The sequence below is a fragment of the Plectropomus leopardus genome, chromosome 14, assembly GCF_008729295.1.
Source record: "Plectropomus leopardus isolate mb chromosome 14, YSFRI_Pleo_2.0, whole genome shotgun sequence".
In the NCBI taxonomy this organism is placed as follows: Eukaryota; Metazoa; Chordata; class Actinopteri; order Perciformes; family Serranidae; genus Plectropomus; species Plectropomus leopardus.
Genome location: NC_056476.1, coordinates 20,031,104 through 20,152,999, shown reverse-complemented (window position 1 = coordinate 20,152,999; position 121,896 = coordinate 20,031,104). Strand labels below are relative to the sequence as shown.

The following is a 121,896-nucleotide window of genomic DNA, read 5'->3' as shown; positions in this document are numbered from 1 at the left end:
TAATTGTAGCCAAACTGTCTGCTGCAGAAGCCCTGGTTCTCTTCAACTTCTCCTTGTTTTAATAAATACATTTGAGAGCAGATTCTCAAGGTCAGCCCAGGAAGGCTGGATTGGAATTTCATTTTCATTGCCAAGTCAAGACAAAACTTCAACTAAAAGGCTGAAAATGTGCTTCTTTAGCATAGTGAGATAAATGTATTCATCCGATAAGGGAGCAGGGTTTCAGTATTACCCTGAATGTGGCCCAACCTGAAAGGAACTCATCTCTCAGCCGAGTCCTTGAAGTGTGCTGCCACCTGCTGATGTATCCGCAACACTTGAAGTAACCTTTTGGCTAATTGGCTGATTTTCATTCAGACACCGAGTCCTGCATTATTCAACACTTATGTTACTGGACCCCTTAATTGTTCAAAATACATAATGACTGTAGTAAAGATGCACTGAAGAGATCTGAACATTTAACTGTTTACAAAAGAGTTCAAGTTTATTTCAGTTACTTTTGGGATGCAATACATATATACATGAAAACATTTGGATCACATAAAAAAAAAAAAAAATCACAGGTATAAAATGCAGTCTTAGTAATATCATGTAAGGCAACTACATATATTCAAGCATAAACTTCTGATTCCTCCAAGAGTTCCTTCACGTTGAGCAGCTGCAGCACAGTACTTCGTCATATTGCCCACTGTAGCTGTGGAACAAAGAGAAAATATCACATTACAATTATTTAGCAAACAGTTAAAAACACATCTTTTATTGATTTGACGCATATTGTGAGCAGTTTGTGTTTCAGAGTCTTATCTGAGGCGTGACCTGGTTATTGAATCACCAACTCTGAATAATGCTGCATTCACATGAAATCAGGGAGATGGTAGATGGCAAACCAAACATCATCAAGGCCCGCACAGAAAACTGGCAGTACAACAAAAGACGGCATTGCCATTCAAAGTCAAAGAATTTTAACTTTTTTCCATCCCAGGCACAGTTTGGGTTGGCTGCAGATTTCCTTGATGCAGCAAAGATTATACAAAGCTCAAGAAACAGGAAAAAAAATACAAGCACACCATGTTTTAAGGACTGGATTGATCTCCTGAATGCTGAAGACTCATATGAGTTACTGCTTGCCAAAGGAGGATTGAGAGTCAAGATTCATTGAAATGTTTGGTTGTTTCAGAAGATTTATTGATAGAAAGCCACAGAAGTATGTCAGGTGGAGTGTTGTGTGCTGTTGGGAGTGGAGGTGGGGTCTTTTAATTGTCATGCTGTGCTGTTGTTTTTTTGTTTCTGTTTGTTTTGTGGATTTTGTTGCCTGCAGACTACTGCATGAAAGCTTGTTTTGTACTATGTTGCGGGCTGTTTGAGAAAAATGGAAAAAAAAAATGAAATGATGAAAATGAACTTTGACATTCTCTGCAATCAAATTTATAACCGGGTGTCGCATAACTCTTGTGCACAAGGGGAAAACTGGGCAATTACTAGTCATTACTAGAAAAAATACTTAATATAATAAAGACAAACTAATCCAGTCTATTTGATCCCATTCTTTGTAAACAACATGTCATCACCATTGCAACATATCGTGATGCATGCTGCGTTTTACCCTCCTGCCACACTGTCTGACTTTGTTTGTTTAATGTGTTGTCCATGTGCCATCTATCGGCTGTGTGATTGCATGTGAACGCAGCATAATGGCTGACCTCTTCTAACACCTTAGCAACCGCCACAAAACATGATGCGCAAAGCCAACAAGGTCTATAAACACAAACATGTTGCACTCCAGAACTCTCAGATCAGACACTGGTCTCCTAACTGTGCCCATAATAACTAGTAAATCTGGTGAGGGCGCCCTACTTTATGTCATTTTGTGTGTAAAGCACATTGAGGTTACATTGTATGAAATGTGCTATATAAATAAAGTTGACTTGACCACTGCAAAGCTTGCGTTTAATGGAATGGTGAACCTTTAGTGAACGAGGCTTATATTTCAAGCAATGATGATGGAAAGCTATCCTGCACATTTTCACATGAATAACTTAAGAGAAACTATTCTCTAACAGATTGCCTGTCGGATAAAAATAAATCTTGTACCAAAGCCTGCTCCAAGAAGTTTGAGTTCTTTAAAGCATCAAATACTCACCCCCTGTTGACTTGAAAGGTGGCTGCAAAAGTGCGTAGTTGCTTCTTCATACTCGAAAGATGAATAAGCAGCTTTCCTTCCTTTTTTCCATTGCTTTCTGGTGTACTAACATCCAGCAAATTCACTTTTAGAGCTCTGTTTGCAACTTAGTGGCATTCCAGCCAAAACTGATTAAAAACCACACAAAGTTTAGGGTTGAGCCGGGTCATGGTTTTGGCTTGTCTACGGGTTTATTCACGCACCGAAGCCGATTTTCTTTTTGTCAAATGCAATAAATCTACAGGAGTTTTTTGGGCCAGTGGCATTGATGCACACAACCCTACAGTACTGCAGTCTGTACTCAGTCTGCACCCACAGTACGAGCACAGGAAGAATGCCTTTAACAGAACAGATGAGAAACAGCTTGCACCCCACACCTTGTATAAACATGTCTTTAATCCTGAAGCTAGTGATTTTCCAAGTGACACCTAATTAACCTCAACGTGCACAGTCTCTCAGTTTAAAGGGGTCTAATGATACTTTGAAGCTGGCACGACTAGAAAAAAAAAAGAAGAAGAAGAAAAAACACTGCAGCTGGATCGCAGCAAGGGATGCAATGAACTGTCTTTACAGCCCTATTTTCCTGCCCACACTTGCTGAATACAGGTATTGCATTTTAATGAGTCACAACATTAATGCATGTGTGGAAGAGGCATGGCTTTGCAGACACGCCTAATTATTCAAATTTAAACTATAGAAATTTTAAGTTGTATCTATTTTAAGTGACAAAAAAAAATGCCACTGTCACAATTAGCCGTTTATGAGGAGAACCAATTATAACAAAGTAGATCCTGCTGGTTCTCTTTAAACGTGGACTTACTCTATGATGGTGCAGACAGAGCAGCAGAGGCTGGAGCAGCTGGAGCACTGTCGGGTACAGGAGGAACAGGCGAGACGGTCACATTGAGAGCATGGTGTTCTGGACCCCTGGCTCTTCTGACACACACAGCAGCCTGCAGGAGCTGCTGGTGCACCTACACATAAAGCACACATACATCCCGAAAAAGAAAAGTGACCAAACGGAGCATCCAAATCTGTTACAACTCTGACATCTGCTGGTGAAAAGCATGAAATGAACTACACAGTAGATTTTGGAATCCGAAGTGGCTCCTTGTACTCTGGCCCATTTTTTAAGTGTTTCCTTGTGGAATTTTATACTAAAAATACTATAAGGTACCCACTTGGATTTTTCTAACTCAGCCTGGCAAAGCCTTGTTACAGCTTAAGTTGATTTTTTTTAACAGGGTAAAAGATCTGTGGATCTGTGTTTTGTACACCTTCACTTAAAATGAACTGCTTTAGGAAGGGATCGCCCCGGGACCAGTACAGACAGGAGGAATGATTACGGTGATGTTTAACTCTTCCAATGTACGTTAGGTGTAATGAATGCCACTTGAGTGTCAACATGGTGACATCACACTCCCGCTTTTGGGAGTGACCTTTACTTTGGCTAAAGGGAAACAATTGAGCCATTTTCTTTCTTTTTTCTTTTTTAATAGATTATTTTTATTAGCTTTTATGGTCTTTATAGCCATGACAGCTATAGCGGAGAGGGAGCAAGAGAGAGCGAATGACCTGCAGCAAAGGGCCGAGGACGAAATCGAACCCGTTGCTGCTGCGGCAAAGACATAGCCTTTATACATGGGGCACCTGCTCTACCAGGCCAGATACTGGGCGCCCCGATTAAGCTATTTTCACTAGATTCGTGTTGTAAACCTCTTTTTGGATGCTGAAACCTTGACATGTATTGCAACATCTGCCCACAAACTACAGCTGCGATATGGAGATTTTTGTCTGGTGTTCACCTATTTACTTGACCGGCTCCCCGCAGACCAACTGTATCTCTACCCTGGGTATGTGAGTATTGTACTAAAATATATTTGAAAATGTGAACCTGTATATTATGTTAAATCTGCCACATGAATCAAATCAAAGAATCACAGCAAAATAACAAATTGAAGGTTTGGCGGAGACATATGAAACCATTTGCCAGTTATCTAGGAGAAGATTAAAAAAACCCACTTTATCAAGGTCATTCATAGATGTTTGTTTCTCATTTGAGCAGTTCATTTCATATGCAAAAGCTTTAGATGTTCATTCAATAATGGTTCCTTGTAATCCAATGTGGGACGGGCTAAATGATTTGTTGCGACACAAAAATAATGAATTAATATGCTAAGTATATTTGTGATGATCTTGGTCGAACTTGTACTCTAAACTGGGGTTTAACAATATCTGTCCTTGTTGAGCTACAGGATTTCCACTCTGTCAGCTGTTAGACAGTAAATACAATCTTTACTCTACACGGTTGACTATTTTAATGTGAATATTCATGTGGACCTCTGAATGCACCCTCAGGTTTGAACTTTGTAAGGTCTTGATTGAAAATAAGCAGGTTAAACAAGTGAGTAAACAAGTACTCCAAAAAATCTACTTCCACAGGTTGTGTCAGAGTACTTTAGAGGACTAAGCTATTGCTCTTACATCAGCAGATGTCACTGTTCTCACATGTTTGGACTTTGTTTACTATTTTAGTGTCAACCCTACTGGGGCTTTCTGTTTCAGTGACTACCATTTAGCCTGTCACAGACTGTAGGAGTTGCCCAAATCTAGTCTGGGGGTTAGGATAAGCTAATGTACTGTGATACCTTACAGAGGACAATAATAAGAAATAAATGGGTGAAAAGACTGGCTACTGTCTTCAGTCAATTGTTGAAGAAGGTGCATGCATGGCAACTGGTGCTTAGGAAACATAGTAGAGATCGGGGATGTAAGGATACATCGATTTGCGTCCAAGTGCACCTCCTTCCTAAACATTTAACAGCTGTCTAGCAGCAGGCACATAATGAGAAGCATAAAAAAATACAAAGTATAACTAATTATATTGTGGCTTTGTGATATTTGCAAATATATTGTCAGAGATATCAATATAATATAGTGTCATATTGAAACTTGTGATTTATCCCCACAATTAAGATGCTGTATTACATATTAGAATATATTTTTCATGCTGAGCCTTTCGGTGTCGCCATTTCTGTGCGCTCAAAATCTACCTAAACTGTAGTCATCCTTTCAGTAGTTCAGACTCACCTGGTGCAGGATTAGCTCTTGTCAGTCTCCCATCATGTCCAATCAGTGTCTGTCCTCTCAGCAGTGTCTGGTTGCTTACAGGTGTATCAGGTTGTCCAGTTTGCTGCGGGTCGGTGCATCTCTCCTCTCCAGTCCATATTTTGCCCATCACAGCTTTCGCACCGTTGAAGAGCAAGTTCTTTGTCTTTTCTATGAGGTAAAATAGAGCCAAAAGTGAAATCACATGTGACTAAGTCAGCTGACCGCCCCGGGGCGCCCGAGAAACTAGTGTTTACGAGACATCGAAACCAATCAGACAGCATTTTATCAACATCATTGTAGCTCAGAGGACAACTGTCACTACTGGCAAATAGACCATGAATACATATCTCATTTAACAATCGCTAAACTCTTGTTTTGCACGTGACAACAATAAACCCTTTAAGTTTTGACGTAAGCAGGATCCACTAAAGAGCTCACATTAGCTGTACACGACTAATTATTAAAAGAACATCGACAAAGGCACCAAAAGTGACCAATGCGACTGTTTTTAGGTTGTATACGTGAGTCTTAACCGACCGCTACGCAGACAAAACAACCAGCAAATGGGCGCATCGACGAAGCTAGCATTAGCTAACACCGTAACGCAATGATATAACGGGTCCTTACCGTAGATTTCTTGCCTGTATTTGTTCCCAAACACGCCGTAATTGTTCAGTTCCCGTTGTCCGACGTGTATTTTGTACTGAGAGGAGAAGGTTTCCGGGAAAGGACAAGCTCGTTTCGGCATTTTCTCAACGAAAAAAGTCCCGCCGTGTTATTACGGACCTCCACACTTCTTGCTTGTTGCGGGAAAATTGTAGCGAGACAGCAATGAGCCAATCACATTCATCCTTTATTGCCACGTGAGAGCTCAGAGCCAATCCCACAGCGGCGCTGCTGTCACGTGATTTTTGTTTCCACATTTACCTCGTCCTCACCGTGCTGCCTTCAAGGGCTGCACGATTTTTTTCATTTTGTGTTTACATTTCAACCTGTGAGAACGTGAAACACTTGAGTAAAAGTACACACATTAACATCACAACAACAAATCCGTGGAGGGAGTATTCAGAAACTTTACTTAAGTAAAAGTAGCTACTATTATCACACTGTAAAAAATACTCTGTTACAAAAAACATGCATTGAAAATTATACTTAAGTAAAACTAAGTATAATCAGGAACGTGTACTTAAAGTATCAAAGTACCAAAAGTACCAAATCCAGAAAAAACACCCCCAAAAAACATATTATTCAATATAAATTAAATGTTTATCAAATATACTTACCAATTATTTTTTTGTTAAAAACAGCAAATTGATTAATAAAAAATCACTAGTTTCAGGTGTACTTGTACTTGTGCGCAGTTTAAATTTCAACAAAGCCTCATGCATTTCTTATTGAAAAATCTTAATTTGTAAAGGCACTAGTAACTAAATCTTTCAGATAAATATAGTAAAGTAAAAAGTATTTTCCTCTGGAATGTAGTGGAATAGAAGTATAATGTGGCATGAAAAGAACAGACTCAAGTAAATTACAAGTAACTGAAATTCATACTCATGTACAGTACTTAAGTAAATGTACATAGTTACACTGCACTACTGCAACCAATGACAGGATGAAGAACTTCTCCAGATGTGTGAAATTCCAAATGCTCGCCTCTCTTTCCATCATATTGATGATGACTTAAGCAAGCAGATTAAGTTTTTTTTTCTCTTGATTCATTGACTTAAAGTTATCATTAATCCAAATACACACAACTCTAAACAGTTTATGGACAATTGCATCAGTCATTTATATTTTCATTAATCTGTTAACTTTTATTTGAAAACATTTGTGCTGGTATAATGACACATATACCTTATAATTAAATCTAATAGCCTATAAAAATGACAAGAATATTTAACTGCAAAAAACCCCAAAACATACCCATCACTGTTCAAAGGTGACATACATGTTTTATTTATTAAGTAATGGGGAGAAAATATGTTTAGATGATGAAAAGATGCCACGTCGTCTGTGATTCCATCAAGAGGAGATAAAGGTGTCCGTCTAGAACATCTGGATCATGCACTCTCTGGACTTTCCAACACCAACCCACTTGACTAAAAAGAGACAAACACAAATAGAAAGATAAGAAAAGTGTACAAAACTGCAGCAGTCACAACTATCCAGCCTAGGAAGGATTGTTTTGTTTTTTTTTTTGTTTTTTGAATTAATAGTGCCACCTAATGGATATCATGAAGTTTGTGCATTACTATTTATTTTGATTTGGAGGCCTTCAGGAAACATGTCGACTGTGTACTCTGCAAAGTAAAGATATGTAAGTTTCGTTTGTGTCAGACATACTGGGAACTCCAATGTGGTTCTCAATGAAGCGGATGTAGTTTTGTGCCTTGGCTGGGAGGTCGTTCCACTTCCTGGCTGCAGATGTGTCCGTCTTCCAACCAGGGAAGGTCTCATACTCAACCTCCACTTTGTGTAAAACGTCCATGTTAGCTGTTAATGAAATAAATCAATTATTACTTATCAATGTTATCCATCATCTAACAAAGCAGACAACTTTACAAAGTCTTCTTCTACATAGCGTTTCTTCTGCTAAATCACCTGGGAAATGGGGAATTCTCTTTCCGTTGAGTTTGTATGCGACTCCCACTTTAATTTCATCCAGCACATCCAGAATGTCGAGTTTTGTCAAAGCAATGCTGTAGGGAAGGTAACATCGGAGAACTTTTTAACATGTGCTGTTTAGAGCATGATTTATGATGGTGGAGGGGTGAAGAGTACGTTTGTAGGGTAAATGTGTGTCAATAGTCAAACATAACCACAAAAGAGCTGATGATTTGTTTAAAATGTTGTAATCACTCACGCGGTGAAACCATTAATCATATGAGCGTATCTGACGATGACAAGATCCAACCAGCCGCAACGTCGCTTCCTTCCTGTGGTTACACCGACTTCATGACCCCTTGTCTGCAGCAGCTCTCCTACTGGCTATAGTCAACAGGAAAAAAAGTTACTTTATTATTTTAGATTATTAGACGCCTGACTTTAAAGGGACAATCACCCTAAAATCACAAGTTATATTTTACCTCTTCCCTGTAGTGCTATTTAATATTAATATTGTTTTGGTGTGAGTTGTTGATGAGATATTGGCTTTAAGTTGCCTGCCTTCTCTCTGATCAATTTAACTAGATGGCACTCGGCTCAAAGCCCCAAACATGCATTAAGAAATCTCAACAGCAATGGCTCCTTCCAAGAATAGCAACCCGGCTACTCAAGGTGATCTGCAGACCTGGTTGTGAGCAGTTATGTGCAGGTTCTTTCAATGGAACTACAACCGCCAACTGAATCACCGTGCAGAAGGAAGTGTACATCTACTGCTAGTTCACTTAGCTCCATTGAATTAGATAAAATTACAATTCAGCTGAGGAGCATGGCATTTAGCCTAAGTTTACATCTCAAGCTGTCACGAGCACAAGCCTCTTGTCCATAAGAAGATGCACTCTTCCTTTTTTTATATCGAACTACACGCATCAGTTGTATCACAGGTGCAGAAGGAACCATGCATCTACTCAGGAACAAGAGGCTTGTGACACACTTCCAAGGTCTGTGTATAATCTTAAGTAACCAGGTCAGGATTTCTGGAAAGAGACACTGCTGTTGAGTTTTTCAGTTGTGGCTACTCATTTTTTGGTGCTTTGAGCAACACAAGCTGAGTGCCATTAAGTTCCTTTATATTCAAGAGAAGGCAGACATCTTTGTGGCTGATATCTCCAACCCTTTGTACTCAGACCAAAACAATTTAAACTGATAAATAGCATTATGGGTTGAGAGAAAAATCTGCTTTTTTGATTTTAAATAACATCAGGCATTTTATAATTCTCCAAGAAACTAAAAACTGAAATCAGTACACTTACAACACAGCTGAATACAATAAAATATCACATGGACTGGGGGAAGGGGGGTAAAGTTTTAACATCTTGACCTATGTCCCTATGCCCAGCTCCCGTGACAAGTAACATAACCCCGTCTAACACAGTAAATATATCCCGAACCCAGACTCTGGCCCTAAATTTATCCCTGTGAACATGTGACCTGCATAAGAGGTAAAGAGTATTTGAGCCAGTCTCTCACAAAATTTGACAGCTGCACTCGGCCAGAGAACACCCACTACTCCCCCGCCCCCCTGCCCTGCCGCCTGTGTGTCAGCCACATGATCACAAACAAACTGTACATGTCAAGCTCAATATCAGCGAGTTACATAACATGTCATGTGTTTCCTCTTCATACAATATGAAGGCTAAGAAAGCATGTGACATCACAGAGTCTACATGTCCCAGTAATCTTACTCATTTTTTAAAGTAACTCTTACATTCAGTTGTTCTGTAGGAAAGGCTCCGATTCCCACTCTGGTGGTGTAGGCCTTAGATACACCAAAAACATCACCAATATTCAGCGGAGGGATGCCGAGACCAGTGCACGCCCCGCCCACAGTGCAGTTTGATGATGTCACAAAAGGATATGTGCCTAAAGAGAAGATTTTCATATGTATCCATAGCATTGACTCCATCCCAGATCCTCCAAAATCACAGAACAAAATAAATATTATCACTAATAACCTTACCAAAGTCAATGTCGAGCAGAGCAGCATTGGCCCCTTCAACCAAAATCTTCTTTGGAGATCCATGAAGAGCTTCATACATGTAATAGACCCCGTCTCTCACCATCGGCCGCAATCTCTCAGCGTATTCCTGCATGATACAAGGAACACAAAAGATGAGTTGTGTTGTAACAATGCATCACTTCTGTAATTTCATCAATGTGCACCTTGAGTTTTCTCAGTTGGTCGTCAACGTCAACTGTCAAGGATGGATACATGGACTGATACTGGTGGACAAGGTTCTTGAATCTGAAAGAAAAAAATGAATTATGCCACAATTGCACATAATGATATTTGTGTTTGGCATGTTCCCACAATCCTTACTTCAAAGAAAAGTCCTTAAAGTCACCCAGGAGGTCACATACACGTAGGCCGGTGCGAGATGCCTTGCTGGAGTACGCAGGTCCAATCCCCTTCTTGGTTGTTCCAATGCTTATATTTTGGCACACAAAGAGAAAGATGTAACATAATGTATAAGATTAAAGTAGATTTTTAGTAAATGTCCTTACTTTTTTCCCTCTTGTGCTTGTCTCTCAGTTTCCTGTAAGCCATCCACAACCTGGTGGAAATCAAACACTGCAGAGAGACAGAAAGCAACTCAACCTTCACAATCTCTTGCTTATTTGAATGGTCAGACTATAATCAGTAATATATACTGTACATACCAAGGTGGGCTCTGTCTGAGACAATTAGTCTCTTCTCCCAGCCTTTCAGACCTGATCAGGAAATACAAATATGTGAGTATATGTACATGAATGTACACTAGCGCATGATGTGTGATTTTCTTAAAATACCTTTTTTATCATTTTTATCGCCCTCTTCAAACAAGCCGGGTAGATGTATAACCACTCCATTGCCTACAAGAGCAGAGGAAGATCAATATGTTGACTCACTTATAGTCTTATTAAACATGTGGCCTCTATAGAGCTGAATATTGAAGCAAATACCAATGAGCGATATGCTTTTGGTGTTGATGATTCCACTGGGGAGAAGGTGGAAGTCGTACTCTTTGCCATCCACAACCACCGTGTGTCCTGCATTGTTGCCCCCCTGTAAACCAAAGCAGGGTACATATATGTATACTGTCAAGTTTGAATGACAATGCAGTTAGATCCAGTATGGCGTGAACACCCAGGACCACCACATAAGACTCAGCCACATGCACACGTCTCCTCTGATTTTTGTGAGACAGCGATAAGCCACCCTCTTCCCGATTTCCAGCACCTATTTTAACAGACTTGGCTGGTGCTGGTGGACCCTCCGCTCCATTCCCTGCTGGTTAAATCCTGGCCTTCTCACATATCAAGCCACCCTGAGAATGTGACCTCTCTCTAGCCGGTGGGTGGGGCTCTCAAGCCTCCAGAACACAGGGTGCTAGTCCTGTCAGTGGAGCAAGTAGGACAACAAGTATAACACAGCAACTGCTGGCAGGCTTCACTGTGTGTGCTCGGTGTTGGTGTGACCTCTGGTTGTGTGTCCTGTGTGAGTGGACAGACACTGACCTGTCTGGACTTGTTTTTATTAGGATTTTTAATGCATTTTAAATTCAGTCTCTTTGAATGAGTGAGTCAGAGCAACCTCACCCTATAACTTTACAAGAATTAACAGAGAAATCATGCTTATAAATTGCACATGCACATGCTAGAATGATAGACATTTGGCATCTGCAAAATGTTTTGAAATTTGAGTTTAATAGCCTCAATTCCCCCGATGCAGCATTTAAATCATTGACTGCACCCCGATGAAACCACAGCACATGCCAAATGCGGTTTATTGTAAAAGCCAATAAGGTTTCCCAGCTAATAAATATTCCGTTAAGTATCGAAGAGGTTAAGTGTTTCCACTCTGAGCACCTGTTGCGCTTTAACACGCTGCCAGTTATTGACAGATCCCATTTTGAATTCAGAAGAAAAATGGCATTCAGCAACAACACATAGACACACCCCTGTGACAGCTCATCTGAAATCACGATTCCAAAGCATTTACCTGACATCTGCACACAATGTCCGCGTCAGTCGCCAGCAAGTCGACGACTTTCCCTTTGCCCTCGTCTCCCCACTGCGCGCCGAGCACCACCGTCACTTTGTTCCCCGCGTCGTTGCGCGATCGCTTCTGTCCAGCCGCGGCGGGTTGATTCATGTTTTTGTGGTCTTTTGCCGTCCAGGTGAGCGACATGATGGTGCTGGCTTTAGCCTGCCCGTCTCAAGAAGACTAAGCCGTCTCCCAAGAGTGGCATTGCCATATCTGTAACTCCATAGCCGATGATGTCAGAGCCAGACGCACAGGAGTGCGTGACTTGTCTCCAAGGCTGTTAAAGCAGCGAGAAAATAGCCTTTACACAGCGATCACAGCGATGAATGAAGGTACATTCACCTATTAAAGCCTATTATAACATTTATTCACTGTAGCTTGCATCATTCTATTTGATTATTCTTGCCTCGCCATCGGTGTGAGTAAAAACAAACGGCTGAACAGTAAATTCACGTTTATTAAAATATATCTAACATTAAAAGTTACAATCCATTATATGCTGCCCCTTATATTTCCTGTTAGAGCTCTGGGTAATATATAAAGAAATTAAGACATGACATTTAAGCACTTTTGTTTTGATGAGTTAAATATCTTGCACCAACAACACTGCATCTTTCCTTCTAAAGGTGCTGTAAATATAGCAAAAACACATTCACTGCATATTACAACAATTATACAAAACATATAAAGCACATTCAACTTTTTTTTTTGGAATAGTTTCTGAATCCAAATCACTCATATACACAAAAACTAATTTACATAAAGTGACAAGTTGGCATTCACACGGTGTGAAGATCCCAGCCTTAGATGTGTTTACTCTTCTTCAACAAATCATTGCAAAAGGAAGACTTCTGCATCCTCTTGAAGGAGTCAGTGCTCACGCAGGCTCACAAAGTAAAATAGTCCTTCCAGTTCACAACTCCATGTGTAAAATTAACACGTTCTTTTTCCTCTTGATTTCCTTTTTCTGGAGTCACCTACGGAAACAAAGACTAAAATGAATAGATGGAATCAAATTATATCTCAATAAAAATACTTTAATGCCTTTTATACTTCTATTTACAAAACTTTGACTGCACTTGGCAGAGATTTATTCACATGGTTGTCTGACAAACATAAATACAATGGCTTTAAAATCTTAAAAGATTATTTTTTAGTGGTAAAAACATTTTTAATGCATCACATACAGCATCTCTCATCAAAATCAGATCAAAAAAGCACAGTTTACAGGAAGCACACGAGACTGCGTTAGTAGATTAACAAAGGTCCCAGCTGCAGATTCGGGAATGGACAAGAAAATATGGAAGGAGAGACACAAAAGTGACGGCTTTCATGAAATAACTCAAGTCCATGATGACTTCACAATGACGTCACAAACTGCAAGGCTGTTTGAGATCACAAAGCTGTGATGTTAAATCACATGATCAGCTGATTAAAAGAGGATTAATTGCTGTACATAATGGTACTTTTAGGGTTAGTTTTCCCCAAGTTTGACTGACATTAGAATCACCTCAAGACATACAAGTTAAGATTTTGGCCTGATGATAACTGAATTGGAAAAGTGTTAAAGAGAGCAAAGGTTAAAAGCTGGACAACAGAGACAAATGAAATCCAAATTCCAGTTAGACCGACAAATGACGTGTTATTTGGGACAAAGCTTCGACGGTGATTGAGCTCATTAGGATGATGTTCCTGCTTACAGTTTGCCATCCCATCGATTTGACCTACCTCACTGCAACACACAGCCTTTTTTATGTTTAGTGTGTCCTTTCCCACTGTTACCTTGTGTTTCAAAGAGTCAGAAACAGAGCATTCAAACAAAACTGTCCAGAGTCAAATCCATTCACAATATTAAATCTGCAAATCAAGTGCTGCAAACTGCATCCAAACTCTTTAATAAAAATGCATGTCAAGCTAAAAAAATACTTATGAACACACACTTAAAAAGCCCATACATAAAATATAAAATGTTAACTGCAATAAAAACAAAGCAAATAAAGATTTCCCTTTCAGACATGTCAAATGACTAGCATACCAAACATGTTCTTTATTGAGGTTAATGGATAGATTACCTTGGTTACTCTTCTTTTTGCTTCTTTTAAAGAGACTCTGCTGTTTCTTTGGTTCAGGCTTATGGGATGGAGGCACTGCTTCAGACACAGATGGCAGATCTTCAGATTGCAATCCATCTGGAACGTCGCACCCCTTGATGCTCTCGTCGACTGTAGTCACGACCGTTTTTACAATAACGCATTTCCGCTCTTCTTTACCTTTCTCTGGTTCTGCAGTCTCTTCTAAATGGCTTATTTTATTACTAGTTTCAGCTTTTCCATCTCCCGTTATATTGCTTTCGCTACTCTGTGTCACATTGTCTGTGTTAGGTAAAGGGCATTCCGTGATCTGGACATTCACACTAATGTCTGCTGGCTCCACTGGCGTCAGCTTCTCTGATTCCAGGCTGGGAGTGCACTCTAACGCCACCTCTAGCAGGTCAGAATCGGAGAGGGAAGATGGGCTGAAGACACTGGTCTCGGTGGAATCCATTGAAAAGCCGTTTGTGGGGAGACATGGCTGATGTTCCGCTTCAACCTGAGGCTGAGGTTGTGTCGTATCTAAAGGTGGCACTGTGGGTTTCTGTGGGCGTTGCCCATCCTGCAGCGATGTAGGTCTTTCCAGGGGTGTCTGGATTGCCATGGCTGGTTCTCCTGGGAGTTCCTTGGGAGGTGGAGCTGTGCCGTCTTGCACCACACTCTGCGGAGCTGGTGGAGTCTCTTCTGATGGACTGATGAAGCCGTTCATTTTGTCTGCGCTGGGCTGGTGACCCTCTTTCTGAGGTTTGGTGGGAGCGGATATGGTGACTGGCTCTGCGGCTTCTTCGTCTACAGGCTTCACACTTTTTTCTGAGGATGATAAGAGGGTTGTATTGATGGTGAAGGTATGCTTGGTAAACGAATACTTCACTCCCCAAAATAACCATTTCTATATCAATCACTCAACCTGTGTTACGTTAAATTAGTGAAGAAAACTTTTTGTCGCATGCCTCCAGTAAACAGAGAATCCAAGAATGGAGAATTCCAGTGAAAGGGGTCAATGTTTAGGAACAGCAAAACAATGTAAAAGCATCCCTTTACAAACTTATGCAGCCTAATCCAAGTCTCATTTAACCAGTCATTTGCTCAGTCCTTCCAAAACAGACATCCTAACAAACAGGGAACCCAACGGCGAGCAAAACTTAATCTCTGCTTTCTTCAAAGCCAGACTCCATTGACAAAAAGTCATTTTAAACACAGGAGCAGCTGGTTCATGATTGCTTCGATCAGTAAATTAGGTTTGTTAATGTATGACAATGGAGTTTTTACAAGTTAGTTCGGATTCACCAAAGTCACACAATAACACAAACAAACCACAGATCGGGGCAGTGGTAGACCAGCAGCTCCTGCGTTCAGCGAGGTAAAATTACTGTTTTACTTTCCATTCAGTTTCCCATCGTTAAGGACCGTCTGTTTGGGAAGTACCGAGCATACGACTGGATAAATGAGTCTCGCAAGAATGTGAAAAAAGATGTTTTTTTGATGTAGTTCAGCTGTAGGTAAACTTCGATCCCTATAACTTCAACTCATCAAGAATTTTCTTACTATTTGGGAGTCGTAGTTCAGCGGAGGCATACAAGAGTAACTGATTTACACAAAGGTCATTTGTAGGTTGAGGTATTCCTCTACGGCTGATGCTTTCATTGAAATGGGGTGATGTTTCGCAGTGAGCAAAGCTACACGAAATAACGCACCATGCAAACAAATGTAAATGTCGCTCGACACAGCAACTACACACTGAAGCTAGCTTAGGTGGCAGCTGTTTAAGCACACATAAAATAGCCTAAAAAAAGCAGCAAGGCTGTGCTGTGGCTTGCACTGAAGCGGCTCTGGGGTGGAGCTACGTACTGCGGATGGAGGCCACAGTCTATTGTCCTTACCAGATGGGCAGGTATCCCTATGCTTTTCACTAGAAGGGGGGCTTTCCGAATCGCACCTTGGCCTGGTCTTTCTTAGGCTGAAACCTTTCCTGATATCCGCTAGGAGGTGGTCGATGATGCAGCCGTCATTCTGTGGCACAAAGCCTTTCTTGACTGGTAACAAAGAAGTAAAAAGCGAGGTTGAAACACATGTTATTCAAATGACATCTTAGGTAGTAATTTGTAGTTCACAGTAATAGAAAAAAGAAAAAGAAGACAGAAAGGGCTGTTCTCAACTTACTGATTTTTCCATTCTCTCCCTTCTGTCTCTTGGACTCCTCTTCTGCCAGCTGCTTCTTCCTCTTCTCAGCCTTGGCTGCCTGCTCTCTTCTGGTTTTGTTTTCCTGTTATCATGAAAGTAAGGATGTCACTCACTGCCAAGTACAGTGTGTATGTAGCAATTTGTCTTTGTATAATTTGAGCAGAGGCATATTAACATTCCAGTTTTTTCACAGTAAATTGATACTTGTGTTCCAAAAGGAAACTCTTCCCACGGACTCAAGACGAAGACGCAACTATGCGCTGCGTGTATACACTAGTACACAGTATGTCCATGCACAAACACTACAAACACTCAAAGACATACACAATATAAACATATAGTGTCAAAAAGCCTCCAAATGTATATCACAAAAACACTCATTTAATGACTAAGGGGCCCTGACAAACCGAGCTGACTGTCAGCTGTCAGTCAAAGTCGCTGAGCATCTGTGCCCTAGTTTTTGGAGTGGGTCCCGCACTGTTGGCACTAGTCTTCTCTTCTTGGCTGATTTTCAGCCATTTCAGGGTCAGAGATGGCTGTCGGTAGATGAAATTAGTCTGATTGGTAGTTAAACTCAGTGCACAAAAAGAATTGAGGAAAGCAAACAAACAATTAAAGTCAAAAGGATGTGAGATCAGAACACACTTGTTATATTAGGTGAGACACATATATATATATATATATATATATATATATATATATATTTTTTTTTTAGCCACTGAGATCTTAAGCAGTAACAATTTGCAACTCTTTGTGTTATTGTTTATGAGCTCACAGTAAATATAATTTGTTATTTCAACATAAAGATGTGTGCAAACTGGCTTACTAGTGTTTTTAAATCCAACATTCCTCCAGTTTTCCTTTTTGAATGACGAATACAGACTACTGCCACCTGCTGATATGGAGTTATTTACTCTTAACGAAGGCACAGGATGTATGTGTTGGTTGGCTGTAGTCTTTGAAGTGTGTTCGAGTGCAACTTTTTGGCTGAGACACAGGCAACGGAACAGTTGGCCTTTGTTATCACTAGTTATTTGATGTTGGCTTGGTGTGTTTGGGCCTTAACATCCACACAGTATCCTCCCTGACCTTCAGCGCCTTGATGAACAGTCCTCGGAAAGTCTTAATAGTTCCAAAGAGTTCCTCGAGCGACAGCTGATTGGAGTCTTCACATAAGTAGACAGCTAGCTCGCCCTTCTTCTTGTCCATCGCTGTAAACCTTTCACATAAAGCTTGACATGCCTCCAGACTTTCCTGTAGCAAAGAAAACAGATAGATTTGGATCCAGCATCGAAAACATTATTGTGTTATCAAATTTTGGCTCAATTTGTAGACAAAACAGAGATGATCATCTTACCTCAAGAACCTTTGCGTATTGCTCCTTGACCTCTTCCACAGAATTGGAGACCTTCTTGGTCGTGTCATTCAGTCGTTTTAGTAAGGCACTGGCTTCCGACTGAATAGAGTCCAGATTAACTCTGAGGACAAAATTTGAAACCATTTCTTACAAGTATACCACAAATCCACTTAGGTCTAATTTAAAAAGGAATGAGCTAAAGTAGATGTGAAAGCTTTGTATACCCCGCTGCTTTTTCACAGATCTCTATGTCATCTGGCAGCGTCAGCAGCTCCGGGTGGTTCGCCTCTGCTTCCTTTGCAAAACAAGCCATGCAGTGGGCAATTAAACAGATTCATAACAGAGAGAAAAAAGAAGTTATGGCAGCTGTGAGCTACTCTGTGTACCTCCAGGATGTGATGAAGCAACGTGATGCGGCTCTTGTTGGCCTTGGTCTCAGTAAGCTTGAGCAGAGAGCTGATCTTGAACCCCTCGGCGTTCCCTGTGTGACTTCCCTGGAAGTAGACCGATGATTAAAAATGCAAGCTCTGTCTAAATGTCATCTGAACGTTATATATACATGAGAAAGAAGAGGTTCTTACATAGTTGAGAAAATTCCCTACGTCAAGGATGAGCCGGCAGAAACTGGGCATGAGCGTGCTTGTTCTGAGAGCTGAGAGATTTGTGACGTGCGGTTAATTTGATTATCTTGAGACAGAATGACAACAGCATGCATGTGAATAAAGATGAGGGCCCATGTTTACTTACACTGGCAGGCCTCCTCCACCAGCCCAACTTTAGGTTTGAGCATATCCAGCACTGATGAAGTCTCTTCACACAGCAACATGCACTCAATCCTCAACTGATAACTGGGGGAAATGAGCCAGAATTCAAAGTAAATAAAGAGCCAAGTATGGGAATATCAAGCATGCAACACTCACATAATTAACACTTAGAAATAGGAAAAAGTTACCATGGCACAGTGAGTAGGGAGGTGTAGAACCGGTCGACATTTGCCAACTTGTCTTTTTCTCCTTGGAAGGACTTCAAATTTTCAATCTACATGAAAGTACAAGAAAGTGACTCAGTAATTTCCGTTTAAAAACGGGCTCTTAATAACAGATACTTGTGCAGACAAGTCTCTAGGTAAGCATGGGGATTTGTTTAAGAATACACACCTCATGCTTCTCTGGTAGGAGCTTAAGAAGCTGTTTGAGCACTTCTACATCAAACTTGGTACGGTCCCCATTCTGAATCATGGCTACAAAATCCTCATTTTTGCTGGGCAGAGAATGTGAAAAATATTGAGCTGGAAAATAACAAAATACTAAATAACTATTTAAAAAAGCCATCAGAAACAATGTGTAACATCTTACCATTTGAACTGCTTTAGGAATATGTTCAAATTCAAGTTTTTCTTTGGATCAATAAATGTAATCTGTGGAACAAAGAAGTTAGAGAGGCATATTGATTATTCAGCTTTGATAATCAGTGTGTGTTTATGTTGAGTGCTGCAGCTCTGAGGAGCCGTGTTGTGCGTTGACCAAGAACACCTCTTTAGGCTCCTTCTTGACAGGAGCAGCTGCCCCCTTGTCTTTGTGCTCGGTCACCGGGAGACAGAACAGCTGCTCGATACTACTGTAGTCCGGCTCCCGAGGAGGAGGCTCTTTCTGAACCGAGGCCCACATGGAGTGACCATCTGTGTGTGCGCAGGAAGAGAGGAACCTGTCATGAGCTCATGTGGCTCCACATTTTGTATTAACATCTTACCACAGCAAAAGTCTAGGTAATCCTCTGCAACACCCACATTAAATAACACCTAAATGTGGAATAATGGTTTGGTTCAAATCAATTATCCATCTTGATAAATTATTCTCTACACAGACGCCTACTGCTAATGTCAGCACTCACATTGTCCATAATTCTGTTCTATTCAAACATATAAAAGGGCCTGAAGGGGTGACTAATATCTTGAATGATGGAGGGAAAACTTTCTTGAAAAAGTGATTGAGCATATTTAAAGTCGGCTTGACACTTTTGTGATTAGTTTCAGCCAGGGCTTGCTGCCTTCATAACATAAATGACAGATTGAAAGTGAAATAATTTGAGCTTTCACAAGGATGCTGCACCCACTCACCAGTAACAGAGCGGAGTTTCTGCCAGTTGAGCTTTTTCATCCTCAAGGTGGGACATCGGTTGGTCTTCATGGGTGCAGCGTACCCCAGCACTTGGCTACTCTGAGCCATGATCATGCCTGGGGGAGGGGGAGGTGGAGGTGGCATGCCAGGTAACGGAGGTGGTGGTGGAGGACCACCACCCATCCCTGGCAGGGGTGGTGGGGGAGGAATGCCTGGACCACCGGGCAGTGGTGGTGGAGGTGGCGGAGGAGGAATGCCTGGACCGCCGGGCAGTGGTGGTGGTGGTGGTATTCCAGGCAAGGGAGGAGGCGGTGGGGGTCCACCAAACCCTCCTGGTAATGGTGGAGGAGGAGGAGGAGGTGGGGGTGGAGGTGGTGGTGGGCACTTATTAGGAGTCATACTAGGGGGCAGGGGAGGAGGTGGGGGCGCAGGGGGAGGAGCAGGAGAGGCACACAGTGGCTTCTGAGAGGCTGTTACGCTTTTGTCTTTGTCCTGATGATCCAGATCAGTCTGCACAGCCTTATCCACTTTCACGAGCTGCCCGTCCACTTCATGACGACCTTCACAGCTCTTTCCTTTGGAGAACATCAGCCGCTGCATGATCTTCTCACTGGACTCTATCTGAGCTGCAGCACAAACCCAAACAAAAACATACACATGAACCCCCAATCACTAAAACTAAACCAATAAATCGTTAAAACAAAAGCTTTCAGCGACTCTGTCAACAACTGCCTCTATGATCTGTTTTCCTGGATAATCACTCCCCTTCACTGAGTCACAGAGGAGGCCATTAGCCTCTCCATTAGCCTCTCCAGAGAGTTGACCTAAAGAGAATATATTGCTGCTTCAGGGATGACTCACAGTCCTGGGCCAGCAGTATGGCTCTGTTAGTGATGGCCTCCAGCGCTAGCCAGATATCAGAGCGGCCTGGTCCCAGCACCAACAATGTCTGCAGGATGGACAGCAGCTGGAGAGAGGCTGGAGAGCTGCTCACCTGCATGCACAAATCAAGAGGGCTGGTCACATTTACATACCTAAGTCTTACAATTTGTGCCATCACCATAAAAACTACAAGAAACTTACATTTGAATCAAAAAGACAATAGGCCTCATTCACTAATATGTGCGTGGAAATGTTCTTTCAAAATAAGTGAGTGTGCAAAATTACCATCACATTCAAACATGAGGCACTGGCCAGTTTTGTTCTTATCACCCTGCATATGTTAGTGAATCAGAATCATTCTAAACTGATAGGTGTGTGCCTGCTATTTGCACTCAGCGTGCTCCCATTTCTCTGTGTAAGGAAATATGTCCCAGCCCAATCTGCTGTTTCCTACTCTAATGTCCCTACAGCCAGGAGACGGACAGTGGACAAGACTTGAATCGGGTGAGAGCGATGTGTCCAATGATAGCTGTAGCGAAATTTGTTTTGGCAGTCAATTCGTCACTCTCTTCAAATGTGTCACGTCCGTCTCTCAAGATACACTCCCTCATGAACGCACAGGCTGCATATCTCCCAGCAAGGCTAGATATCTAAACACCATGCAGGTAGATCAAGAGTCTTTTATATTAATGAGTTGGCTAACATTTAATATTAGAAACATATGTACAATTTCATGGCAATGGAAACTGTAACATTTCAATAAGAAGTCTCATATGCTCCACTGTAAGCTGAGTTTTTATAGTTTCAGATTTTAATGATGAGAATAATTAGTGAGGCTAAAAGGTTGTCAATTTTATTGTTATTCTGGCCAACACATCAGTAAATTTTTGTGTGTGCATACACATGATCTGAGGCATATCATTTTTTTTTGCAGAGTACAAACAAATTCAGGTGAAAAAATATTGATAAATCCAGGATTTGTTTTAGGCACTGTTTGTGATTGAGGCCCAATAAGAGGTATTTTACAGTTTTAAAACGTTGATTCATTCTGTCTCCTTTTTACGGCACTGTCTTAGCTATTTGTAGCAGATGCTAAAGACAGCAGGACAGTCAGCTCGTACCTTGTTAAATAGCGTAGTGAAAACCTCCAGGTGATCACTCATGTCGATGCCCCCGTAGAGCCGCAGCAACTCCTCCTCATCTTCAGCCATTGCCTCTTCAAAAGCTTCACATTGAATAATCAAGTCCTCATCTTCCTGTTCCCTGCACACGCACACGCACATGCACACACACACACACGCGCGCACACGCGCACACACACACACACACACACACACACACACACACAAAGATTACTGGTGGGGATACTTTGTCACATTCAAATGCCATTTTCAATTTTTTTTAAAAGCAATGACAAGAGCGTCAAATTACTGTCATTAACGGACTCAAATTGCAAATGTCCTTTCCTAAAAGCACCGTTTTACCTTCAATAATCGCAGACTTCAAAATGATCTCTAAAACTTGAACTCAATGGCGTGTAAATATGTTGCATAAAATCTGTAAGAGGCTGACGAAATCAAATGTGGACAACAGAAGGAGGACTTACCTTAACTTTGGCAGAATATCAAGTAACTGGAGCCCTGCAAGACGGCAATAAAACACAGGCCTGGGTATCACTGCACTCAATTTGAAGTTTTTCAAGACAATTTATCTCCAACATGTGTCACACACCTCTCAACAGTGGCATATAATAGTTTTGGGGAGAATTTGGCAGGAAGTCACAGGTGAGCAATCACACCAGAGGAGTGGCCAAACAAATGGCTGATTGGTCCAAGGTGGTGGGTGGCATCTTAAAGAATTGAGGAGGGTTTATATAGCTGCAAATATGACATATTTGTCAAAGTGCTTAATAGGATTGGTTCATAGGAAAAGCCTCAGTCCAAGATTAATCCTGTTTTTGTCCAGTATATGCTGGGACAGACTCCACAGGACAAAGAAGAAAAACCCATCACAGAAAATGCATGGATTGACAGTGAGTTTCATTCAAAAGATTTTTATCAAAACCACACAAGGTCAGTGTGATTTAATCAATGTAAATGTGATAAGATTTCCTGTGAACTAAAACTTTTAATAGTCACTAGTTGTGGTGTAAAAAGCATGAATAGACAATGCTTTATACACTTGAGGTTTACTCAGTTCTCAGGCGTTTTGTCAAAGTGAGAATGAGGCCATTCGACCTATTCTTAGACAGACCTGGTGACAGAGATATTTGTAATAGAGCTCCTGCTGATGGCCCGTTTTCCCATCTGCCGTCACTTTCATCACAAAGGGGACACGCTGTTGCAGTCTACCACAGTTTGACCTTACTCATGATGGGACTCTAGGCGCCTGATTGATCTTTAAAATAGGAGCCGAATGGGAGAACCTACCGATAAACTGCTTTCTCATCTTATCTCTCTGCCTGAGGTCATCTGTGCCGAAGATGAGAGCGTTGATGACACTGAGAAGTGTGACCATGTAAGGGACGTTATCTGTGGCCTGTAGCTCGTTCATGATCACACTGAAGCGATACTGTTGCGTCTTCACACCCTGAAGAGGAAATCAAAGACTGTGTAAGACATCAACTTCACTGAGGAACACTCCACAGAATTATGATGCTTCTGCATGCAACCAACCACTAGAGGGCATTGTTAAGGGTATAAACATTGAGAGTGATGATGTAGGATCATGAGAAGTAAACCAGGTAACAATTTTCCAAAATATGTGACTTTTCTCTTGACATGTTCATTTTCTTGCCTTGTAGTGATCCAGGGCATCCAGGGCCAGGGAGTGACCATCTGCAGAGAACACGCTGAGGGCAGCAAGCAGCTCAAACACCTGCTTCTTCACCATGGTGTTGGAAGTGTCCAAGGCTGCGAAGCATCATGATTACACACATCAACACAGGTCGAATTCTCATATTTTCCATCCATTTCTCTCAAAGCAAAAGCCCCTATCTTGTCCCTTTTCTCTTGCATGTAGACCAAAGCAGGATGCTTTGTTTCACTGCCTTTTATGTTACTTAACTTGAACTTTGCCCTCTGGGGATGTTGTTGTTCTGTAGATAAACGTGTGTGTGTGTGTGTGTGTGTGTGTGTGTGTGTGTGTGTGTGTGTGTGTGTGTGTGTGTGTGTGTGTGTGTGTGTGTGTGGGTGTGTGTGTGTGTGTGTGTGTGTGTGTGTGTGTGTGTGTGTGTGTGTGTGTGTGTGTGTGTGTGTTGAATGTGGGAAATCCAATATTCACAACTTACTGTGATGCTACATTTTAAGGATGTGTCCCCAAGCAGCCCTTAATGACTCATCACTGTGCATAAAGTCGAATACATGACTGGAAAATTCAGCTCTGCACAGTGAGTCACAGAGAGTTATGACCAGTTTAACAAAAACATTACAAGTGTTACATAATACGGAGAAATGGGTGCAATAAATGTGGCAATTTTTTCACAAAATGAAAGGTATAGTCAACCTTGGGAGAGCTTCCGAATGTATCCTTCGTTCTCTATAATGAAGTGGATCCCTGCAGAGGAGTTCATGACTGCCCGCACGCAGCTGACACAGGTGAGCTGCAGGAGGGCATCTGCAATGCGAGAGCATCCTCGCCCAGAGAGTCGGTCCAGAGCCTCCAGGAGGAGATCCAACCCACTCAGCTCCAAAAACTGGACCATCCATGTCTGGTCGCTGCCCTCCAGGCGACGCTTTAGCCCCGAGTAATTGACCACGGTGGGAACTTGCAGCAGTCTGATGCACAGCTCTGGGTCTGCGCTCTCCAGGTTGGCCTCCTGCTGGGAATCCGAGTCCTGCGAGGAGCCCAGGCGACCCCTCACTGCCGCCCACTTCTTTTTCCCATCTGACTTCCCTGACATAATGGCTGTGGAGGACAGAAGGGAAACAAGTTCACAGTTTTGTCACAACTTTTAGCTATTATTTTTTTCAGAAAAAAAAATTCTGTTAGCTTTGGACTACAGATGGCAGTCTGTTTGCATTGATATCCAGTGATATGTCCAGTACACAATGTCGCCATTGCTATCCAGACAAGAGGAAACAGGCCAAAACAAGGCCTTATCAGAAAGGAAAGCAGAATAGGAAATGATAGCTCTGCACTTTTGTGGATGCGCAAAAGATATGTCAGCAGTCCAGTCACCACCAGCTCTGCCAAACATTCCTACATAATCCTGCTTGAAAGAGAAGAGGCTCGTTGTCAGTTCGTCAAAACTCTCTTCAAAGCCGGGCTCAACCTTGTCTGGACTGTGTGTATCGCAATTTGCTGTAAAAATAAATGTATTTTCAAGATAATTACTGGAATGTAAACATTGGAAAACATGCACAAGGCGTGCTTGTGAACAGCTAGAAGTAAACAACTACAGGAGGGACATTCCACAACATTATACCAACATATTTGACACTGACATGAATGCGCACATTGATCCCAAAAGTGCCCTTTTCTGGCATAACCTCAGAGCAAAGCCCTCTCTTTTTACCATTCTGTCTCACCCCCAAGCTTCTAAAAACTACCTACTGAAATGCATTTTGCTAGTATAAACATGATCCCACAATCTAATAAAACCATCAGGATAAGGGCTAGGGCCAAAAAAGGGTATTTCTTTCTCCGCGAGTCTAAAAATACTTTGTCTCTGTGCTGAAGTTGTGATATTTGGTAGTTCACAATAAAGGCACAAGCATGAGTGGTTCCTCTGTCTCCTGTTGTTGATTCCACACTTGGCAAACATAAGATATACAGATGAGACATTGAGTGATGAGCATGAACAAACACAAAGCTGTGTAAGACGGCCATTCACAGAGCCAGCGTGAAAGGAATTGTGGCTTTCTAGTCCTTTATTTTACCATCCAGACAATGCAAGGCCCCACTCTTGCTTCTTTTTTGTTTCATTTTGGTTCTACACATAAGGAGCTCAGTTAACTAAATGTTAGTCAAATCCAATTTTGTATCTCTCTCCTCTCAAAAGGTAATTCACAGAAGTAATGACTTGTGAAAAATCCGACAAATTGGATTTCTGTTCACTCTGCACAGTCAAGGTGAAATGACGCTTTTTTTTTTTCTCACATACTCTGGCGAGGCATTTGTCAGCTCTGACTGCAGCATTTTAGTCCCACTGCCAGTGTGCGAGTGTTACCGTGGCAGCGAGCAGACAGACAATGGTGTTTTACAATGGGCTTTCTCAGTACTCTTCAAAGAGCTGTGTTCATTAGCCATAAAATGGATGGAATGATCCCTGCCTCCCTTTCAGACCATCAGGAGTTATGCCCAGCAAGCGGGTTAAACACTTTCTGATTCAGGAGGACATTTGGTGTTTGTGTTCGGTGTGAGCGAGGAACAAAAGTTGCAAGTTGACGCCTGCAATTTGGAGAATTTTCACAGTCATGGTCACTTGTGAAACTAATGGGGTTCCATTGGAAAGCACTGAGAGTTTTGTTTTATGGATTCACATCCTGCAAAGCCATTGTTGTGACTTAAGACACTTCAGAGGAAATACTTTGTGTAAGAGCGTGACTCGCCCTGTATGGCTCAGGAACTTTTCATAGGGAAGGAAAGGACTTCCCAGGACAGGAAACTTGGCCCAGAGATAAACACGTGGGTGTGACAGCTCATGTTCCTCTTTTGAAATTTTAGTTTCATTTCTACTGATGATCATTTCACCCCACAAAAAAAAGAGGAATATTCTGTTCCTGTGGAAATGTCTGGGTTACATGTGAAACAGTGTCAAAGATGGACTGTAACGGAAAACATCTGCACATTCTTTTGGGCACTCCTCAAATATAAGCAACTTTCCTTTCGCCGACCTTGTCTGCCAGGTCTCCCACATGTACCGCTAATAGCAGGCTGAATCACTGCACACAGGACAAACCCACTCATCTGTCCTCTGGATAAACCGCCCACACGGCAGCCCACTGCCACTGAACAGCATCAACACTTCTCAATGCGCAGAAACATCTCCTCTGATTAATTTCCTGTGAGACATATGCACGGCTTGCTTGCCTGATTAATTTTTTTCTACAAATGCAGTAATAAATGAGTCAATAAACGAATACATTTGAGGAAATTAGACAAATCTCATGGACCAGTTTGCACATTTGTCTCTCTTCTCACTTTGTTTTCTTCTACTGAAATACCAGATATTGCTGGGGGATAAAAGATGGGAATTATACAATTAAATTCTACCTTTTGAGAACTGAAATGGTGAGAGTGGATTTCATGATTAAACATAGAACATTTGGCTGCTTGGAGATTGCATAATTACAGATAGTTACTGAAGCTTTTTCAAATGCTATAAAGTCTTCTACAGCATTCACAGAGCAATTATTACAAAACAGAACATCTGGTAGCCATCTAAATGATATCCAAACCGCCTCTCTTCCACTGTACTATTTAAGGGAGTGACCAACATGCCTGCAAAGTCTACAAACACATCCTGTAGTTACAAATGTATCTTGTATTTATAGTTTCATGTATTCCCAGAATGTCTACAGATTTCTCCAGCACTTGTCAGATTGATTTAACATCTGCACAGTAATTTAAAAAATGGGAGTGACAGTCCGTATGTTGCAACAAACAGCCTTAAAACTGGAAACCCCAGTTCAAGTGGATTTTGGCAACACAGCTTCTTTTCCCTCACTGCCGTTTTCCTCATTTTGCTGTCCGAGGCAAGGAGGTTTAGAGGGAACAGCCACCTCCAGGATGTTTCGACAAGAGTGTGATACCAGAATACAACTACACGTTAGCCATTCTGCATCATGCACAGCCCATTATGGTGCACCAAAGACCTGAAATAGCGACATAAACGGTGCAACATCAATACTTTGCGCTGCGAATTTCCCCTCACATACCAGAGGACATAACGGGACTGGTCACCTTACTGTGGCGAGTAAAAGACAGCAGAAAACGATAAAGCGTGTTACTGTTGCTGAGATAAATGTCACATATTAATGCCCTGTTGCATCGTTACAGATCACCTATGAGCTCTAACACCTTACCTGGTATTATTCCATAAATATGAAGACACTTGAAGAACCGCCTCCTTTGCTGTGTTTCAGATGGGAGAGCACTTTGCAGTCATCCGGACAACCCTTTATTCTGGCAGAAAATGAAACGTGGACTAAAAGAAATCGGCACTGTGTGGCAGGTCAGACCCTGTGTGGTTTGCAGATGGCACCGTTTTCAAATCGCCTCTGAGCTTTCACTCACTTGTGAAAGACTGACAGCCTCAAAACCATGGTCAAGACAGCAACGACCCTGAGCTAACACATCCGGTAAATACTTTCAGAATAAAGACTATGACGAGTATGCATTTCACAACTGCCTGTTTGCAGTTTAGCTTTGAAGTGTTTTACTCGAAGAAAACTGCAAATATCCAACCGCTAAATACAGCAAACTCCAAAGATTGTCGCTATAATAAAACTGAACAGAGTTTAAAAAATAATAATAATAATAATAATACAACTAAGCTACCTGCCAAGTTAGTTAATGTCCCTTTATGATAAAAAAAAAAAGTGTCACTAATAATATATCTGGTCCTCAAAATAAATAAAATAAACTAAAAAAACTCCAAAGATTGTGGTTGAGATAAAATTCACCCTAAAATATAATGCAATAACTTGAGTTGGATCATCATTGATGTACAAAGTTACCGTGGTTTCAAGAAAAGCTAACCGTAGCTAGCTGTCTGTCAAATTAGTGACATTGTCCTTTTATGAATCAAGAGATGAAACAAAGTGCTACTAGTTATCTATCAACTAAAAATAAAAAAGTCCACAAAAGAAATATAACGGTCTTCCGCCTAAGAACAAAATTAGCCCTGCACAAGCTAAATTAAATTTAGCATGTAATGTAGCATAACATTAGTCTCTCACAACTAACATCAATATGGCAAACTAAACAGTAAACTAATCACATACAAATTCATTTGGCACCTCAAATTAATGTAGGTGATAAAATAAATTAATGAAAAACAACCAAACATACACAAAAACAAAGCAAATAACAAAGATTGTGATTACAATAAATACCCCCAACTAGCTACAGAAGTTTAGCTAGGCTAAAATCAAAACGTTCAACTAAATATCACCAGTTATCAATCAAGTAAACTAAAAAATAGTCCACAAACAAAAAAAAAAGGTTTTCCACATAACATATAGCTAAATTAGCCCAACAAAACCTTAATTAAAAGTTATCTGGAATGGTGCCACACATTAGCCTCCAACAGCTAACATTAGTATGGCTAACTAAGCAGTAAACCACAATAAAACTCATTTAACGCCTCAAATTACACAAAAAATACACACACAAAAAAGTATTATTGATGGAATACCTACAGAAAATGCCCCAATGCAGTATTTGGATCCTAGATTTACGCATAATGTGTCTCTGTTCACATCGGCTTTCTTCTCATTTTGCCAACAAAATAGCAACAATGTCAGTTAAACTGCAGCTGCCATGGAACAAAGGGGTTACCAATGACAACAGATCATTAAACTGAAAATAATCGAGGAACAACTTAATTTTGTTTTTTGAAAAATCTTGATTTCCTATAATAATAATAATAATAATAATAATAATAATAATAATAATAATAAATAATAATAATAATAATAATAATAATAACACTAATAATAAAAAATAAAATAATAGTAATGATTATTTAATAATGATAATAATAAAAAATAAATATATTTATTGTTTCATTTATTTATTTTGTTAGATTTTGCATATTCACACTCAAAGGTCTTTCTATGGTCAGTAGTTTATTTTGAAGTCACATCAGTTGCCTGATTTCCTGTCTTATCCTCCTGCTGTTCTCTAACTTGAAGCTGTTTGTGATGCTGAATGCAGCCAGTTGTTGTGGGCCCTCCTCCCACACTTCCCATCCTATCATCTGGATCTGACCTCAGGCAGACAGTCCCTGCTGGAGGAAAATTATCTTGGATTCCCTGATTCTTCTAGTCAGTCGTTCTGCGACTCCCGACTGTACAAGATGCCTGTCGCAGTAACAGAGTCTACAGTCTATTATACTCTTGAGTTAATTTGGTTTCTTCTGATAATGCAGACACTATGTCCAATCTTGAGGGTGTCTGACTATCCCGAGGAGCCTTGTGGGACAATGGAACATGCTCCAGCATTTCTAGTCATAACATCAGACTTTCAGATCTGTAGCCTATTATGTAAACCTATTAGCCTATTACCTAAATCCCAAATTATCCTTTGAATGATTTAAATCAGGATCCAGAATCCAGGTATAATCTGGAGAAACCCAGACATAGGCCTAATCTTTCCACTATGATTTGTTTACAGGCTTCAAGGGTTTGGATCACAAAATCTTCCACAATTTTGATACACTACTTTAAAAAAAAGAAAAAAGAAATACAGGATAAGACAGCATAAGTCAACCTGTGGCATATACAGTACCAACAAAGCATGGAGAAAATAATTCAGCCATTCCTTATTTATCTTTGATTTAAGAATCCAAGTATGCCTTAATGGAAAATGACTAAGGAACAAAAGCAACACAAAGTTCATGAACTTAAAAAACTGTCCTGCGTGTGTTTGCATTTCAGGGATCAAGGATAATGTGGTTATTGTGACTTTTAATTATTTGGCTTTTTGTATTTCTCTTAGCACTGTTTGTATAGTTCTGCAAAATATAAAGACATCATAAACTTTTTATTAAGTATCTGCATAACACAACTATTATTGTCAGCATGACAACACTGAGTTTTGTTTGGCTGCAGATTTTTTCGTTGAGAAATTGTTTATCATCCCCCCTGTGACTCGAGGCCATTTAGCTTGCTAGAGTTTCACTGCCTCAGAGAACAGAAACTTTACTATAATTGTAATGTCGCGCTGCTTTAGGTCCCCTGAGCCAAAGTGTCATAAATGTAAGAGGTTTTGTTAATCTATAGGAAAATGGGGCTTCTATCGGGAGACCACATTAGAAGCATCGAGTTACAAAGTCAAAGATTATGCAGGGTGGCTGCATGCCCAGCCTGTCACTTTGAAAACAATGGCTACACATAAGACTGCTTTGTTTAAACAGAGCAACAAAAGCTATTGAGCAAATATCATGCACTCATTACAGTCCACAGCTCTGTTGCTAAACTTGTTGAACGGGATCGTGAAACCTAGTTGGAATCAATCTCTCAATAGTTAAAAGTCAACATCATTTACACTTTTGGTTATGTTTACATGTATACACAGGTGATTTTCAACCATTAACCTACAAGTCCTGCTGTGAAACCTTTTACCATATGGACCTCTTACACAAGGGTGTGGCAGGAATTATAGGGTTTAGTTCTACTGTATTTGTGAGGTCAAATGACCACAAGGGACAGAACATACTAACCAGTTTGTGAAGAGTTTACCTTGTAATATGTAGCAAGGGTATATATTTTGGTTCAACATTCGAAGGTACAGGTATGAAATGGAGGTTGTGGGGGTCCTCTGACAGAAATCTTTTAGTGTCAAACACTAAATTTCCTTTAATGTTTAAGCAGCAATATGAATATTTTCTGCATCAATTTCTAAATGCACAATTCTAATTCAAAGGGATGTTCCCCCCTGAAATCTACACGTGTGGCATTTAGATTTTTCATACAGTAACCTTTAATTTACCTACTGTATTTTACATGTATTTATTTATTTATTTTTTTGAGCATCGAATATCACCAGCATCTTCACTTTATGGTGTAAATTCACAATTTGTAATATTCAGGGGTAAATGTCCTCTGTGTTTCCCCTCCGTCTTTAATTTGCCTATGACATTTTACAAGAGAAATGCTCTGTGACGTGTCAGGACATGTTCTTGACATGGATCCCACTGTCTACGGGAAATGCTGCAACAGAGGCTTATCACGTAACTGCAGACATATCCATATCCTGTAAACAAAAACAGCAGATCATCTCTCTTTTGGAAATTTTATTAGTGTTAATAAACAAAAATGAATTCAATACAAATGGTATAAATTTTGTCCCAAGGACCCTTTTGTGAGATACCAGATGCTGATTTGCATTTTGGGTGAGACTGGGCAGCTGTTTGTTCACCAGTGCAGTGTAGTAGCATAGTAACAGTGGTGAAAGATGCTCTTGGCAGAAAAGCAGATTCTTTAATATTTTGTGAATGTTCCTGTCTTCAAGTCAAAGAATGATTTTTTTTAAAATTATAATTCAACTAGCACTGCTCATCTTACTGGCTATCCCCAAGTGCCCATTAAAGACCCCTCAAGAGTCTATGGATCCAAATTTGGACTGGCACAGTCACAAGAATAAATGTTGGTATTGTATGTTCCTGCAAATGACTGATATGTAACATTTGTATGTTTCATATGTAACAGATGTGTTGAAACTTTATGTTTTTTTTTATGTTGAATTGTACACCACACTGACCTCAACCTGTATATAACCCAGAGTAGCCATTATAATTCAACAACAACACAAATGAAATGATCTTTAACAGTAGCTCTGAGTTTTCAGTTTACTTTTGCAGTTTATACAAGATGTTGTCAGCTTTAATTAGTAAGTACATCTGGAGGCTTAAGCAGATTTCACCATGCCTGAAATGTAAACAAAGGTGGAGCCTGGCTGCCAAAAATAACAAAGGTGTAAGCTGTATTAATATTTATTGAACAACGTGTCTGATCCATTGACAGGAAAGAACTTCAGATATTTTTATGGATACAATGTTTCTGTAACATAAGTTGTCCACCAGAGAGAGCTCTGTTGAATACAACAAACTAATACACCCACAGACAGGGATGCACTTGAGTTGGCAGTGTGCATTGCAACTGAGCAGATCAGTTCATCAGCCTATTCAAATATTAAATGTCACAACTTTTTTATATAAAGATTTGACAGAGCATGGGTTCATGTGAAAAAATTAAAAATAAATCAAGGCCGATTCATCATTTTGGCCTGCTGTTCTTTTTAACTCCCAATTGTAAATATCTGATACAGCCTAAAAATCCAAAGCGTGATGATGCTGTAAAAAGTTTGACATATCACAGTTAACCCTTTAAAACCTGGAGCAACATCACTTTCCTTGTGCTTTTACATACCTTTCACAAGTATGCAAACCTCGAGCAAATTGATGCAATTTCTTTCAAGTACATGGGAATAGGGGAATGAGCAACTTGGTAACACAAGTTTCACAAGTTGCAAGAAGTAGGAATATTTAGGAAATTATTCTAAAAAGGCTATGGGGGGAAAAGCTAGGGAAAACTATATTCAAATAATTTTCATAATTCATAAATCATTTAAAAATGTTACAAAATTATTCTAATTTTAAAATACTTCTTCAAATTTGTGTTTTTTTTTAACTCTCTTTTATTGCTATGAAATCAATTTGCTCAGGTTTTATAAAGTAAATGAACAGACAAATACTTGATTAAAAACAAAATGCAGATCTACAAATGGATCCATTCATCTCTTGCCACCAATATAGCTCAAACGTAAATAGCTGAAAATGCTTTTTGATTCAGTGACTGATGAATTATGTGTAAAACAATTTCACACCTGAGATGAAATTGCCTGCAGTGAAACATGACATGCCTGATTTCTCTGATCTCCCTTGTTAGCATCTCACAGACACTACAAATCGACTTAAAAAAGGGTTAAGATATATTAAACCTATTTTCGATGTAAATACTATGGTAAAAACGCTCATTCTTTATGATAACAACTGCGACAGTTGAGCCGAGCGGCAACAAAAACTTCATTTCCCAGGTTGCAGTGCACATCCTAGTTGAAAGGTCGATTACGTCAAACGCATGCCGCCTGGAACAGGACGACAACAAACCGCTTAAATAGCCAAACGCTGACAGTGCATTTACATTTGTCACTTTTCTGTGTTGTTAGTGTAGCTCCCTGTTGGCAGAAATGTCCGGAAAGGCCAAGGACATCCTACAGATGGATCTGTATGGTTTACTCGGTATTGAAAGCACCGCTACGCCAAAAGAGGTGTGTAAATAAGCTAGCCGTTAAGCTAGTTAGCTAGACAAATAGCCGTTACTTTTCAAGCGCACTACTGGCTGACAGTATGTTGTTTTGACAGACAGTTTATCCGAGTGTTAAATAATGTTTAATGTGAAAAAAGCAGTTGTGTTTGCACAAGGAGAGGCTGATTTTGTGTGGCAATTATGCTTTCAAACAAGAGACTATGTTAGCTTGGTATCATTCATCTTGTTTAAACTTGTGTTTTTGCAATGTGTATGCGTGCATAATATCATAACACAAGAAGTCTTTGTTGTCTATCAAGAGAAGCACCATGTAAGTAAACCAAAGGACTGATATTGTAGGTCCAGTGAGAGCCTCAGGTAGCAAGAAACACCGGGCTAATGACTGATTCGCAATGGTGTGATTTACTGACAAGGCCACTGGGTGGCAACGTTGCATTAGTTTAGTCTGTGGTATCTCATGCCTTTGAATGAGAGTGGATGTAAATTTTAGGGCTGAAACAAATTTTAATTATCAGTTATTCTGCCAGGTATTTTCCCAAATAACTGATTAATCGTTTGGTTCATGCAATACTTAATTAGGTGAACAATCTTAGTCACAGTTTTGCACAGCTCAGTGAGATGTCATTAACCTGTATGATTCATATGACAAAAAATCCAAACCCCAAAGATATTCAACTTACAATAAAACAGTGAAAAGAGGGAAACAATCACAGTGGATGATTTAGTAATACTTCATGCATAGCATTTTATTTAAAATATCACTTTAAACAATTAATTGTTTATCACCATGGTTGCCAATTTTCTATATACAGATTAATATACTAATTGTGTCACCTTTTATACATTCAAAAAAGAATCATTATTAAATAACTTTATGGTTTTGAGTCTACTAAGTCTACAAATTCTTCATCTAAAACTAAACCAAAGCATCAGATCACGTTTGGGCTAAGCTTGGAGTGGTAATGTGATTACACCTAATAAGGCCTGCACAATGCTGTATGACTATGGACAGCGTGTTTACAAAAGAGTGCATCTGTTTGCTTACCTCAGCATACTACAAACAGAATTTTTCCTGAATTACGCTTTGTGCCTGCATGGATTTTGAATCAACTCCTCTACATGTCATTTCCCAGCCCAGAGCGGTTCACCGTGATGTCCTGAACCCTGCCTTTTCCCTACGACCATCTCTTTACTCACAGTTTCCAGCATCTAGAATCCACAAGCCCAAGGGAACTTAAAATTATAGCCAAAACGAGGGAAGTTAATTTCTTAATTGGATTTCAAAGTCCTGGCCTCCCGAGAGGATTATCCTAGAGGAAGTAAGCGGTTGTGGCTTGGGAAGAATTGAGAATCCAAAATGCAGAAGGCTGGTTTTGTGAGGTCTGCTGATGTTCAAGAGTGATAGTGAGGGTGGTGTGTGTGTGTGTGTGTGTAAGGAATTGAGTCTGGGGGGGCTCAATAATCAATCAAGTGTGTGAAGACCGATGTCATCAGAAGGACTACTTACCCACTGCTCCACCACCATCATCATGCATGTTATTTATCACAGAGGGAGGCGAAGAAGCTCATCCCAGAGCCTGTTTGTGTGGGCTTAGCCACAGCTTGTAAAACATTGCCTTGCCTTGGGAATTTGCCTTCTGCATCTCCTCCTGGTTCTATTTAGCATCTCTTTCTGTTATCACTGCTATTGACCCTCTTCTGGGCTGGGCTGGGCTGGGCTGGCTGGTAAATGCCGTGGAAACTGGCATGTGAGAGTCTATGATTTAATGACGATGGATGACTGGGGTTTGCTTTATCCTTGTAGTGCTGAGGGAGGCTGTTGCTGAAGGCAAACCATCATTTAAAGAGTTCATGCATATCAGCAGGGCTTGGATAATAATTGCCTTGGTGTGTGTGTTTTACCTACCACAGATTGCTTGGTGAGACAATGTCAACAGCAAAGACCACACAAAATATCTTGTGGTTTATTCAGTTACTCAAATTGTAGTGTACCTGGTGTGTTGCAGTATATGCAGTTACTACATGCCTGGATAATTTACTTCCATACAAAGCATCCGGACAGGACAGGTGATTGCATTACATTGTAGTAGTGTGTTGTAGAGCCATTGCTCTCAGTTTCTTCTTTGAGCATCTAATTGGTCTGGGCAGTAAGATTAACCCTTTGAAACCTGGAGCGACATCACTTTTCTTGTACTGCATTCAGATGCCTTTCACAAGTATTTAAACCTTCAAACCCCCAGGTAAATTAGTTCAATTTCTTTAGAAAAATAAGGCAATGAACAACTTGGCAACTAATTTTGTGCTACATTTTGGGTAATTCCGTCTTTGCTGATTGCCTTCTTCACGTTTTTTAAAGAAATCAAGCCAATTAGCTCAGATTTCAAAGAGTTAAAGGTATACTATGCAGAATTGTCCTGTGCTGAAAAACCGCGTATATGGCAAGGCAAAACACATAGCTTTCACTTTCGCTGGTGATACTGTAACAAACAGTAGCAATGCACCAATTTTGAAATTCTGGGTGATACCAATGTTTAAAATAACAATCTGGCCGATAGCCAGTGTTTTGTGTTGTTGGTGTTGTTGTTTATTTTGTTTTTATTGTTATTTATTCCCCCCTTAGTGCCAGGAAAACAAAGAAATCTTTATCTAAAAAAGGTTACTTGTGGTCACCAGCTTCTAAAAGCTAACGTGAACTAAGTTTCAACACGGATTTGATGTTCACCATGTAGCATTATCAGGGAAACATTAGGGTACATCCCCAGGTGCATTGACAGAGACCTTACTAACGAAACAAAAAAAACCCTAATAGTGTCCTTTGGTCCCAACGGCGACAGAATACCATTAGTCTCAAGCCCTGCTTTTTAGCCATCACAAAATTGATGTGACACAGTGGAAAACATTGGCCATTGCCATTGTGAATGTCATCTTCTATGGCGACAGGCTGATGACACTCTACAAGGCAGATATTGACTGATATCAATGTGCGGCCAATAAATCGGTGCATCCCTAACAAACAGTAGCTGACATTTCGTGAATAGTGTACTGTTAAGATTATTATTTAATTCTACGATGCACGGGGGCACATCATCAGTGATGTGCAGAACTTTCATCAGATAGCATGCCTCAGGCAGATGATTTATATTCAATGCACTGATCTGAGTTCAACAGTTATACAATTATTATTGACTGGTCGATTGATTAGCAAATCTCTTGACATGTTATGCAAACAAAACACATTTAAAAAACAAAAGTACACTGAGCTTGGAATCATTAATTTGGTCAACAAAATTTTGTAAACTGATCACATCTTGATACCATTCCGTGAAAAGTTAATATTGTTCAGTACTGAATTAATGCTGAGTTTGTTTGGATGTTTGGCGGGGTTCACAAACACACGGGCACATGGAAAGTTCATCACAATATCTCACTGTTTCTCTTCATTACATCCACTTTTTCTCCTTTCTTTTCAGTCTCTTTTTCTCTGTGTGGTCATGTCCTCTTTGCCCATGTCCTTACCCCTCTTCTTCCTCTCCCCCGTTGCGCCTCTTATTATTTTCCTCCAGCTGATAATGTCCTGTAAATAGCAGAGCGTTGTAATTACGGAGGATGGGCCCATGGCAGATCAGGCAGCTAATCAGCCACACAGGCTTGGGGCCCTACAAGGGCTGTGCCGAAGCTGCACTAGGACCAGTTTGTCAACTATAATTGGCACCAAAGACTGGTCTAATGAGGACAAGATGTGGACATGCAGTTAAGACTGTGGCAGACAGGGATCATGGAGGCACAGAGAGGCTGTTTTTAGCCAGACCCTAACCATTAGGCTACTGTTGGCCTGCTGCTGCATGATCAGAGTCTTTCCTTGATTTCTTGGTTCCTCCTCCACAAATTCAAGTGTGTGAAAAAAAATAAAATTTCTGCAATTCAGCTTGTCCAGCATATGAGACAAGAAAAACAGGCATGTGACCATATAGAGTCATTTGAATTGCAGGAGATGGAAGACGCAGCAGCATTAAATACTAACATTTAGCTCATCAGTAAGCACAACGGACAGCAGTTGGTTTCAGACCAGGAGTCCTTCTGGTTTTCTCTTCAAGTGGTCTCATATTGATATAGGAGCCAATCCTGAAAGGTCATGGTGGTCTGCACAAAGATAATTGCGACAGTAATTGACAGGATTAGTCTCGGGTTAGTCCGGATTACGAAGATGCCACTCTCGATCTGAGAGCTCTTATCCACACATGTGCTAACCTCTTCAAAAGCTGGCCTGCTTAGGCGTCTATTTTGTAGGACCAAAGAGCTTCAGGGTCTTCCAGCATCAATTAAGGCTTGCGTGTTACGGCATCGATGGGAATAATCATGTATTATTTAACAAAACAGCACTGGAGGAGCAGTAGATAGAGAGACGATATTTTGAAGGATGCTAGATGGATGCTAGAGGGACTGAAAAGAAAAAGAAAGAGGAGGAGACGGAGAGAAAAGCAGGTTGGATAATTAGTTGAAATGCAGAGAAGTATGTATGTTATTTACATCTTTAACTGAACTCAGTGAGACAAAGGTGATGACGTGCCACATGGCTGCTCTCCGCCAGAACAGTATCAATGATGACAGGTTGTGCTTGTCAAACAGCTCAGCTGGCCAGACTTTTGCCCTGACAATGAGAAACATCTGCTGTGTTTACAGCAAATGTGGAGATGTGTTTATCTTGTCAGCTGGCTGCAGGTGCCGATGAACATGAGAAGTAGTATAGTACGAGAAGAAGTGGAGTGAGTGTGAACTGAGGACACTGCATGAGCTTTTAAAGGACTATAGCAGTGAATTTGCGGGTTTTAGCCCCCTTTATTTCAAATCACACATACTTAACTTTACAGCTGCAAACTGTTTTACTCAGGTTTTTGAAAACGTAAGTTTTTTTCCTGCTATTCTAGGCATCCATTGGTATAACACTTTCAAAACCTGCGTGTCTGTATAATGCATTACAGTGAACAGGTGCAGGTTTTTTCCAAATGACATTATTGTTGTGTGAATGCTGTGTCAGTGAGGTAATGTCTTAAACTGCATTACCACACTGACACCACTGATCAAAAATAATACAGACTTGTTCGCTCTGATGAACTAAACAACTCACGTGAGATAAATTTAGCATCATGTGGAAATTAGCACAAATCAGTAGCTGCTTGAAGCAGAAGGCAAAACAAACAAAAATAATGAATGTAATACTAGGGGATACCTCAATTTGGATCAGTGTATTGATTCAGTGATCAACGATCGAGTATCATAGATGCAAAATGAAACCATTGATATACCGCATATCACCATTTCCATCCAAACACACCTCCATCCTCAACAACAGAACAGTGCTAGCAGCCTAGCACAAGGCAGATAAGTGAAAGTGACCAGCAGACAATGAAGATATCTACTGATATCATCTCATTTTGATCTCAGGCCCCTGGCTTAAATCAAAATCTTTTTTGTGTCAGACTTTGTCATAGCAGAAAAGTGGTATTGTTGTCCGAGGAACTGACATGATATTTTATGGAAATGAAACTTGTGTTTAACACTCCTATCAAAAACTGTCACCTGAAAAACTCAAAAACTAAACACTGATAGGGCTGTGTAAGACAGGGAGTTCCCCAGCTTCTATCACTACCTTTACATTTCTCAGAACGATGTCTTTTATAGTGACGAGCTAAAATAAAAACTTTTAAATTAAAGTCCAACTAATTTGTTAATCAATTAATTGGTTTGAGAAAAAATTTATTCTGTGGTTCCATCTTATTAAATGTGATTATTTTCTGGTTTCCTTACTGATCTATGATAGTAAACTGAATATCTTTGGGTTGTGGACAAAACGAGACATGTGAGGACGTCATCATTTTTAGACTGAACAACTACTCAATTAATCGAGAAATAATCAACAGATAAATAGAAAATGAAAATAAGCTTAGTAAGACGGTCAGTTAATTGTAAGCCTAATCATTGCCTTCTTACCTTTTCGCTTCATCTTGAACCATGAAGGGAACAGCATTGCCTTCCTTTTGTACCTGTGTATTGACGAGTGAAAATACATTTGAAGTTGACGTGGAATTTTCATTTCCTTTAGTGTACCTTACCAAAAGTCGGAGAAAATTGGACAAAGCTATAATAGCGAGCACAGAGAAAAAGAAACGGGAGAAACAGACGGAGAGAGGCTAAAAAGGGGAAGTAGGCTTAGGCCTCACTAAGCATATGTGTTTGGCTCAAGTCCACGGCTCTGTGTGTCAGTCTCAATCTGTAAGAAGCCTCTGTGTGCCAAGCAGCAAGACTAAATACTTCTTAATGATGTCTAGTCTCTCAGAGCTCTCTCAGTGAACCAAGATCTCATTTACTATTGGAAAAAAAATAGATGTTGATGACCAAGAGAGAGAACACAGGACTTGTGACATTTAGGAGCCCTTGAGCCACGATAAGCTGCAGAGAGTTCACTGGAGTCTTAGCTTCTGGACTCCAGGCATCCAGCCTAATGTGCCTAAGTTGACTGTCATGGAGACTCATTGAGGTTGCCGTTAAAAAAGGCTTGGACACTGATGGATTACACCATTCTGCTCAGTTCCCTCAGAGTTTAGTTTCCCCCCCCAGTAAAGTCAGCGCTGTATGTTTTGGCGTGCATTCTAGAGATAAAATTGTGCAAAACAACACACAGGGAAACATTGCGCATGCCAGAGGACAAGGCGTCCAATGCAAACGCTTCCCAGACATGAAGAAAGGAGCTCCCAAATTCTGTGGCCCGTAGCATACTGGCAGCACACTGATTTGCGCAAAGGGGTGTATGTGAAAACACGCAGAGCGTTGGCATGGCTGATTAGAGTGGTGAGAAAGTGTATGTCAGTGTGTGTGCTTGTGTCAGAGCATAGATATAGTGGGGATTTATGTGCCAAATCCTTAGCATGCAATGCATATATATGAGCGTCCGTTTTGAGACTTCAGCGGAGCACTCTACAGCCCCCTCTGGTCTCCGCGGAAAGTTTTCCTGCTTCCCTTGTTTCTCCAGAGGAGCAGTGATCTAATGAAAACCACCTTGTCATTAACTGGTCCCTAGAAGGACCAATGAATGGTTAACATTCCAAGCAATGACCCAGAGTTAAAAAATCAGCTATAACTAAAACCTCATATGACATTACAATACTCCAAAGTATTGTTTTGTTTTTCCACTTTGGTTCTCTGAACCCCCCAAAAGTTTTGGCTACCTGCCTAAGATATTAATGGCGGCCTTCTCAGATTTGTTATAGACAATGGCACTCTGTTTGTGTATGTTATTGTAACAGTTTTTTTTATGTTTAAATAAAGATGGACTAATACTAGGCTGCAACTCAGGCCACATTTATCTTGCACACTGGCAGCGGGCCTGAGAATAGTTTGGAATTCTTGTGCGGGTAATTCGCTGCGGAGTATGTGCCGAGGTGGTTAGATTCCATTAACAACATGTCAAAAGGACACGAAGCAGAGGATCAGCTCAGGTGTTGATTTGATCCAAACAATACAATCCCCGATTTTTATTTAAATGCAGACCACATTTCACCCCCAGTGCTTTCATGTCAGCCTGTTACCATTTGTGCCATTATTTCAATGGGACCATCGTTTTTTTATTCAGACTTTGGTTTTCTGGGCCAAGGACGGCAGGATAAAGATAATTGGTACTGAGAGTAAGAATTGACTTGGCCAAAATCTGTGCTTAAGTGGATGATTCGTTCTCTTTGTGTCCTAATCAACATTTTCCACTCTACATAACTCTAGGGGTTCTTCTGTTTTTCTCCTAGATCAAGAAAGCTTATCGGCAGAAAGCTTTGACATGCCATCCAGACAAGAACCCAGACAACCCGAAAGCAGGTGAGTGAGCCAGCTAACGTGTTTATCTGTTTGTTTCTTCTCACGTTCTCCCCATTCTGAGCCACACATCTCCCATAGATGCCTAGTAGAACTGGAACAAGATTAATTATTTGTGAAAACAAGATAGCGGTGTGCTTGAGGGCTGTTTGTCATATGAAAGTCGAGAAGGAAATAAGTTACTTCCCATTTCTGTGCGAAATCATTCTATTATCACTTGTGGAGGCGTGCGATGTTTAGCGTCACCTCTCATTGGGTATGGTCCATTCATGTGCGATGGTGCGCCACTCAACACGTAACAGTGAGGGCTGGGAAAGCTGTTTAGATGGATTGAAATCTGTCAGACAGTGGCAGCAACCACATAACTGTTAGCTGACAAAACAAGCAACGTCGGTCTACAGGACAAAAGCCACGTTAGCATTCCTGGTTGACAAATAAATGCATGATTGGACAGTAATGTTTACAATATGATTTTATTTAAGCCCGAATGGGATTCAGCAGTTTGCTATTTTATCAATTTCTCTTGGCTTTTTTGTATTTGTATTGGACATATGGTCGTAGTAATGTATACGCTGTTCTTGATGCTCAATTTTAGCTTTGGATCCCGCGTATCTGTTGGCTACGATATCTGTCAAATGGTGTGCAGACTCCATATACTTGGTGCGCTGCAGGCGTAAGCTGGTGTGCTAATGGTGGGCACCCAGTGTGATCCACTGCTGTTACCCACCTGCATTCACTTAACACATACTTCTCTGCATTTCAGATAAACTAAACTAAGTTTATAAATTATTTGCTTGGTTCTCGTTCCTTCCATGCACCCTGATGAGGACCAAGTGTCGAAACCAGTTGGTATTTTTATACAAATACTCATGTTCTGAATAAAGACTTTTAAACCCAATTCAGCTTTCTTTATGCAATTTCTGCATTGTTTTCTGAAGACTTAGAGGCAATCGTTTGACTGAGTGGCCATCAAGCTCCAGAACGAAAAAGTTAAAAAAAAAAAAAATCTCTGGAGTCGCGCTCTCAGCAAGTTGTACCCTGTCAGACAGCCCAGCCACATCACTCTGTAGGAAGTCCAACCAGCGCCTGTCTCTCCCGCCAGCTTTTTAGCCAGAGAGGACCAGCCAAACACCAGCAGCACCACCATCACCACCAGCATTTCCACACTCCATCCCTCTTTGGCTTGAGTCCTTTTGCGGCCTGTCGCCAACCAGCATGTCAACAATTAGACCAGGAAATCTCAGTGTAGCTTTTTGTCGAAATGGGGGAAAAAAAAGGCACCTTGGACAAAAGACTGGTCATGAGGCATGTTTTCAAGTGAGGTTTATGTGGTTGCTGGATGGTTCAGACAATTCCTGATTATGTCAGGAAAAAAAAAACTGGGAAATTGGTCGGGTTTTCAGGGGGTTGAGAGGGATAATACAAAAGCAGGGGGTCGGTTTCCCAGAAATGGAAAAGAAGTGGTTTGGAGGGCCTCAACACTTGAACCCGCACATGGACAGACTCTGTCTCTATCGCACGAGAGCGGAGCAAGTCTTGGGATTTGCTGCTCCTCAGGGGAAAGTTGTATGCATGTAAGAGGTGACTTGGGGGTCATGATTCCTCACTGACTGAAGACAACCCCCCAAACTATTCCCTCACTTTCCTCAACCCCCCATGTTGTGACACTCTGAGCTGCCTAGTGGGCATGGCAGGTCTCTCCCAGTTGGATTTCATTCCAGCCCATTATATGCGTGTAGGTAACCTGAGCGCCTCTGCTGGCAGCATGATCTCCAGAGCCTCCTGTTAGTGTGCACTGCCAGTCCCCACAGGGAGTAACAGTATCGGTCTGTTAGGCCTCCCATCAGTGAATGATTAAGCCTGGCTAGTATAGTGCAGTAGTGTGGCGGTTGTATGACGGAGAATGGGATTGTGGTCTCCCTCTGTACTCCCTCTGTGTGTGTGTGTGTGTGTGTGTGTGTGTGTGTGTGTGTGTGTGTGTGTGTGTGATGACAACTGGGGAGGTGGAGTCTTGCGTGGTAGTGGTGATTGTGGCCATGGCCCCTCGAGGTGCTCTAATGGAAGATAGATGGAGAGGCCAAGAGTTTGTGTGGGAATGCACATCTGTGTCACTGGAGGAAACCGGTTTCGTGAGGCTTATGGCACCTTTTTAAAGCATAAAAGATAAAAGGCCTCAGTAGGTTTCAGCCCGGTGTCTCAGATATCATGCTGAGCACATAATGCCTCGTTTGGCATAAGCCTCCTCCTACATGTCATGTTTCCCTTTATGTCACATTACCTTCTTTTCTATCTCTTCTGTATTCATTTTATGCTGATCTATGCTATTTGGGATAATTGAGCAATTCAGAGTAGAAATCTGGGGTTTCAGGAAGTGTTAAACACTACTGTTACTGCCCCCATACAACTAACTCTAGCTCACCTGTTGCCAAACAGTAACACAAAGCACTGTAGCCCAGCTAGCCACCTCAAATTAGCTAAGCCTAGCGAAGAGCTATATACTATGGGTCGGAATTTAAGCAATTTTTATTGCAGCAAAATGTATCTATCAGACTGGAAAAAAAGCTATCCATATTATTCTAGTAGGTTATTAAAGGTTAAATTTTTGTTTACAATATTGATAATTTATTTGGGCTAAAAAAAAGACAATTGCCATCTTTGTATTGATACAATATTGCTACAAAAATGTTGGGATACAAGGTACAACGTAGATTTATCAGTCATTTTTTAAACAGTCCAAAAAATGAAATTAAAATTTGTCCTTGATCCTTTTGGAGTTGAAGGAGGAGTTGAGGAGTCTCACAGCCTGGGGAATGAAGCTGCTCTGTAGTCTGATGGTATGGCAGCCGATACCGTTTGTCTTTTTACAGATGGCAGCTGGGAGAACAGACTGTAGCTGGGGTGGCTGCTGTTTTTCAGTATCTTTAAGGCTCTGTGCACCTCATTGCACTGATGTTATGATGCTCTGTAGATGGCTACCAGTGATGTTCTGGGCAGTTTCAATCACCTGCTGTAGATGATGCGATACTATGCTGTATTCATTTTATTTCCCAACCCTACTACATACCATCATCACCATCATCATAATCTGTAATAATGTTCAGTGTTAGCATTTTCTTTGCCGACAGTGGGAATAATTACATGAACACTGTCAACATGTGCTTTTGTATGCCAATGCCAACCAGCTGGTCTCACACACCCCGCAACTCCTTGCAGCTCTGAAAACATTGGTGCAAATTTATCCAGTAGGTCTTATTTGGTAAAAGAAGTAAAATTATCTGAAATCTACACAATTATTGTCACACTTGAAAAATAATAATGCATACTGACAGTTTAATTTTTAGCTTAAAAAATGTTTTTTGGCAGGTAAGTGATAGTAAAGCTGGTGACACTCAGCAAATTAATTACACTTCTACTCTAAAATGGAAGTTTACAAAATGTTCAGATAAAGGAAAATGTCAATTAGGTGCCAAAGGTCAATTTGGGCACCCAGTAACAGCAATTTCACAGTTTCCTCTCTCTCGTCCCTCTCTTTCAGCTGAGCTCTTCCACCAGCTGTCCCAGGCTCTTGAGGTGCTAACTGATGCTGCTGCCAAGGTAAATCCACTGATGCCTCTCAGCCTGTCATACGTGCAGATACACACTCTTGCACACACTCATGAGTCATCATCCTGGTGTTTGATATTGTTTTCAGGCTGCCTATGACAAGATTTGCGCTGCCAAGAAGCAAGCAGAAGAAAGAAACCGGAAGCTAGATGACAGGAGAAAGAAAATTAAGCTTGGTGAGTTTATCTAAAATCATACAGCATCTCAAGGCTCCTGGTTTATTGATTTTTATTTTTAGGTTTTGTTTGTATTGGTATTGTAAAGGGTTATATCAAAATCATTTTTTGTTGTATACAGTAATCCAGAATTTATACAACATCAGCTAAAATTAGTTTTTAAAGTGATGAATTGTCTAGTATAGAATTAAACAAGAGCAGCTGTTAAAAAATCTATTTATATAGCACACGTCTGTTTTCTTGTTGAAAAGAGATTCGCTTTGAGTATATGAAGGACATATCGATTGTGTGTGTGTTTTTGTTACTTTTACAGACTTGGAGACCAGAGAGCAACAAGCCGAAGCTCAGAGCCAGGAGGAGGTGCAAATCACTAGAACACTTGAAGAAGAGGTACGATAATTTATAGAAACCATATGAGAGATGACACTGCACCAAACATTGACCAGAGAAGATGTTAAAAAAATAAAAATAAAAATTTCACTGTGCTACAGGCCTCAGCAGTGTACTGGGAAAAAGGTATCCCAGTGCATCCAGGAAACTCTGAGGCACACCCAGGTGCTTCTACTCTGTTTTTTGTCAAATATTCCCGTCTAATTGGGTTGAAATCTTCCAAAAACTTGGGTCAGGAACAAAGGCTCTATCTGAGAGCAGCCTTTTTTTCACTGCCATATCATAATTATCAGTAAACCTATTAGGTGATATTGCATGACTTGATGCACTTTGTTCAGGAAGCCAATGATAAATAAAAATGGTGTGTGTGCTTCCAAGGTGAGTCACGGCATGTGCTCAATGTGTTTAATGCATGTAAATGTCTGTGGCCTTGGGGGGAGGAGGTAACCAGCAGGTGGCACTGTTCCATTTCTGTCTCATCTCAAGGGGTTATAATTTTAACTGAAAAAAATAAGGTGGTCTGCACACTCTCCTGAAAACACAGAATATCAGAAAGAGTGCCGAGAAAGCTATTAATGACATCAGTGCTCAGTAAGATGCACAGATGCATAATTTGCTGTCACTCAAAACCAGCATGTCTGTTGTGCACATTACTGTATTGTATGTGTCTGTTTCTACCAGATAGCCCGTTTGAGGGAAGAGGGGTCCAGGCAGCTTGAGGAGGAACAGAGGATCATCAGAGAGCAGATACAGAGAGAACGGGAAGCCCAGCAGCAGCAGAGAGGAGGCCACACTCACAGAAGTATGTCCACTTCCAAGATTTAACCCAGTCCAATCTGCTCAAGTTCAGGGTAAAGGGAACTAGGCTTATTGTCAAAATGTATTCTTGTTATTCCTATTGTCTTAGTCATTCCAAAAAAAATGATTAACATGAACAACTTTCTCTCAAGTTCAAAAACTTTAGTGCCAAAATTCAAATGTATGATATAATCAAGCAAAAAGACCATTCCATAGACCATAAATGGGGAAAGATGTTATAGATGTCCAGATGGAGGGCAAAGACTACCAGCAGTGCACAAATACTTATCATTTGCACTGTTTATCGACCAAATTAGGCAAGAACAAGGGCGAAGGGAGAAGTAATAAGAAACACCTCAATGAGAAAGAGCGGCAGGTCTGAACCTCTGTTTTCAGTCTGGAGGGGTGTAGTAAAGTAATATCAAGTGTTAGCATTTTGTGACTTAAGTTTGATACAATTACGGTAGAAGGTAGAAAATAGTAGCTAAAGTTAGCCAGCATTAGCTAGTAATGTTAACCTGACGGCAGTGCATCCATACATAGAGTTGAAATATACAACAGTTATACCCCAATGCACTCACTCAACAACAAGCATTACCACGCTGGGCAAATTTGTCAAGTCGTGGGAAAAATCACTTGGTTTGTTGATTGCATCCAACATGAGTTTCAATCCTCTGACGATACCCACAATCTGCAGGTTCATTTCCAATTATAGCAGGGTGGTGATTTATCACCTCCTGCCCTTCATCCGACATTTGTGCATCTAATAGTCACATGATTACAAACAAGCAAAAAAGCTTACTTGGGCATAAAAAAGAAAACCGGAGCAGCTTCAGACTTTATACTTGATGCCATCACAAGTCTGAAACTTACTTCTCTGCTTTCTGGCTTTGAGAGAGAGTAGCTCATGATCACAAATATTGATTGAACTTTTCTCGGCTATGGAAATAATTTATTGTAATTCTTAATTCAGGCGGCATTGCCCTTTAAACATACCAGTTCTCCCTGGATAAATCCAGTTTGATCGAGTGAAGCGCTTTTACTGTCCTGAAAGCCTCAGCTGAGTGAACCCCCTGTCTTTCCCAACCATCATACTGTCAGTCCAACCACAACAGTCACCAGGCTCGCTGTGGTTCACCAAATATTATTCACATAAGAAACAATAACAATAACTGAATGTATGTTTGAATAAATGTTTTGCACTTTGAAGAGCTTCTATTTTAGTTTCTTGGCAGTAAGACAACTTGGCAAGATAACATAGGAATGCCAAGCACCACGTACACACATATTTGTCCATCAAACTTTTAATCTCTTGATCATATTTTAAAGCTTTAGTGTCTCCATGCTGCAGACATAAAAAGTAAGAGTCTTGTAAAATAAGGCTATAGAAGTGTGGGTATTTAAGGGAAGTACTGATTCTTGGCCCTGGACTAGACCCCTTTTTGTGGCTGGACAATTACTCATGCATAGTCAGCACGTCTTTTGAGTCTCTTCCATTCGCACGGAGTCAGCCCTCCATTGGATCAGCGCTCTGTCTGTTCCATCTTGAGATGCACTCAGTGGATCATCAGACTGTTGCAAGCATACATTTACCATGTGACAGCCAATTTAAAATTACTGTCCATCTGCATGAGGCACCTCAGCTGCTGTCCTAAACGCCACATTTCCTTCCTCAACAAAACAATTGTGTCCTTGTCTTTTTGCTTCATTGTTTCATCTTCTCCTATTGTGTTTTTTTTTTTCTCAGACCCAGGAGTGGAGAGATGTTCACAGAGTAGCGTGACCCCCAAATTAAAGGTAAGGCTTGCAACTATTGGCTTTTAATCAAGGGGTGAGCCTGAGAACAGAGGTCGGGACAAGGGTTGCAGTTCTTGTAGAATTAAGCAGGAAGATGGAAAAGAGGAGCTGCTCCATCTGAGCGAAAGTGCAGGCAGAACCTCAGTGGGGACTTTGATAGAACTTTAAACATTTGTAATTCATTATTTGGAGACCACATACGCTGTCTCACCACTGAGTGCACAGGCTGTTCTTACGCCCATTCCTCCAGAGTAGGCCCGACGTCGTCAGGAGACCTGTCACTAAGCCAAGAGAGGGCTTATTATATTTCCTCCTGGAAACTGCCTAGCCTGTGCATATTAACGGACACTGGGGATGTTAGCTAATGTGTTTAGACATTAAATCTGGTTTTAAAATTTGATAGCCATCTAGTGCAGCAGTGTACTCCCCGACATTTGTGTATTCAGCTAGAAAAACAAACAGCCGAAAGATTGACAGTATCACGGGTCACGTTCAAGGACATGGGAACATGACTGCATAAAGCTATCTCAGAGGCTGTTGGCTCTCGTCATGTTGACGATTAAAAATAAAAATCTCTGTTGTAATTGCATCCTTTTTTTTTTAATTAATGTATTTCTTGTGTTGTCTCTAGACTCAGATTGAGAACAGTATTTACTCTTTGGTTTTACCTTTCCAGTAGAGGTAATCATTTGTTTTAAACCGATTAAAAAAGCCCCTTTATTCAAGATTTAACCTGATTTTTCCACAATAAACAAATCTCTGGGACTATTAGACAGCTGATGGCCAGCACAATTATTGACTGTGATGTGGACTGTTGCAATAAATCTGACATCAGTTATTCCTTCACGGTCCTATGTGTTGGATTTAGGGAAATATATTGGCAGAAATTGAACATACAATTATAAGTATGCTTTCTTTAGTGTATAATCAGTAACAACCTCCTGAACAGTGAGGGAATTCTAACTGGGAGAAGTTTCAGCTGGTTGCAATCTGCAGTCCTCACCATGAGACACCACTAAATCCCCTTAAATCTTACACACTTTACTTTTTAAACAAAGTTCAGTGATAGTAAAAATTTCGATAGTTCTTTGAGATTTTACTTTCATTCTAGACTTTATTCCTCGAAGATATTCTGAAATCTAGTTTTAGCGAAGCATCAATACAGAAAGAGCCAGTTGGTCTGGTTCCACTAATATTTTTCCTTTCCTTATATTTGTTCAAACTAGGAGCACGAGAGTGTTGTGGGCTAAAACCGCAGACATCACATCATGCAAATACTTTAACATCTTATTTGAAGATTAATGGGTAAGAAGGTTATCAGCGGGTGCAGGAGACTGCTCTTGGAAGGAGAATGTACATTTTTGACCGTAATTGTTGGTAAAAGAGGCTGTGTAGACATGGAAATTCCCAGAAATCCTGTTTCTTTGACAGGGAGCAGAATGCTGGAGCTGAGTCAACACTTAGTGCTTGCCATTTATAATTCTACTTTAAGCAGTTAGTGTGATATTGGCTGGACTCTGCTGTTCTTTGAACATGGATATGAGAAGTTGCACAATATCTTTTTTCAGAGTACGGGAACAAGAATCAGTATTTAGCAACAGGACTCAAAGCAAGTGAAAAATGTGATAAATGATCTTTTTTGTGGAAGATGTTCTTTGGAGCTGTTCAGCTCTTATGCAGAAAATGTTTTTTGGTAATATCTAAAACAGCATTTACACTGTGCAGTATGGCAAGCATTAAGACTTATGTAAAGACATAGAAATACTGTTACACAAGAAAATGCTTTAGACACAGTTCAAACATAAGCATAGCACATCTTTTTGCCTATGTCAGAGTATTAGGCGACTTGCTTTGGATTACTTAGTCTTTAATGGGTCTGGTGTTTTCCTTTATTCTGTGGAGTTTGAGTTAAGCAGGTGAGTCACCATGTATTCTGTGGTCCAGGGCTTCGCATGTTCATTTTCACCCACTTTAGCTGCCCAGCACTCTTGGTATGAATGGAAATTGACTGCAGGTCTCACAGGTGGTGCTTGAAATTTGTTCCAAGAGTTTAACAATGTCTCTCCGTAACTCCAGTCTATGTTGATGGTTATGGTAATCTGCATGTTATCATAGCCAAGCCTACCTGGCACACTGTGTCACCCCATCAGCTGAGTTTAATCAATTGTTCTCTAATGATTGGACATCATCATGTGCTCCTTAAATTTCAAAGGTCCTCATGACTAATATAGGTCTCTCCTTTCTGTCTCCTTTCTCATTCCAGTTAAAGTGGAAGTGTAAAAAAGATGACGGCACAAATGGAGGCTACTCTCAGGACATTCTTTTCGGACTTCTACAAAAGGTACACGTCCTTAAAAACATGATTTCACACTGTTACAAGACTAATGATTTATACAGCAGAGTGGTATGCAGTTGGCTACAATTGGCAACCTCAATGCTGCCACTCAATCCTTCAAACTGCGTCTTTAAAGGGGGGCTATGCCAATTTTCAGCATTCATACATGCTAGTCCTATGGTCTTTACAGTCCAAAAATATTATGAAACATGGAGAGCTCTCTCCCAAATTCAAAAGTAAGAGTACTGAAACTCAAATTTGTTGGCATTAAGTCTGGAGGTATTCCATAGACAATGAATAGAGTGCTCCAGGGTTATTTCCTGTAGGCTAACGCAGAAGTTAGCGTGGTTCCCTCATCAAAAAGCCTATGGGATTTTTCCATTAGATTTTAGGTTAATGCAGAAAATAAGCTCTGTGACAAACAAATGTTTATGATAATTAAAAGTTTCGTTCAACAATGTAACCTTCACAAATGAACACCACTTTTATGATTTTAAGGCCTAAATGCAATCATTAGAAATAAAAGCTAATGTTAGGCTATAAACAAACCACATTATGGCCGAATGACTTAATGTCACCACCACAGCAAGGCTGTAAAGCCGTACTCGGCGTGATGATGTTCTGTAGTCTCATTTAGCAACTTGTGTGGTATTTGCTGGTGTATTTAATGTTGTAGAGCAAAATGTGAAAGTCCCTTACTGTTGTTTAAACCACAGACCTTAATTCAGGCATCTAATACAAAACCCTTTAAAAAACTAATTGACCCTGAGACACGGGAACAGGGAGTGCTAAAATGCTAAATCATTTTCAGGTTTGAGACTCATTCCTGGAGCATCCTATTGGTAAAGATGCTCTAGATGACACTTAGAGCAGCCAGGGGAATGTTCTGAGAACACTACAATAGAAAAAAAAGCTTATCTGGATATAAAAAAAAGAAATTGAACACTCTGTGGGTCTATGAAATCAGGCCTCCATTCATTGACTGTGGAGCAGTTACACACTTATACCCTATGACATCACAAATTTGAGACTTACTTCTCTGGTTTCTGGCTTTGAGAGAGAGTAGCTGAAGTAAAAGAATTTTGATTAAACCAGTTTAGGCCACAGAAATAACATATTGGAATTTTTCTTTGGGTGGTGTTCCCCTTTAACTTGGCTTGTCTTTAGGTCGCTGTCTTTTCACATAACAGAGTAACAGTGGGGCATGATTTTGGGTTGAGGAATGTACTAAAATGTTCCTTGAGGCTACCGAGGTAGCTTTCCCTTCAATATGTCTGTATTAGGACATTGCAGGCAATGTTGTAAATTAACGAGCAGGACTGCTTTACAGGAATTTTGCATCGATGTGATGATTTAATAAGTGAGGTATTTAATTGACTGGATTAACCAGAAACAGACATTTCCATCTAAGTCTTTAATCAATTTGTTGTTTCATAATGAAATCATTTCAACATATGAGGATATATAGTGCTATTACTAAAATTGCATATATTGTATAACGATAGAACCCTGTTTATCCTTGCCATCCCAAAATAGAGCTTCACTGTAACAGACTTGCCTGCAGAGTCCAGCCATATTTGAGGTCTGGATGACATCAGCGTTGTAGATTGTTTTATTCTTCCCCTTAAACAAGGCCCATTAAGTTTTGTTGCAGTGAAAGTGCTGAGGGCAATGTTGTAGTGCCCTTTTAAAGCCATGCACGCCATTGTTTGTGGCCCTCTTACCAGGTGATTAAGCAGTGCCAAGGGAGGCATCAGGAAATGTGCTCTTCTCATGCAACCCAGTACCACTTTATGCCCTGATCCGTCACAAGGGCTTTGGTGGGGCATAGGTTGGCCTGAAATGAGGATAGGGCAAGTGTCACTGACGTCAAGCCACCCGCAAAAAGGCGTATGAATTTCTCCTCTGCACGAACTCAATCAATATGCCTCCAGGCAGGAGAGCTGTGTTGTAATACAGACTGTGGAAAAAAAGTGTTGATCCTTTTTAAAAATTCCTCAGCAAGGGGAATACATTTTTAGGAAACGATTTTGTTTGAGATGGCAAGCTCCGATGAGTGACAGTTAATGGTTTGGGCAAGTTGAAATAGCCACCGCTGTGTGGGAAAGTATGGTATGTGTATACTTGTGCATGCGTACGTGTGCGGACTTGCGTACTTTGGCCGCCTAAAATAATACATCTTCTTTTAAGGAGGGAAAAAATATGTTAAGATATTTATATTCTCTGAAACAGAGGCCTTTTGAGAGTCTCCTTTGTCACTGTTGGCTTGCTCCAGAGTGTCCTTCGTAGACTTTAGCATTCCTGGACTTCCTGTTCCCAGAAAGCTACATTTTCACAGGATGAGGTTCTCTGAGGCCACGTCCATCCTTTTCTTTGCTCCCAAGCCCCTGCTTTAGGCGGGGAGAGGTTACAGTGTGGGTAGTATGTGTAGATAAACTGTGGTAAGCTTCCCTCCATCTTAGTAGTGCCTAGATATTCCTTTTCTGTGGCAAAACTCTTTAAATTGATGATTATATGTCATTTGGCAGAGTATCAGCGGCTGTTGCTCAAACTTCAGGCTGTACTTCTGAATTTTCCGCCACCTGTGCCGTCAACAGCACAAACAAAGAGTATACAGCTGATCAAGAGTTACCTGCCCCTCTTTTTTTTCTCTCAAACTCTCCGCAAAATTTGATCAAGTAGTAAAAAGTGCAGTGCTCATCAAATATAAATCAAGACTATGTCACTGCATCGCCTGTTTCTTTCCTAAATCCAGATCCAGAAACACATTTAAATACCATGTTTGGCTGTAATAGTGAGAGTTTGTGAACTGGAATTGGGCGCCACACAGTGAAAATGGAGGCCGAATAAACGGAGATCAAATGGCAAAACTAAGCAGCGCTGATCAAATATAAAGTATGATTCTGTTCCTGTGTTTCTCAGCTCAGAAACATGTTTAAGCTTACCGTTAAAGTGTAATATGAGATCGCTGTCGTTGTTTCACATGGACCAGTCTACAGTACATCACCCATCTGGTAAGGCGTGATGCATTCTGGTAGTTGTAGGTTTTCCACCTCTTGAGCAAAAGTGTCCCTTTTTGTTTTCTCTGGTCACGATTTGAAAAGTATTTGCCTTTTTTACAGCAGAGATGGCCTAGTTTTATGTGAGGATTCTCTTTATATCAGTGAAATACTTCATTAATGACAAAAGGCCTCAGTTGTACATACAAACCTAGAGGAATAAAAAAAAAAACAAAAAACTTTGCTCTGCTAATGGCTGTCTTCAATAGTGATCCGGTTTTTGTCTCCCCTGCTAAGATGTGTTTCTATCCTTCCTTTTCCCTCAGACAGAGATCAGAGAATATCAGAAAAGTTCTTTGCCCTGCTCCCCCTTTTGGCCAACATTTTGTCCCTGTTCTGATTTGTGGCAGAGTTGGATGACAGCCACATCTAATTTCAGCTTTCATGCCAAAAAAATATTGTTTATCAAATGTTGTCATTTCAAAAGGAGTAGCTAAAACAATCCAGTATTGCATCTTGTCTCTTTTAGGAAGCCACAGAGGTCTCACTTTTGTACATGATGTTCTCTGCAGTATTACTGGCTCAGTCCCAAACATACGAACCCTATCATTAGAGATTAGCTTTAATAACCAAACACATATTGAATCCTAACTTTTATTCCAGGAGTCTGTTATAGTCACCCGTGTTTTCAGTTCTTCAGTCTGCATATGCTTTGTGTTTTCATGGTTATGTTTTGCGCTGTGAAAGGAAATACTAATTTGAATGTTCTGCATCTCTCCTCTTCCTCAACTTTTCTTTTATTCTCCCGTTTCTTACCTCCAGTATGGGGACGTCTTGAATGTGATTGTATCGGGGAAGAAGAGAGGAAGCGCTGTGGTCGAATTTGCAACTGTGAGAGCAGCTGTAAGTACCTAACTCTGCCCGGGCCAGTGTCCTCAAAATCTTTGCCACAGCAGACATTTGCATGCAACCACATTTGTTTACCACTCACTTGCCTCGAAGTCTCAGGTCACCTGCTGAGTTTGATTATTACCAATAATGACACCTGTCATACGCTCACCAGCCTCAGGAAGAGTTTCGGCAACCTAAACCAATGTTTTAGTTATTCTTTAGTGTAGAGATCTCTGAGCTGATGGGAACCACTGGACGGAAGGGCTCGAGCCGCTTCATTGTTCCACACTGTCTGGATCCTCAGGCCCTTTGTCGTGATGGTGTACTTTGTTTTGTTGTGGTTTCTTCACCACAACGTGTGGTTTTCCTCCGGAGAAAATGTCTGCCAGTCTACAGGGATCTGGGCACAGGTTCTGCGGTCTCTGCCTGCCCATCTCCAGCTCCCAGCTCTTGCTCTGGGAGTTGGCCCAGTTACAATCCACCTTTGTCCTTGTCTACATGTGTTTCTCATATTTATATAATACCCAGGTGTAAGATAAATACAACACATTTTACAGCTTTCAGGAAAAAGAGAATGTTTTTTGTTGTTCTAATAAAATATTGGTAGAGAAATCATTAAAAGATCCACTCACAGAGTATTTTGTGTTTTTAGGAGCTGGCAGTTAAAAATGAGAGTGGCCTGAGTGAAAACCCCTTGAAGATTTCGTGGCTCGAAGGACAGCCTGAGGTTAAATCCCCAGCATCTCAACCTGGCCTGTTCATGTCTTCACAGGTACCACTATAACCCAAAAATGCATTTTTGTAATTCCCTCCCTCTCTCATAAAGCAGCTCTATGTTACAGAATCTTCCCACGTACACAGCTTCCAACACAAATACTGTTGCCTAAACACGGTCCCACAAAGAGAAGTATGTAAACCTTCTGAGGTTTTATTTTCGTATCAGTGGTGCAGATATTACCCCAGTGCATGCACTCCCCCCGTCTGGTCGAGAACAATGTGTTTGGTTAAATGGGCCTCGGTTTATTTGCTTTGGAGTGGCGAGGCGCTGGCCCGACACTGGCCCAGGCCCCTGGTCGGCCACTCATTAACAAGCCTGACCTGGAAGACCCCAGGAATGCTGCACTTCGCATGGCAGGAGGAGCAGCATGCGATAATGGTAGCTTGGCATGTGAGACTGGCTAAATGCCCCGCATTGGTGCCAACTTACCCTGTGTCTCTATATTGCTATTGCTGATATTGAAAATTCTATGTTTTTCACTATTGAGATTTGAGGAATGTGGACAGTGTTGGAAAGTACATTTACTCAAGTACTGTACTTAAGTATGAATTTAAGGTACTTGTACTTTGCTTGAGTGTTTTCTTTTCATGCTACTTTATACTTTTACTCCGCTACATTTCAGAAGAAACATTGTACTTTTTACTACAGTACACTTTATGGGACAGCTTTAGTTACTTAACAGATTACAATTTTTGCATAAAACATAAGAAGGGTTTATAAATTAATATATTTTGTCATAAATTAATTTACCAAACAATTCATACAAGTGCAGCTGCAACAGGCAGTTGATTAATCAATCAGTGGATTTAAAGAAAATGAAATAGTAAATATTTGAATAAGCATTTAAGTCTTTTTCTATTTTTTTTAATATAATTTGGAGTTTTGGGGTGGGTTTTTTTCTTTTTTTGTTGCCTACTTAGTAATTGTGAATTCGGGGACGTTTTTTTGAATTATTTTTTAATAAATTTTAGTTTTGGTTGTTTCTTCTATATTTTAAAGAAAAAAAAGATTTTAAGTTTTTTTGATACAGGTTTTTTTAAGGTTTGTCTGCATTGGGTACTTTTACTTTTAATACTTTCAGTATATATATAACAATACTTACTCTATTTAAGTACGATTTTCAATGCAAGACCTTTACTTGTAACAGAGTATTTTGATAGTTTGTATAATACTTTTACTTGAGTAAGGGGTCTAAATACTTCTTTCACCACTGAATGTGGATTTACTTTCTGCAGGCCAAATATTTGCTTCACAAAACCAAAATGTTTTTTGAGAAAGACCATTTCAAAACATATTTCCCCTTCGATGGGTTGCCTCTTGCGATTTGGAAATCACAGTAGTACTGCAGTCTTTTTTGCACATCTAATATTTTGTCTTTCACTACCAGCCCACATGTAGACACCAAAGGCACATTAACTCTCTTCCTGTCCAGGGATAATCTCATTTCAGCTGTATCCTCTGAGAATCTACAAGGTTGTTCTTTCTTGTCATTAGATTAGCATGAAGTAATGTCTTTTAGCCCCACTGTGTCCGTTTTACTTCCCTCATGTTGTGATCTTCACCTGTGAGGGATTGCAGATCAGTAGACTCTCTGCGTCTACTTATCCATGTCTCTAGAGCTGCTGCTGAACTGGGTTTCAACCCAGTGCGATGTCTGTGACCCCCCTTGTCAAGGCTAGCATGTGAGACTCAGCCTGCACACTGGGACTTGTCATGCTAATCTCTTTAAATATTATTATGGTAACCCGGTTTGCTTTACAGATATCCAAAGCTGATTGCTTCATCTTTTCGCTATCTTTGTCCTGCACCCGAGAATAAAAACATCACTATGGCCAGTCAGTTTTCGCATAAGCCCTCAGCATGAATACCTCGCACTAAAAAGGCCCCACATGACATAATGGACGAACTAGTGTAGATATTAGTAATGTTATTCCACATCTGGCCTTGGGGTCAGATGGACATGGGGGGCATTTGAGAAAGAGAGATGGAGGTAATAAGAAGCTAGAGCTTTGGAGGTCCTTCTCCCCAGACTCAATCTGAAATATTAAAATCAGATTCCTCTGCTGTCGTCTACACCTCCTCTCCCCCCGCCGCCGCCGCCGCAACCCCACACCAGCCAGCTGCAATCACATAGGAGCAGCTTGGGTGAGGACTTGCTTCTTTAACCTCATCAATCCAAACATAGTGCTCAGAGAGTCAGGGTCTCACTACAGGGAGCTCAGAGACACAGACGTATGACTTCAGCCTCAGCTTCAGTTCCAGCTCTGCTGCGCTTACTAAATGAATCTGGGGCCAGTGTTAAGGCCTAATGCAGAGAGGGGGCCACAAATCCCCCTTGAAGACCCCCCTCGGGGTCTGCAGACCTTGAACATTACTAACTATACCATGATGTGTTAGATTTTCACTGCTCTCACAGAGAGACACTGAGGAGACCTGTTTCACTGTTGGCTCTGTTTTTGTTCCGCTTGTCCAGAAAGCAGATATGACATGATTTATAACAGCTCTGTGTCACCTAGTTTTACTCACCATGGATATTAAACATTTCAAAATAGGGAAGGATCACATCTTCCACACTGTGTGGATTGCTCCCCCTGCTCCTGACTTAATTCAGACCCCTCTTTTGGGAAATGATCTAGTTTCATCTCCAAACTGTTCTTTGTTGTGTCTTTACCATTTGACATAATAAACTGACATAGTGAGAGATTATGAAATTGGCATTTTGATTAACCCTTTAAAACCTGCAGCGAGATCACTTATTTTATGCTTCTCTGAGATGGCTTTCACAAGTATTAAAACTTTTGAACGCAGAGCACACTGATGTCTTTCAAAACATGGGAAAAAAGGCAATTAGCAGCTTGGTAAGAAATGTTCTAAAAATTCCATGAAAGTAGTAGATGTAGGATTTTTTTTTTAAAGAGAGGAAAGGTGAAGTGTCCTTCTATTTCTTTAATTAAATTTTTTTTTTATTTTAATTTTTGGGTGATTTCTTCTTTTGTTGGGTTAACGAAAGGGTTAAAAATTGCTTAAGTAATTCTCATTATCACACATCACTCATCATTTCTTTTAGCATTCGATCGTATACTGTACAGTTGCAAATCTCAATGAATTCTGAATGGGGCCTGACTGAACTTAAAGTAAAGATAATAAACAGTTGTTTATTATGGTCTGTGTGCTAACAGAAACAGCGCAGGCCTCGAATACTGTACATTTAAGTGCAGTGTTTCATGCAAGCTGTAAATGGCTGTTGCATCATGTGCGGCCGGTTTCACAGAGTCATGTCTAATGATTTATATCTCTCCTTCCAGACTGTCTCGGATATGGATTCACTATCTAACCATTTGCTTTGTCTCTGCTTGACATAATGTTAATGTCTCCGGAGATGTGATGCCATCATTAATCACTCTGCCCTGAGTTTGTGGTTTATTGCGTAGTTTAGCACACCATACTATTTAACATGAATCTATCGTAAAGGATTTGAATTTGAGCTTCTTACGCCTGCTTCTTCCATCTAGAGCTGGAGAGCCATCGCAGGCTTGTCACGACACAAACCAGATGCAGCAGATCAGCTATTCTGGGATTGTTTTTCCAGCCCGCCGGTTTGCTAGTGCTCAAAAAGTGCACTCTCACCTAAAATAGCCCCTGAATCTGGAAGAGATGCGCTGTATGTGGCAGTGCTGTTGGCACATTTAACCCTGGCATGACCTCCTCTGAGAGTGGAGATAGAAGGCAGACCAGCAGGCTTATGTACTTTGCAAAGATAAGACCCAAAAGGAGTTAATAATATTTTTTTTATTGGTTAGTACCTGATGTTAATATTGTGTACTAAGCAGGTTTGAATGGATATTGTAGAAGAGACAGGCAGTATACCTCATAATATATGAGGTGGGAGTTTTTGGTGATACATCATAAATGTACAATGGGACCCAGAAGGAACAGAAAACCACACAGTTTATACAAACACTGGTTTTGGGTAGCATGAAATATATAGACATGTTTTTGAATTTTCCCATTAGACAGGGAACGAATTGCCTGGTGTGATTATGGTGTGGTCAGAATTTCATAATTATTGTGTTACGCCCCAAAGACGCCCAGTTCATCATGCGTATCATGATAGGGGGTAACTGTTGTGGACTGGCACGGATCTCACGATCTACAGTTCGATAATACGTTCTGACATGATACAGACAGTGTAAACAATATCAGTTTCACAAAAATCCCCCTTTTGTGTGTGAAACTGTGCAGCATATTTAAGTAGCATCAGGTTGTGCTGGGAGATGCAATTACACTAGACGGACACATCTCTTATTTGCCAACACAATATTTTTAGCTTTTTAGTTAGTACCTGACAAAATAAATAACTTGTAAGAGCTACTCTTTAGTGAGATGACAGGGTTTCTTGGTATTCTGTATGACAGCGAGTTTAGATTTTTGGAGCGAGAGAAGTGGTACCAGATGTGATTGGGATACTTCACAGCTCGGCCAGTTTGTGCTGCGCAGACAAGATAATTTGTCCTCAATTACAGGCCCTTTCTTCTCACATCAGTCATGCGGCTGAACACTTGTTGAGCGCAAGTTTGTGTGATTCTTCACTCCGAGAGCTCTTGTGTTAATGACAGAGTTATAGCGGGAAGACTTTTTCCAGAAAAAGCAGACAGGAAATGTTATTTTTTGAATGTTACAAAGAATAAGTGTGGGTTTTCATAAAACGTTTCAGTGGCTTTCTTGGTCAAGTATAGCTGGGGTGGATGAAATAGCAAGATTTGTTATTTTTCTTTTTCTTTTTAATTTTTTTATTTAATTATTTCTTTTTTGTATGTTTTTGGGCTGTCTGTCTGTCCACCTGTTTTGTATGTATGTACAAATGTTCTGTATGTTCTTGTGAGTGCAATATCTCCCTTGAGGGAATTTATTTCAAATTTGGCACAAATGTACACTTGGATTCAACAGTGAACTGACTAGATTTTAGTGTTCAAAGGTCAAGGTCGCTGTGACCCCGTCCGTCGCTTTGTCTTGAACACGATATCTCTAGACCTTGAGGGAATTCAGTTAAGTTTGGCACAAACATTCACGTGGACTCGAGGATAAACTGATTAGAATTTGTTTGTCAAAGGTCAAGGTCATTGTGACCTTGCATCCATTTCGTTAATGTGATATCTTAAGAAGGCTTTCAGGGAATTTCCGAATTTAACTTAAAATTTAACTTAAGAATTCATACCTTAGTCATGACAAAATTTCACACAAATGCCTAGTTTTTATATTGTTTTTATAGGTTTATTTTTTTTTTACTCTCACTTAGTAATGTGATAATTTGTTTTCAAAGTGTCTGTCTGACATTGCACAGTTCTTCTTTCATTTGCTAACAAATGAGGCTTTGATTGTTTGTTCATTGTTGCAGACGCGGAAACACTATCCAAAGTAAAGTCTGTGTGACTGAATAGCTCTTTCTCTTGCTTATCTGCAAAAAGTATAGAAAAGTCTTGACAAATTGCAGGCACACCCTGGTTAGCTATTGAATGTCACCTCCTTTATGACACAGGTGTGCCTCAGAGTGGGGCAAGCCGAGCAACTCAGCAGCCGCCTCAAAGTCCACTTCACCGTAATACAGTATTTGCGACTTCACACGTATTCCTGCTTGACATGCCTGTCTAATTTAGGCTTGTGTGTTTCTCCACCTTGAAATAATGTTGTGCTGCATGTTGTGGTGGATAATCCAAGGCTATAATTTTTCTAGAAACTGTTAAGCAAGGCTTGTTGCCTCTACAGTGGCTTCTGACAGTTGAAAAGCCAAATAAATGTCTGTCTGTCAGAGTGTGTAAACAATCTCATACGAGCTCTCTTAAAATGTTGACACGAGCACTTCTATCCACAAAACCACCAATCTTGGAGTATGAAAGATATTTTTCTTTACTTCCCCAAAATACATAACAGTACATTTTTCAATGCAAAAAAAAAAAAAAAAGTTTCACAATGTGTTATTGTCATAACAAACACAAGACAAATGGTCAGTGATATCCACTAAAATGAGAGATGGCAGAGTAGATATACAGTGCAGACGTACCCACAAACATTGCTGTTTCTGTTTGGACATACATAGAATTCTAAATCTATTGCTAGACGTGGGACACTTGTGGTTCGTATATTTTGCAGCATGAGCCGTGGGGAACTTAGGAATTCGACTTGTTCTGGGTTTGCCCCACAGCCTTTCCTGGGAACCCCCCACAAAGGCACAGACTGAGGCTCTGTCCCGTCTCCAGACCTGAGAAAAGTGGACCCAAATTGTCTGCACAAATCTCAGTTTACTGATGCGTGCTTACATATGCATACAGCACACGCGTTTTCCTCCTGTGTGCCAGTGTATGCAAGATTTTCTCATACTGGGGGTCTGTTTGGTCAGAAGGTAGTGTTTAAACCCTCATCAGGGCTTTTGCTGCAGTAATGAATGTCTCTGGTCCTCCTCCCTCGCCACCCCCTGCATATGTGGAAGTATCACGTTACCCTTTACCACTTTTCCTCTCGTGCGCCACTCACCAGAGCATCGCACTCTTGATTTGCAGCTAAGAAAACAGCCTGCTCCTGCCTCTTTTTTTTTTTTATCTGAGGTCTTGGACCTGTGGCCTGGCTTGGTCTGCAGCCCAACCTGCCATCACTGGCTGGGTTTTATTGGAAGCAGAGCTAAGTGTTTGTTTTCACTGCATTGTTGGGAATGAGAGATGGGGGGTACCTTGGTCTACCTTTCGCGTGGGGCCTCTGAGATGCGTGCGGACCAAAAATTGCCCTCTGCACACAATAGATTGGCAAGCCCGCCAAGACATCACAGCTCGAGGACCTTGGATTCCAGCCGCAGCTTTTCTTTTCTTAAACACAACACTCTTAAGTCTTAACAGCCGTCTTCAGCACTGTGCAGTGTGGTTTTGGGGCATTACAATAGCAAAGTAAGAAAGTAAAAGAAGGTGGAAATGTCCAGCTCAGAGTTTGACATCCAACAGAGTTCAATTATTAACTTCAACATTGCATTCAACTCTGCAAGGGGTGATTTTAAGGAAAATATTAACTTTGTGTTGTCTTTTTTTTAGTTAAACCTTTCAAACGAAATGTTTATCTTTAACAAATGCTGTGAACCACAGTGTGTTATAAATACAATATTTGGTGCGCTAAAAAAAGTAAGCTCCTTATTCTAGAAAGGTGCTGTAATATCAGATATAAAATGTCACATGCTTTACAGAAATCATTAAAAAAAATGCAGAACTTTTTTATCCTGTATCAGTTTTATTCTGTGTAGTAGTCCATTAAAACCTAGGTGAGGCAAGCTTTCACCGAAGGTTGTTTGTCTGTACTTGGCACCTAGAGATCATAAAATCAGATATCTCCAGATTTATTCCAGCAATAACCATCGCTTTAGGGTAGTGGTTTGTCCATTCTATCAGGAGTGTGTTCCCAAAAAGGGTGTGAAATCTGATCTTTTCTTCAAACTCCAAACTTTTAGTGGCTAATATGTTGTCTAATCGTGGTGTTTTTCCATCACCTGGAGAACATCATCCAGGATTGAAGGGCCCAGGTCGAGGCTGAATGAAAAACCACTCTCCTCCTCTTTATGCTGTCCAGCAGTTTTATCACAGGTGTCTGTGGAGTCTTCATCCTTGTCTGAACTCAGGCTGCCTCGTCCAAGGCTGCGAGCCATATTGGGAGTGACATTATTCCCTCTTTGGTACCCACCCTCCTTTTCCATCTCTGCTTCCCCTTCCTCACTATCCAGCAGCGGCATAGAGCTGCATTTCTTTCTTTTCTGGGATGTGTTGTGCATGTGGCCTGCACGCCAGTCGGGGCTCTCTGAGCCCTCGGCATCATCCAGGTTCAGCCGAGGGGGCTTTGGCGGTGGAGAGCAAGCCAGGAAGAGATTCTGCTCGCTCTGGGAGCTTTGAAGAAGCAGACCGTGGCCCATCTTTAAGAAGGACAGGTCTCCAAAGCTGTCTCTCTGGGCATCGTTGCCAATATGTGAGATGTGGCGGAAATCAGCCAGTGGTAGGCTGATCATGTTGACAGACAGCACCTCCCTGCGCTTGGAATTCCTGCCGGGCCAACGACCAGAGGATGGCTTTCTGTACAATGATGTTCTCAGTGGCATCTTGGCAGATCTGGCTCAGATAGACCAAAATGCTTTTATTTATGCTTGTTATATATCCTTAGTCTTTATATCCTTTTGTATTTCCTCCTTTTTCAACGGTGGATCCTTAGCAAGTGGTGACAGTTATGAGCGTAATTCCATCTGCATCAAAACACGAGAAAAGAGAAATTATAATTGTACAAACTCACATCTAATACCAAGTTTCTAATACTACATCATATATCTGTTTGATAATCCAGGATCCCCTCACACCATGCTAGAATATGAAGCATGCCTGTGCTTGTCCTTGTAATTGAGCACCAGATGTAAGTACTGGACTGAAACAGTTGGCTTGATGCAAATCGGGAGCCATTGTTTTGAGGTTGCACCTGCTCCACTCGATTTTGATTTAATGAAATTCAGTATTATTTGGCAGCAGAGGGATGTTCCAACAATGCTTTGAAGCTTTCATTTCTAAATATTTACTTTTCCGATCCCTGTGTTTTTCTCATAAAAGCAGGTGTGGTCCGTGGCCTCTCTTCCAAGGGAAGTTTGTCAACCTACTTAAGACTTCCAGTAAAGAAAGATTCAGAAAATTCAGATTCCCTAATGGTAATTGTTGTCCTGCATGTAAGTGAAACATATATCTTCACATTTTGTTTTGGGGGGAAATGAGGTTTTACCGTAACTTCTGTCAGAAATCATGATAACTTCACTTTTGAACATATGTTTCCGATTTTGAGAAAAATACAAATAGCTGGTATGCAGTCAGTTTATTTTGCTGTAGTGTTAGAGTTATGCAGTGGGACTCCTAATAAAATGAGATATTTTTAGTCCATCGATAACATCATGCTGTGGGCATTTCAAAATATGATATCTGTTTTTGTAATGTAGTTTCATATTATAAAAGTTTCACATCCACCAACGAAACTTAAGAGAAGACATTCATGGTCAAAGTGAATCAAAATAACACACAAAAAAGTAATTTTGCGTTTCGTGACCTGTAATCATTTTATTGAGTAAAGCAGAACTTAGTTCATCAACACTGGCATGTCGATTAGATAATCTGCTCAGTGTCTGTGATTTTACGGTCTTCCAAACAGCTTTGCCCACATTAGACCTGTGTTCGTGACTTGAAACACTCACTCTGTAAATTTGTAAGCCACTACAGCAAACAGGTTTTGTTGGCCTGTAAAGGTTTTATCGGCACTTTAGTAGCAGCGGGAGATTGGAGAGTGCGGACACAACAGCATTCCTTTCCAAACATGTCAGTTTGGCCAAGGAGGAGTCTTAGAATTTCAGCCATGAGTATCATGTCCAGGAAACACTTCATGGCCAAGTAGAAAATTAAAGAAGCCCATTAAAACAGATTGGCCAAGAAACAATTTTTAAATTATCCTCCTCAACGCTGCCATAAGTGATTCACCTTTGAGACAGATCAGGAATTCGTCTGACGAAATGGATTCAAAAGAAACTGATTTGAAGGTTTTTCCTTTCATGCAGTTATTTGTCACGTATGATAAATAACAATAGAATAGACAAAGATCGATTAGTTCTTACCTGGCTTTCTGAGCAAATACAGGACATTTCAATCCAACGCATGCACACACGCCTCTGTCAGGGAACTAGGCAGCGTCTACCTGCACACTCTGACAAACTCTTCCTTGACATGATGGGACTTGTTCAGCGGTTACAGAGAAGATTGCGCAGCCTTGAGACAGAGAGAGACAGAGTCGGGGACTTTTATCCAGTGACACAACCAATCAACTTTTACATTAAACTATAGCATTTAACTGCCAAGAGAGTGTCTCTTACCTTTGTCTATCCTGCTGCTTAGGGGAGTGTTTTCAGTCCTTGGACATTTGATCCTTTCTTTTTCTTTTTCTAAACCCGTCCCAGAGTAAACTCCCTCTTGCTTTGCAGAGCCCTCCAGGTGTTTTAGCGGTGAAAGTCTTCTTTGCATAAGAGATAAGCCAGGTGAGGTCAGAGTACAAGAGCTTCAAGGCATCCAGGTGAAGGCGTCTTTGTAATTTCTTTCTTAATACTTTTATTGGTTTATATTTTCAGTCATCCCTCTTTAGAATGGTTGCCAGCCGTCAGATGATATCATCCTGTAAGCGGTGTCAGTTAGCCTAGTAGTCACAAGTGTTAGTCCTGCTGGTTGGTTAGCTGCACCCATTACCTGCAGACAAGTGAGTGCAAAACAGGAAATGCTGATGTAATTCCTGTGATATCGAGAAATTTGAGAAACTAGGGTGCACAGCTGTGTGAGCAGCGTGTGAAAGAGTTTGAATAGGTTAGCAGCAGGTTGTGTTTGAGAGTGTGTGTGCTTGTGTCTAAAAGGAAGTCATAGTCAGTGAGCAAACAGGTCAGCCACTCAGAAGGGGGGGGGGGGGGGTTAACTGATCTCTAATCTCCGTGTCATTGTCCCTGTGCTCTGCTGATTTCCTGATTTCCTGCCTGCTGTTGGCATGTCCAAAGCCCCGGACTCAAGCCCACCCTACAGGCCCTTCTGCCTGACTGGAGGCGTATAGCCCATCTATGTAATCAAAGCACACGATCGCACGCAGACATGTATGTACAGGCACGCTGGGGTTGCACAAGAGAGAGATAACTTGTTGCATTTCCAATTCTCACGCCTCCAGCATGTTGTCTTTGCCTTTGGAATGCTATAGCAACACAGGAATGGAAATTGTGTCCGAGTAGCAATTTTTTTTTCTGCACTATGGAATTTGTTTGTGTTAAAAATGGCAGGGTACAAGCATTTTGTTGTGCTCTCACAGGCGGTAATTGTTAGTTGTGTTGATCATGCCCTTTTGGTTGTGTTATGGTTTGGAGAGATTCTTTTTTCCAAATATATAATCTTCTATAACCCATGTCCCTGTGTTTGAGAGTATATTAAAATCAACATGCCATCATGCTCGGATATCCCAACCAATGCTGTGTCCCCATTCAGATAGTACGAAATCAAACACCGCTGTTGATTGCAATATTTGACAGCTTCTTCTCCATCTTTTTTATAATGGAAAATTGCAACTGGATGGAGGATTACTGCAAGCATTTCACAGAGACTGTTGCCTGCCAAAATATCTGCCGGCTTGTTTGCTCGTTCGAGCAACTGCCACTGCTGACGCTTCCTTGGCTCTAATTTTCACAAGTTTGGTGGTATGTAGCTAAGATGGCGACCACTAACACCTCATCCTAACTGGACGCGATGCAAATAAGCAAACGTGAGAGCATCAGTTTGTTTCAGTATTTCCCCATGGAGATGTCCTAACCTGCTCCAGGCTAAGCGACATGTGGCTTGTTAGAAAAAAATAAAAACAAAATCACTTGAGAGGCTCCCTTAATGTTGCTGGAAGTATATCTATATACTTTTTTACACTCCATCCACCAGAGTTCACCTGCTTGCTGTATTTTAGGAAGAGGTGTGAAGGTGAGAAGTATCCAGAACTCCACGTCTTTTTGATCATTGAGCACACCACCCGGTTATTCATAACGCCTTGCATTTTGCTGTACTTTTCAGTGTATATACACTTATACACTCCAGATAGCATCTGTGAATACAGAAGAATGCAAATTGAGACACAGCACAAGTCTTCTTTTGAACCATGTGTTCCTGCAGGAAGGAAGACACGGCTGTGTATTTTTTGTCCAGAGCCTTCATGCCTCTCCACTTCACTAAACTTAAACATGCAGGGTGAAAAGGAAATGGACAAATTGTGTCTTTCACTGCTCTTCCAGTCCTTTCAAATCGATCCAACAAACAAAAGGCGTGCCGCCTGATCCTCCCTTGTTCTCCCGCTCTGCACACCAGTGCCAGAGCGGTCTGAAAGACCAGACACATTTACTCACGCAAATGAAATTATCATAACATTTACTCAAGACTGAAACAGAACGTTTTTGAACATTTCTCTTCTGAGAAACCCCCTCCTTCTTCCACCTACGACCACACTCACACTGCTTTCATGCTAGAAGACAATCAGGGTGAAAGCTGGTGTTATCTGCGGTACTGAAATGACCTCACAAGACCCTCTGTCTGACCGAGGTTGAGCTCACGCTTTGAGTCGTGTTGTCATGCTATGTAGCCTTTGGGCTGATGCGTTAAGACCAAGCTGGATTTCTGTATAAGCCTCTTTTCTAAGGCCTGACCATAGCGGGCAGTGTGGTTTGATGCAGCTATGCTGGGCCTGAAATCTGGGATGCTGCGTGTTTTTGTTGTTGCAGGATAAAAAGTGTTTCCAGATATTGCTTTGACTGGCGCTAGAAGCCCAAACTGAGGCTTTGCTGGATATTCTTCTGGCCCTTTGTTGTGTGTTCTTCAGCTTCCGCTATATTGGGGCCCTCAGACAGCCAGCATTTAGACTTGATTTACAGCAAGAACTGTCTGATTCTTTCATATCAAAAACATTTTTTGATAATGTAATAATACGATAATAACATGGGACACGCTGTGCTTTGAAAGTCAGCTTGTAGTACATCCATGAATTACCCAGATAATGAAAGGAGTGAGAACATACAGTCAGTTCCTTGCTTGAAAATGGGCGCTCTATGAGGGTTTGTGAATCTTTTTCTACAGCAGTTTCCAGTAGCTACTCTTTGTAATAACTTTTCATCAGTTCTGAGAACAGCCAAGTTTGGCATTTGTCATCATCCTCACCATTGTCGTCACTGTTTGTCTCCAAAGTTATGAGTCAGTGATGGGCTTTTTGAAGGCGCTCCCACAGAAACTTGGCAGTCTGGCTGCTAAGAGGAAGTGCATGACTGCCACATGATAGAGATCTGACACCAGTCGAAGTCCAGGTGTTATGTTATTCAATACCAAGTGCAGACTCATTAACACATGACAAAGCCTACAGGAGCCTCTAATCAACTAAATAAGGTCATGTCAGGTCCAACACAGTAAGGAGGGGAATAGGCTGGATGATTAATGGAGAAACATACATTTCTGATGAGGTAATGTATGCTGGTGACATATATTAACAGCATAAAACAGGATATTTGCATGTAGGTTTTAGACATGGACGTGTTGTAATGCCTTATACTTAAACAAGAATTAACAGCTTTTGATTATCTATCACATATATTGTGATTTTTAAGAAAATTCGAGTGGGCTATTGGTGTAAAATTCAAGAGCTGCAACATCGTGCTTGAACAGAAAACACATGTTATGTAATGGTATATTTGTGCTGTTATAAAGAAAAATCTTGTACTTGTTTTGATCTTTTTGTTGCGCCCACAGACTTGTAAAATGTCTTTTGTGCTTAATGGTAGGTGCTCTCCATTTAGTTTTCGCACATCTGAGTTGAAAAAAATGTATTGTACATATGCATAACTCATAGCATACTGTTTCTTTCCAGTGAATGTGGGCGGCCGGTGTAGGCTGGGAATGTACTGATGTGTCTCCTGGCACTAAATCAATAGTAATTATAAAATCATGGTTGGGATATTTAGATTACTTTGAAGAGAGGAGATATGTTGTAAACAGTATACAGCAGTATACATTCCACTTGCTGTTTTTTCTGCTCAGATAAGGACCTGTGTTAATTTGAGAACACATACAGTACATACAAACACAGAGAGCACAGACAATTTAAATTTTATGTTTGGAACCTTGATTTAGTTTTTTTCTCCCCTCATCATGCCTGAGTTCTTTCTGACATCGCCAAGGTTCAGACTGCATTCTTACCAGTCCTGTGGCCACTTTTGTTTTAATGGGAAATCTGTTGCAATCAGAGGGCTTTTCCCGGAAGGCCAGGATGTGAAAGACATAATTTTGCTTTTACAACAGTGTATTGTTGGATATTAAAGAGGCCAAACCCCCACATCTCCCTATTCTAGGATCCCTGAGCTCATCCATCATAAAGAGAAATGCCAGGGCACCAGGAGTTCAGGTCTCTGGTGCCATTTCTCTTTTCACTGTTTATTTCCCTAACTTTAACAGTTTCCAACGGCGCTCTCTGTCTCCATCCAACAGACTTCCATTCTGTCCAATACCGTGACCACGTACAACCACATGGCGTACACGTCCACACATACACACATACACACATCCACCTACATGGCACCTCATATTCACTGCTGCCTTTTTTCCCTACCTTTCACCTTTGAAAGGTTTTGGCTGAATCTGCAGTCCACACGCAACCTACTACCACGACCAGCACAATGTTCGATCCGGCAATGCTCTTTCTTCTCCTGATAATGTAAAAGATCTGAATTTTTTTATTTTGTTGACAAGCTTTTGAAATCAGTTCTGTGTTTTTATCTTCTATCTTTCTGACTGTCATTTATTAAACTTATAATAAACTATTTTTATAGAGCACTTTTCAACAAGGGATGCAGGGATGCAACAAGGGAAGTGCTTCACAATTAAAAATGTAGCGCAAAAGGACAACAATATTAGACTGTCGATGATAAACAGAATATAAAAATGCAGGTAAAAAGGACAGAGGCCACTAATGAGAGAACTGATGTGAAATAATTACTAAAATTACATAAAATAGAAGCCAGACTAAATAAAAAGGTTTTCAGCTGTCTTTCACCAAGCCCGCTTTTCTTATAGCTTTTGGAAGAGTATTTCATAATTTTGGAGAATGATTAACAAAAGCTGAGCTGCCTGTTTTCTTGTGTGTATAATTAATTAAAAAACCCAGCAGCAGAACTTTGAGAAAATAAGCATATTTTCTACTGCAACTCAACTTTGTTTTTTGCATTTTACATACAGTAATTATCTCTCCTAGTGCAGTTTGAGGGATGTCTGTAAATTCTGCAGCTTGCATCCATAATAATTTTCACAATCAATGATCTACAGATGTATTCATAAAGAATACATCTGCAGATATAATTTTGTTTTTGCTGTCAAATAAAAAAAAGGTCTTGTCTTGGAGTTGGATTCAAAAACCAGATGTTTGCAGTACATGTGCATTTAAAGGGTTGAATACAGGAAGTAGATTTGGGCCTTAATCTCTGTGTAGTGTTTGTCCTTCACTAACAAAAACAGTATAATAGACCAGACCTTTGGGGTTTTATGTCTGCCGAGTCTTATAATGAATGATGACTAATCCCCCCAACATTTACAAAGCTTGAGTTTTGTCTGCAGAGGAATTTCACCTTGGCTCCAGCGTTGCATGTGCAGTACTCCTGCCTGCTGCCTGTTTGTTTGAGTTAGCAGGAGTGCTCGATAGGCACCCCCCACCCACCCACACACACAGACACACACACAGACACACACACACACCACACAAATGATTTTTAAATAAGTGTTCGCCTCTCATAAATCAACTACTGCATAGGTCCGTGACACACACACATATAGGAAAACACACCGCACCACCACACACGCTCCAGATAAATAGCTCCTTGATTAACTTCATGAGAGTGCATTAGAGGCAGAAATGTTAGCCGGCACCACAGAGCAGGCCTGTTGAGAAGAAGACATTTCTTCTCTTAGCAGAAAAGTCTGTGAAGTCTCTTCTTGGCTCTGTGACCATCCAGTTAGTTATATCTGATGGATGATGGTGTTAATGAGCAATCCAGTTATCAAATACAAATTGTTAACCTCTCAGGCTGCAAAGTTAAGAGACAATAAGCATGAAATGGTATAAATTTGAAGTATATCAACAAGAAATTATTTAAACTTAACTACAGAGCCTGTTTACATCTGGTATTATCATGCATTCTGGGTGATCGGATCACAAGTGGATAGCTCTGTCTCATCATACCTGGCATTTGAATGTATCTCCACATTCATCTCAAGCGACCACTTGTGATCAGATCACACTTTCCCACTTTATATGCAAATATAACAAGCTTGAGTAAAAGTGCCAGGCTTTGACGCCAATTTAACATAGTGGCCAAAAGTGGATTTTCACCGTAGGGGTCTGTCATGTGATGCCATGGGGCCCTGAGAGACTTTTCCCATTGACTTGCATCAGGAAAGAAATGTCTGTGAATCAATGGATACATTTTTTGGAGCATAAAGTCCCCCGCAAAATGAACTTTCATGATTTGTCACGTTTGTTCCAAAAACATTTTGAAAGTCTTGCTGAGCTACAAGATTAAATTATTTGATCCCCAGTCAAGTTAGCAGAGTGCTAAACCGAAAGTCAAACGAAACTTTTGATGAAAGTTAGCTGCTGCAGTCTCTAGTGTGCATGCTCTATGAGTCCCATAATGCGGGAGATGTGGGTACCCAATCACATCACATGGCTAATGTTACCCAGCTATTACTAAGGAGTTTAACAACAGAGTCGAGCCGTTTCGGTGTCGGTGTGAGTTTGTTAGGACTGCTAACTGGGCAGATTTTGAACTGACCATTTACTGGGGTCAAAGTGATCTGATCTCAAGTTGCATTGAGGAAGCATTGGGTGCATTCATATTTGTACTTTGAGCTTTCCACTTGTGATCCAGTCACCCAGGTTGCTAGATAGTATCAGGTGTAAACAAGGCCACAGTGTAGTTTTAGTTTCTAAAATCAGCCAAAAGGCATTGTTAAACCAAACACTCTCAGGGAGATGTAAACGTAAAGCTTTTTGTCTGAGGTTAAATACTTGTATGGCTTTCTTGTTTATTCTGTTGCTCCCTTGTGTTCATATATACTCACATCTATATTTTAGGCATAGAGTCGATGTTTCTAGTCAGACTGAGACAGAATTTTAAGAGCCAGCATCAACAGCAATGTTCCTGACGACACATCACAAAATAATCATGAGCTTTGTGCTGTCTGATTTTAATTTGTTAGAGAACAAGTAAAGAAAAGGAAAAAAAGCAGAGAGGCGAAATAAGGTCTTGTTTTTTCTCTTGCTTTTTGTGTGTCTTCTCTTTCTGGATGGCACTGTAGTTGTGTGGTTTCCTGTTTAGGTGCATCAATGAATTACACTAACAGAAGACAGGGACTTCAGCTGATGTGGTCTTTGTGTGGATGCAACAAATTAACTGCTCTGAGATCTTGTGACTGTTCAAGCTCATTTTTACTCCCTTGACATATGAAAATAGATACGTTCATATCAAACACAAGAAACTGTCTCTGCCCATGTACTTTCATGCATCCCTTACGTTGGCATGAACATATCCACTGGAGGGCAGCGGTCTGTCACTACTTTTTTTCACTACCATCCAATTCATGTTTGATTTAATTCACATCCATTCTATTCCCAGTTGTTATGTAGTATCGTTTGTCCCTGTGCCAAGCGAAGTAACATCTCAAATGTTACAAATGTCTTTGTCGTGTCTCTCTTAAACTTCTGGCTGCACTACCCCTATGATTTCCAGTCATCAATTTCTGTAAGCTCTCAGAAAATGCACATAAATAAGCACAACATGAACACAGATGGACACAGGGCCCCATCTGTTTCTACACATATCTATCACACATACATATGTAAAGTCGAAATTAAATAAGGCTTCAAACCATTCAGTGTTCCTGAATGCCCAACATCAATTATGTTTCTTTTCTCTTTTTAGTGTTTTTATCAATTAATTAATCAAGTTATTAATTCATTTATTTATTTTTTTAATTCATGAAAGAGTAAAAAAATCCCTTCTTGTGCTTCTGATAGTTTGCTAGAAAAAAAAGTCTTCTCTTTATTTCCTATTTTGTAGAGATAGTGGCATCTTGTAGCTACCCTAGTCCGCACTCTTCCCTCTCAGTTGCATTCACACTTTCATTTCCTCACAAACTCATTCACTTGTGCTCACATGCTTACATTCTCACACACATCTCACACAAACACACTCAGAGGAATGGTGTAATGTGCAGCTGATCTGACAACTTGTGTCGAGGGAACACAGTGGCCACCTGTGCTTCGTGATGCCTCCTGCTGTGTGTGGGAAGGAGTGTGAGAGTGTGTGCGTGTTGCCGCCTGACTCACAGCACTGGTGGTATTCATGATGTCATAACTGGCCCGAGGTCAGACTGGGGTGTGCTGGTTGGAGGCCTGGCCATGTGCTGATGTCACATAGCAAGTCCTTTGCTTGTTTGTGAGCGTGCCGTGTGTGTGTTTTACTGCCATCCTACCTCTGCGGCGGCCTCGTGCCCTCCTCTCTTGGCTTTGTACGGGGGCCAGTTGTTTGTGTTCTGTGGTTTCCTACTCACCCGGGGCCCCAGTGTTACTGCAGCACACACGCACGCATGCATACACAACCAAGTGTTTGGTTACAGAGTGATGCACTGGCTAAACATGTACATTGTAAGTTAACACCCGAGGCAAGGAAACATCCCTCATCCTGAGAAGAAATGCGTCACACTGCCCATAAAGCACCTGTTAATGCTCAGAATTCCCCTGCATCATTAGACTGGTACAGTCCACCCTTGACCACACCGTGTAGAACACTGGTTCCAAACTGGCCCAGCCACTGGGTCCAGATTTCTCTTTAGTTATTAGTTCAAGGTCTGCACAAACAAGAAATGACCACATATTTGATTCTATTTCACAAACTATAAATAACACCTGGGCTTCAAAACAGAAAGGAATAAAACATATTGCAAGAATAAAGTGCAATTAACCAGGGGCATTTCTAGGATTTGAAGACATTTAGGGCTTAGCCCAGACCTCTGTAGGAAAAAAAGGCAACGTTTTTAAAAGAAAACAACTTCAAAGACACCATTTATCACACCGAGAACCTGTAAATTCTGACTTTCCTTGAACACATAACGTGGGACAAACACTTAGTGCATTTGACCCAAGCCAGAATACAAATCACCACCAGAAACGGTAAAAACAGAAATTTTCATAGGATGTTCAATTTTCTGACCATCATCATTCAACACATCGTATGGGACGAATTCCTAATGCATTTTCCCAGAGTCACTCAGTGAGGCTCACGTAAAAAAATTTGTAGCTTTGGCAAGGGTACAAAAAAAAATCCAGCCACCCCCCTTCTCTAATAAATAAAGAACAGTCCCTTAAGCCTAGTCTTATTTTTGAAAAAACAAACAAACAGGCCACATAATACCAAGAATAGCCCAATAAAATAATTACTGTTCTTAAAAAAACAAAACAAAACAAAACAAAACAAAATAAAAACCTCACTCTACAGCAGGACACTGCACTTCAAAAATCAAAACTATATGCAGCAAATTCCCTGTACTTAAAAAGAAATGTGTTTTCCACGAACTTGACGTGGTCGCGAGTCACTTTCTGACTGCGACCAACCAGTTGGGAATCACTGGCGCAAAGTTAGACCAATTCTGACTTGATATTTTTCAGGTGCACTTTGGTGTAGTGTCCAGTAGAGGGCAGGAAAGAGTAGAGATGTTTTTGCTGAGGAAGAGGAAGCCTGCTTGTATACTTGCTTGTGTTTTGTTTAATTTGAAGATGCAAGACTTGTTTATTTACCTAATGGCGTTTGCGTGATATTTCAGAGTTACGTGTCAGACAAGGGCTTGAGCTCACATTACTGGAATGATAATAGCAGCTTTCCTCAATCCAGGGGTGGAAGGGGGGGGTTAAACTTCCCCTCACCGACCCTCTCTTCTCTTCTTCCTCCATACTTACCCTCTTTCTCTCAGCACATGGATGCTGGAGTCCCCGTGATGTTTTCCAGATGCCTTAGCTCAGCGAACGCATTGACAAAAACCTACCTCTCACTCGCCCAGTCCTTCATGCATACACTCACTGGCTCTCTCTCCTGCAGCTCACTGTCTTGTTAAAGGGACACTTCCTTGGCCCAGCAGACTTCCTGGATATAATCCTATAAAACAATGGCTTACTCTGTGGACACATGGCCTCCCTCCGCTCTGTCTCTGTGAGTGTGTGTGTTATATAAGAATGCAAATATAAGCATCATCGTAGGTGCATTTTTTTAAAAGTGCCTTCTGTAGAGTTCCTCTTCTTGTGTGTGCTGGCCTGTGTGTGGCATTTGTGACCGCACAGATCGTGACCTGTGTGTGTAAGACGTCTGGCCCGTGTTCCACCCCTGCTTGATTAGCCATTAGCCAGTGGCTGCCCTCTCCGATTCCCCCCACAGTAAGAAAATCTCTCGCCGTCGTCATCCAAGCCCTTCAAAGAAATCACACACACAGTAAGAGGCCAGGCGACTGCCAGGCTTAATCCCAGCCCTCATTTTGGGGTTTAATGACCTCAGGCAGCGGAATTACCCTGTCACAGTTGCTCCGTGGGCAGCTGTCTCATACATGTTCACCCTGCCATCATGCTGGTGGTAACTGAGATGAGAGCATCTGTACAAGCCGGCCTGTCCTCGGCTGTGTACCCACAGGCCTTGTCGTGAAAGCAAACATACAGTGGACGGTGACAGTGGTGTCATTCGCTCCATGTGCTGCCCCGAGTCATCATGATGTAAAATACAGGCATTTTGGATTTTTTATGACTCCCTTCCAGTGTAATGGCTCACTAGAAATTTTCCTTGAATATTGATTAAAAGGCCACTCCACTCCCGTGAACACAGTTAATGTGATGTCATCAGGGTTATCTTGGCTTGGAGACTACAAATTTATACTTATGAAACAAAGTGAAGGAGAGGACTCTGAAAGACATGACGCGTCAGACTAACTGATGAAAAGGTTCTGGTGGCTGCATTATGGGAAATGTAGGATCCGAGGGTCTTGGAGCTTGACCCACACTTGGAACTAAAAGTCGAGATGTCCCAGCCTCTGCTGCTTAGATCTTGATTATTATAGTTTTAATCTGTCACTTTTGAGTCCCCCAACGTTATGGAAGTGCAATGCTAAATTGCTGGAGTAACCTTTCAAAAACAGGCCAATGCTGACTGATGTTAGGGATAGGTGATATGTTTAAATTTTCTACCTGGCTGCTGTAACCCTGACAACTACAAATTGCTGATATATTCACGTGTTTGTGTACGTGTGCCACCCTACACCTGCCAGTTTCAGCTGGGAGATGTGGTAGAGCTGTAAGTTTGCTACCTTCCACAAGCTCTCTTAGCTGTTTTGGGCAAATAATTAGACAAAGTAAACACACAAAAGGTCAACAAACACATCTTTTCCTGATCAAGCTAAACAATATAACTGTGCACCTATTGAATTCAAATATCTCTCTTACCAAAGTGAGACCAGCTTATCTGCCACTCTGAAGTCATCATAAAAAACAGACTTAAATGAGCTCACAACTCTCACTTGTTGTTCGGAGGCTAAACATCACATTAGTAAAATAAACAATAAAAATGTCAGAAAATAATAAAAAAGGTCCTATAAACCCAAGCTAATTTTTTCAATTGGCTGTTTTGTCCAATCCAATATTCTTCAAGGGAAAACAAAATCAACCACCGCATACTGAAGAACTTTACTGAGACTTTTTAAAGTCATAAAGTACCTGACGATTACACCGGCTGTGCACAGGAGTTTTGTTCACTGTTCCAAAATTATTCAATTTCCAATTATGTAAAACATATTTTTGCATGAAAATGACCTGAATGATTAATCAATCAAAATAGGGGAAAAAAAGTTTTGCTGTTCAACTTTTGTTTAAAATTAAATAATTGTTCATGAATCTTTTTGCTTGTCAATTTTTTTTATTTTAGATAATTTATGAATTCTTAGTTTCAAATACTGACATTACTCACTTTGTCTGCATTGACACATAAATTTCAAGGATTGGGACTAAAGATTATGATATGTGCTTACAGATCATACGCAATCTTTGTAAAACTCCATGTCATAGTGACCTCTCTCTGTGACTGTCTCCCTTTCCCACAGGGCTCCCTATCAAATGAGCGCGACTATGAGAGCGTGGTGATGATGAGGATGAGGCAGGCCGCCGAGCGACAGAGGCTCATTGAACAAATGCAGAGAGAAGACGACGAGGAAGCTGCCGGGACTCGGTACTAGCCTGCAGTTATTCCATGAATACCTGCTTCAGGCTTTAGTTTCATAAAGCCTCTTTTTTCTTTGTTATAACGTTTTGTATGTTATACATTGTGTGGAAAAATAAATCTTTTTAATCACTTAAAAGAAACTTTTTTTTCAAATCTGTGGTTTTAATCAGCATGTTATGTCTTTTCCTTTTTTAAGAATGTAGGATGACTGAGGCAGATACAGAGTAGAGAAGAAGTGAGGGCTCCTGCAGTGTGGATCAGAGGTAGGAGTCCTAACACTCAGGCTGCAGGGAGGGATCACATCACATTATCTAGTGCAACCACATTGTCTCAATGCTTGGATGCAACTGATATTTTGATAACTTTTATAGATATTCTAGTTGCAGATTGGACCTTTTGTACAAAATAAAAGGTACATGCTTGCAGCATGTTTGCAGTTCCATCTGTTTCAGGTGGATAAAAAAAATTTAGTTTGCTGCAATGAACTGAGATGAGCGAATAAATCATCAACAGTTATTTGATTTAATTTCCACATAATCTCATTAGTTGTTCTGATCATTTAGGAGACATAATTTCCAGTTGTAAAAGGAATAATATGCAATATATCTTAATACAGTACTCAGCGTGTCACAAATCCTAATATGAATCTCAAAAGTACTCCTAGTTTATGCGTCATAATAATATTGTTCTGGGGTCCCTCTCTTGATTTTTACATCTAATCATCGCACCAGCCTTAAGCACTAATATATTAGTTGGTAAGTTATTGAAATATTAATGGACCCAGTGAGTCTTTGTTCATCATGTTATAAAAGAGCCTGAGGGGACTAGCCGTGCAACACCACATGTAATCGAAGTTGTGAATTATTATGTAATTTGTATCTGTGTGGTCAGCAGTGACACCTCATTACCTCAGTATTATAGCCATCCGAGTGTCTTCATACACATTCAGTTTCTCTGTTAAGCGAGTCGGGAGTTGTGGCAATCCGGACAGCAGACCACGCAATGTGACTACGTGGATGTTAAACCAGTAATCACGCTGAGATAGGAACACTTGGTAGGCTTTTGTGGGAATTCTTGTGGCCTTGTGTGATGACGAGTGAACCTAATTTGAAGGCTCCCCTTTGTAGATCTGGTGCTTGAGATGATTGTACCCTGGGCTTTGTATACAATATATCTAACACCCTACTCCAGACTAGAGAGGCCGTGTGGACTGCACGATGCTGTTCATTTAGTGCTGGGTTTTTATTCCAAGGTTTTTGTCATCTCCATGCAAATCAATTATTTTATAATGCCGTTCAAAATAATGTAGAACCATGAGGTTCCCAATTAGGGAGTCAAGAATAAATCTGAACGGTCAGAAGATTATTAAAGGAATAATACAAGACAAAATGTTTTTGTTAAAAAAAAAGTTTTTCTTCTAATTTTTGTTTTTTTTTTCTTGTGAAATACTCTCCTGTAAAAACCATTCAAAATAAGCAATCCCAAGAGGATATAAACATTCTTTGGTTGAACTGCTCATAGCGGAGCACCACACTAATCACACAAACCTGTGATTAGTGGGTAGCAAGTAGGCATGGCTTCATTTTAAGGAGCCACACGCCAAAAAGCTCTGGAACTCCTGAAATGGATCGTCAATATCTGATGCAGAAAAGGCCCTCTTGGTGACTAAATATCATCATGTAACAATTTTTAAAACTTTGGAAACATTGGAAAGCAGCTTGCTCGTCTCTGTCCAACTATAAAAAAAATCCACCTATGGTAGCAGCAACTTTAGAGATTAATAAGGAATATGCTAATTAATATGTTTTTTTTAATTATTTTTGGGGCATTTTCCACTTATTGATGATAGGACAGCCTCAGATAGACAGGAAAGGAGGTGCACACTCCACCAGGTGAGCTCGAAGTTGCCCCATTAATACGTTATGTTAAGTTTATTAATCTGTTCAAAAACCAAACTATAAAAACAACAAATTGTGGCTTGAAAGGAATTTAGGTACTGTACATTTTCTTGGCAAGGAGAGATGACTTTTCTGGAGTCTTGTTGTCATCGTGAGGTTGCCAGGCAACCACCAGAGACTCCTGGAAGTTACTGTTCCTGGCCAAAAAATTGTCTGGCACATAACCTCCCATACAATCGCATCTGGTTCCAGCTTCAAATTAAATGGACAGATATGAGACTGGTATCAATCTTCTCATCTAAGTAAGCAAAGAACTATTGTTTTAATCATGAACTAAAAGGCTTTCATTAAGTAGCCATGAAATCATTTCTGAACAACTTCTACCACATGATTAAAGCTACACTAAGCATGAACAGCGCACCTTTCATGGTATGAAAGATGAATGATATGAAAGATGGATATTCGTGCTCTACTCATGCTTAGTGTAGCAGTGATGTGCGAAAATAAGCCAGGATTTTGCAGTAAAGGTGTACTTGTTTTTGAGATAGCCTGGCCACATCACTGTTTTTATATACACTTCACTCTTGGTCCTGATGGATCCTGTCACATGCCGTAGACCAGGTTAAATTTTAGAAGATGACACTAACTTCAAAAACTGTCTGTGTTCTGTCCTATGATATTAGCCTTGACAAATTTCCTTACAGCTATTATTGTTCTAAGCTGGTTGTTTCACAATAGGCTTACATAACAGATACCTAGAAGATATTCTGTATTGCTCTCTGAAGTGACACGCTACCGCTCTGTGACCCACATTAAGTCAGACGTTACAGTGCCAAACTGTTGCGGTCACCCTAAGTTTTGTAACAAGGTCTTCTTCTGCCTGTGGAACATCCATCCATCCAAATAGTCCTATTTTCCTGTCCCTTGGGGGGCTATGGCGTAATGCTGTGTCTGTATTTGTGGGCCTGTGTGGCGGTGCTTTCTCCTGTCATTGTGTTATTTCGGAGCCACATGGCAGCTTCGCAGCATCCAACGCAGTCATCCATCTCCCTACCACTCCTGCGCTGCCTCACCGCGGCTCTGTTACACAATGACCAGCTGTGGAGCGGAGCAGTGTGGTGGGAGACATCTGCTCCTCTCCTCCTGCAAAATCCCCTCATCACATGGTTTTGTTTATGCGTAGCCTTTTTCATATCCCGGCAATGTGAAAAAAAAAAGAAAGCCCAGAAACACACAAACTCTGTCCAAATGACAACAGAGGAAATACAATTACAGGAAACACATTCACCACCAACCCTGCCCTGAGCCCACAGTGGCTTGTGCTGCATGCAAACCAGGATGAGCCTGTTGAATGCTCTGTCCTATCAACAATTACAGCACAGCCTTGGAATCCTCGTAGTATCTTCCTCTGCTCTTTTCTCCTATATTGTCCAAGTCGAAGCTGTCACATTGATGTATGCAAACATTATCTGGAATCCCCGCGGTCACAGAACTGGGAAGCACCAACATCTTATGATCTTAAGTGCGGAGGTGGAAGCTAAGTCATGTGTGAGGCAGCAGGACTGGTAAGAGTTTGGCTGTTAGCTGACTGGCAATGTTTCTGGTTTGTGGGTTAGTGATCTGGGCTGGCCAGACATGTGCTGGCAGACCTGGGGCTGTACTGAAACCACCCAGCGTTTTTTGGCTCTCACAGGCCGACTGCTTCACTCTGTGTGCCTGCAGTGTGAGTGCCTCATCTTGGGGACATGCAGCATCTCTGGAAGATGCCACAAAGCAGCAGGGGCTCACAATAAGTTTATTTTTTCATATATATATGTTTGTTAAGTGTCTCTTTATCAGAAGGGTATAAGCTTTGCAGAGCAATTGCATTTTTTTTTTATTAATAAGTACACAATCAATCCACATTACATCATTTAATCATAAGCACATGATACACTCACAAAAGCATCTTTACACAGGGCGGTAAGAACAAACTTACTTAGCATGGTGTTTTATTTATTGGACAAAAGTTAGGGAGAACTGGTTGAGGCCTTTTGCACAGGCTGTATTGAAAGACAAGGCTTTAATTAAGTTTTACTGCCAAGTGATACACTAACCGTAAAACTGGCCCTCACTCCCTACACTCCCACTTGGCCACTAGTAGTAAATAGCAAACAATATGGTCAAAGTGTTTTATAAAATCTCTGGAATGTAGTTCGATATTCTCCTGACATTAGTGACCTGTCAACTGTAATCTGAAACCTTACGTCTGGGATAATCTCAACTTTAAGACTTTATTTTTTTACTAGAAAATGGGCTTATTTGTAGCTTTCCGTGTGTCATGTAGAGGAGACAACTTCAGTTTGAAAAAAGAAAAAAAGTTGACCTCAGCACGATTCATTCATCCTTTCAAAGGCTTATAGTGGTATTTTGATACAGTCTACACACGCTCCATGACAGATCACTCCGTCTCCTTGTGGAGGCACCACACCAGCGTCTGTCCCACCCCCGTCATCGTCAGCACGCGGAAGCCGAGCGTCTCCAGCTTGTTCAGCACCAGCCGAGGTGGGTCGTCCACATGGTACTCGGAACTGAATGAGCATAAACACAGAGTCATCCTACTTTTCCACAGATGTGGGATTTCTCTCTCTTTCAGTAAACTTTGCTTGGAGAGTAGAATGCTGTTAATTGTTCTGGTGCTTGTTCACTTCCTTCCACACCTTGGTTCATTTCCCAGCAGCATTTGAATCTGATTGCCAATGACAACACTTCCCTGATCTGTATTCCATCAGCTTGAATGGTTTATTATAAATCTGCAAAGCAGCAGCCTTCCCCAACCACATCGGGAGATTTTTTTTTTCTCCCCTCCATGTGACCTGATCTCATCTCTGTCGTCAATATGTACACGTTAACTGCCAAAATGAAAGAAACACCAGTGTTAAGTGACTAAATATGGAAATATGGCCCGCTGTGTGAGCACATTTACAGTACACCTGGGAGTTGATTCTGCACGTTTGTGCAGAGCGCTGCGTCTGTGACTCCACAGTTTACTCTTCCCTGATTGTGAAAAAAAAGAGATGGTTCAATAAAAATGATCAAATCAGGATAGAAATGGTTCATCCTGTGAACATTTTTTAAAGGGGAACACCACATAATTAGGAATTCCACTATGCTGTTTCCATGGAGAGGGAAAGTTCGATCAGTATTTGTGAACATGAGCTACTCTCTGTCAAAGCCAGAAACCAGAGAATGAAGCCTCAAATTTGTGATGTCATTAGGGTATAAAGTCTGGAGCATAGACAATGACTGATTTTGTGGACCCACAAAATGTTTGTTTTTTCTTTTCTATACCCAAATGAGCTTTACTCTATTGCAGTGTTTTCAGTTCTATAACCAAAAATGTACCTATATACTTTCGGTGCTCTCAGTAGTCCTTTTTACACAGAAAGTGTGCCGGCATGAAATCCCTTCTTTAAGCCTCCTTGGCATTTTTACATAGAACCAAATGATGGCAGCATCATGTGGCTCCATTGTATCATTTTTAAATGGTTCTGGCAGTGCCTAACCAAAAGAGGCATGACGGGCATAAAGTTTAACCCAACTGAGTCAGCCTCTTGTGTGATGTATAACATTCGCATTGCCAGCTCGTTCTAAACAGGAGACTACAGAGTGTCCGAATATCATTGTTTTTCGCATTTGCAGACATTTATGTCCGCTGTTCTTCCTTTTTGAGTCAGCCATTACCTGCTGACAGCTACTCTCTAAATCTCCCACAATGGGTCACACACATAACAAGCCATCAAAACATCACACCCATCCTGTCCATGGTCCTGTCCTGCCAGCTGTCCTGCTTACACGGAGACTGTTTCAGCACTGTTACTACCTACCGGTGTTGCTCAAGGGCAATACAACTTGGTCCCCCCATTGAACAGTCATACCATACATACATAACGGCAAGGCTGCCGAACAGCGGGGTATTCCTGTCTTGAACAGGCAGTGTTTAAGTGGCTTGTCTAATCCATAACATCTGTCTCAGTTCATTTTCATGGAGCAGCTCCAGACTTTATACCCTACCACAAAGTTAAGTTTTAGCAATCTAGTTTTTGGATTTGGGAGATATCATGTTTATTTATATATTTTGAACTCTCCCAGACCATAGGAATTACATGAGTCAATTTTGAAAACAGGTGTAGTTCCTCTTTAAGTCGTGGTGCTATTGTGGCTGAAGTTCTAAGCTGAACTATGCCTACATATATCTACTTTCTATCTTGAGATATTGCCTAATTGTGACTAGTTTTGTGTCATGTTTATGTCCACCCACTAAAATAACTTACCGTCCCCATTTTCAATACTCACAAGTTGTTTCCCAGCACGGTTATTTTCCTTGCTCCGAGGTAACTCATTACTTCTGGATCAGAATATTCATCTCCCACATTTGTTGGACCATTCTCCTTTAAAACATAATTAAGCACATTAACCCTTTGAAACTTGGATTGACATCAGCTTCCTTGTGCTGCGTCCAGACGCCTTTCAAAAGCTATTCGACCCGTTGAAACCTGAGCAAATTGCTTTGATGTCTTTCTAAAAGATGGGGAAAAATGGCAATTACCAACTTAAGAAATGTCTCACAAATTACAGGAAATTACTCTCAGAAAATTAAAGGTACCAAGTATTTTTTAAAAAGAGGGGAGAATTAGCAAAAAAAATGGGGAAAATGTAAAAAAAAAAAAAAAAAAAAAACTACATTGTTAATATAATTTCATAACAATAATAATAATCAACTATTCTTGTTAATTAATTATTTTTGTTAAAAAAATATGTAAATATCACGTTTTTCTTTTCTGGTTGCCTTCTGCCCATGTTTTTTTTTTTTTTTAAAGAAATCAAACCAATTTGCTTGGGTTTCAAAGGTTTAACTATACAGCTGATAGTTTGCTCAAGGTTGCTTTGTGCAGCTCTGGTTGCAGATCACTGGCTACACCTGCAAGCCTCCTGGCAGGTGCGGATCATCTCTAATAACTGCACAGTCTATAAATAGATCATCAGATATTTATAGGCTATAGAATTAGGTTGCTCGAGACAACAAAATGAACGTGCGCAACAAGAGGCCGACAACTGGGCAACATGTGTTTTTCATTGAGGGCACTATGGCAAAATCAAAGAAAAAAAAACATAACGCAGGTTGCTTGCTCCGCTTGTAGCCTTCACTGTTTGTTGTTTCCAGCATGCAGAATATTACAGGCCACTGCGTAACTATAATCTGCAAGTGGCGACCTTGATTGATTAGTAGTGCGCGCTGTGTTGCTCGGCCAAATAAACAAGTCTGCAAACTCGTCTCATCTAAAAGCTCGACACGAGTCGATTACAGATGCGGGATACACACCAGTCGGATCTGCGTGCTGATCAACATGTAAGGCATCCCTGCTCCTTGGCGATGGACGGTATTCCTCTGGGAATGAATGAGGAGGTCTCTTCTCAGACGCGACGGTCCCCTCTCCAACTCGCGCTTCTGCTGACAGCTCCGTGCGGAATGCGGAAACACCCACCGCCACGGACCAATCACAGGCCTCCTCTCAGCATCTGCCAGCCGCGTTGCTTGCTCAGTGCATGAAGTCTTGCTCAATCAGTTGTTTGTTGACATGAGAAATGTTGGCCAGTGTGTCTAAAGGAAATGTCTTTCATGCAGAGTTCACTGACTTAGTTTATCATTCAGAATTATACGTCCTCAAACCAGGAGTCCCCTGTAAAAAAGTATCATCATTCTGTGACTTCTTTTTAAGTCAGGGGTTGTATGAGGTACTTATCCAAAGACAGTACAAACCCACTGAACAATAGACATTATTTCAACATCGTCTCCAAGCATTAAGATTTATCAGCCAGACATTGCCAGATTTTAGACCATATTTTAAAATAGTCATCAAATATATTAAAAACATAAAACCTGTAAGTAATTAACAGAAGTACTTCATATCCTTGAGTTAACATTATGAATGTTTTTTTTTTGTCATATACACAGAATCTGTTTACTCTTTCATCTAGGCTAAGACTAGACCTCTACTAAACTTTTCAACCTTGAATGACCAAAATCCAAACGTCTAAAGACAATTACACTCATAATAGACATTTATTAAAGTTCTTTTCAATGATAAATTAAACAGTTGGTTACCCACAGGAGATGTCAGTTGGCATGTCCCCAGTTTTCAGCGCAAAAACATTATTTCAAATTAGTCTGCACTGAGTTTTATAGAGAGACTGAATAAGTAAGAGGTATAGAAAGAGAGGTAACCATCATAAAGTTTGGTGTGTCCATGCTGCTGCCTACTGTTTAACTCCGCCCTGCCAGTGACGTTGAACAGACACACCAAAACAACCCCCACACACATAGAAAGGCATACTTGTCTGCGGCAGCACCACGTTCAGAGCTCTGCACTAGTGGCAATGGGAAAGTTGTCTGTTGCCTATTTTAGTGGTATTATCTATGTTGAAAACCCATATGCATGTGCTAATTTTGGCAGGAAAGGGGTATTATTGTGTTTGTGTTATTGTGTGACTTTGGCATTTAAAAGAGTTAGTTTGGATTCCCCAAAGTCACGCAATAGCACAAACTAACCAACTGATCGAATTAGCAGTAGACAAGCACTTTTTGTCAAAGGAGTCTGCTTGCTTTGATGAGAGCATAGATGAGGAACTGAGGCTGTTGATGGCTTTCTCGTCGTAGCGGGTTGTCTGACAGAATGGTAAAGCAGTGAAAATACTCTCAATATAGCCTACACTTAAACTGGTATAATTTTTTTTGTTTGTCTAAGTTTGGGAAAAGTCATGGAATTTTGTTATTTGTAATGAAGTTAATGGTAACAGTAATCTTCTGATGTAACATACTGGCAATTTTTGTTTTCTGTAAGTTAGCTGTTTGCATGAGGTAGCTTTAAACATGCATTGACTTAGGGCTGCACAATATGTTGTTTCATCATCAATGTGTTGCGAAATAGTCACACCGAAAGACGTGCAATTTCAAGTATGGCAAATTTTTTACGGAAAACTCACGTTTCTCATTTTCCATGACTAATACTGGCCACACCTTCCCCTTTAAGACAGGTTACGTGTATATGTATTGTAGTGTGATAGCATTTGTTTTAGGTAGCAAGACTCTCCTGGAAAGTGCTACAGACACAGTGAAAAATATTTAGTATTTGTCCTTGAAAAGTAATGGAAAGGTTTTGAAATTTTGTCCATGAAAGTGTTGGAACCCTGGGGTTGTGTAGACAGACATCTACTGTATGTAATACTCTGACTATGGATAGGTACCCCATACAACCCCACTTCAAAATATGCAAACTATCCCTTTAAGTTATTTGTGAATAATTTATAGACTCATAGACTTGAGATTACAAAAGGATATAACACATGCGGATGAAGTGTTTTCCTTTATCCCAGGCCATATTTTCTTGCTTCTTGCAAAGAAATCCACATTTCTGAAGCATTAAAACTTTGCTCACACTGTTCACACGGATTCAGTTTACGCAATACATTTGCTTAAAAAAAAGATACTTGTGTGCATGCATGTATGACACTGAACCAACACAGTCTGGAACTCTAATTTCCTCCTCAGAGATTTATTAATTTCCTCCCCAGTGCAACAATAATAATTTTGGATCAGTCTTGTGACAGAGGGGGGAAATGAAAGACATAGACCCAAGGCAAACAACAATGGCGGGGACTTTGATAAAATCAGCAATATGAATGTAATGTCCCACTGATGCCAGAGGAGCCTGACGGACTTTCAGTGAGGCTTTGCATGTCATGCTCAGTGGGAAGGGTGATTTAAAGCCTGATCGCAGCTTGATATTGTGATGGTAGGCAGACATGAATCAGAGCAAGCCGGAGCTCATTCAGAAATGCCCTGTACCACATGTTGAACACATAATCCTCGCCAAAGTGTTTTACCATCAGATAAGATGTTTTTTAGTTTGAGATTTTATCATGTATTGTTGCTAGATTTGGTACAGCTTTGCACTGTGAGTGGATGAACACTGTTTGTTTTCTGAAGAGTGCATCTGCCATCACAGTGTCATCACCACCTACTGAAATGATCCGCAGCCTGTAATCTGGAGCCCCTTCTTTCACAGGGACACAGGTGCTTGCTGAGGACTGGTGAAAAGATTGCCACCTACTGGCTTCCAAGATCATTGTCACTTACTTTGTGGTGCTTGTCTCTGATATTTCCACCACATCTTTTACATACTGAAGATCAAAATTTTAAAAATCTGTCACATTCCATCCCCCTTTTAAAAACAGTCACGTGTTGAATGTCAAGCTTTAGTTTTTGCTTTCAGTAGTCTTTGACAGTGGTTCCCAACTGGTGGGTTGTGGGTTCATTCTGAATGGACCATAAGTGACTTGTGACCATGTCATATTTGTGAAAAATACCCTTTATTCTTAAGTATGGTGAATTTGCAGCATTGAGCTTTTATTTTGAAGTGCGGTTTCCTTTTTTTTTTTTTTTTTTTTTACGAGAACAGTAACTATGTTATTGCCATTTTCATGGTATTATGTTCCCTTTTGTTTTTTGGGTTTTTTGCTGTTTGTTTGTTTTGTTGTTGAGTTTATTTTTTCTTTCTTGAATTTCCCCTCTGGGGATCAATAAAGGATTATCTTATCTTCTTCCAAGGAATTGGCCTAAGGGACTGTTCTTTAGTTATCAGAGGAAGGGTTGGCTGTTTCATTGTTTTTTAGCCTCCCCAAAGCTACAAATATTTTCCCTTAAACTTCCCTGAGTGACTCAGGGAAAATGCATGAAGCGTTCGTCTCTCACTATGTATTCAAGGACAGCCGGAAAATTTAAAATCCAACGATAATTTCTGTTTTTTATGGTTTCTGGCTGTGATATTTTGGCTTGCCCGCGCATTTTATTTCAAAATCACAAAGAACTTAAAGGAAAAATAAAAATCAAATAATCACTTTGAGGGGGAAAAATTGCCAAAAAATTAGAGAAAAAGAAAATCCCCCCGAAGAAATTTAAGAAAAAAAAAATAAAATCAAAGCCAAAAAAAATTAAAGGAAAAGAACAGCAAAGACTTTTTAAAAATCACCTAAAGGTTTTAAGGGGAAAAAATGAGGGGAAAAAAAGGCATTTTCTTCCCTATAGAGGTCTAGGCTAAGCCCCCAATGTCTTCAAGATCCTAGAGACGCCCCTGGTTTTAAATAATTGCACTTGCAATATATTTTATGTCATTCTGTTTTAAGTCAATGTGTTATTTACATTTTGTCAATTAAAATTAAATATGTGGTAACTTCTCTTATGTGCAGACCTTGAAACTAATTAATCTGGACCAGTGGCTGGTGCCAGATGGGAGCCATTGGTTTATGAGCTGAATGAGCTTCCATCTAAATCCTTTATGGTGTGAAAAAAGAAAGGGGTGTTCCTCTGGAATTTCTCTTTTCTCCTGTTTTATCTGTCCCGGCTAACCTGAGACCTACTTCAGGAAAGAAAACAGGAAAGGAGCAGGGTTGTCGCCAAGGCCCCAAAAATAAATCAGAGACCCCCCTCTTGCCAAAAGAACACTCCCTCCAAACATGTTCCTACCCGAGCCACTTCCTGGACTCCCGCGGTGTTTTCCTGCGCAGGCTCATCTGCTGCTGGTTATTGGAGTGCAAGGTCACCTCTTCTGTGACCTGCAGTGACAGTGGAGCACATCCCTGGTGGGTCCACAGGAAGCAGTTTGATCTTTTGATGAGGCCTTTGCCTTCACCTTCTCAGCTAAAGTGTGATGGCCTGTTGCAAAAACGCTTTCATCAAATGAGCTACCATTGTCATATAAAGAATCTTGTGCAACTGAAGAAATAAAACCTCATGGAGTTTAAACTTTATTGTCCCAGAGGGGAAATTCATCCTGGGCACAGTGCTACAGTCCACGGCTTCATATAAAGAATGTCACAAAAACAGCAAAACACATGAGACATGATGCATTTAACATTGACAACACAACATCTTATGAAAAAAAGATAAAAACGTGTGTGTTGCCCAAGGAATGCAGATAATTTAGCTAGTATCTGGCTCAAATGAGCTCTTCTCATTTTTGAGATTTTTTTTGAGCATGGTCCTTGTTAGTGGCAGTCCTAGCACATGTCTGGTGTGCTTATAAGGGGTACAAGCCCAAAGGGCTTAAACCCTATTGTTTTTGAGCTTATTTATCATAATTATCATTCAGACATGTTTTTGCAAATTCTCTGTAAATGGCACATTGTAGCTAAATTCAATTTTCACCAATGACTGGAAGTTGTATGCAAATGTTGTCCAACAAATATGATGCCAATTGATATATAATTAAGGCCCAAAATTTAAATTTTTGAAGGGCCACGCCCCTAACACGGTAACTTGGATTGACTTGAAAGTCAGCACACGTGTCCACCTCAATGTGCTCTACAAATAAGCTACAAGAACCATAAGGTCTGCCTGAGAAGATTTTCTACCATTTTGAATTTGAAACATTTATTTTTGACATTTCCTAAACCATAGGTTCAATTTGTATAAAACTTTCTGTGGATCATCATTGGATCAAGTGTTTCAAAACTTATCAATAGCTTGTTGATGTCTCATTGATTGGTGTGTGTGGGTCAGCATATAAACAGACATAACTCCATAACTGCTGAGCAAATCATCACAAAACTCACAGGAAATATCTACATAAATAGCCTACCAGCAACATGCCCTGAAAGCTCCATTCAAATCAACCAGTATAGTGCACAGCAGTGCAAAAAATGAGCGTGCCATAACACAACTCAAACGATAAATCAAGATTGTTTGTCCAATCATGACAAAATTTGCAGGATATTTTCAATAACAATGCGGAAACACATGTGTAACATTATTTCGAAATCTGTCTATAGGGAGTGTCACCAGCTGCAAACAAGTTCATTGGGATTTTTCAAAATTTGGCCATAAATCAATGACAGTTTGTCCAAACATCACCAGACTCAGTGGATATTTTTTAATTACGCTATTGACGTATGTCTTCAAAATATTTCTGCAATTCACCATAAAGGGACAGTGTTTCCAAAAAAGAGCGTTGCCATGCAGAGATCTGGACATTAATTGTTCATCATCTGTCCAATCATCATAAAACCTGTTGTTTATCTTAAATGAGGTGTCCTTCGATCCTTTTCAGCTTTCAACTTTTCAAGGTCCATGCTGGCTTGGACCCCTGGATCACTACTTGTGGCTATATATATAATTTTTAATGCATTTATTACTAACCTAATAAGAAATTAACACAAACAAACAACTTATCAAACAAAAATAATAATAATTAATTGCAAACAATAAGAAAATATGGTGTGTACACTTTACACTTTACTTCACCATTATATTCTATTTTTCTGAAAGAGAAATACATTTAAAAAACATTGGACGGTGGTATCATAACAGCTGGTAATCTGGCTCTAGCCCTTAAATAGTAGCAAATAGAGAGCAATATTCACATACTCCTCATATATTATAATATAATTATTGAAATGAAATAACTAAATGCATCTTATCCTGCAACAGTTTCAGGAGTATATGAGGTTCACTTTCTTCTTTTACTGTCCTGTCTCTAAGGACATAAGATATATGATTCTAGTAAAATGGCATCCTTTTTATGTTGTTTTCTTTTAGCTGGATGACCATGAAAAACGTGAGTTGTGCTCCAGTAAATTTGTCGCAGCAACAGCAGCTATTTATTGGTGTCTTGTAAACCCATAAGGGTTGGGCTTTTTTGTGTGCATGATCATGCTCATAATGCGTGTGATCACCACTAAGAGTCAATAAAACTATTCAACTGTACTCCAAACAGGACAACCTATTAAACACGTTGTAGTCAAAATAGAAACAAATCATTCTCAAATCAACACACACAAAAAACCTTTATGTCTAATGCTCGTTGTCTCAGACATCCCACACACAACATCAAGCTTTTTGTGATGAATATGTCTGATGGATTTACTGGCTGTGAATGTGTGTGGGTGAAGACCAGCCCTGGATAGCTGCGCTGCTAAAGCAATCGCTTTAAATCACTGAGTGGAGACTGAATGGGAATGAATTACACAGCAGGCGGTGTGTGTATATGATGATTTACCGTAGGTGTATGTTGGAGTTATATTCCATTATTCAGCAGAGAGATTTAAACTGTGGGAGAGCAGAGACAACAGGCAGCTCTCTGATCGATTGGGTGTTAGGGTTACACTCTGTATAGGTTTACATCTGCTTAATTGTGATGAATCGCTGCATTGTTGGTTGAGCCATGTATTTCTTGTCGAGACTCTTTGTGTGTGTGTGTGTGTGTGTGTGTGTGTGTGTGTGTGTGTGTGTGTGTGTGTGTGCGTGTGCGTGTGCGTGCGTGCGTGCGTGCATCTGCCGGTGCAGTGCCATTCCCCTCCAAGGAGCTTCACAGTCCCTTCTCTGCAAGGAGATACATCATTGACCTCCTTTTCCTTTGCTGTTTTCCAGATTACAGCCTGCAGCTTACATAAAATGTCTGCGAGCTGCAGAGATATTACCGAGCAGCCTTAGCAAGGTTAAATTCTCCTTTCCTCCTCCTTTCTCTGTCTCTTCTTTTCACCCTATCTCACCTCTCTTGCTACTTTCTCATGCTGAGCTCACCGATAGATGATACTGCCGGCTCTAGGAATTACACAACACAGCACTGCGTACATTGCTGTGAAGAATTTCAAGCGCTGTCACCAGGTTAACATTTTGTTGAGAAACACCAGGATGCGGTTTCAGCGGTCGTGCATACTAGAAGGGTTTGTTTAGGGCGACTTTCTCTCAGTGATTAAGAAGAATGTCATCAGAAATTTGGAATGACGCGTTCTTCCACACTGTGTCTTTTCTCTCATCACCTCGACTCAGAGCTTGATTTTGTGCAGGGAGCATGTCTCTGTGGGCTACCACAAATGGGATCGATTGGACTATTAGTAACAGGAAACAACATGATGCGTAATAAACACAGAGGAACAGAGGAGAGATTTAAGACGGCTTGAATGTGTCCAATATATAGCTTAGTTTGTTGGTCAGCATTCCTCATCCTCATCTGTGTTGCATCCCAGTTTGACCACAGTAATGTGCATTTAGTAAGACGAATTATCACTGCTTAGACAAAGCCGACTGTGGATGCTTTAGTTAGAAAAAAAAAAAAACAGACAGAAAAAATTATCCTCTTTGTTAATTGTGAATTATCTCGATCTTGGAGTTATTAAAGTTCATCCAAAAAGCTCCAGGAGCATAAATCCTCTGGGTTTCATTAGTAAACTAGTGGCATTCATATAAAACAACCATGCGCTTTTTCACAAGATGATTCATCTTCTGATCTAAATGTATGAACTCGGTGGAAAGTAGTTATTTAATGGACTGAAAGGACTCTCAGTTCTTAGAAAATTGGATGGGCTTTTTAGAAATCTGAGTTTTTTAACGACCCCATTCCGACTACCACTTTTCAGCTCATTCACTAACTTTTATGTCCTCTCATTACCAGATCATAAAAGTGTTTACTGCCATTTTCACCAAAGTGAATCATTTGTTTGAATATTTTAAAATTACAGAAGAATTAAGAGAGAACAAAGGTGTACGATTATGATGCTGGTTAACATGTCTTACCTTAAGAACTGCAATATCTAAATGATTTATCAACTAGTTGTCAGCTATTCAATTTATCGGCAACTAATTTGATAGTCGATTAACAGTTTTAAGTAATTTTTTCAAAAAATAAAAGCCAAAATATTTTGATTCCAGCTAAATGTGAATAGTTTCTGCTTTCTTTCCTCCTCTGTGACAGCAAACTGAATATTTTTGGGGTGCGGAAGAAACAAAACATTTTATGATGTCATCTTGGGTTTTGGGAAACACTGAAGCTGTGCCATCCATGATCCCGTCCTGCTAGCTGTCTCGTTTACCTCCCTTGGCGGCCGAAAGGTGAGACCACTCTGTCTCCCCATTTCATGATCGTACCTTATATACAGAACGGCAAAGTGGTAAAACGGCATGATATTGCTGCCTTGAACAGAGGATATTTACTGGTAACGTCTCTTTATCTCTGTCTGATAGACAGAGATAAAGAGAATCAAATCAAATCAAAATTGTATCGTGGTAGACTTTGTGATATCCGTAAATATAGTATCATTGTTCAAAGAATCAATATAATCTTATATGAAAATGAACTTGTAATTCACACCCTGACTGGAGAGTAGTATATAAGGATGGGGGATGGATGAAAAGTCTGAAAGAGACGACTAATTGTATAACAACATGTATGCATACCGCAAGTACTGAGTCACATCATGGTTCCCATCAGGCCTGTGGTTATTATCATGTTTTTTATTATATGTTGCGGCATGTGGTTGTTGTTTATGAACAAGTCCGGCAGAGGTAATCTGCTCAGTGTATCACTGCAGCTTCACTACACGAGGAATGGCTGCTCCTAGAAAAACAACTACGACAATGAGCTTGGCAGGAGCGAAGGGACAGCTTGACTTTGTTTAACACGTAACAACAATAGCAAAACTGCAGAATAGCTGCCCTGGCAGTTGCCCCCAATCATACAGGCAGCTCTGAGAAGTCGACTTACACTGAAACATGTCCCTTGTGTGTTGTGATGACATTTTGAAAAGCAGCTGCTCAGCGAACAAGTTGATATAGACGTGGATTCAGGTCTTCTTTATCACCCACTTACTGTTAATGACTTCTGGTGATCACTTGTTGCCATGGTTTCTTTGCTGTCTGAGGCTAAACTCGACCTGATGTGAGGGCTGAAGTGTTTGTGATTTATTAGGACTGTTAAATCCTAAAAAGAGTGTGCGTCAGCTACAGAAGCAGACATTACAATGTCCAATTCAAAGGCCTAACATGATTTTCCGTTAATAAATCAGGATATCCTTGAAATGAAGAGCCAGACTGTCTGCTAAATATCCGGTTGGGGACGAAGTGTATGAACAGAATATCCAGATGCATAGTGGTCTTTTAATATCACAGCCCACAGTCAACAGTATAATCACGTGAAAGAGAAAAACTTCAATAGCTGCTGCCTTCTCTTACCCCGACAAAAAAGTAGGAAAGAGAGTGACGGACGATGAGAGTCAGTTATGTGACAGTGATGTCATGGTGGCTCTGATCAGGGCCATATGTCTTATGGGGTTCCCTTACTCAGTGCCATGCATCCTTCACATCACAACCTGAGTGTTCAGACTGAGAGGAGTACAGGTGACTCAAAATCGAAGCATGTACAGCGTTGAAAAATCCATCAGTAAAAACAAGTTATCTTATAACAAGTTATTGCCGCAAAACACCACTTCAACGCAGGACGACGATAAGTTACCATCTGGCAGTGTGATTTTATTGTCTTGTTGTCACAAATAACAAGCAAATTACCATCTTGGGTCTGACTCCATGAAGGGAATGCATCCGGAATTTGACCATTTGACACGATTTCAGGGGTTTGAGGTACCATAAGGCCGGGCCGACTATCGTGAGTAACTCAGTGGAAAGTGGAAATGTTATGGTTTTACAAGATGATAGATGGGGCTGGGGGCAGAGAGTCACATTCTTAAATGTAGTGTGGTTGGGATGGTTGCTGTGTTCCCAGACCCATAGCTCACTGACACTTATCTAATTCATAATTTGCTGCTTTATTATAAGCTTCAATCGAGGCACGAGGTCACGGGGGGAAACACGGACACCCACACTGCTACACACACACATAAAATTACAAGCTGTGTGCTATTTATGTTTGCATTTTCACTCTATTCTAGCGTCTGTCTCTAACCTTCACTGTATTAAATGGACTGGGAGGTTGAGTAATGAGGCTTAACATGTGGTCCAGACCTCCCTTTCTTATCTTTGCCTGTTCTCTTCTTCGTTTTCATCCTCAACCCGTCCCCCTACCTCCAACTGCTTCTCGGAAAAGTCTGGGTCTGGGCTTCTACACTCCTCTTTTCATCTTAAACCGAAATTGCATTCCACAAAGTCAGATACCCCTTATCTCCTATCAGCACTCGAGATAGTGGGTCACTGTAGGATGTTGGGACATCCCCAATGGAGCATTCTGCTGTGTTGCTCATGAACTCATCTTGAATCACAAGTTTGGAGCTTATGCAGAAGTCAAGAGCAGTAAATTAGATTACTTTTGGAACATCTTAAGTGATGGCAGCTTCCTCCATTTGGCCTCCCAAAGCTGCAATATGACCTAACTGGAACAAATATCCCCCAACTCAGAAAAGTGCAATGAAACATTATTCTGTGCCAGATTAAAGAAGAAACACATCTTTTCGTTGTTATATACATTTTACAGACAATTCTGTAGATATCAACTTACACCATATAGAACGAGCCAAATCTGCACAATTTAATGGGTATTACTGTTTTGTTTACGAGAGTGCTGACTCACTTCTAAGTCATAGATGTATGTATCAGTGATGGGTCAATATTAAGTGCAGGCTGATGTGAAACACTCACAATAAGTCAATTGTGGTGAAGTTCCATTATCAGGATAATCATGAATATTGTGTCCAGCAAAACAGGCGTCATTCACACCAACCTAAAAAAACCCCAAAAGATCTTAATCAAGTATTAGCACATTTCACATCAAAAGATATGGTGCCGTCAAATAGTTGTAAAGCCTGACTTATAAGACTTTTAAGATATTTGATTTTTGACTAGAAATGATGTTCACGTAAAAAAAAAACTGTATCCTATCCTATGAAATAAAATGTTTAACTTAATTTGTAGCCTACTATGTGGCTTATTCATCAAATTTAGACATTACCTTTGTTAGTCAGCACAGCTGTTCAACATTGCATGGGTGTTTCTTCTACGCCCGGACGCTGGGGACCACAGAGGTTAAGAAGTCAGAAATTTCAGCAAGGAACTTCCGATGTCCGACTTTAAATGGAACGGTTTTATATTTAAGATTCTGATTAGTAACATCAAGTTAAGAGGCCATGCTATGGAATTTTATTTCGTTTAATTACAAGTTTCTATGTATGTGGAATGCAAAGGGAATTGAAATCAGACATGTCATACACAGCGTCAAGTAAAATTAGCTGAAACTAAAAAGAAAAGCTATGAATGCAAAATACAGCTTCACTAGTATCTTATTGCAGTCACTGGCTGCGTTTCTGTATTTTCTGATTTAATCCACAGTATGCTCATCTGGAGTACGCTGTGTTGGCATGAGTTCCCCGAGTGCTGCATTGCAGAGACAGGATACTAAAACAATTGACAAAGATGTGTGTAAGATGACCTCAGATAGATTAGCACAAGGCATTATTCTCTTTCGTGCTGAGTGCTCCTGTGGTGTTCCAGGAAAGACAAGCTTGTCTGGGAGCTGTTGTACTGTTGACTCAAAGCCACAGAGGCTCCCCTTTCCCCCTCTCCTCCATCCCTCCATCTCTGTCTCCTTCATTCCAACCTTCTTCTCTCCAGCTCTGCCTTTCCAGTCCTGCGCATCCGTCCCTGCCATTTTAACTCCCCCACCCTCCCGTCACGGCCTTCACGGGCTGCTTCCCATCTTCTCCTTCGTCTCGGTGCACACTCCAAATGCACCAGCCCGGGGTGAGTGGCTGCTTCTTATTCCATGTCAGAGCCATCCCAACTGGGCCACAGCCTAATGAATCATTTCCTCCAAGATACGGTGAGAAAATCACTTTCAGAGTTCGGAACGAACAATCGATGCAGCATGACGCCCATATGCCCTCTGCTCTCTGTGGCAGAGCCAGGCGCAGTTTGTATACACGTGTGCATACAACCGGTCACACACGCACACAGACCTACACGAGGAGGGCTGATGTTGTGTGCCTCTTGTAGTATTCTTTGTTTCACAGGCAGCTACTAAGGCTCCATGGAGCCACAAATTGATTAAAATGGTTTTAGCCAAATGAGCATATGGATATCAGATGTTGTGCCCTCTGTCTTCTTGAACCGTCTTCTCTCTCCTTTCCCTTTCATGAAGACAAATTCCGTCGTTTATATACGTATACCTTCATGCACAGAGAGCGTTCTTGAGAGCATTCACTAAATATCCACTCTGGCTCCTCCAACCTGACACACACACACACATTCACACACAGCCTGCTCTCTGTCACGTACCATCTCCCTCTGGGTTTCTGGACCTCCCTGCAGCTCAAGCTGTGTGACTTGGCTGTACATACCGTGGCACAGAAAACGCAGCACCCAGGAGGTCAGGGGGTGTGTGTGTGTATGTGAGAACGAGGGGAAAAGGCAGCAGTGGAGATACTGCATGCTCTGTGCGGTGTGTTTTCGCATGAGGGCCAGCGCATTCGTGTGTGCTTATGTTTGGGCATGTTAAGCACCATTAAACAGGTGTCTCCATATCGCTGTGCAACCAGACCCTGAGGAAACACTCGTACAACTTCCAGGTTCCCTCCTGGCTTTTTTTATTTCTGCACTGTAATGGCATTTGTCTCGCCTTGTCCTGTCCACACTCTATATACTTTTTTTGCACCCCCCCCCCCTTCTGGCTATGGCTTCCCCTTTGCCTCCTTGGGCTGATTGGCTTGGCGGCTCGCCTAAATTAGTACACATTTTGTCCCCCAGTTATCACGGTCATTTGAGAGGACTATTTTCTTTCATGCATGTTCAGCATTCGCCCTGAAGTTCCTCCATTTACTCCCCCTCGTCCTCCCTGTACCACTCCATTTAACTCCATTCTCTGGCAGCCGGGCAAAGGAATGAGCCAGAAAAAGAACATGCCACATGGAAAGCTTTATCTGTTTCCTCCCAACACTCATCTGAAAGAGATGTCACAAGCTTATCCAGAAAATTGGGTAAGAGTTGCTGCTCCCCTTCCCACATCAGTGAGGCTTAGATAAAGCAATTTTCTAAAGATATGGTTCTGTTTTGTTATGCCTTAAACTACCCTGTAAAATACAAGCTAATGTCAGATAATCACACACAATATTTTCATTGCGAGCTGTTTGACCACATTAAATGGCATGTAAGAGTGGTATCCAAGGGATTCTGAATTTCAATCCAAATGCAAGGAAAATGCCAGCAAAAGCCTTGTTTCTCGTGTTGCCAGATTCTTGAAAACCATGCATATTTCTTCTGCTGGTTCACCATTCTTATATTACCAAGGTGAGGACCTGCCAAAGTGGAATATGCCTCAAGATTTTTTCTTTCCGTTACCCTTTCAAGTGAGTAACTTCCCTGTCCCGTTCCACAAACCCCTGCCTGCTCAATCAACCATTTTGGCCGAACAGATTCTCACGTTGGCATCAAACTGCTCTTGTGTTTAGCCGTTTCTACATCCAGTGATAAATGTCCGTGGCCTTTATGGAATTCCATCAATCCAACTCCAGTTATTTCCTCCCATGTGTGTTATAGTTGGCACGCAGAGCAACAAGGTCTGCTTACATCTAATTAGCACTCTGACAAATTAACACTCCTTGTGCTAAACAAATGTCTGCCTTATTTCCAATCACAGCGTGAGTGAGCGCAATTCCCAGAAATGTGTTGAGCTATGGATGGTGCTGGCTCTCCTCGTATTGCACTCTTTTCCTGGCTTTGTTGTCTGTTATTTTGATTCTTTTCAGCCTTTCCCTTTGTTAAATCATTCATTATTGGTGCAATTTCTGAAGACAGCAACAACGTCACAAACCACTGCATTACCTGACTGAAAAAGCTATGGTAGATGTCAGATGTCAAAAAGATTTCCAAAGCTTGAAGGCTGGTGTACTGGAAAATAGTGTCATTTTTCCTCAATACTTTTTTACCTTGTAGAAGTGGCATATAACAGAAGTGTAATGTGGTCTCCTGAGCCAAAAAAAAAAGGAATTGGCCTGTTTTCCTTCATTAACAAGAGCAATATCTCCAAATTTTGATTTAAGTTTTCATGAAAAAAGTCTGCTCTCTCTTATCTGAGATTATTATGTTGTAAATTTTGTTTTTTCCCTGAATTATTAAGATTATTATCTTGCAAATTCTTGTTTTTCTAAATTAACAATTAAAAAGATATTTATCTTAGAATACCAAGAAAAGTTATCATGGAAAAATACTCTGCATTTGCTTGTTGGAGATTATGATCTCACAAATGCAGGTTTTTTTTTTTCCAAATTAAAGAGATTAAAGAGATTATTATCTTGTAAAAAATAAAATGTTCTTGTAAATTCTTGCTTTTCAGAATTAACAAGATTATTGTGTCATTTTTTTGTTTATCTAAGATATTCTTATTAATTCAAAGACAAACGAGTATTACAGAAAAACAAGAGCAGATTTTTTTGTCCCATAAAAACTTTTCCAAAATCTGAGATAATAATCTTGTTAATTCAGAAAACCAGAGCAGATTTTTTTTATCTCATGTTAATGCATCACGCTTCTATGAATTATGGAATGGAAAACCAAAAATCAATTCCGTTGAACTTGTTTTGTTGAAGTCGCTGGCCTCTTTCTGCTGTGCTGTATGTGTAAGGTCAGGAGGTAACAAGCGTGAGTCACAGAAATGCTTTTGCTCTCTCTCCAGCTCTTCTGTACTATATCACTCACATTCAGCCACTAATCTTTTCTAAAAAGGCTAAATTGACACAAGTCTAAATATTGGACTGTGAGAAAAATAAACAACCTGTAAAACTACTACTCTAGGCAATCAAAGCCCTATATTTTAAATCATTTATATTTGTTGTTGAGCTTTTTTTTTCATTGAACTTAAAATGTATGCAGAGATCTTGCACTGCACTTTTTCAACTCAATGCGTGTGTGTTAGAGAACATGATTGAGTGTTTCATAAAAGCTAATAATCATCAAATCATGCCTGTTTTTTAATAAGGCCGCAGGATAATGGTTAACATCACTGTCATGCTATTAAAACCACTGTGTGACCACACAAGCTTTATAAGTAGGGACATGGTCACACAAGTCACCACAGCCATTAGGAAAACAGATGCATTGCGGGATGAAAGCTAGCAGCGATTAACATATGTAGGTCTCTTAGGGATAATAGCAATATGTTGATTTGGTTGCAGCGTTTGTAACAGAGCCTTTTCTTTAAATTACTATTTACTGTACTGTACTGTACTGTACTGTACTGTACTATACTGAATTTTACATTTGAATACAGTGATAAACTTCAGATATTTATGGGTAGTTCTGTAACAGTTATACTCTAGCTTCTTTCAGCAAATGTTACTGGTGTCATGGGCCAAGACTTTGATCGTTATAAGCAGATATCTGCATATAAATTTAGATAAGTTTTTAAAAAGCTAAATTGTTGTCAGACAACAGCCGATAGATGTAGAAATTGCCTGTGCATTAATGCAGTTATTCTATAGTCCGCTCCTGTGCCCCCCCTTTTGCCAGTTGTCATGAACAGTTAATCACCTGTCCTTTTGCTCATGACGAATCTCTCCACAATGTCTTATACATGTCTGTGAATCAATTTCAGAGTTGTACGCCTTTTTGTTGTAGGCCACTCCCACACCATTGTAGCCAACTGACATGAACATACACCTTCACACATATACATATGACCTCCATTCCAAAATTCAGCCTACTAAGGCAAAAACTGTGGCCGCCAAAGGGTGAAGATATGTATTTGGACTGACCAACCGAAATGATCAACCAACAGAGCGAGCTATAGAGCTGTTAATAAAACCTTTAGTCCACAATCACCACCATGCTACTGCTACTGCTACTGTAGCTAATACTCATTTGAACTCACCAGGTCTAATGACATGGTTGTGCTTGCACATACTCATTTGTCATGCCTATCCTGAACTGGCCTCTTTGATTTAATGCCAACAACAGCAAAAAATCATGCTTGCAAAGGGTAGCTCAAAGCAAAACACACTGTTTCACCTGGTTTATCCACTCTCGCTCCACACCAACACTTCCACACTGACACAGGCTTATGGAGTCCTTGTAGGGTTCAATCACACAGCAGCTCAATCAGTTGTTTGATGATTCTGGCTAACAGATCCACAGAGATTACGTCATAGTGGAATTGGTCTTTCAGTCACCCAGTCAAAACTTTCTGCGAGCTTACCATGCCTCGTAAGAAGACTTGTTTCCTTTGCAACATTTACTGTACTCAGTGCCAGCTCCCATCAATGTTCATGAAGTCCAGTGGTCTGTAACATGATTAAAACATGGCATAACAAATTATCTGTAGGTTCATCGCTGAGTGCCACCGATTTCGCATTACACATTTGATCCACTGCTAGTATAAATGCAATAATCATTCCTGTACGATTGATGTAAATGTTTTTAAATGTCGAGTTTGCACCTTGTTTTTTTTTTTACTATTGCACGTTGTTTTTTTACTATTTATATTGTTCTTGTTGCTTGCTCATCTTGTACACATCTTATCTCATCTTATCTAAATGCTGCTTAAAATATTTACATATTTAAAAATCTTAGCCATTTCAGATGCGATACTGTCCCAAAGGTTGGGAAAGAATGAATGATTCATTGTGGCAGTAATAGATCCCTGAGTTTCTTCTGTCATGTGTTGCTAAGTTTCCAAAAAAACTGTGCTGGTTGTACTGCAGTTTCCCATGTCATCCACTTTACATGATGGGATTGGATATGACTGAACTATAGCGCTAAGTATACTTTTTCCTGCTTATCTCGCTCAAAAGCTCAAATGCTGCAGCAGAGTCGGCACTACCTTTTATGACTTGTCGTAAATCAGCCCGTGATGTACTGCATGTTAAACTCTTCCCTTGCAGTGTGTTATGAAATGACGAGTAGGTGTGATGTCAGCTTTCGGCCAAACCAAATGGGTGTCATGGGATGTGAGCGATGGAATTTGAAGTTTTTATGTTGCGCAGTGTGAAGCGAGGAGTGTTTTCTCAGCTGGTCCGCTCAGGAGGACGCAGGCAGCCGTCCCTTTGCACTCAAATGTTCACATGTTTGACTGGACCTAAAATACAGATGTGTCCATTACGTCAGTGAGCATTTAAGCCTTAGTACGTTCAAGTTGGTCTGCCCCAATATTGGTGACCTACCACAAGCACAAAGACAGATGTCAAATACACATGCATGTCGGTTTGATATTTAAGTCCTTTCAGATCTTTTATTAGAAACTTACTCAGTTGATGTAAAGGTCTGTAAAATTTGCAGACATTAAAAGACATGATGCTGAACTAATTTTAGGCTAGAGCTGGTCGTTGAGATCATTGGAAGGCAAAAGCGATGAACCGTTGAGCTTGAGGGACGTCCGGATTTCTCCTTACAACAAATGCTTAAAACCATAATGACATTTATGTGTTGTTTTTGTTCTTTTTCACTCTGTACGGGGATCACATTCCCCCCAAAAAGAATAGAACTAATATCCTCTAAAATTAGAAAGTCTTGTCATTATTTTGAAAAGGAGCTGCTCAGGGATTAGGGGTTTGGAGCAGAGTTATAATTAGATCGGGTTAAAGTTAGGGTAAGGATTACTGTGGAGCATTTCATTGTTACGGTTAGGATTAGTGCCTGGGGTTACGCCATGAGTACGGGTCAATTACACATCCCCACAACTGTGTGCAAGCCCATCTCAAAGTGTATCTTCATGCCAATATTTGTATGGGATTTACCCATAACTGTGCTAATGATACTGAGTGGTTCTTTTTTTTAAGTTCAACCTTGGACTGGATGTATCGGTTTTCAAACATCACTACGTCCAGATACTCTACAGCAGAGATACTCAGCATACTTTGTTTAGGGGCCACTTTTGCAAAATGACAGAAAGCGTGGAGCCAGTTGCAGCAGTCCCATATATATTTAGATAATTTAAGGATGTTTCCAGTATTTTAGGATGTTTCTCAGATTTTAGGACATGTCTAGGATTTCAGGACGTTTCTTGGATTTTAGGACATTACTGAGATTTTAGGACATTTCTAGGATTTTAGGGCGTTTCTTGGATTTTTGGACGTTAGGGGCTAAGACCTCTTTTGGGATTGTGGGGGATGCTCCACTCGCACTTTTTTTTAAGCTCTATATTGATCAGTCAGTAGTCAGTAGTTTTATACACTCTGAACCGTTATGTATACTAAAAATACAAAAGCAATTCCCATTATAAATCACTTTATTTTTATTGTGAATTAGAAAATGGTTGAGGGGCCACCTAGCACCCCATCAGGGGCTAGATTTGGCCCGCGGGTCGTAAATTGAGTATCACTGCTCCACATCCAATGAAATTCCCTATCTCCAACTTAACAATAAACACAACAAGTGGTCAGCTTCTGTGTACATAGTAACCTATCTCAGACAACACACACTGACAGGCACTTTTCTACATAAATTTTCTTTGTAAGTAAATTTCTCTCCGAACCGGGGGGGGGGCAAAACAGAGTGTAGCTGTTGGCTGCAGCTTCTGGCAGCTCTCTGACCACTGTGATGCAGAGGGACTTGTGTTGCTGAGACGGGGAGGGAGAGAAGGCGAGAGAGAGCAGAATGTCTTATTTTTGCTGGCAGGGGAGAGAAGTGCTACCTTGGAGGCGGTTCTCTGCAGAGGCCCATACGTCTTAGTTCCTGGCACCCGAGCCAGCAGGGGGTGGGAGTGTGCGTGGGAGGAGTAAAAAGGGGAGAGAGAAGGGGGGTGGGGGGTTTCTGATGAGGGGCCTATGCTGCTGGGGAGTCAGCCAAAGTCCAGGCCTGGCTTAATGGGTTCTCCTCTGCTATGTGATCCCAGTTTGGAGAATTGGAGCAGACACCCCAACTCCTGTCTCCCCCAGCTCTGCCTACTGCAATGGGGCTTGGCATATGGGGTGAGATGAGGGGTTGTGGATGCCTCTCTGTTCTCTGGTGTGTCCTAGTCACAGGAAAGTCACTGGTTGACAAAACCAAAGCCACCTGTGTGCGTGTGCAGCAATCTGAGTCACTGGCTGTCATTCATACCAGAGCTCCCCCTTCCTCTGAGTCATCAAATGGCATTTCACTGATTTGAACTGTACACCTCCCGAGTGAAACTGCACACTCACACTTCTTTTTTAAAGACACAGAGCAAGTGACTAAATCATTGCCTCCACGTCTGGTGGAGGCAGTTAGGTTTAGGAAAAGAAACATGGTCGTGCATCATTACATTACATACCCTTTTTTGTCTTCACAGATTTAACATAAGGTTATGTACTTAACATAACCTAAAATAAAGTTAAGTCTCTATCTCTATCTCTGTCTCTATCTCTATCTCTATCTCTATTTCTCTATCTTAAAATAAAGTTGCATAGGTTAAATTTAGGCAAGTAAAGTTAGGTAAATTATGTTTAGGAGAAAAAAAATGGTGATAACTTAACTTGAAATAACTCAAAGTTCACTTAGTTTCACACAGGACACAAACACTGGTCTCCTGGTATGTCATGTGTATGTTTGACCCATGCACTCCAACCTGCACCCTTTCATGAACTTTAGCTCTTTATATTACCTCCTTTACTTCCATCAGTGCTTTGGTTAATGTTGCCTTCCTGATTGCATTGGCTATACACAAATTATTAGCTCATGGTGAGTTGGTGAGTTGTATACAAGTTGTAGTGCATTGGTTTTTGGTAATTATATGTACAAACAGTGCAAGAGAACAGCCTGCACTCTTTGGCCACCAAAGCAAAGAGAGGAAAATCGTAATTAATCCTCCATCACATTGTTATGATTCCTATTTAAGTCATTTATCTTCATCTAAAGAAATTAAAATAAAAAAAATTTGAAGTAATTTTGGTTAAGGGGTACAACTTGCACAGACATATAATTGCATTTGAAAGCTGAGATGTAGCCCCATGTGAGAGGTCCCACAGCCACTTTGGTTCAGACAGAGGTGGCTCACTGCAGATGAGTTAACTCCTTCTCTGCCTAAACTGAATTATGTAATCACGAGAGCTACTGCACTGATGCACGAGAGTTTAGTGATTTAATCTCTTTAGGTTTATGGTTTTGTTTTATGGTAAACATGAAAGCTATAATTATTTCAAAAACATTTTACTCCCCCACCTCTTTTAAAGGCTTGGCATGGGATTGTAATTGGGGTAATCAAGTTGAGTGTGCTCAAAAAACTATTTCCAAGTATGGCAGGCAAAGAAGAGAGCTGCGTGCTCTGCGGCATGCACCTGAATGTCTCCCTGCACTCTGTCTGAGGGTTTGGCACGGGCACCGCTGTCTTACATAATGCTATGAGATCACCCACCAAAGATTTTAATGCTGTAATACGTATTTGTTGTCATCAGTCGCATTGCATGGCTTTACACTCCAGTAAACTTAGTATCCATTCAAGTGTGAGCTGGAGATGATGTGCCGGTATGCAGAAAATCCCCCTGTTTTTGCAAATCTAAAATATTACCATGACTTTCTAATTTCTCTCTGGAATACTGAGTGGATACGATGCCACCGCAAAAAACACTCTGAACATGATTGGCTTCTGTGTCCTCTCAGTTTTTCCCTCCGTGGGATCAAACTCGGGCTCCTCGCACTGGAGGAGGAGAGTAACCACTGGCCAAGTCCTCTAATGCCGGCAGGCTGAGTAAACGGTGTCTCCGGAACCTTGTGTTAGCCCCAGCATTTCCATAAGCACCCTTCATCCCCACTCTGTTATTCTTTATGATCCGCACCTCCGCTCCAATTCACGCCGTCTTCCAGGACCTCTCACACTGTCCTGAGTGGCCCCCCTACACCCACTCAGACGCTGCTTTACAGCGTGGATTCCCACACAAAAGGGTCCACTGGATGTATTGTCCTGCAAACCAGCTGATAGCTGGTGTGATGAAACTTGCAGAGTCACCCATTTAACATCCGGTCGACATCTGTTTTTCAGAAATTTTTGGATGCTTGTCTAACTGAGTATTAGTGGCGGCTGTGTGTGTGTCCAAGAGAGACAGGCTTTAGATTCAATTATTGGACTCTATTTGCTGCTGATGAAAGTGTTATGGTAAATTTGCTGTTTCAACTATGTGTTGTAGGAAGAAATGCTTTTTTGTAATATTAGGCCCATCAGCACTCATGTACCCCCATGAGCACTGATCTAACACACACAGGAAGACAGAAAGAGAATAACTGTCAGCAGGACGTTGAACCGCCTGTGTACTTCTAGTACCCAGTGTGCTGTCATGAAGCTAATGAGTGCTAAATAAACCATAGGGTACACAGTGTCTTAGCATGTCTGTGTGTACGTGTGCGTCCACATGAACAGAATTGAGCTCCAGGTACTGACTCCTACAGATTTACCAGCTTCGTCATCGAAGTGTTGTTGCTGAATTTTTTTATCTAATCTTTGCAAACAGCACAGTCGCCAGAACAAAATGTTGGCACTGAATGTTTCTGCAAACAACTGATACTTAACATTTATTTGTGTTATACGTATTATATCAGCGCGGCACGGTGGCATCATTGTTAGCACTGTTGCCTCACAGCAAGAGGGTCCCCGGTTCAAAACCCAGTTGGAACGGAGGTCTCTGCGTGGGTTTTCTCCGGGGTCTCCGGCTTCCTCCCACAGTTCAAAGACATGCAGCTCAGGTTGATTGGTGAATCTAAATTGCCCTTAGGTGTGACTGTGAGCGTGTATGGTTGTCTGTCTATCTGTGTCGGCCCTGCGATAGTCTGACGACCTGTCCAGGGTGTACCCCGCCTTCCGCCCGATGACAGCTGGGATTGGCTCCGGCCCCCGCGACCCATACGAGGACAAGCGGTTACAGAAAATGACTGACTGACTGACATATCAATGTTTCTAAAGTAATGTAGTTCTAATTACACGTACAAGAGTTCGTCATCAGGGGGTGGTGGGTGGCGTGACACCTAGGTGAGACAGCTGTCTAGCTGCAGACCATTGTTGGAGACAAATATTGGCAGCATTTCGGCAGCGATCACGTCACCAAAAGTAGGTGTTAGCAAGGCACTAGGAAAAATTTGCGCCACCAAAAGTGGGTGTTTTTGAGTGCAACCTAGGTGGCATTTTCAGCAGCAATTGTGCCATCAAAAGTGGGTATTATTTTGTGAGACATTGGTGACATTTCCAGCACATATTGAGCCACCAAAACTGGGTGTTTTTCAGGGAGACACTGATGGCATCTCCAGTGGTGATTGTGCTGCCAAAAGTAGGTGTTTTTCAGCAAGACATCAACGCCGTTTCCAGCAGTGATTGTGCCACTAAAACTGTTTTTTTCTGTATCTTTTTTTGTGAGACATCAGGGACATATCCAGCTGTGATTGTGCCATTAAAACTGGGTGTTTTTTAGACTACAGCAGCATTTCTAGTTGTGCTTGTGCCAGTCAAAGGTGGGTGTTATTTGGCAAGACATTGGCAGCAGTTCCAGCAGGGATTGCGCCATTTGGGTGTTTTTAAGCAAGACATCAGTAACATTTCCAGCTGTGCTTGTGCCAACAACGCTGGGTATTTTAAGCACAGACATAATGTCTTCCTAACCATAACCAAGCGATTTTTGTGCCTAAACATAACCACAGGTTGACCACAGCTTCATTGAAATTCAAAGAAATGTGATTATTTTATCTTATTTTATTTAACCTTTATTTAACCAGGAATAGTCCCATCGAGACTCAGAATCTCTTTTCCAAGGGAGTCCTGGCCAAAGCGGAAGCATAAAGAATTTCACATAAAAGAATAAGTAGACTGAAAACACAACAACAAAAGTTAAAACAAACATCATAAAAAATTCACACACAAGCAAGAGGCAACAAACTTAAAACAAACAGCCCATTAGCAGCGTTCAGAAACCGAACATTTGCATGCAGTGTCCCAAAGGTCCTTAATCCTGTTTTTAAAATCCCCCAGGCTGATAAAAGAGTCTAGTTTAAGATGATCCTGCAGCTGACACCAAGATGATGTCAATGCAAACATTTATCATGGTGATTGGTTTGTTGCAAAAGAATCCTAACCCAGAAAGATCAATATATTTTAGCATATGAACCTGAAATGTGTAAGAAGAATTCTTCAAAATGTCAAAATGTGCAGTTGACATTTTTCATTGTTTTAAGTAAAAGTGAACCCCCTCAAAATAGGCACATGCAGACTATGTGAAATTGTCGTTTAGGATAACAGGAACTGAAATATAACATCTCACACTGTCAACTGGCCAACATGTTCCAAGCGTAGACTGTTCCAAGTCTTATTTTCAGCAGAGTGGTCAGCTTCAGAAAACCCTTCTTCTCTATGTGAGTGGGGAAATTCTGACAGGCAATCAGAGCCCACTACAAAAGGAGAATGTAAAAACAACTGAAAATGAATCCCTACGAACGCAAATAGCTTATTGCTAAATTGTTTTGGTCTGGCGTAAAGCAGTGCCAAGAAGAGGGCTTGAAGTGGGATGGCGTGAAAGCGAGGGATGGAAGGAAAGGGGCTCTGCCGCAGCGGAGAGCAGAATTATGGCTAGCTTGTTTGACATAGGAGTATGTGACATTTTTTTGTCAGGGGGATGGTTACAAGATATTTCATACTCCCATACATCAGCTAGAGTTTCAGATACAGATACTATAAAAGAAAGAGAGGAGGAGGGAGATAATGACAGATGCAGGGTCATTACTCTTTTACCATTGTTCATCGATTACACAAACACAAGTCTGCCTTACTCTTTTGCCGTCATTTCTCTGAAACAGTGGATATGAAAGACCGCATCTCGATTAGCTTCCATGTCAATGATGGTAATATGTTGCTCTCATTGTTACTAGTGATTCTTGAATATTACATATTCATTGTAAAATCAGATAATTACCCTCTGCACTGTGCCAAGGCCACTGTTTCAGACCACAGACTCATGGACTGGCAGCAGCTTAGGATGTTCAGTCTAAAATTAACCACTCGTTGCCTACTATGAGGTCAAAAGTATATGGACACTTCTATGTCCTTTTGTGTACTTTTAATTTAGTTTTTCAAAGTTTGGGCTATGGCGGGGAGACAGTCAAATATTGCAATATTTTTTAACCAAATACCGCAATATTGATATTACAACGATGATGTAGGGTTGATTATTTGTGCTTTCACAAAGAAAGGGAATCTTGTCCAGGGCCCAGAATGTTCTGGGTGCTGTTTGCGACAAGCTGAACAGCATCAGAGAAACACTGATTTATTGCGTGAAACTGCTTTATTCAGTGTTTTAACAGGTTTTATTCACATGGTCTGTGTGGTTTGAAGAGGAAGAGACCTCTGTGGATACTCTGGCTCATAATAAAAACTTTCTGAACAATGAACACTGAAAGAATCCTAACTGAAAATTCACATGGGAGAAGTTCTAGCTAGTTGCCTTATGCAGTCCTCACCGCTAGGTGCCACTAAATCATACACACTGCTCCTTAAAAAAACAGCAACACTTGCAATATTATGATATATATAAAATCTAAAATGACATCATCATACCACAATAATAGTGATATATTAACCAACCCAAATAAATTTAAAATCTTAATGCTACAGCATTAAGTATTTTAAACAACTGTGGCTTCCAACTTTACATCAGCAGTTTGGTGAAGGCCCTTTTCTACATCGGCATGACAATGCCTCTATTCATCAAGTCCATAAATAAATGTTTTTCCCTGTTTGGTGTGGAGGAGCTTTAGTTCTGACCTCAGCCCCAATCCATAATCTTTGGGATGTATTGGGAACTGATATTTCCAGTGATATTTCGATAATTTCTAATAGCGCCATATTGTGAAGATATCTGTTCCATGCCCTCTTTTATTGTGTGTGAGAAAGAAGAATATATTGAGAATGTTGCTTGTGTGTGTGTGTGTGTGTGTGTGTGTGTGTGTGTGTGTGTGTGTGTGTGTGTGTGAGTGAGAAAGAGAGAGAGAGAATAAAAACTTGAACTGCCCGTTTTTGCAAAATGGACTTTTAATCTCATTTTGGGACATCTGTCTCTATATTATTGTGAACCGTTCCTCTGCTAGCAAACACACTTCTACCTGCTTGAGCTTTCAGCTTATCTTTATTGACAGTTGTCAACAGCCAGAACAGTCACAGGCTGTAGCAGGACCATTAATTATCTACACGTACTGTGTGAGTGCTCAAGATTTACTCAACCTGTGGGAGAGGGATTAAACAGCAAACTTTTAATACAAGCTCAAATCACACAGTGTCTGCACAGCTTTACTAAACTTTTATTGTTCTATACAAAATATGAATTTATATAAGTCTTACTTTCAAACTGTTTAAAGTTGCACTTATCTGCACGTCTTCAAGTTATCTTCAAATCTCTCTCCCACTCATGTATGGGATATTACCCTGTTAAGCGTCTCCAACATTCTTATGTTACCTAAAAAAATACACACAGCAATAATCTGATTTATTTCCTCCCTTTTCCAAACAAATCAGATATGTCTGCCTTTCAGAGACACTTGTCTCTTGTCGAGGATGTAGTCTGGGTTACAGAAAAGTGGTGCCAGTGGTTTGTTATCGTCTGAGCAGACAGCACTCTGATACCACACAAGATTGATGGTCTCTTGAAGGTGCTGGACCTACAGGGAAAGACTAAATAGTCTGAAGGTCCACCAGAACTAATTTATCATGAGGTGGATGAGATCACGAGCTATTTGCAGGAGACATACTTTAATTTGCTTTCTAGGTTTGGCAAGTGAAGAGGGAGTTTTTGTGTTTGCTTGAGTTAAAACTCACCAAGTCCTGTTGTTTCTGATAGTAATTAAGGAAGTGCAGCTGTTTAGACACTGAAGAATGTGAATGGTGCAATCTGAGAATCACAAAAACTGGAAATCTTGATGCAGCCTCAGTCTGCATATCAGCACGTCAGTGATGGAAGACGGCAGACCAGAGAAGAGGACAAACTTCTCCAGCACCATAGCCTCCACGCCCTTCTCATCTCACTCCATGAACATCAGCGCTTCCTGTACTCACAGTCAACATTGCTGTTTAACATAAATCAAAGGAGACAGGGTTGCTCTGTTACCATACCAAATGACCACTTAGACACAGTTAATATAAGTGACTGTGTCAGACCGTGATGTAAACTCCCATCCATGAACAAAAACCACATGCTAACCGTGTTCTCATACTGACCATCACGGATCACTTCCCCCTGTACTTCCTGAAAATAATTGTTTGTTATATGGAAAGAAATGTGGCAAATGGAACCGCACATTGTGTTATTTTATATCAAAGGTCCTCTCCTTGCCACCACTCCAAAACACAACCCCGGCGTGGACAAAACAACGAGCACTAACCGTCCCGCCCTGTAATAATGAGCTGGGTCATTGTTTATTGAAAAGGGTCACTTGACATGTCTTTATGATGGTTGCCTAAGGTTGTATTCCAAAACATTAAGTGAAGAGTCACTAATTGTTGGATTTTTAGGGATGTGTTAAAACACAGAGTCTATACAGGTGGCACAACTTGATTATAATGTCAGCTGGAACATTGTTAGAAGTCCTGTTCAGTGTTTATGTGTATGACATAATTCCACAAGGGGGTTCAAAAGAGGGAAACTTTTTTTTTTTTGTTGAGCAAACAACATCACACACACACACACTGTGGAATATATTACACTGAATCAGAATGCAAATCATAAAAAATTCCATTTTGTTTTGGATACAGTTGAGTTCTTTGTGCACTACAGCGTGCTCTGATGACAGGATGACATGCAAAAGATGACTTTTCCCTTTTGGGGTCAAATTACCGCAGAGAGAGTGTTTCTAGAAACTGAGGCCAAATATCTTATTAAACCTGTCGTATGAATATGCTACTGTAAATAAAGAGGGGAGAGACTGAGTGTTTGTCGACCTCTGGGCAGTGACTGTTATTTGACTTGTTGGAAATGTCACCTTTGTCCGTTCAATGTGTTCTCTGGGAAAAAGTTGATTCATAGTTACTTTTTTTCCATACAGGCTGTTGGTTCTTGTTATTCAAAGAAAAATGTTTATTGGGATATTTCTTTTTTGTAACAGAATGATTAATGATCATCTTTGATGTCTGGGTTAGGACGAGGAGCATACAGAATTACAGTCATATTATTTGTCTGCAACATTTTGGATTGAGAGTGTAGCTGTGGTCAGCGTGTTGGTGTTGAGGGCGGTGTTATAGGAAAGACTGGCTGAGTACGAGCACAAGGACGTTTCCAGCTCAGACACAATGTTCCGCTGTGTTGCAGCAGATGATGGCAATGGACAGGGGAAGAGATTTTCTGGAGAATTGCATTTGTCTGCTTCCAAGTAATTCTACCTCATTGTGTGTCATCTAACAGTGACTGCAGTTTGCATGTCAAACTCTGAGCTGAAGGAGAGGGGGTTTTGGAGCTGTTTCTGGTGGTAGAGGAGAGAACCTTGTGGGAGGTCACTCTGCGGCTCTGCGTACGTGCAGAATGTGAATAACCTCAGCTTGTACGCTTTTCTGTTTTCCTTTAAGGAGTGTAACTCGGCAGGTCAATAGGCTGCGGGGGTATGCGGAGTGGAGAGCGGGTGACTCGGGGTGAAAGGGAGTCTTTCAGCTGGACACATTTCAGGGATGTTTTGGGAAGCGGCGATGGAAACGGGGGAGGTTAGGCGGCCCGTTCCTCCCTCTAGGGTCCTTGCGGTGTCAGAGCAAAGAAAGAGAGTGAGAAAGCGAGAGCCCTCTGCAGTACAGAATGTCTTCAGCCTGCTCTGTATTAACCTCAGTGAAAACAAGCCTCTGTCAGAGTTCACCCACAGTGCTGCTTCTGCAAGTACGCAGGTAGACTCTGGAGCATAGGAGCACTCACTCAGGAAATGCTCCCATGTGGCAAGGGGAGGGAGATAAAAGGAAAAGGGGGGTGGAAATGATAAGCTGCTAAACCACACTTAAACTAATATTTATGTACCATACTTACAGCAAGGATAAATGTTGAGCATTGGGTGGTTTTGGTTTTCCCAAAATAAAGAGAGTCAGAGGAGGGATTTTAGAAAGCTTGTTGACTGTTGGAACAGATAGATCTCATGTGATTGCCACTGTGTGATACTAAAGGTGATATATAATGGAAAGCTTAACTTGGCGGACACTAGTGCAAACACAGGTGGGCCGTGTCAGTGTGAATGTCCGTTAACAGCTTTTGACAGCCATCATTGCATTGGTATGTGAGTTTGTGTGTGGTGACAACTAACATTGGTGGAAAAAGTACTCAAATCCTGGGGTGCACGGTTAGCTCACAGGGCAGAGTGTGAACCATTAAGGCTGAGTTCTTCCTGCAGCAGCCTTGTTTCAAGTCTGGCCCAAGACCCTTTGTTGTCAGCCTTTCCCTCACTCTTCCCACTCTCGTATCTATCTCACTATCACAGTAAAGCATAAAAAAAACTTTTAAAAAGTAGTCTTTGAATAGCTTAGGATACAAAATTCACTCTCTGTATCCGTGAATGACCAAGAGGACTGTGTTAGTAGGAAAAGCACGGGTGAAACTGATAACATTAAAAATGGCTCAGTTCCACTGAGTGTCCCAGTAAGCTATTCCAGTGAGCCAGCGTGCACAATATCAGGGCCTCTCCTGAGTGGATTGCAGCCACAATTAATGTTCTTAGATACAGCTAGCTGTCCTTCTCCTGCTATATGTCTGCTGTAAAAATGGTCTGTGGTGTCCTCCTTGGCTGAGCTATAACATTAGCAAGCTCAGTGGTGCTAGGTCAGCTAGCATTTTTGATTTGGGGGTGAACTGTCTCTTTAAATAAAAGTACCGATACAAAAAAATCAAAAAAAACCTAAAAACTAACATTTAAAACCCTTCATTCAAAAATGTTACCGAAGAACAGAAGTACTATCAGCAAAGTTCACTCATTTAACTTTTTGCTTTTAGGTGTCAAAAGTAAAAGTATCCTCTCTGCAGACACACAGTTGACATATATTGCTTACGAGCTTACAAGCTAATGCAATCCCCAGCTGAGTGATTCTGTTAACTCAAAGTTTGTCAGTTCTCCATGAAGTGTTGCGTGTAATTTGCTTGCTTCCTAATGCCAAAGTTGTAATATTTTTATCTCTAGTCTTTAATATTTCACACTTTTTTTATTGCTTATGATGTCATTTAAAAGAAAAAGTACTCAGTGCATTGATACATGGAAGATAACACTGACTGGGCTGAAACTGAATGTGATCATTCAGGGAAAAAAAATGACACAGCAGTCAAAAGTACAGCGCGGCCCATGTTAAATATTGACGAGTGAACCTTGTGGCTGCTTACCGTTGCCTGTACTGAGTCACAGCCTGCTTGTAAGGGGTTGAGAACAAGAGCATGCACGGCCTGTAACCCATATTAATCTTTCACAACAACACCGAGACCAGACATCAAGATCTATTATTATCCCTTTGACCTCTCTAGCCTCTGCAGTTCTCAAAACTGGCTGTTCTGACTGATACACCCCACAGGTTCAGTTAGAAATCAATACAAAATGTTTATTGTGCATAGTAGAGAACAGACTGTATCACATACAGCGTATTATTCTGGCAATGTGATATGCCTAATAAATCATGTTGTACAGTGATGTATTACGTGTAGGAAAGGAAGAAGACAGTATAACCAACAATTGCATTAGTGGCTTTTAGACATACATTATATGTGACATAAGTTATCATCAGGATACAACAGTATTATGCATGATTTAAGAGTACATGAATGTGGGTGACTTGCACGCTGCATTAAGCTCAAACATAAAAAAAGTTCAATGCAAAGATAAATGAGTGTCTGAGTTGAGACCACACAGATGGCACATGATTTCTCCCCATCAGCGAGAAAAACAAAATGCTTAAAGTGAATTTATTCATCACCACCGGTTTATGTTGCAATTTAGGGTGACTCTGCTAAATACCCTCATATAAATAACAATACATACTTATGGTTTATTATGAATTGTGGCTTTGGGCAAACACATCAAAAGCTTTCATTGCATTTTTTCTTGTTTCTTACATGATGCGGGAGAGCCACTACAGATATATTTAGGTTTTCTCAGTCACAGTTTTTCAGAGTTGAGGAGTATAATTGCTGTCAAGTCCAGATATGACTCACATTCTTTCTAACGACATTTCCAGCCATTCATTGTCTTGTAACAGAGTGAAATACCAGTTATGTCTTTTGTCACAATTTTAAATGTCAGTAGAAGTAATAAAGCTTATCATTTGTATTTTTTTTTGTTAATATACGCTTATTACATAAAAATCCTCTGTTATACAAGGCATAGATATTTATTCTATAACACATACCTTAAATCGCATTGTTGTTCTTTAAGTGGAGAACCATGTTCAGAGTTTTATTGGCCTTCAAGTAATTTTCCCCTGAGTTTGGCAGTGATTTTGTAATCTAAAGGCTTCAGTGTTAAACCATAGGAGCAGTTTAAAGACAGGTCCTCATTAGCACATTTTTCGAAGCTACACTGATGGAGTAAAATCGCAAAGAACAAAAATATCTCCACTTTGGCAATCTGGTTCCCGATACATCTTCTCTTCCCCGCTGAGAAGATCATCACATTGTTGGTGAGATCTTTGTCAAGGGAGCCGTTTTCATCCAGGAAGCGTGAGGGGTCAAAGATATGTGGATCCTTCCACATCAGGGGGTCATGATTGATGGACCACTGATTGATGAAGACCACCGTGTCTTTTGGGATGTGGAGGCCTTCGATCATGACGTCTGAGGTCGTGGAGTGGGGGATGGTGACGGGGACGAAGCTGGTAAAGCGCATAGTTTCGTAGATGAAAGCGTCCAGGTAGGCCAGGCTGCTCCTGTCCTCGACAGATGGCAGCCTGTCTCGCCCCACAACTTTGTCAATGAGGACATGGAGTTTGGTTTGCTTTTCAGGGTGTTTAGCCAGCAGAAGGAGAAGCCAGTGAAGAGCAGTGGAAATGGTGTCTAGACCTGCACCAATCAGATCTGACACCGTCCCCTCTGTGTGGTCTTTGGTGAGACCATTGTCGCTTTCAGCCTTGTCAATCACGCCAATAATGGCATCACTCATATCCCTTGTTACCTCAGGATCAAACGTCTCTCTGTGCTCCTCGACCTTGTTCCGCACAAACCCAAAGAACTCTTGGTTCAGGTTTTTGAAGTCCTTGAACATCCTGCGGACTGGATTAGGGAAAGACTGAAGCCATGGCATCACATCTATCAAGCTGCCAGCCCCTACTGTCTCTCCAAACTTATTTACCTGCTGCAGCAAGGCTCTAAACTCAACATCGTCATGTCCATAACGCTGTCCAAAGCACAAGGCACAAATCACATTCGCTGCAGCTACTGTCAGCTCATGAGCTGGGTTGAAATACTGGTCCTGAGCACTGAGTTTTAGGAAAATCTCAACCAGCTCTGTGGCTTCAGCCACAATTTGCTGCTCAAAGGCTTTTTTGGTCTGGCTGTTGGCAGATGAGAATGCTCTGATCGTTGATTGAGCAATTTTCCTGTGCATCTTCCACTGTTTGCTGTAATTGGTGAAAGTCAAACTTTTACCCCCTGAGACAGCCTGAAAAGAGACAAAGTTTGGTCTGCCTGCAAACTCTGTGCTGTGCTGTATGAGAGCCTCACGTATCGTCCTGTCTCCATTCAGAACCACAATATCGCTATAGCCTAGCCGTATCTGGTACACGTTGCCGTATTTTTTGGCAAGCTTGGCAAAGGTGATGTGAGGCATTTGGCCCAGTTGCATGGCGTTGCCCACCACAGGCCAGGCAAAGGGTCCCGGCAGTCTTCTCTTGAGCCTAAGGTTCCTGACCCACAGACAGGCTTCAAGGCAGAAGAGGAAAACAAAAGTGGCGACCAGAGCAGGCTGTACCTGTCCGCTCCATTCCCTGATGATGCTGCTGCCCTTCATGCCAAACTCTGCGTCCACTTGAGCCATTTTGTTATCCTGTAGTTTGTCTATCCAATGCTTTCAATGAAAAAGCAAATTTCACTAAAAGCAGGAGACCATTTCAAGTGATCTCTCTTTGTGCAGTCTTAATACATTAAAATATAAATGCTTTATGATTTCTCATTCTATATAATAATCACAAAACATCCAAAATAAAAGGAATCCAAGCGGCACTCACATGCTGTCTCACCCCTCCACCACAGAAGCTAGTGAGAAAGGCTCGATCAGGTTCAAGCCTTAACACTTCGCTTATATGTATCTCTTTGGTGGGAGGGGTCAGCGACTCAGGTTTTTTATTATCTCTCCCCTCCCATTTTGACCATAGCATGCAGACCTTATTCCCACTCAGCCCTCCTTCCAGCACCGTCCCCTTGCAGGATGACGGAAAAGCAGAGCAGCTACTTAATAGAGCCTGTTGCCAAAAAGCACAGATTTACCGTTTTATTGCCAAAGAATGAAACAGAGATTACTGTGACACTTTAAAGATAAACAAACCCACATATTCATGTTTGCCCTGAGGGGTATTTGTGACGAAATATGTTATATAAAATTGTTAATGTTGAAAAATGATGCACTTACTGTGATGGAGCTTATAGTTTAAGTAACGGACAAGCTGGAGTTGATTGTTTTTCCGCTGGGGTTAGATGCTGTTTGCTCTTTTCTTATGGACTTTCCGTAGCCATTTAAACATGATTTGTTTTCTGTTATTTACAGCCAAGTTGTTAATTATAACCATGCAGAGGAAAAAGGCTCTGGGATATCACCATGAAAGCTGAGGGCTTTAGATCCAAACTGAACAGATACAAACAGCACCATTTATTATCCTCCACATAAGACATATATACAACAATATTCTTGGTATAATAGCCCTTTAAAGAAAGGTCACTGAGATAATGTAGCTGTTAGGGTTTGCGGATGCATCAAAATAGTTTTAAAGAGAATTCAGATGAAAGGAGTTTTGCTATAAATCTGCTTGTGTGGGTGCTTGTGCAACAAAAGGAAGAACTTAAAAAAAACATGAGCTTTGGTTTTAGTGATGTTCAGCCACAAGTTAAGAGATTTCTATTCTTGCAACAATGAAGAATGACAGACATCTAAACAGCGGTGGGGCCTAATATCACATTGCTGGCACCGATCTGACAGTGTCAATTCTTTAGACTGAGAATGGAGCTCATAGTCAGAGACAAAGCTCAGCATGTGTAAAGGAGTATTGTGAAATTTTACTGGAAGCAACAATGAAAAGGACACATTGGCCATTGACAATTCACTTTATTTATTTCAGATATAGCTTATTGTTCGATCATATAAAGCCAACACTTCGATAACAAAATATCCTCCATGAGGAATGTTTAAACATTCGAGGCAGAGAAACACATCCCTTGGGCATTTGTAACATTGACTCCTGAATGCAGAGGTTTAAAGAGAGTGCAGTGACATCCATGTAGCTTTGAAAAAGTGACTTTGTAAACAAACTTGTTTTTGAGAATGCCTCATGAGTGAAAGAAATTTGCTGCACATGTCTTTTTTAAAAAAAAATTCTACTAGTGAGACTTGTGTGTTTGGCACGGGATAGCTGCAGTGTTTGTACAGTAAAACTGAGACCTTGATGCATAAAGTTTGTGAAGCCTTCATGGTTCATGGCAATGTCTCTGTGATGGACGTCCCTTGATGAAAGACTTCCTCCTTTTGAAAACATGTCAGCTTTTTTCCTTCACTTTGATCAGTATTCTTTGTTTAGTGTGTTCGTATGCTTTGAGTACAGTAGATAGTGAAATACATTAAACTTCATACATTTATTGTCATACCTGAAATATGAACTTATAAAAAAATATCTTGTAACTGCTTAACGTGGCAAAGGTTAAATATATTCTTACACATTACAAATGAGAACAACAAAGTCATTAAGTAACTTCATAACATTCACAAGCATTTCATATACAGTTATATTAGTTTAAATTGACATTTAAGGGATGGAGCTATTTCCTGCACACACACCATACATGTACATGCGCATTAGTGGATGTAAAACAAGCACACAACTCAGAACTATGTACAAAATCTGGTCAAGTATAGAGTATTTTGTGAAGCAGAACTTGAAATACCTTTGCACTTATTCCAACAATCTTAAATTCTCGCTAACAATACATCTTTGAAAACAGCCAACAATAATTCAAATACAAATTGTGTAAAGATTAAATATCATCATTAAATATGAAAATTATACAACAGTAGGATTTAGTGCAGGCATGTTGATACTCACTGTTAAATGTCATTGGTGGAAAAAAGTGTTTGCTGGCCTTGAGTCACAGTATTAGGACGTGCTGTTCATGCAGGGGAAACTAAGCCGAGCAGCTTCCCCCTGAGCTTGGCGTTCACACAGAATCGGAGCGGCTTCAGCGTGAGCCCGTAGGAGCAGTCAAGAGTGAGGGGCTCAGAGGGGTCGCTCTCAAAGCTGCACTGGTGCAGCAAGATGGCTGTGAATAAAAACACCTCCACCTTGGCAATCTGGTCGCCGATGCAGCGTCTTTTACCTGTTGAAAAGATCATCACACCGTTGGTTATGTCCTTATCAAGGGAACCGTTCTCATCAAGGAAGCGTGTGGGGTCAAAAATGTGAGGGTCTTTCCACTTGAGAGGGTCGTGGTTGACGGACCACTGGTTGATGAAGACCACTGTGTCTTTGGGGATGTGGAGACCCTCGATTGTGACGTCTGAGGTTGTGGAGTGCGGGATGGTGACAGGAACAAAGCTGGTGAAGCGCATAGTTTCGTAGATGAAGGCGTCCAGGTACGCCAGGCTGCTCCTGTCCTCGATTGACGGCAGTCTGTCTTGGCCTACCACTTTGTCTATGAGCTCCTGCAGTTTGGCTTGTATGTCTGGGTATTTGACCAGGAGCAGGAGGATCCACTGCATGGTGGTCGAAATTGTGTCTTGACCGGCACCGATTAGATCTGTGACTGTCGCTTCAACAAACTCCTTGGTCAGTCCACTGTCCTGCCCATGCTCGATCACATTGATGATGGCGTCACTCATGTCCCGGGTCACGTCGGGGTCAAAAGACTCCCTGTGCTGCACCACTTTGTCTTTCACATAAGCGAAAAACTCCTCGTTGAGACTTTTGAAGTTTTCATAGACGCTGCGAACAGGGTTAGGGAAGGACTGAAGCCAGGGCATGACATCTACCAAGCTACCTGCCCCTACAGTCTCCCCAAACTTGTCCAACTTTTTCAACATGGTCCTGAACTCCAGGTCTTCATGTCCGTAGCGCCTCCCAAAGCAGAGAGCGCACATGATATTAGCAGCAGCTACTGTGAATTCATGAGCAGGGTAAAAATACCGTCCATCAGTGCTGTGGCGCAAAAATACCTGCACCAGCTCCATGGCCTCAGCTGTAATATGCTGCTCAAAGGCTTTTTTGGTCTGACTGTTTGCAGAGGAAAAGGCTCGGAGGCTGGACTGCGCTATTTTCCTGTGCACTTTCCACTGTTTGCTGTAATTAGTAAATGTCAAACTCCTGCCTCCAGAGATCATCTGGAAAGAGACAAAGTTTGGTCTGCCTGCAAACTCTGTGCTGTGCCGCATGAGAGCCTCACGTATCGTCCTGTCTCCATTCAGAACCACGATATCGCTGCAGCCAAGCCGTATCTGGTACACATTGCCGTATTTTTTGGCAAGCTTGGCGAAGGTGATGTGAGGCATTTGGCCCAGCTGCATGGCGTTGCCCACCACAGGCCAGGCGAAGGGTCCCGGCAGTCTTCTCTTGAGCCTAAGGTTCCTGACCCACAGACAGGCTTCAAGGCAGAAGAGAAAAACAAAGGAGGCAACCAGAGCAGGCTGTACCTGTCCGCTCCATTCCCTGATGATGCTGCTGCCCTTCACACCAAACTCAGTGTCTAGTGCCATTGTGACAATAACCTGCACACTTGTTCCTCTAAATAGAAAAAAAACACTTTTCAGCAAAGTCTGCTCAGTTGTATGTTTGGAAGACAAAAATTATATCCATATCAAATGAGAAAAGATATGTCAATCAATGCCAATAAGGTCATATTGATAAAAAAAAAAAAACTGATAAAAGAAGTGAAGTTTTTTGTCTTCAGTCTTTTCATCAAGATTTAAGACTTAAGTGGCTGCTTTTTGCTCCACTCCAGCTTCTTATATGTTTTGCAGTTGGTGGGCAGGGCTCAGGGTAACTTTCATACTCCTCCCATTGTGGTAGCCCTGCAGACCCCACTGTATCATCTCTCTGTTGTCGCTCGCTGTCGGGAGGCGCGCGCTTTCTAGCGTGGTGGGATACTGTGAGCGTGCAACGTGAACGACCGCTGCAGAGAGAGAGAGAGAGAAAAGAGAGCCAGCAACTGGTGACCGATTCAGTAGGAAACGTGTCGAGCCAATTTGTTTTACTAATTGGAGGACTGGCAGAGTTTTCACGTTTCAAAGTGTAGCTTTCTAACATGATTTATTTTCTGGCTGCAGAGGACTCCGCGGGCGCACTTTGGCTTGAAAAAAGTGTGTGCATACGGTTTGTGCAACTCTAGACCGAGTTTATACTTGGATTAAATTTGAACTAAAACGTAATTATGTTTAAGTTACGTGACATTATATATTTATCCAGCTAATTCATCTGTATTTTTGATCTGCTTATAACACAGTTTGCATGCTCACTGTGAGTTTAACCAGAGGTAAACTTTGCAGCAGCATGTCTTTAATGATACGTTTAAATAAAACGTTTAGTCTATAATGAGCAGTTCAACGATTTCAAAAGCCAGTATTGTCGTTTTTATGTATCTTTCTCCTAATTTTTTCACCAAATGCCCCAGGGGTTAATTGTTAGTGTGTCATAAATAATGTAATTAGTGCCCAAGATAAAGTTTAGATAAAGTTGCGCACCATACAGCTCGACTAATTTTATTTGTTCAGCTTTAGTAGAAAATATCTCTCATTTAATTCTTCTTTTTTTAAGGTTAATACAGAAGATGGCAAACTTTGATGATAAAGACAAAAAATCTAGAAAGTCATATTTACAGCTTTAACAAAAGAAAAATCACACTCAGATAAAATATAGAACTTATTAAAGAATTCACATGTATACATATCAAAATCAGTAATGATCCTTGTGGAAATATGCTTTCAACTAGAGTTATTTTTTCACCCTACAGTGGCAGAATAAT

The 121,896-nt window shown here is 40.8% G+C and overlaps 8 protein-coding genes across 11 annotated transcripts; 1 reads left to right on the top strand and 7 right to left on the bottom strand.

The window, feature by feature from the left end:
- Positions 1-465: 465 nt before the first annotated feature.
- siva1 (SIVA1, apoptosis-inducing factor) lies at positions 466-6,100 on the bottom strand. Its single transcript, XM_042501476.1, has 4 exons — positions 5,918-6,100; positions 5,270-5,458; positions 3,000-3,153; positions 466-694 (listed from the first exon to the last, which is right to left on the bottom strand). Exons 1-4 carry the CDS (start codon positions 6,036-6,038, stop codon positions 646-648), a joined length of 513 nt encoding a protein of 170 aa, XP_042357410.1. The 5' UTR covers positions 6,039-6,100; the 3' UTR covers positions 466-645.
- Positions 6,101-7,222: 1,122 nt separating this feature from the next.
- adss1 (adenylosuccinate synthase 1) lies at positions 7,223-12,244 on the bottom strand. Its single transcript, XM_042500683.1, has 13 exons — positions 11,934-12,244; positions 10,895-10,997; positions 10,742-10,804; positions 10,613-10,663; positions 10,457-10,523; positions 10,272-10,379; positions 10,115-10,196; positions 9,912-10,038; positions 9,660-9,814; positions 8,154-8,278; positions 7,892-7,989; positions 7,634-7,783; positions 7,223-7,389 (listed from the first exon to the last, which is right to left on the bottom strand). Exons 1-13 carry the CDS (start codon positions 12,120-12,122, stop codon positions 7,337-7,339), a joined length of 1,371 nt encoding a protein of 456 aa, XP_042356617.1. The 5' UTR covers positions 12,123-12,244; the 3' UTR covers positions 7,223-7,336.
- Positions 12,245-12,415: 171 nt separating this feature from the next.
- inf2 (inverted formin 2) lies at positions 12,416-27,845 on the bottom strand. Of its 3 annotated transcripts, XM_042500473.1 has the most exons (23): positions 27,634-27,843; positions 24,110-24,511; positions 23,402-23,517; positions 23,035-23,194; positions 22,212-22,245; positions 21,727-21,868; positions 20,585-20,717; positions 19,723-20,349; positions 19,139-19,284; positions 18,962-19,023; positions 18,764-18,866; positions 18,559-18,644; positions 18,354-18,454; positions 18,188-18,258; positions 17,993-18,100; positions 17,831-17,901; positions 17,607-17,727; positions 17,339-17,503; positions 16,229-16,331; positions 15,949-16,101; positions 14,051-14,878; positions 13,707-13,760; positions 12,416-12,955 (listed from the first exon to the last, which is right to left on the bottom strand). In XM_042500473.1, exons 2-22 carry the CDS (start codon positions 24,504-24,506, stop codon positions 13,708-13,710), a joined length of 3,780 nt encoding a protein of 1,259 aa, XP_042356407.1. In that variant the 5' UTR covers positions 24,507-24,511; positions 27,634-27,843; the 3' UTR covers positions 12,416-12,955; position 13,707. The 3 variants fall into 3 exon arrangements, with proteins under 3 accessions (XP_042356407.1, XP_042356408.1, XP_042356409.1); XM_042500474.1 differs by lacking the exon at positions 13,707-13,760; XM_042500475.1 differs by lacking the exons at positions 12,416-12,955; positions 13,707-13,760 and having other exon boundaries at positions 14,461-14,878; positions 16,005-16,101; positions 27,634-27,845.
- Positions 27,846-33,412: 5,567 nt separating this feature from the next.
- On the top strand, positions 33,413-77,364 carry dnajc17 (DnaJ (Hsp40) homolog, subfamily C, member 17). 2 transcript variants are annotated; one of them, XM_042500967.1, is made up of 12 exons: positions 33,413-33,604; positions 41,397-41,466; positions 44,999-45,057; positions 45,155-45,242; positions 45,556-45,632; positions 46,314-46,434; positions 48,178-48,227; positions 50,491-50,568; positions 54,384-54,464; positions 55,105-55,224; positions 77,004-77,128; positions 77,319-77,364. In XM_042500967.1, the coding sequence occupies exons 1-12, from the start codon at positions 33,524-33,526 to the stop codon at positions 77,323-77,325; spliced, it is 957 nt and encodes a 318-aa protein (XP_042356901.1). In that variant the 5' UTR covers positions 33,413-33,523; the 3' UTR covers positions 77,326-77,364. The 2 variants fall into 2 exon arrangements, with proteins under 2 accessions (XP_042356901.1, XP_042356900.1); XM_042500966.1 differs by lacking the exon at positions 77,319-77,364 and having other exon boundaries at positions 77,004-77,258.
- LOC121953753 (cdc42 effector protein 3) lies at positions 60,539-65,634 on the bottom strand. Its single transcript, XM_042500968.1, has 3 exons — positions 65,147-65,634; positions 64,892-65,042; positions 60,539-63,493 (listed from the first exon to the last, which is right to left on the bottom strand). Exon 3 carries the CDS (start codon positions 63,350-63,352, stop codon positions 62,729-62,731), a length of 624 nt encoding a protein of 207 aa, XP_042356902.1. The 5' UTR covers positions 63,353-63,493; positions 64,892-65,042; positions 65,147-65,634; the 3' UTR covers positions 60,539-62,728.
- Positions 77,365-80,918: 3,554 nt separating the features above from the next.
- Positions 80,919-84,538, bottom strand: gchfr (GTP cyclohydrolase I feedback regulator). The gene is made up of 3 exons (XM_042501124.1): positions 84,383-84,538; positions 83,356-83,450; positions 80,919-81,590 (listed from the first exon to the last, which is right to left on the bottom strand). The coding sequence occupies exons 1-3, from the start codon at positions 84,416-84,418 to the stop codon at positions 81,461-81,463; spliced, it is 261 nt and encodes an 86-aa protein (XP_042357058.1). The 5' UTR covers positions 84,419-84,538; the 3' UTR covers positions 80,919-81,460.
- Positions 84,539-114,269: 29,731 nt separating this feature from the next.
- Positions 114,270-116,960, bottom strand: LOC121953866 (cytochrome P450 1B1-like). Its single transcript, XM_042501116.1, has one exon. It carries the CDS (start codon positions 116,714-116,716, stop codon positions 115,142-115,144), a length of 1,575 nt encoding a protein of 524 aa, XP_042357050.1. The 5' UTR covers positions 116,717-116,960; the 3' UTR covers positions 114,270-115,141.
- Positions 116,961-117,977: 1,017 nt separating this feature from the next.
- On the bottom strand, positions 117,978-120,827 carry LOC121953969 (cytochrome P450 1B1-like). Its single transcript, XM_042501257.1, has one exon. The coding sequence runs from the start codon at positions 120,629-120,631 to the stop codon at positions 119,054-119,056; it is 1,578 nt and encodes a 525-aa protein (XP_042357191.1). The 5' UTR covers positions 120,632-120,827; the 3' UTR covers positions 117,978-119,053.
- Between the last annotated feature and the right edge of the window lie 1,069 nt (positions 120,828-121,896).

Excerpts from the sequence above, each read along its gene's own strand:
- gchfr (XM_042501124.1), bottom strand. The coding sequence starts at position 84,418 with ATGCCTTACATGTTGATCAGCACGCAGATCCGACTG. Across the intron at positions 83,451-84,382 it reads TCAGCACGCAGATCCGACTG|GAGAATGGTCCAACAAATGT; the intron begins GTGTGTATCCCG and ends TATGTTTTAAAG. Across the intron at positions 81,591-83,355 it reads ACCGTGCTGGGAAACAACTT|TTCCGAGTACCATGTGGACG; the intron begins GTGAGTATTGAA and ends ATGCTCATTCAG.
- LOC121953866 (XM_042501116.1), bottom strand. The coding sequence starts at position 116,716 with ATGGCTCAAGTGGACGCAGAGTTTGGCATGAAGGGCAGCAGCATCATC.
- inf2 (XM_042500473.1), bottom strand. The coding sequence starts at position 24,506 with ATGTCAGGGAAGTCAGATGGGAAAAAGAAGTGGGCGGCAGTGAGGGGT. Across the intron at positions 21,869-22,211 it reads GATATTCTGCCAAAGTTAAG|GGAACAGGAAGATGAGGACT; the intron begins GTAAGTCCTCCT and ends GTGCGTGTGCAG. Across the intron at positions 18,101-18,187 it reads TAGGGAATTTTCTCAACTAT|GGAAGTCACACAGGGAACGC; the intron begins GTAAGAACCTCT and ends GTCTACTTCCAG.
- adss1 (XM_042500683.1), bottom strand. The coding sequence starts at position 12,122 with ATGTCGCTCACCTGGACGGCAAAAGACCACAAAAACATGAATCAACCC. Across the intron at positions 10,998-11,933 it reads ACATTGTGTGCAGATGTCAG|GGGGGCAACAATGCAGGACA; the intron begins GTAAATGCTTTG and ends TTTGGTTTACAG. Across the intron at positions 7,990-8,153 it reads ATGATTAATGGTTTCACCGC|CATTGCTTTGACAAAACTCG; the intron begins GTGAGTGATTAC and ends CCTTCCCTACAG.
- LOC121953969 (XM_042501257.1), bottom strand. The coding sequence starts at position 120,631 with ATGGCACTAGACACTGAGTTTGGTGTGAAGGGCAGCAGCATCATCAGG.
- siva1 (XM_042501476.1), bottom strand. The coding sequence starts at position 6,038 with ATGCCGAAACGAGCTTGTCCTTTCCCGGAAACCTTCTCCTCTCAGTAC. Across the intron at positions 5,459-5,917 it reads ATACAGGCAAGAAATCTACG|AAAAGACAAAGAACTTGCTC; the intron begins GTAAGGACCCGT and ends TTTACCTCATAG. Across the intron at positions 695-2,999 it reads TCTGTCTGCACCATCATAGA|CTACAGTGGGCAATATGACG; the intron begins GTAAGTCCACGT and ends TTTGTTCCACAG.
- LOC121953753 (XM_042500968.1), bottom strand. The coding sequence starts at position 63,352 with ATGCCACTGAGAACATCATTGTACAGAAAGCCATCCTCTGGTCGTTGG.
- dnajc17 (XM_042500967.1), top strand. The coding sequence starts at position 33,524 with ATGTCCGGAAAGGCCAAGGACATCCTACAGATGGATCTGTATGGTTTA. Across the intron at positions 33,605-41,396 it reads GCACCGCTACGCCAAAAGAG|ATCAAGAAAGCTTATCGGCA; the intron begins GTGTGTAAATAA and ends TTTTTCTCCTAG. Across the intron at positions 46,435-48,177 it reads AGGAGGCCACACTCACAGAA|ACCCAGGAGTGGAGAGATGT; the intron begins GTATGTCCACTT and ends TTTTTTTCTCAG.